At 41.3% G+C, this 144,179-nt stretch overlaps 10 protein-coding genes and 2 long non-coding RNA genes across 28 annotated transcripts; 2 read left to right on the top strand and 10 right to left on the bottom strand.

The window, feature by feature from the left end:
* Positions 1-20,419: 20,419 nt before the first annotated feature.
* hoxb1ab (homeobox protein HoxB1ab) lies at positions 20,420-22,887 on the bottom strand. The gene is made up of 2 exons (NM_001139583.1): positions 22,093-22,887; positions 20,420-21,076 (listed from the first exon to the last, which is right to left on the bottom strand). The coding sequence occupies exons 1-2, from the start codon at positions 22,712-22,714 to the stop codon at positions 20,757-20,759; spliced, it is 942 nt and encodes a 313-aa protein (NP_001133055.1). The 5' UTR covers positions 22,715-22,887; the 3' UTR covers positions 20,420-20,756.
* Positions 22,888-42,105: 19,218 nt separating this feature from the next.
* hoxb2ab (homeobox protein HoxB2ab) lies at positions 42,106-44,617 on the bottom strand. Its single transcript, NM_001139582.1, is given in 2 exon segments — positions 42,106-43,060; positions 44,004-44,617. Coding segments are annotated over 2 exon segments (1,146 nt in total). The 5' UTR covers positions 44,425-44,617; the 3' UTR covers positions 42,106-42,335.
* Positions 44,618-47,333: 2,716 nt separating this feature from the next.
* On the bottom strand, positions 47,334-105,066 carry hoxb3ab (homeobox protein HoxB3ab). 11 transcript variants are annotated; one of them, XM_045719482.1, is made up of 5 exons: positions 104,618-105,066; positions 72,839-73,043; positions 56,771-56,837; positions 50,365-50,965; positions 47,334-49,605 (listed from the first exon to the last, which is right to left on the bottom strand). In XM_045719482.1, the coding sequence occupies exons 4-5, from the start codon at positions 50,855-50,857 to the stop codon at positions 48,842-48,844; spliced, it is 1,257 nt and encodes a 418-aa protein (XP_045575438.1). In that variant the 5' UTR covers positions 50,858-50,965; positions 56,771-56,837; positions 72,839-73,043; positions 104,618-105,066; the 3' UTR covers positions 47,334-48,841. The 11 variants fall into 11 exon arrangements, with proteins under 11 accessions (XP_045575438.1, XP_045575442.1, XP_045575441.1 ...); XM_045719486.1 differs by lacking the exon at positions 104,618-105,066 and adding an exon at positions 89,712-89,831; XM_045719485.1 differs by lacking the exon at positions 104,618-105,066 and adding an exon at positions 81,382-81,935.
* On the top strand, positions 54,796-56,613 carry LOC123743450 (uncharacterized). 4 transcript variants are annotated; one of them, XR_006770242.1, is made up of 3 exons: positions 54,796-55,084; positions 55,212-55,349; positions 55,521-56,613. It is a non-coding gene; the product is annotated as an uncharacterized lncRNA (long non-coding RNA). The 4 variants fall into 4 exon arrangements; XR_006770244.1 differs by having other exon boundaries at positions 55,212-55,364; XR_006770241.1 differs by having other exon boundaries at positions 54,844-55,095.
* Positions 75,465-77,774, bottom strand: hoxb4ab (homeobox protein HoxB4ab). Its single transcript, NM_001139581.1, is given in 2 exon segments — positions 75,465-76,148; positions 77,160-77,774. Coding segments are annotated over 2 exon segments (753 nt in total). The 5' UTR covers positions 77,584-77,774; the 3' UTR covers positions 75,465-75,819.
* On the bottom strand, positions 89,310-94,547 carry LOC106607486 (homeobox protein Hox-B5a). Its single transcript, XM_014204483.2, has 2 exons — positions 92,582-94,547; positions 89,310-91,882 (listed from the first exon to the last, which is right to left on the bottom strand). The coding sequence occupies exons 1-2, from the start codon at positions 93,162-93,164 to the stop codon at positions 91,635-91,637; spliced, it is 831 nt and encodes a 276-aa protein (XP_014059958.1). The 5' UTR covers positions 93,165-94,547; the 3' UTR covers positions 89,310-91,634.
* On the top strand, positions 90,036-100,266 carry LOC123743451 (uncharacterized). Its single transcript, XR_006770245.1, has 2 exons — positions 90,036-90,207; positions 99,585-100,266. It is a non-coding gene; the product is annotated as an uncharacterized lncRNA (long non-coding RNA).
* Positions 95,814-98,488, bottom strand: hoxb6ab (homeobox protein HoxB6ab). Its single transcript, NM_001139580.1, is given in 2 exon segments — positions 95,814-96,329; positions 97,628-98,488. Coding segments are annotated over 2 exon segments (684 nt in total). The 5' UTR covers positions 98,055-98,488; the 3' UTR covers positions 95,814-96,072.
* A 2,560-nt stretch (positions 105,067-107,626) lies between the features above and the next one.
* Positions 107,627-112,496, bottom strand: hoxb7ab (homeobox protein HoxB7ab). Its single transcript, NM_001141674.1, has 2 exons — positions 111,831-112,496; positions 107,627-108,064 (listed from the first exon to the last, which is right to left on the bottom strand). The coding sequence occupies exons 1-2, from the start codon at positions 112,240-112,242 to the stop codon at positions 107,805-107,807; spliced, it is 672 nt and encodes a 223-aa protein (NP_001135146.1). The 5' UTR covers positions 112,243-112,496; the 3' UTR covers positions 107,627-107,804.
* A 945-nt stretch (positions 112,497-113,441) lies between these two features.
* hoxb8ab (homeobox protein HoxB8ab) lies at positions 113,442-118,253 on the bottom strand. 3 transcript variants are annotated; one of them, XM_014204324.2, is made up of 3 exons: positions 118,150-118,253; positions 115,250-116,129; positions 113,442-114,533 (listed from the first exon to the last, which is right to left on the bottom strand). In XM_014204324.2, exons 2-3 carry the CDS (start codon positions 115,671-115,673, stop codon positions 114,217-114,219), a joined length of 741 nt encoding a protein of 246 aa, XP_014059799.1. In that variant the 5' UTR covers positions 115,674-116,129; positions 118,150-118,253; the 3' UTR covers positions 113,442-114,216.
* A 5,581-nt stretch (positions 118,254-123,834) lies between these two features.
* Positions 123,835-128,468, bottom strand: hoxb9ab (homeobox protein HoxB9ab). Its single transcript, NM_001141626.1, is given in 2 exon segments — positions 123,835-124,444; positions 127,863-128,468. Coding segments are annotated over 2 exon segments (750 nt in total). The 5' UTR covers positions 128,377-128,468; the 3' UTR covers positions 123,835-124,208.
* Positions 128,469-133,825: 5,357 nt separating this feature from the next.
* Positions 133,826-140,070, bottom strand: LOC106607488 (homeobox protein Hox-B10a). Of its 2 annotated transcripts, XR_001329209.2 has the most exons (3): positions 139,214-140,070; positions 137,312-137,709; positions 133,826-137,194 (listed from the first exon to the last, which is right to left on the bottom strand). XR_001329209.2 is itself a non-coding variant. In XM_014204484.2 (2 exons), exons 1-2 carry the CDS (start codon positions 139,833-139,835, stop codon positions 137,432-137,434), a joined length of 900 nt encoding a protein of 299 aa, XP_014059959.1. In that variant the 5' UTR covers positions 139,836-140,070; the 3' UTR covers positions 133,826-137,431. The 2 variants fall into 2 exon arrangements, 1 of the variants encoding a protein (XP_014059959.1); XM_014204484.2 differs by having other exon boundaries at positions 133,826-137,709.
* Positions 140,071-144,179: the final 4,109 nt, after the last annotated feature.

Below are 144,179 nucleotides of genomic sequence, written 5' to 3'. Positions count from 1 at the left end.
CCATCGTCATGGCAGCACGTCTGCCTGTATATCATTGTGGCCTAACTGTATCTGTGCAGACTGCTTTCCTCTGTGGAGGGAACATCACAGAACAAAAAATGGAACTGGGACGACAACTGCTGATGAATATACAAAAATAGCTTAAAACAAGATGAATATTAAATGCTTAAAATGGGATTCAGTTTGTTGAAATGTCGGGCAAAACAACTGAAATGGGCATTGTGAAATGTTCATCTGAAAACCCCTTTGTCGAGTGAGACTGTCCAATCCCCTTTCTTTGGTAGCTGGGGAAAATCTGTCGCTTCTCTCCCGTTGTCTTTAATGAACACTGACACCCTTGTCAGCACCAGAAAATAAACCAATTTTATTTGGGGGGGGGGGCAACCCCATAGACCCCCTCAAACCCCCCCAGACCTTAGTTTCTGGACAGTCTTCTCCCAGCTGTTTCTTATTCATCTAGGGTGGAGGGGGTGTCGCTGTCTGTCCCCGTGGTGGGGGTTCGGGGGGCTGGGGACCCTCCTGTCCCAGTGGTCCATTGCCTTGCTGTCCCATCAATAACGGCCTGGGTGACAGGGCTGAAGGGGGCACAGTGCAGACCCCTGGCCTGAGGCCTGTCCTCCTGATCAGCCAACAATGCCCACAGCTTGGGCCCTGCCCGGCCTGGCAGCCCCCCAAACGTCACACACACAGCTCATCCAAAACAGCTCCCTCTTCCCAATCTCTTGCTTAGTTTCTCAAACAAAGCCACAATTGCACTCTCTTGTCCTTCCTCTGTTTTAGCAATCTGGCACTTTAGAGCAAGGGATACATCCACAGCATGGGAAAGAGGGAGGCATGGTATCTATCTATCTCTCTCCCTCTCATTCTCTCTCTTGCTCTCTCTCTTTCTTGTTCGCGCTGTGCAGCTACAGGTCTCTATAGAATGTTATGTACCGGACGGTATCATTCCCTCCAGGTCTCCCCCACCTAGAGGAGAGTTGCCAGGTCTCATTCATCTCTGCCTGCCAGATAGCCATGTCTCTCTCACTACGCCACATCTGGCCTAAAATCCACACCTCCCCCTCCTTCTCCCTCCTCCTCTACCTCTCCCTCTCCCTTGTACAGACCCTGCAGCCCTGCTTCACATCAATTACATCTCTGATGTGGTGAATATCCCTGCAAACGGCAATATACAAACTCAATGAAACACACTCGCATACCTCCATACAAAATCACATACAGTGGCAAGGAAAAGTATGTGAACCCTTTGAAATTACCTGGATTTCTGCATAAATTGGTCATCGGATTTGATCTGATCTTCATCTAAGTCACAACAATAGACAAACATAGTGTGCTTAAACTAATAACACACAAATTATTGTATTTTTCTTGTCTATATAGAATACATCATTTAAACAATCACAGGTTGGAAAAAGTATGTGAACCCCTAGGCTACTGACTTCTCCAAAAGCTAATTGGAGTCAGGAGTCAGCTAACCTGGAGTCCAATCAATGAGACGAGATTAGAGATGTTGGTTAGAGCTGCCTAGCCCTATAAAAAACTGTCACAAAGTTTGAGTTTGCTATTCACAAGAACCATTGCCTGATGTGAACCACGCCTCGAACAAAAGAGATCTCAGAAGACCTAAGATTAAGAAATGTTGACTTGCATAAAGCTGGAAAGGGTTACAAAAGTATCTCTAAAAGCCTTGATGTTTATCAGTCCACGGTAAGACAAATTGTCTATAAATGGAGAAAGTTCAGCACTGTTGTTACTCTCCCTAGGAGTGGCTGTCCTGCAAAGATGACTGCAAGAGCACAGCGCAGAATGCTCAATGAGGTTAAGAAGAATCCTAGTGTCAGCTAAAGACTTACAGAAATCTCTGGAACATGCTAACATCTCTGTTGACGAGTCTATGATACGTAAACAAGAATGGTGTTCATGGGAGAACACCACGGAAGAAGCCACTGCTGTCCAAAAAAACATTGCTGCACGTCTGAATTTTGCAAAAGTGCACCTGGGTGTTCCAAAGCACTACTGGCAAAATATTCTGTGGACAGATGAAACTGCAGTTGAGTTGTTTGGAAGGAAGACAGAACACTATGTGTGGAGAAAAAAAGGCACAGCACACCAACATCAAAACCTCATCACAACTGTAAAGTATGTTGGAGGAAGCATCATGGTTTGGGGCTGCTTTGCTGCCTCAGGGCCTGGACAGCTTGCTATCATCGACGGAAAAATGAATTCCCAAGTTTATCAAGACATTTTGCAGAAGAATGTTAGGCTATCTGTCCGCCAATTGAAGCTCAACAGAAGTTGGATGATGCAACAGGACAACGACCCAAAACACATAAGTAAATCAACAACAGAATGGCTTCAACAGAAGAAAATACACCTTCTGTAATGGCCCAGTCAGAGTCTTGACCTCAACCCGATTGAGATGCTGTGGCATGACCTCAAGAGAGCAGTTCACACCAGACATCCCAAGAATATTGCTGAACTGAAACAGTTTTGTAAAGAGGAATGGTCCAAATTTCCTCCTGACCGTTGTGCAGGTCTGATCCGCAACTACAGAAAACATTTGGTTGAGGTTATTTCTGCCAAAGGAGGGTCAACCAGTTATTAAATCCAAGGGTTCACATACTTTTCCCACACTGCACTGTGAATGTTTACACAGTGTGTTCAATAAAGACATGAAAATGTATAATTGTTTGTGTTATTAGTTTAAGCAGACTGTGTTTGTCTATTGTTGTGACCTAGATGAAGATCAGATAACATTTTATGACCAATTTATGCATAAATCCAGGTATTTGCAAAGGGTTCACAAACTTTTTCTTGCCACTGTACAAGTACATGCTTCACCCGAAAACCATAGCTTTCACTTCGTACCTAAAAGAACACAAACCACCACACACAAATGCTCACCCCAGCACACAAACATGCTGTGGAATAGCAGGATTATGAGTACAACCAGAGGTGGTAACATCCATTTGCACACACCCCACTACATAAAACACAAAGACAATGCCTTTAATCAAGTCAAAGAATTCCACCGCCAGCTTGGCTTTACCAAAGAAATCCAACAAATTGTTAATACCATCAGTCTTCCAGCATTTATGTATTCTAAATAGTAGTAGAAAGACTAACGCCAGAGCATCTGGTCCTTGCTTTGTGGATTAGCCAATAAACTCAGACCAGGAAGTCCCAGGTGATTCCAGCAATGCCCATTGGTGGACTGATTAGAGTCAGAGATCTGTGTAATTAAAGCAGCGTGACAACTGGTAATGAACCTTTGAACAGGAAACACACAACGGTCTATTTGAAAGAGAAGCAGCTTCATCCTTCCATCCATCTCTGACGGAGGAAAGGAGCGGAGGAGAAGGAGTGCATGTCAGAGGACATCAAACAATGAATCAGTATGAAATCTATGATCTCCAGCTGCTCCAGCTGTTGCTGGGATGAGAGATAGAGGAAAACACGAACAATAGGAAAGCAGTGGCATCAGATTGTACCGGGATGGAAGTGCATGGCGTTGCAAACACAGATTTTGGGATCAGGTCTGGTGAAAGTGGCTGGGCTGCTGGTGTGGTGCAGATAGTGTTGAGACTTATATACAGGTGTGACTGAGTACATGGGAAAAGCAGGCATGGACATGAGTAAGAGTGTTTTAGCTAGACTCAAGGAAGATTTATTGTAGATAGTGTTGAAGCTTTGAGCTAGGGCTGGATTGGATGGACTTAATTCCTGTAAACTAGCCTACACTGTTTATGCGGTTGTTCAAGTATATGTACTGAACTGAATTTATGCATAAATTATCAGTTTTGGTCATCAACATTTCATTTTTTTAGGTATCAAGTAAAGTACTGCTTTAAAATGATGTAAACTAAAGTGTCACGCCCTGGCCATAGAGAGGGTTTAATTCTCTATTTTGGTTAGGCCAGGGTTTGACTATTCTATGTCCTTTTTTCTATGTTTTGTATTTCTTTGTTTTGGCCGGGTATGGTTCTCAATCAGGGACAGCTGTATATCATTGTCTCTGATTGGGAGCCATACTTAGGCAGCCTGTTTTCCTTTGGGTTTTGTGGGTGGTTAATTTCTGTTTAGTTCATGTTCCTGACAGAACTGTTTGGCTGTCGTTCGTGTCTTGCTTTGTTTAAAGTGTTCTATTAAAATTATTATGATGAGTACTCAACACACTGCGCCTTGGTCTACTCCTTTCAACGGCCGTTACATAAAGAACCTACTGTAAAACAAAGTCTGCTATGCCTTCTCAGTGAGCTCATCCCAGGGCCAGTAGGCTGCTGGGTCGTAGGCGTCAGAGAGCAGTGTAAGCCTCCCAGGTGTTCAGCAGGAATGTGTCGGCTGGGTGATGAATGGCTGAGAGGCCTGAGCCCAGAGGCAGAGCTGCACCGTGGGGCTCACCTGGTCAAGTTGTGTGGGCAGGACACTGCTGGGTTTGGGCTGCTGGGGAGGTGGAGGCAGGGACTGACCCTGGGGCTGCCAGGGGAGGGGTGTGTGTGTGTGTGTGTGTGTGTGTGTGTGTGTGTGTGTGTTCCCGTGTACACCGGAGATAGACTTCCAGGCATTCCAGCATCCACTCATAAGTGTGTGTGAGGGCAGGTGGTGTGAGAGGTGTGTAGGAGTAGAGAGCAGGGGGTAGGAAGGAGGTTGGACAGAGGTAGGGGTAATGGAAGTTCAGCTAGAGGTGACTTGTCAAGTGGTGTGAGGACTCGTCTTCAGCTCTGGATGTGTTATCGGAGACAGGGAGGCTTGGTGGCAGAAACTGTAGACACATCTGTGGCCTGTCTTTTGCAGGCCTATCCAGCGCAGGACCCGATGTATGGTGATTAACTAGCAATATTGCCACTATGTTCAGTCATTACTATCACTGCGGCTACAACTAAATCTAGTTTTGTTAGATGAGAAATAATGACTGCTTAAAATAAATATTTCAAATACTGAGCTATGTTGTATCCTAAAAACATTCGGAAACTATATTTATACTTATACAATTTCTCAGAGAAAGAGATTTTGTTCAACAAGTAGTACTGTTTTTTATTAAAAACGTAGGGGTCAAAATTACTGACACCCCTAAATATTCTTAGAAATAAAATAGTCAACAGTTTAGTATTTGGTCCCTTATTCCTAGCACAGCAATGACTACATCAACCTTGTTACAGGCTTTGGTTTTTCCATTTATGTTTTGAGGTTGGACTTTAGCACATGTAGCTTGCTAGCACACAGGGCGCACCGATTGGTGTCACCTCATTAGTCAGCATGTGTTACACCTGTGCTATTTGCCATCTCATTAGTGAGAAGGTGTTTCACCTGTGCTGGCACAGGTGCTATTTAAGAGTGGCTGACCCAGTGCTCCACTTGCCTTGATAGACACAGAGGGTTAAAACCTTTAATTGCCTCTCCCGATTTTGATTTCTAGACAATCCTTTATGTGATTTTTGTTTTGCTGCAACTTTTTGGTTTGCTTCCTGTCAGTAAGTTTGGTGTGGGTATTTATTTTGTTGCCTCTTAGTGGGCAAATAAGTGGTCGCTCACGGTGGCTGTCTTAGGTTCCAGTAGTTGTTGCTAGTCAACTTTCAGTGGACACCTCCATGGGAGTCTTTCAGAACCCCTCCTAAAACCCCGCCTGTTTTGTTTGTTGGTCAGTGACTCTTTGTTCATTTCCTCATCTGTTTTAGCGACTTTTTTTTTCTTGCTGGGAACGTAACAGACTTTACGAACTTGTTGGATGAATTTTCAGTTTGTTTCGATTGTGTTTCAGATTTTGTGCCCAATAAAAATGAATGGTAAATGTATTGTGTAATTTTGTAGTCACTGTTATTGTAATTGTGAATAGAATGTTTCTAAACACTTCTACGTTAATGTGGAAGCTACCATGATTATGGATAATCCATGAATTGAGTGATAAGAAAGTTAGAGGGTTAAAGATCATACCCCCAAGACATGCTAACCTCCCCTGTTACTGGTAATAGTGAGAGGTTAGCATACCTTTGGGGTATGACCCTTAATGTTTCTACAAACTTCAAAGGGTTTTCTTTCGAATGGAACCAATTATATGCATATCCTGGCTTCAGGGCCTGAGCAACAGGCAATTTACTTTGTGCACGTCATTCAGGCGGAAATGGAGAAAAAAGGGGCCTAGCCCTAAGAACTTTTTAAGACACTAACAGCTTACAAACGGTAGGCAATTAAGGTCACAGTTATGAAAACTTAGGACACTAAAGAGGCCTTTCTACTGACTCTTAAAAACACCCAAAGAAAACTGCCCAGTGTCCCTGCTCATCTGTGTGAACATGCCTTAGGCATGCTGCAAGGAGGAATGAGGACTGCAGATGTGGCCAAGGCAATAAATTGCAATGTCCGCACTGTGAGATGCCTAAAACAGCGCTACAGGGAGACAGGACAGACAGCTGATTGTCCTCGCAGTGGCAGACCACGTGTAACACCTACACAGGATCGGTACATCCAACATCACAGGTACAGGATGGCAACAACTGCCCGAGTTACACCAGGAATGTACAATCCCTCCATCAGTACTCAGACTTCCGCAATAGACTGAGAGAGGCTGGACTGAGGGCTTGTAGGCCTGTTGTAAGGCAGGTCCTCACCAGACATCACCAGCAACAACGTCGGTGAGCACAAACCCACCGTTGCTGGACCAGACAGGACTGGCAAAAATTGCTCTTCACTTCGCGGTTTTGTCTCACCAGGAGTGATGGTCAGATTCGCGTTTATCGTTGAAGGAATGAGCATTATTTGGAGGTGGAGGGTCCGTCATGGTCTGGGGCGGAGTGTCACAAGATCATCGGACTGAGCTTCTTGTCATTGCAGGCAATCTCAATGCTGTGCGTTACAGGGAAGACATCCTCCTCCCTCATGTGGTACCCTTCCTGCAGGCTCATCCTGACATGGCCCTCCAGCATGACAATGCCACCAGCCATACTGCTCGTTCTGTGCGTGATTTCCTGCAAAACCAGAATGTCAGTGTTCTGCCATGGCCAGCGAAGAGCCCGGATCTCAATCCCATTGAGCACATCTGGGACCTGTTGGATCGGAGGGTGAGGGCTAGGGCCATTCCCCCCAGAAATATCCGGGAACTTGCAGGTGCTTTGGTGGAAGAGTGGGGTAACATCTCACAGCGAGAACTGGCAAATCTGGTGCAGTCCATGAGGAGGAGATGCACTGCAGTACTTAATGCAGCTGGTGGCCACACCAGATACTGACTGTTACTTTTGATTTTGACCCCCACCCCCCCTTTGTTCAGGGACACATTATTCCATTTCTGCTAGTCACATGTCTGTGGAACTTGTTCAGTTTATGTCTCAGTTGTTGAATCTTATGTTCATACAAATATTTACACATGTTTAGTTTGCTGAAAATAAACGCAGTTCACAGTGAGAGGACGTTTCTTTTTTTTGCTGTATTCATAACATCTTTCTATCAATATTAATGACATCAGAAAATATACATTAATTTTACATATTCCATCTCTCATCATTCCCAACATTCAGATGTTGAAATATATTGTCCCAGTGTTCATTGATTGGTGTTGAAGTTTTGGGTGGGCACTCTTCTGTAACACACAGACATTCCATTCTCCCAAGCTAGAGACCAGAAAGGAGTCGGTCTGCTGCATTACAATTTACGATTGCGCGTGAGGTGTCATTAAAAAAAAACACATCAATCCCTCCCCCTCCCCTCTGCGGGTGAGAGGGCTCTATAGAGCTGATCCACGATAACCGGATCTTTGGATCCTCATAGGAGAGCCATGACATGGTGTCAATTTCTGGACCCCACTGTACAAACACAAACACACACTTATCCTTGTGGAGCCATTACTCCCTCAGCCCTGTTACCTTACACACTCTCTCTCTCTCCTGGCTCGGCGCGGCTCGTAAACAGCCCAGAAGGCCCGTGGGTCCGTCCGGACGGAGAGCCCAGGGAGGCCGGTATTCATCACATTGATAAGCCCACTTAACCTCTTCTCCTCACCTAATTATCCATCTGATTTATAGGGACAGGCCCCTGGCCGATGGATCTCCCTCATGGAAGCCAATCAACCTCCAGCTCAGTCCCAGCCCGATTCCCAGCCACACAGAGACTCATACCGTCTCTCTCCTGGGTGGCTGTGATTTACTCTGGTCCAGACAAGGGCACACACAACTCCCACCTTCTCATCACCTCAGTCTAGTAACGCTAAGCCCTAGATCAGATCAGCTTATAGCATAGTATGAATGGCTCACTGGGCAAGACAGGAAAGACAGGAAAGTGGGGAAAGACAGGAAAGAGGGGAAAGAGAGGAGATATGGAGATGGGAGTGGAGGGGACAGGGAGAAGGAGAGACAGATGTTTCCATAAAAATTCAATTTCAAACTATCCTGTTCAATTAGCTGGGATTGAAAGTGATTGAACCAAATAATTCTCAAGCGGGTAGAACTGCTGTACTGTTTACTGCTCAATGAAGGGATTGTACTTCATTTGCTGTACACTACAAGCTTGGTGTGTAGTTGTTGTATAGGTTTTGTGGGTGTCGTATGTGTTGCTAAGGCCTGCGTGGAGAACTCTAAAACGAGAAGGGAGGGGCGAGTGGAGAGTTCAAGAGTCTCTTGGACTGACCTGGCTGTAACCTTTCAGGAGTCAACTTACTGTGACCTCAGAGACCTCTCTCTCTCTCGCCCTCTCCTACCTGTTAACCTATAGAAAAAATAAAGAACTTTAGACATTTCAAGCCTCTGGTCTTTGTTTGGTCACCTGCAACCAAAGGGTCAAAACTCTGTCATCACCAACAAACCAAAACACATTTGGGTGCATGTAAACAGATGAGAAAGGTATGTCACTCTTTTTCATTTACTTGCACCATTGGTCCAACCCATGTACAGTTATTGTGTGTGTGCTCTTCCTGTGAGCTTGACAATGTGGTATCTCTAAAGAGTTTCAAAGAAGGATTCAAGCTGGATAATGCCAAGTGAGGGCTAACAGGAGAGGAGAACCGAGGGAAGAAGAAGAGGGGAGAGTGACAGCACTGGAGGGTATAAAAAGGCTGGAGAAGATAAGGTGACCTGAGTTTCGTTTTCCTCCTCGGCATCTGAGCTGCACCTGTCTCCCATCCCTCTCTCCCTCCATACCTTTCATACCCCTCCACCCGCTGGGCTCCTGACAGGCCCTGATAGCCTTCAAGCTTCCAGAGGGAGGGGCTTTCCTACTGGGGCTTGCCGGTTGAAATTCCCCAGGTCTCTGGTTCCCTGGCTGGACCCTTTAACACAGACACAGACCTAGCCAGGCTGCAGCCTCAACACAAGCCAAGTGGGCATGAATTGGCCAGGGATAAGTTGTGGTCTGGAGTTGGAGATGTTCCATAGACAGTGGTGGAACTACACACTGTCTGGGTGTTTGTTGTAAGTGGGGGAGGATATGGAGTCCCCCACCACCACCACTTTCACCTCTCTGTAACCTTTCAGATAGGATATGGTGTGGTTTCGTAAGGCATTTAGTGTACAATTTCTTAATCTCCACCTTTCTCTCTTGTACATGAGGAGAGAAACATTTGATCGATGTCAACTCACCCGGACAACATTCTCCATCACATAAAAACATATGAGCTTGGTGCCACACATTCATGGCGAGTATATGAGCTGGACTTGCCTCTCCTGTTCCGTTCCTCATGTTGAGAATTAGAGCACGGACGGTCAGACGGTGAGGTGAGGGACAGGAGACTGACAGGCCGAGCTCTCCTGTTATTCTTGGCGAAGGAGGAAGAGGAAGGAAGGTCTGGGAGGAATTGCTCTTGGACCAGTCACGGGACCGCAACCAAACGCATTGCTGACAGCGAACACGAAAAAAGGACGGGCGGGGGAAAGAATGGTTTGAAAAGACAGCTGACCGCCCCTTACATCCTGCAGCCTGTAACCCCTTCGTCCCTCAATTTCTTCATCCCTCCTCTCCTATCTCCCCCTGGGATCTGTGGGTGTTCCGGAGGGGTCGGGGCGAATGCACTGAGTTTGACCTGTCTCCATGTCTCCCTGTCTTCCCAACACTCCACCCTAACTCCTCCTTCCACTAAAACCACACTTACACCCTTACACACACACACATTCAAACACGCACACACTCTCCTCCTTGGCTAGCAGTGGGAGAGGGGGTGTCGGGTAGCGGGAGCAGGCTAGAATTGGAGAGACCTCATTGTTTATTGAGAGCACTGGCGATGAGAAAAGTGACGGCTCCTGCAGATAGGTTTCAACACGCCATGCATCAGCGGCCCAACCGAATCCAGCCTGACCCCAGCCTCTTGTTTTTACACGCAGCGAGGGAGAGGGAGGAGAGAAGGAGAGAGAGAGAGGGGCGGGGGATATACAGAGAGTGGGGGGGGGGCAAATTAGAGCAAGCAAGAGATAGAGGGAGAGTAGATAAATTGGAAAACAAATGGAAACCAGGTCAAATAGAGAGAGGGGGAAGAGAGAAAAAGAGAGAAAAAAAATTAAGGTTTGGGTGGGAAATAAAATAGGACTGAGCAATGAGAGAGGATGAAAATAGGAAAGGGGGAGGAAGTAGTATAGATATATCTGGATCCTGGTAATAGATTTGCATATGTATGTAAAATGTAGTAATGGTGTGTGCATTTCCAGACATAATAAATGATATAATCTATTTTAGCCCTATCACTCTAACTCTCCTGCCTGCTACTCTTGTTCCCTGCCGTGTCCCTCTCTTATTAACTCCAATCTCTTCATCACCCTCGCTCCCTATTTCCCCCTTGTTTTCTCTTATTCTCTCTCTCTCGCTCTCTTCGACTTCCATCGCTCTCCCTCTGCTTGGAGTTCTAAGTGTGGGGCCCCTGAAGAGGCCTCTGGGAGACCCTGTGTGATGGCTGAGGCTCAGACACCGGTCTAAGCCTCAGAGGGGCAGGCAGTGGTGAAATTCTGCAGTCTGAAACCTTTCACTGACCATCACACCTCCTCTGTCTGAATTTCCTCCAAAGCTCTGGGGAATTCTGGGAGTTGGAGTCAAACCCATGCTCCTGATGGACTACAACAACCACAAGGAAAACATGAGGGGAGAAGAGAAACATGGTTCATTTAGATTTGGCCCAAATAATCTGTTTGTGGCGAAACACTGACTGGTGCTCACACAACACATCTTAGAGGGGCATAACCTCTGTGTGCTTATTTCATAAGACATGACGGCAATGATTCTCTGCAGACCTTTGGAACACGTCAAGACAACTTCTATAGCTTGTTTGGCCTGTAGCGTGTTTGTCCAATACAAACATTACAGTAGAGGGATTGTCAATGTAGGGGACTCGACGGATCAACAAGGTGCTTACATTTGACGGACGCACTCCTTTTCACCCTAAATGTCACTGGTGTGCATGCATCTCTCTGTTTGTCAGCTCTGCGACTGAACCCAAGTGATTTAATGAATGGCTCAGTGACGTTAGGATGTCTTCATCAAGTCGGAGGTGACAGGGGGGGCAGCCATCATAATCAAGAGACAAACACATCTTCGGGGGCAGGAAGGATCCAGACCTGGCAACCCAAGGACCCATAATGGGTGACCGTAAGTTTGTCAGGGCATTGAAGATGAAACACGGTCAACGTGTGGTCATCGGTGTTGGAATGAGACCATGCTGGGATCTACAGGTAACTGCCAAAATAAAGGAACCACTTGAGTAAATGAGGGATACAAAGTATATTGAAAGCAGGTGCTTCCACACAGGTGTGTTTCCTGAGTTAATTAAGCATTTAGTATCCCATCATGCTTAGGGCCATGTATAAAAATGCCCAGTTGCTTATTATTTTGGCTACAGGAGCATTGAAGTTGTTCTGGTGCCTTGTGGTCGCCCAAAGGTGTTTCCTTTATTTTGGCAGTTACCTGTATGTGATTTAGTGGTTTGTTGTCTCATGTACATTCATCAATTTAGTAGCTAGCTACTCTGATAAAGAGAGTGGTAAGTCAGTAAAGTAAGAGGGATATAAAATGTAAACAAACTGTTTTGAAAGTACAATGTTGATGCATGTTCTTTATCTATGATGATGGACCATTGGGTTGTCACAGAGGTAGCAGAAATGGATCGATTGTGGTCATGTTGTGTTTGCTGTGTGACCACTGCGGTCCCAGTGCGGTCCTGGTGTGGTTGCAGGGTGGTCATTGTTGTGTTTGCTGTGTGACCACTGCGGTCCCAGTGCGGGCCTGGTGTGGTTGCAGGGTGGTCATTGTTGCATACGTGATTGATCAGCCCTCGCCTTGGCCCTAGTAAAGGAAGAGAATGTAATTTTAGCTCAAGCTGCTAATTTCCTCTCTGTGCCAAGAGAAACAAGTGTCCACATGCAGTGTTAGTCCAAGATAAACTTTGCTATTGTGCCAGCTTCATTCAGCACCCACCAGCAAGTAGAGGTGTGTATGGGTGGAGATGGGGACATGGGGTCAGGAAGGAGCAAACTAGTCCTCCCTCAATCACTTAACAACCAACCACCTAACACGGCTCACTCCACCACAGGAGGCTGCTGAGGGGAGGACGGCTCATAGTAATGGCTGGAACGGATTGAATGGAATGGCATCAAACACATGGAAACAATGTGTTTGATGTATTTGATACCATTCCGCTAATACCGTACCACCGACCTCCTGTGCACTACACACTGACATCCCCACTCTAACAGTTAGCTCGTTTTCTTCCGCTGTTGTAAGTCACAGCTATATTGTGTTCTGTCAACCTCTGATCCCTCTCAGTCCCTCACGAGACAAATGCAAGTCCAGAGGTCCACGTTATCATGGTATCGCGGTATTATCTAGTTTGTTAATTACGTCAGTGTAACCCAATTGCCCCCTAGTACACACCCGTTCTTCTTTATTTCTTCATTGAATAGGTGGCCACATTCACATTTGGCCAAAGTGCAGCGATGACTACCTCCTATCTGCACTAGATATCATATCAGCTCATATCACCTGTCTTCATTTAGCACGCCATGACATGATGGGTTAAACGGGTTTAGCCCTTCATAGCATAAAGGCGCGGGCACATTTCACTCACCTGAGCATGACATCACCGTAGCAGTCACGTAGTTGAAAGAATGCTACAGTGGGAGACGCTGTGCAATAGGAATGAATCATGACGTTTTAATCGAACGCTATCAAGCATTGAAAATAACATTGCTATGACTAATAGCACTGATCCTGTGACTTATTACTAGGTCGTTGAGACCTTGTCGATTCTAAAATGGGAATATGCGCTAGTGTAGGATATCTGATTGATTATGTGAGATTGAGCTTGGAATGATATTTGTTTAAAATAATAAGTCGGTCCATGTCATTTTGCCATAAAAGTTCAATAATGTTTACCAATGAGGTTAGATAGCAGTTTAATATTTATAAAATACACAGCTCCTTGGTTAAACTTTTTCTGTACCATTTTCGATCAAACGTCTGTGTTGTGAGACCACGCAATCTGTGCGCCTCCGCATGACTGAGTCCTGATGTTTTCTCTGGCCTTTTTCACTCTGGTCCGCTGGACGTAGGAATGCCACGTCGATAACCTCTTGATCTGGATTCACACAAAAATGTGATGCGAAGCAGAGAGAGGCTTGTCCGTAACACTTGAAGAAAAAAAAACAGGATTAAAAAAACTACACTCAAACTCAAGAAATGTACCTTGATTGCGAAGATCGTTTTCCGCAAATAAATTTGAGCTTGAGCATATTTCAGTCGCATTTAGTCGCTATAGAAATGTCATTTATTATTATTATTATTATTATACAAATAATTTCCACATGGACTGGTCTCGTTATTCGTTTCTAAATATGGTACAAAATTGGACGTGGTGTGGGACCATGATGCAACGAAAGTGCTCGTCAAATGATGTCTTGCAGGGAGGCTCACTCACAGGTCTGTAATGCTTCATTCGATTGAGCAGCATTGGAAAGACAGCCTGTATCTCTATGACGCACCTTAATTGGGGAGAACGGGCTTAGGGTAATGGCTGGTGGTTTCCATGTGTTTGATGCCATTCCATTCGCTCCGTTCCAGCCATTATTACGAGCTATCCTCCCCTCAGCAGCATCTACTTACTTGCACGAATAATTTGCTATGGGCGACTAAGAAAATGACACCAAGTACAGTGCTGTTGTGGAATAACATGCCATTTAATAATTGGATAATAACAATAAGCTACAGCAGTCATCAGAAGCCTACTATTACTAGCCAATACGATCATATAGGCCTACGTATTCTACTGATATTAATATTATGAAAATTGATCATCATAATAGTAATCATAACAATTATTTTTTATAATTTCCTGTTGAGACATTGTAATAACTGAAAATACTATTTCGAGTATTCAACGTTGTTGACCATGTCGTGGACAAAGGCAAAATAGGTGGGGAAAGTTTATGATACTGCTCTGTAAATCATAATGTCATGGGCCTATAGCCTTCATATACTGTATGTCCTACAATATTTTCTGCATTATGTTTGAAAAAACAAAAAAGTTTCAACTTGTTATGTTTTGCAGGCACCTATGTTCAACACTATTGTCTCAACATGTTAATAGAAAACAGGTCTAATGAAACGACGACTTATCTTTTATGAACAAATACACAATTAAAGCTTAATCAAGTGATTAATAGGAAGCTGTTTGAGCTTATGGTTATGAATTCATGCTAAATAGTTCTGCTACTATCCTTAGGCTATACAATAATAACTATAGGCCTATATATACTTATTTCGATTGAGATATCGTCGAGAATATTAGATTGAATCGGTTTACCGTGATATCTATTTTCGTGATTACATTATTTTGATTTAAAGGAAGTAAAAGCATACCTTGAAGAATCAGCATTGGCGGAAGTTGGTCATCCAAAGTGACTGCCAGAATGGAACCACATAACAACACCAAGTATTAGCGATAATAATAATTAAAGCTTAATAGATATATATGTTGAAACTATTGTTGCGTATCAGAATAACAATTCAAAGCTTCAGTCTGTCTCCTTTACATTTTCAATAGAAAATAAGTGAATTAGTGAATTCTAACATTGTAATAAAGTTGTCATGGGTCCTTTTACACAACTTTTAAACGCATTTGTACTATTATGGTTTGGTAATCAAAGTGTTATCATTTAGCTGTAGAAGGCCACTTCAGAAATGGTAGGTCAACATCGATTTAATTTATTTTTAAAGGAAACTGGACATATTCTGTTAAATGAGTTAGCTATAGTAAACGCTCAAGAATTAGCCTAACATCTCATGTAAATGCATGATATCTCTGAAAACTCAATACAAAGTGTGAACTTTGAACCTATTTTAGAATTAGACTACTTTGTGGGCTAATTTTGATGAAGAAAATAATCGGCCGATCAAGGAACCTACGTGATTCAGGATAGTAAAATAATTAGTTCTGTAGCTGTAAAATCTATGTTTGTAGAAATCTGCAATTAATCCTGAATAAAATTATTTTATATTAACATTTCCAAATAATGCTTTAAGCATCTAACTTAAGTTCATATTGATTGAAATGTAATTTTTGCCATCGATAGCCTACCATTTTTTGTGACGTTTTACACGGCATGGGACATTATGCGTCTCGTTTATGTATGCATGTATTCAGTGAAGGCCTGAACTTTGACCTTTTTACAGGCAACAAGAGGAACAACGAAACTCCCGTCATTCGTGTAGAAATAGGTTCGCTGGCCATGAGTTTGAAAAGCTGGGCCTTTTATCGCTTCCAAAATGGACATTTACAGTACAGAACTCCTTAAATAGAATCAAAGGGAAGAGAAATAAAAGAAACGAGACAACGGTGAGATTCTATAGAATTTGAGCAGGACAAAGCGAGCCCCCGAGCGCTGCTCCAGGACGGGCGCTTGGAGAGAGAGACCTGTGGATGACCCCGGAGAGATGGAAGCTCATCTACGGCTCCTGACAGGCTGACCCACGCCTTTCGAGAATTAATTTGGGCCTGAACTCGGGGTGAACCTGGGCCTGGGGAGAGCGAAGCTGGCAAGCCGGGGCTGTTTGAGGCAGGGGCCTGGGCAAACCAATCCGCCTGTGTAAATATTGAAGCAGTCCGTCAGAGGGTCGTGGATGAAATGGAACTGCCAAGTCTGCGTAAACTTTGGAGAAGAGATGAGCCACGAGAGAGAGCTTGGGGAAAAAAACTTGGTCAAACTCGTTTCCTCAACTCGCCCCTCCCCCCCCACCCCTCCCCCCTCCCCCCCATGTTGTCAGCACCCTCCAGAACTCACACCCTAACACCTTAAATAACGCTTGCCCCCGGAGTCACCTGTCCACTGCGGGCGCGTCCTGTTAGCGCAGAGAGGCTAAATTGGGCATTCTAATTGCATGGCAAATTTAGACCGGGCTATCTCGCGATTCTTGCTTTGGGTGGAGGGGAGTGAGGGTTGAGATTCTTTCAGGGTGACCTCATCGGGTTACCCCCTGACTTCAGATTTTTCCTTCCATAACTCATCTCAAGTTCAGGGGGCTGAGGTTTCTGCAAATATTGCTTTCGTCTTTGATGTAGTATTTGAATTTGAGGAGAGTATGTGAGCCTGACGTGAGTTGAAACGGAGGAAAAAATTAAGGCAAATGGTAAATAGTTCAATAGTTCAGGGCTCCACTTTACAGATAATCAAAATAGGTCACCTAGTGAAACATGGAAATGTCTTAAATTCTTTGATATCAAAATAATTTTGCCTTTTGGCCTACATTAAGGTTTACCTGAAAGGTTTATACCAGCATCATTCATGGGAATTGTAGGTTTTGGGCCTATACCAGGGGTCTCCAACCTTTTCTAGCATGACAGCTACTTAAAAATGTATATTTTTTCTAGCTTTGAAATAGGCACATTCTTCTCTTCTCCTCTCCCCTGCAACTCTTCCCCAGGTCCTGAGCGTACAAAATAAAGTAGTGCAATGTGTTCTGTCAATATACCTGGTAAAATAAGAGTTAATTAACAACTCTAAGTGGGGCCCTATAAATTATGTTTTCTGAGTTTTATTTATCTTGGTTTTAGATTGTTTTGTTTTTCAACTCTCAAAATTACAATTGTTCATAGAGAAACAACGAAACATGATGTTCTGAGTCCATGTCAATGCTTAAATCACACCTGAAGACCTTTTTTTTATCTGGAAGAAAACTGCGGCAGTAGCGTAATGGTTTCGGTCAGTAACCGAAAGGTTGCTGGATCGAATCCCCGAGCTGACAAGGTAAAAAGCTGTCGTTCTACCCTTGAACCAGGCAGTTAACCCACTGTTCCCCGGTAGGCCGTCATTGTAAATAAGAATTTGTTCTTAACTGACTTGCCTAGTTAAATAAAGGTTTAAAAATAACATTTTGAATTAATAGTGTAATTCCCCCTTAATTGCGCATCTGGCCCTTTTAATTGTGCCTCTAGCTAGTGAGGAATGTGCCATCTAATGTGCCTGTCTAGCTATGGTTCTGTACTGCTGCTGCTCATTTCATGGGAAAGTTTGCAAATAACAAATAATAGACACAAATTATATACTTCTGCCAGGTAAGTCTACTTTGGAGTCAACATATAATTGAGAAGGTTTTCGGGAAAGTATTTATGTCAACCCACAAGACGGTTATCACATCAACTGGTGTCTGATACTTGTGAGATTTGTTTACGACAGTTTGTGGTGAAACACGTGAAAATTGCATGCACTTTCAGAATTGTTCTGTGAGCTACTCATAGGTAGGCTGCGAGCTTTGGACAACTCGGTATACCATAGTAGGCCTATAGCTTCTTCGTCATTTTGTGACGATGTGCACGCCACTGCGGGGGATCAGCGGCCGGATCAAAGTTCTGCAGAGGGAACACTGGACAAACGCCCAAACAGCAGGGTTGAAATTAACATCAACTGCACCACAGATGGTCACAAGGGCACGTCATTGCCACTGTGTGGATCCACAGTGCTATCATGCACGATTTTATGTTGCGTTATAATTGATCTATTACAATGGAGTCTGTCCTTTAATGTAAGTTATTGTGATCTTACTCTCCACACAACGTTATGGCCTCTCTAAAAGTTTACATTAAAAGCAATAGTTGGTGCATTGTCTATAAAAACTCCTATTTCACCTATTTTGCGGAATGACTAGCCTAATTATGTAACTAATTAAGAAATAACATAAACACACCATGTCCAGAAAGAACCATGTTGTTATAGTTGTCAACCATGAAAGAAGCTCAGCAACTGTCCAGTAAAACCACCCACCATCATTAGATATAGGTTTAAGTCTTTCATCAGTTGATAGGTTTAAGTCATTGTTTAATAGGTTAAGTGGAAGAATTGAATTGATGCTGCAGTGGTTCGTTTTAGGGCTACTGCAAGTTTACATCCGTACCTTTTAAGGCCACTGTGTGTGAGTGAGTGAGTGAGTGTGAGTGTGTGAGAGGGGGGGGGGGGGGATTGGATGGACAGCAGCCTTTCACCAAACCCCAGTGGCAGAGACGAGCTGATGATTGAGCTTGACACACACAGTCAAAAAAGGACCCCCACATTCCTATTTATATGTACCTGCTAATCAACGGTCTGTGTTTAAAATAGCCAAACATTGTCGCTAATTTAACGTTTTTTTTTAAATTACAAATATAGTGGCCTGTACTACCACAATATTGTGACATACCTGCAAGGTACTCATATTTGAAATAGCATATATTCTGTTCTATGTATACCTAATTATCATACACCTGGCTTCTTATCAGAAGATTGTTTAGTGAACAGCCTTGCCGTGGGCTAATGGCGTTGTACATAAATCTAGGTTGGCCGTCTACACCTGTATGACTCTATTTTATCCCCAGTTGTAGTCTGTTTTAGTCTTTCCCTGCTATAGGGCCATGCATGGGGACAGCAGTGTCATAGCTATAGATGAGACCGAGAGAGAGAGACGCTCCTTGATAGGCCTGAACATGGACAAACAACACTGCACGCTAAAGAATGCATGGTTTTTTTATCGTGAGTTTACCTCTCCAGAACCATCAAGTGTGTGTTTCAGAGAACGTTATAAACAGTGCAATGTTCGTAGCATTTTGTTTTGAGCCTATACGGAGAGTGTGAGGTAGAGAGCGACTTGGGGAGCGGAGAGTATGTTTACATGTTTAGATATCCCAGAGGCGTCCATGGGTAAAAAGGTCAGCGTGTGCCACCCGGAATGCACCGCAACATTCCACACCCCACGCAGAGTGCAGGGCAACACTATTGGGCTTGTAGGGCTAGTTTCGTAACTTCCACGGGGGTCAAACCAAGGGTAGGCTTACTGTACGCAGTAATACCATTGAAATACTTTTGAATCTGTATGTCACTTGTGTGATGTACTAGCTATCACACATTTTGGGACAAAACTCATTCAAAAGGAATCGACCATGGCAAAAAATAGGCTATAGGCTACTCTAGGCCCAGGTTCATACCTCATGGAATATACTTTTTTTTTTTTTTTACAATCAAGATAATCATTAAGAACAATTATAAATGCACTTATCTACCATGAATTATAATAAAACTAACAACAAAATCTGCAATATCTTATTTTTATTTGAGGTAGACAGAGATGAACCAGCATTGATTGAGATCCTTTTAAAAAAAAGCATGTAAAACAGACATTAACTAATACAACTCAGTCGGTCTGCACATACAAATAATACAATTCACTCCTATTGCCTTGAAATAGAAATGTGGGCCTAACCGTAGTAAATAAAACTAACTTCAGAATATCCTGTTTTTCGCAAGGCACTAGCCTATTATCAAAACCTTTGACTCCATACTGGAAAAGTTAGACCCTATTTATCCAAAAAGGCCCAATTCAAAAGTAAATTGTCGAGTTGGTTTCACTCAGGCAGGTGTAACACGTTGCAATAAACTTTCCTTTTAGTTGTATGACATGTTAAACGTTTTCTATCCTCAGGCCATTTAATAATATAAATACTCCCTCTAATCATCATTCGTCATTTTGGATAACGTCATCCTGCGTGAACCACTCCCTGTACAGGTTTAGTTCACGTCTGCTATTTAGACAATAACAATAGGCTATACAGACATGTGTTAACATTACTAGACTGAATTTCATTGGGTAATCCACCGGCTCGTGTTTAAATGAGTAATTTCACTGTATATTTCAATTAAAGAACATCCGCCAAGTCAAGAACACAACTTCCCGTGGAAAGTAATACCCTGTAATTCTATAGTGCAAAGAGTCAGTAACACATTAACCCTTTCTACCTTACTTACTGACGGTAAAGTTGCTTCACGTCAAAACCTCTATACAAATAAGAAGAACCCCAAAAAATACATTCCAAAAAAACACTACAAAATAGAAACAAATTCAACAATACTATAATGTTTTGCCAAGAGGCTCCCTGTATAAACATTATTATAAGGCTCACTTTGAGATTTGTAAACATGCAAAAGTGCATCACTCCAATAGTCGTGGGTATGAAGATTTACGACCCTTTACATCCAAACAGATTTTGTGGGGTGGAAAGAAACGTCTGGTCTAGAAAGATGTTGCGCACTTCATCCACATTTGTGCTTTTGTCACCTCGTTTTTTCTCTCTCGAAATGTGCGTTTCGAAGTAATTATTTGAGTTTAAATCATATAAAAAAAATAAACTCCTCTCACAGACGTGTAGCATAACAAGTCGAATAGTCTATTCAAGCATGTATAGGAATGTTTTGACTTATTATCAATCAATCAACTTTTTTTCACATTCGAGTTCCTCACTTTGAAGTTCAGTGCCTGCAAGTTGCAGTTTATTTGGTCCATTAGGTCTCCGAGCTGGGAGACGCACCAGGAGATATGGAGCTGGAATGGTCCGAGTTGTCTTCCAGGTCTTTGGAGAAACCCGTGCTAGAGGCCGGGGCCAGGCTCTCTTTCTCGCGCTTCTTCTGTTTCATCCTGCGGTTCTGGAACCAGATTTTCACCTGCGTTTCGTTGAGCTCGAGGGTGGCGGCGATTTCCACGCGCCTGGCCCGCGTCAAGTACTTGCTGAAGTGGAACTCCTTCTCGAGCTCGGTCAACTGTTTGGTTGTAAAGTTGGTGCGGATGGTGTTCTGAGGTCCCATTCCATAGTCAGCCACTTTAGCTGGGAAAAAAAGAGAAAGAGGGGGAGAAACGCATTAGAATGTGGAATAGAGTGTATCCCTAAAATATGACAATTGTATGTGTAAAATATGAAAATTGTCCCGTATTCGAAGTCCTATTAAATTCACCAATCCATCGTTCTATTGTTAAGCTCCTAAAGGGGGAAAAAAACTGTGACTTGACATCAATACCGCATAAATCATTCTTAATGATTAAAATATTTATTTGGAATAAAGATGTAATAATGTCATACTAAAGGGGTCATTAATTACGCACCCAACCATTTCAAGTCCCAAACTATTGACTACTGTATATAGGCAAGTTCACAGACTCAACCTCCTACTTATTTCCCCACTACTCACTCCTGAAGAATGAAATAAAGCTGCTCCACGTTTGGGGAGATATAAACGCATATGATACGTGTAATTCCATATTCCCGACCGTAACATTTCACGATCTTTGACCACAGTAGTAGGCCTACTGAGTGAGGTTGAAACGTGGGTCGGTGCACTCAATTCAGACGGGCCAAGCATGGCGAGGAAGGAAAGGCTGGGGAATACAATGGAGACCAACAAAACGAGAACTGGGACAAGTTAAAGACAACAGAGTTGGGGCACTTCCTAGGGCGTAAGAAAGCACGTCTGCTCGATGCATTAGTGCAGGGGCTGAGTAGACGGGGAGAAAATAACACATCAGGCAAATCTACCAGAGGCATGTCTGGTCAGAGATACCACTATGACCCGGAATGGTGCTGAGAAATCCCCATATGTTGTGGATCAGCGATAGTGGAGTGAGGGAACACTATCCTCAGTCCTCAGTCATGTATGTCCCTAATGGGCTGGAGAGTGCATGTGCATTTGCATGTCACATCCATTAGCCTACCTGAGCGGTGGGTCGACATGTTTGGGTCACCTGGTTGACTTGTAATGAACTCTGAATTACCTTATCTGACAAGAACCTTTCGATTTCGTGCATGGATCAGTGTGATTGTTTTTTTTTTGGACTCTCCCATCTCACCTGTTTTAGGGGGGTTCCTCTTGACTTTCATCCAGTCGAAAGTCTTTCCTTGTGGTGTTTGCTCTGCGTCCTTCTCCCTCTCCTGTGAGGTCGAAATGTCAACATAGGTGCTCTGCAAATAACCCCGCTGGTGGTCCTGGCCCTCGCAGCCGTGGTGCTGGTACTGTGCCGCGGGGACAGCCCCCTGCGCCCCGCAGTATGCCCCGGCCAGAGAGCCGTAGTTGGGGCCTACATTGGAGGCGGAAAGGCCCGATGATTGATAGTACATCCCTTCCTGCTCGTTGATAAAGTACTGTGGGTGTCCATAGTCCGGGTTTGCGCACGCCTGCGCCCCATATCCCGCAGTACCTGTACTGCCATATGGAAGGACCATGCTGGCATGATGCGGCTGGGGCTGATGATGATGCGCGTAGCTACTGCTCTGGTGCTGATGTTGAGCCACAGCCGCCTGGGCGCTGCCCCCCATGTAAAGCCGTCCATCACCGCTATAGCTTTCACTTGTTGTGCTGGAGCCCGAGTGAAAAGGGGCCGGGAAGCCTTGATCCAAGTGATGGTATCCGGACTTGGGTGAGTAGGCGTTCGTCCCACGGTTACAAATTGAGTACTCTAAGAAAGAGTTCATTCTAGAATTCTCCATGTGCAAATTGATGACGGAGGGTCAACCTGCGTTTCGGGGGATTCCTCCTACCCTGCAACCTCTCGGTATGTCATGTGGAAGAGAAAAAAAGAAGAGCTCACCTCCCTGAGCAGTCACCCTGGGATTCCCTAGAACACTTTTTTAACCTCAGCTGCTGGTCACGTGTGCCGTCACGGCGCCAATGGTGAGGGGGACCTCCAGAAGTTTGTCAGCGCACTGCTATCATCGATCACGTAGCTGACATTTGCATGACAAAGCCACTTCAATCAAACCGGCCCATCAATCTGATAACAGCACGTATATGTCAAACCCCTCTGAAGAAACCTCTCCCGAACCGGCAGAGAAATAAAGAAAGAGTTGGACATTCGCTATCCCCCCATTTCGTTTCTCCCCTATTCTTGGATTCCCTATACTTCCTTTAAAAGTGTATACATCCATTTGGTTAGGCCTATCAGAGGGTCGGGCTATGGTGAGAGGTGGATGCACTTTGCTTATTGCTAAAACTAAATACATAAAATCTACTGTTTTCCGTGGTCCGCGGTACACAAAGAGGACTGCCTAATGTCATTAGATATTTCTGACCCAAGCGAAAAGGGCTCACCACAGAACCCAATATCTGTTTTTGGGTTGAAATCTGTTTAACACTCGAATTGGAAGTGACGCCATCGTTTTCAGATCGGGCCCGAGCCTGCATTGGCCTATCTAATTGAATCAATGAGCTGATCTATTACAGAAACGAGGTTAGGCCGACAGCAAGCCTTCTGGTAACCCCGGCCAGCAGATAAGTCAGGACATCTCTCACTGATACGGAGAGTCCTTTGTATGTACAGTTTCATAAGTGTTGAATGGAACTTTCTGTTCTATATTCTGAACTAACATGACGTTGCAATTTATGAAAGGCAGAATAAGCATTACTGAGCACATTAAGAGGCATTATACTTATGTTGAAATATTATATATTTTTTCATCCACATTCCATAACAACCAGGACCCCATCAATAAGTGTAGTGAATGAGTTGTCTAGACCAGTGGTTAACAAGCGTAGGTGGAGTAGGTGAAAAAAAAAGAGGAAATGGCGAAGGCTAATTATTAATTGTGGTGACAATAGGTAAGAAAGTCAGCCTGTTCATGAAGCAGCCCACGCTCAGAGGGAGAATGAAGAATCTCCAATATATTTGCTCGTTGATACATGGTGGACAAGAGGAACTAACAATACTACGCCCACAGTAATTTGTTACTTGTCAGGATGTTTACTGCTGGGCTCGCATCCACGAGAACCGGATGGTTGCATTGCGTGGCCAAAAGTTCAAACCAAGTAGCTTGTTGTTTACCTTGGTGATATATTTTCTCTCTTAAGAGTATTCCAACCTTTTAGCTACCACCCCTCAAATGTACTTATCGGTTTAGTAGGGCCAACCTTTAGTGTCAATCGATATGCTGCCTCACTGCAAAAGTAGTCCTAGTTTTCTAAATATTATTAATGGGTTATATAGTCTATCTTTATAGGTTTAGTAGTCTACTCAGTTTACAATCATTTTGTCATTGACTCTATCGGAAAAAAAAATCCGTATTTTCGTTAACCTCTGTTAACGTTAACCCTGTTTCTTCAGAAAACATTGATTGCAAGCAAGTCAACCAGGCCTGGTATTTCTCAGGAGAAAATCTCATCTCAACCTGCTCACCCCCACCATGCCCTTCACGCACACAGACTCAACACACTGCCCCTGATGAGTGACCCATATCATTAGTTGAGGAGCGTTGTAAAGCCTTAATAACGACAATAAAATCATGCGCTATCTTGCATTTGCTTTCTTGTTTCAGTTTGAGTTTTAAACGAGAGCTTAATACTTTTATAGATTCTTAAAAAGCCTGTTCTTATTCTAAATAGCTATGTTTTTGTAACTCACAATGTCTTTGTTTATTCAATGCAAAACATAGGCTAGATTACATTATATTCCTTACCGACTGTGTTAGACGTCAACTCTAATCTGTGATGTTGTCTTTTTCATAAAAAAATAATATGTTATGAAATAAAACACATTTTAAACTAGCCGTGCATTATTAAAGTCAATCAAATCCATACATGTCTATCCTTAACTTTAATATAAAACATGACTTCTTTTTTTTATCCGAACTTCTTTGGAAAAGTTATTCAAACTGGCAATGAAAAGGTAAAAATGTCCAAACGCTATTCAATCTACCAATGAGCAGCCTGCAAAATGATTTAAAAGTGAGGTGTAAACGAAATTGCCCACATTAGGCTGTGTTCGTTTGTTATTATAGTAGGCCTGTTTCTTACATTTTTCTAACAATCAGTTAGAAAAACCATTACACGTTGTGTAATAGGCTAAGCTCCAAATAAAACTAAATAGCTATGTGAAACGTTTTTTAAATATTCATTAACTATGGAAATTGTTATTGTTATTTTCCCATTGAACGGACAATTTTCCCATTGGATGGACTTTACTCACGGACGTATCTAACTATGCGTAGGCTACGAATTCCTTCGATCATTTGTGTTCGTTTATTTATGAAAATACTTTGTTGGATCAATGAAAAACATTTTTTTTTATAGCTAATATGCTCTCCAATATATCAACGTTTGTGAGTTTATAATAAACATATCATTTACCTTAACACAATTTGTAATTTAAACTGTAAACTCTTCCAGGCCACTGAGGAAACAGGCTACATTTCTGCTGTAAACGAACTGTTGTGGTAAAATCACCAGTTAGCTGCAAGGTTAACAAAAGGTCACGGAGAAAGAAATCTTGATCCATCTAAAGATGAATTCGAATGCAAATGTGAACAGGGATTAGAATCGAACGCTCTGATCATTAACCCCTTTTAATAACACTTCCCAGCGTGTAATCCCTTTACAGAAAACTGCTAACAAACAGAACAGATACGGCCATTCAAGCAAATGGTAATGACACTGGTAGGACCCACCTAGCGGTACGTTGACGTAACAACCAGGGAGTTCGATTTCTTCTTGGCGATGTTTTTTTCCAGCGTCCCATTCCAGCTCGTCTTATCTGTTCAGGAGCATAAAAGTTATCTTTGAAGTACCACTCGAAACGATAACAAGATAACATTAGAATCTATTTGATTTCACCTCCTGCAATCATAATAACACTACCATGACAATAGTAGGCTATATTAGTCGTTTTTAAGGGAGGATAGTAGCAAATGGAAGGAAAGAAACAATAAATATGGCTACAATGTGAATATAATTGTAATGGTAGCCCAGTGAATAAAAAAAAAACGCCTCAATACTAGAAAGTGGAGAAAGTTGTGTAACAATCTTAATGTTGTGTTTTTAATATGATTTTCTCTTGCCAAACCATTTCTCCCCCCCCCCCTTTAGTTGGTCTACTGGTCAGTGAAAGTTTCCAGGGCTGACTCTAGATAAGGAACACTTAAAGACCTAAGTGTAAAGAGGAATCTTTGAGAATGAGTCAGGAATTCCTATAAGACTTTCTATTGCAGCTGAAGCATAGCCCTAATACCTCTTCATTAACCCAGACCATCATGTCTGGTTCACCATGCTCACATGATAAGTAACTTTGCTTGAGACCTGTGAAGACTTACAGTTGAAGTCGGAAGTATACATACACTTAGGTTGGAGTCATTCAAGTTCATTTTTCAACCATTCCACAAATTTCTTGTTAACTATAGTTTTGGCAAGTCGGTTAGGACATTTACTTTGTGCATGACACAAGTCATTTTTCCAACAATTGTTTACAGACAGATTGTTTCACTTATAATTCACTGTATCACAATTCCAGTGGGTCAGAAGTTTACATACACTAAGTTGACTGTGCCTTTAAACAGCTTGGAAAATTCCAGAAAATGATGTCATGGCTTTAGAAGCTTCTGATAGGCTAATTGACATCATTTGAGTCAATTGGAGGTGTACCTGTGGACGTATTTCAAGCCTACCTTAAAACTCAGTGCCTCTTTGCTTGACATCATGGGAAAATGAAAAGAAATCAGCAAAGACCTCAGAAAACAAATTGTAGTCTTCCACAAGTCTGGTTCATCCTTGGGAGCAATTTCCAAACGCCTGAAGGTACCACCTTCATCTGCACAAACAATAGTACGCAAGTATAAACACCATGGGACCACGCAGCCTTCATACGACTCAGGAAGGAGACGCGTTCTGTCTCCTAGAGATGAACGTACTTTTGTGCGAAAAGTGCAAATCAATCCCAGAACAACAGCAAAGGACCATGTGAAGATGCTGGAGGAAACAGGTACAAAAGTATCTATATCCACGGTAAAACAAGTCCTCAGCAAGGAAGGCCGCTCAGCAAGGAAGAAGCCACTGCTCCAAAACCACCATAAAAAAGCCAGATTACGGTTTGCAACTGCACATGGGGACAAAGATCGTACTTTTGGAGAAATGTCCTCTGATCTGATGAAACAAAAATAGAACTGTTTGGCCATAATGACCATCGTTATGTTTGGAGGAAAAAGCGGGAGGCTTGCAAGCCGAAGAACACCATCCCAACCGTGAAGCACGGGGGTGGCAGCATCATGTTGTGGGGGTGCATTGCTGCAGCAGGGACTGGTGCACTTCACAAAATAGATGGCATCATGAGGATGGGAAATTATGTGGATTTATTGAAGCAACATCTCAAGACATCAGTCAGTTAAAACTTGGTCGCAAATGTGTCATGACCCCAAGCATACTTCCAAAGTTGTGGCAAGATGGCTTAAGGACAACAAAGTCAAGGTATTGGAGTGGCCATCACAAAGCCCTGACCTCAATCCCATAGAAAATTTGTGGGCAGAACTAAAAAAGCATGTGCGAGCAAGGAGGCCTACAAACCTGACTCAGTTACACCAGCTCTGTCAGGAGGAATGGGCCAAACTTTCACCCAACTTATTGTGGGAAGCTTGTGGAAGGCTACCCGAAATGTTTGACCCAAGTTAAACAATTTAAAGGCAATGTAACCAAATTCTAATTGAGTGCATGTAAACTTCTGACCAACTGGGAATGTGATGAAAGAATACAAGCTGAAATAAATCATTCTCTATATTATTATTGTGATATTTCACATTCTTAAAATAAAGTGGTGATCATAACTGACCTAAGACAGGGAATTTTTACTTGGATTAAATGTCAGAAATTGTGAAAAACTGAGTTTAAATGTATTTTGCTAAGGTGTATGTAAACTTCCGACTTCCAATGTATGTATGTTGGCTCGCTGAGCTTCAGCTTAGCAGGTTAACACTGTTTGGTTGCACACAGGAGACCTGGGTTTGTCACATTGGTGTTGTGGCTCGTGTGAGTCCTTGGGATGAGGAGGGGAGTCAAAGGGTAGGCCAATGTATCTGAGGAGGTTTGGAACACCCACTTGGGTTATTTGCAGTCTACATTCTGGATCTGAATGTGGCCTTCTATGCTGCCCGTGGTTACTTGTCTGATCCCCAAAGCAGGCTGTGCCCTGTTGTTTTGTTAGCTGACTTGAATCATACATCAGATGCAGATGGGCGGCTAAAATCATAATCATTACATCACAATCTTACAAGCCTTGTTTTGTTAGCAATGTCACTGTAGCCAGACTCTGACTCTACAGAGTGGCAGTGGCATCATCCTCTCACCTATCCTCAAGTGCCCCGATACCGCAATCTGGCATTGACCAAGGCTGTATCCCAAATGGCACCCTATTCCCTATATCCCTATTAGTCCACTACTTTTGACCAGGGTCCATAGGATCCCATAATGCACAATATAGGGAATTGAGTGTCATTTGAGACACAGCCCAAATTACTCTGCCGAAGTGTTTTTGCAAATGATGATGCAAATGGCAGTAAGCGATTTACGTCAGTATACAATGCTGTTTTCGTTTCAGCTGGCTGAGCATGGAGATGCCACCATCCCCGAACCCTTATGGACCCTTATTTTCAGACATGTCCCTGCTGCCTCCAGATACGAACAACAATATTTACCTACATGCAAAGCTACTGTCCTTCAGCTCTATCCAAGCAAAGAAAGTGTATTTGATGTGATCTCTCAGGGATGTAAACTCACTCTTGTGTACTGTACACAAATAGCTTTGGCTTTTTGCATTTTGTCTCACCAGCTTTGAGTAGGTGAAAGTAGTGTTGATCAATGTTTTTCAAGTATGGTGCTATGTGTTTTGAGATTCAGAATGATAGAAATGAGTTATTTTTGTTGTTGTGTCGCATGGATAAGTTAGTCTAGTAGTATTCTGGTGATATGGACCTGTTGCTTTAAGCTCAATATACCAAATCACTAACATAACACTTCTCTAATTTGCCAAATTAATTTACAGTGCCTTCAAAAAGTATTCATACCCCTTGAGCTTTTCCACATTTTGTTGTGTTACAGCCCGAATTCAAAATAAATACAATTGTTTTTTTCTCACCAATCTACACACAGTACCCCATAATGACAAAGTGAAAATGAAACACAGAAATATCTCACTTACATAAGTATTCACATCCCTTTGCTATGAAACTCCAAATGGAGCTCAAGTGCATCCAATTTCCTTTGATCATCCTTGAGATGTCACTACAACTTGATTGGAGTCCGGCTGTGGCCAATTAAATTGTTTGGAAATGATTTAGAAAGAAACACAGCTGTCTATATAAGGTCCCACAGTTGACAGAGCATGTCAGAGCAGAAACTATACCATGAAGTCCAAGGAACTGTGCGTATAATATCTACGAGATATTATTGTGATGAGGCATATATCTGTGGAAGGGTAAACCATTTCTAGAGTGTTGAAAGTTTCCAAGAGCATAGTGGTCTCCATCATTGGGAAGTGGAAAAAAATATGGAACTACCCAGAATCTGCCTAGAGCTGGCCGTCCAACCAAACTAAACAACAGTGCACGAACGACATTGGCCAGAGAGGTAACTTAGAACCAAATAACCACTTTGACAGAACTACAGAGTTCCTTGGCTGAGATGGGAGAACCTGCCAGGACAACAATCTCTCCAGCACTTCCCCAATCCAGGCATTATGGGAGAGTGGCCAGACAGAAGCCAATCCTGAGGAAAAGGCACATGACGGCACGCCTGGAGCTTGAAAAAGACATGAAAGACTCTGAGATTATAAAGCTAAACATTCTGTGGTCCGATGAGACAAAACATGTAAAACCAGGCACAGCTCATCACCCGCCTAACACCATCCCCACTGTTAAGCATAGTGGTGGCAGCATCATGCTATGGGGAATACTTTTCAGCTGCAGTGACTGGGAGACTGGTAAGGATAAAGGGAACAACGAATGGAGCTAAATATTTGATGTCTGATGAGAACTTGCTTCAGAGTGCCAAGACCTTAGATTGGGGGGAATTGTTATGTTCTAACAGGACAATGACCCCAAGCATACAGCCAAAGCATCACTGTCTTTTTACTGTTGTCTTTTATTTATTTACTTACCTATTGTTCACCTAAAACCTTTTTGCGCTGTTGGTTAGAGCCCTTAAGTAAGCATTTCACTGTAAGGTCTATACCTGTTGTATTCGGAGCATGTGACAAATAAACTTTGATTTGATTTGGAATGGCTTCAGAACAAGAATGTGGAAGTCCTTAAGCGGACCAGCCAAAGGCTAGACTTGAATCCAATTGTAAAATCCGTGGAAAGACTTGAAGACTGCTGTTCACCGCTGCTCCCTATCTAACTTAACGGAACTTGAGATAATCTGCAAGGAAGAATGAGAGAAAATCTACAAATCCAGATGTGCAAAGCTGATACATATATTCCCAAGAAGACTCAAAGCTGTAATCGCCACCATATGGGTTTCTACAAAGTGTTGACTCAGGGGTGTGAATACCTATGTAAATGAGATATTTCTGTATTTTATTTTCAATACATTTGCAACAATTTCTAAAAACGCTTTCACTTTGTCATTATGGGGTATTATGTGTGTAGATGGCTGAGAAAAAAAATCAATTTAATCCATTTTGAATTCAGGCTGTATCACAACAAATGTGGAATAAGTCATGGGGTATACTTTCTGAAGGCACTATTATACTATTAATTTACCCTAACAAGCTGTGGTTGATTGATGAAAATGTTGGAGAAATGTGGCCAGGCATCCTGTCACTATGGAATCCATATAGTTGTCTCCACCATTGGCTAGATCTGGTACTGCAAAGGGTCATGTTTTGATAGCTAGTGGTTGCTTGATGTTTTTGATTTTACGACAGTGGCGGCCCGCCCATTAGGGTGGTCCAAAAAAATAAGTAAACACATTTTTGCATAAAAATATGTACAGTACCAGTCAAAAGTTTGGACACCTACTCATTCCAGGGTTTTTCTTTATCTTTACTATTTTCTACATTGTAGAATCATGTAGCAACCAAAAAATTGTTAAACAAATCAAAATGTATTTTCTATTTGAGATTCTTCAAAGTAGTTAATGTAGCTTTGCACACTCTTGGCATTCTTTCAACCAGCTTCACCTGGAATGCTTTTCCAACAGTCGTGAAGGAGTTCCCATATATGCTGAGCACTTGTTGGCTGCTTTTCCTTCACTCTGCGGTCCAACTCATCCCAAACCATCTCATTTGGGTTGAGGTTTGGTGAACCACACATGTAGAGGTCACCCGTTCACCTACTCTGCGTCTCACAAAGACACGGCGGTTGGAACCAAAAATCTCACATTTGGACTCATCAGACCAAAGGATGACTGTTGTGTCGACTGTCATCAACACAAAGGGTGACTACTTTGAAGAATCTCAAATATAAAATATATTTTGATTTTCTTTAACACTTTTTTGCTAACTACATGACTCCATATGTGTTATTTCATTGTCAGTCGTCAGTTATGCCGAGGTGAGGATAGAGTCAGGCGCAGGACACAGAACTGAGTAAAATAATGTACTTTACTCTCGGAATAAAATCATACGGCAATAATCCACACAGGGATAACAATCCTGACACAAACAACTAACACGAAGACAAGAAACAATCACGCACAAAACATAAATAGAACCAGAGGGTTAAATAGGGTAATAATCATAACGAGATGGGAACCAGGTGTGAACACTCAAGACATAACAAATGGAAAAAGAAACGTGGATCGGTGGCAGCTAGAAAACCGGTGACGACGACCGTCGAACGCCGCCCGAACAAGGAGAGGCACCAACTTCGGCGGAAGTCGTGACATTCATAGTTTTGATGTCTTCACTATTATTATACAATGTAGAATATAGTAAAGTTAAAGTAAAATCTTTGAATGAGTAGCTGTGTCCAAACTTTTGGCTGGTACTGTATATTACATAATTCATTGATTATGTTTTAACTGCTCATAGAAGTGTGGTAAGTGTATATTTTCCTGTTTGTTCAAAACAAGCTGTTCAGTTACTTGCTACTCTGCCCCTCAGTGACTGCCAGCAGCTCCGCAGGTGCATAGGCCATGCCAACATTGCTTGGATTGTTTTTCTAGCTATTTGCTATGAGGGGGAAACTGAAAATCACCGAATTTTATAGCACAAATTGTGACAGAACAAAGTAAATGGACTGTCCTGGGTCACTCAAATGTGTCCCGTCAGAACTTCTGGGTCTGCTCTCCCTCCCAATAAGCCTCTCGCACCAAATGACTTACTTTCGCATGTGAGACTAGATCTGCTCTATCAGGTACAGATGGCGCTAAACCAAAAAGCAAATTGTAATTAACTTGTAAATAAATAATCATAACAGTCATGGGAGCCTGGGACCTGATAAACCGGATATCTACAACCAACAAGAGTTGAAGTACAGAGGGATACACTAGCTAGAACTTTCTCATCGCAGGTCTGTTAGGACAAAAAAAGCATGACGGTGGCTGGCCAATTTTATTGTTCATCAGGTGCTACTGTGGGTGACAGATCGACTTGTTGTGTCGACTAAAACAGCATAAAACCGTTGTAGCGCAAAGGATGATCAAATTAATTAGCCGGCTCCAGTAATTTTGAGAAACATTGAGAAATAGTTCAGTAATTTTTTTGTTGTCAAATTAACCAGTTGACCTTTGATAAGCAGCTAGCTAGTTAGTAGCTTTGCTAGCTAGTGAGCTCCCATGCCAATTTCAAGTCTTTCTAAAGTAATATTTCAGTTACTCAAAAATATGAAGTTATTTCAGAGTGAAAGTTAACCGGCTAGCACATCATGCTTTGTGACATTATGTTAGCTAGCTATCCCCAGTTAGGGATATTGTGTTTTCACTTATTGCATCTGCATGCTTGTTGAGTACTCTATTGTGTACTCCTTTGTTCGTGAGCTGGCCGCTCGTTCTGAATAGTATAATCTAATCTGTTCAAAACACTGACCGCATGTACAGCGGTGGTCATTCATTTTTTTTTTTACATGCAAAAGTTAAATAGGTGTATTTATGCTGTTGTTGAAATGCACCCTATCGCTTCATATATCTTCTCAAAGAAACTACCGGTAGTTTGAAAACATGGCATCATATTTCTGTCATGCTGCTTTGTTGACAACTCCAACCACCCCGCTCCCTGGGTTTTCAGCCAACCAGCTGCTGCCACTGTTCTATGACATCACATGACCAGATTTTCCTAATGTCCTCTTAAAACGGTTTTATTGTGGGAAGGGCTTTCTTGTATTTCCCATTACATTATTTCCCTCCACACCCTCTTCTTAACTTACCCATCAGATAGATATTTATCTTATTTTGTTCTTTGTCCTTCATTATGTCTTCAAAAAAGATAGACATAACAACAAACATAGTTATTCCGGCCTTTGTATCAGTTGACTGTGGCTTATGTTGACTTGATTTACTGTAGTTAAACCAGATGCTAAGACAGTGAAGCAATTTTGTTTTCTTCACAAAGCGAGGATAAAGTCAGTTTTGACAGCTAGTTTTTCATTTCATAATGGTACCTGTCACGCTGTGTGTCAATACTTCAGAGTAAGGTATTTCTCAGGGATGATTAGTCAACTTGCTGTCACCACAGTTATTGTCTATCCAGCCACTCAGTGTAACAATTTGTACAGTGCTCGGTGGCAACACCATTGTCATGGGTGTTGCAGTATCCCAGGGGAGAAAATTACGTCCGTCAACAGGTAATAAAACACATTAGAATATTGTGATGTCCTCATACAGTATAACCAGCGCTACATAGACTACATCGCTATACACTGAGTGTACAAAACATTATAATCATCTTCCTATAATATTGAGTTGCACCCCATTTTGCCCTCAGAACAGCCTCAATTTGTCAGCGCATGGACTCTACAAGGCGTCGAAAGCGTTCCACAGGGATTCTGGCCCATGTTGACTCCAATGCTTCCCACATTGGATGTCCTTTGAGTGGTGGACCATTCTTGATACACGCGGGAAACTATCGAGCTTGAAAAACCCAGCAGTGTTACAGTTCTTGACACACTCAAACCGGTGCGCCAGGCAGCAACTACCATTCCCAGTTCAAAGGCACTTAAATGTTTTGTCTTGCCGCTTCACCCTCTGAATAGCACACATCACATACACAATCCATGTCTCAAGGCTTAAAAATCCTTCTTTAACCTGTCTCCTCCCCTTCATCTACACTGATTTGATGTGGATTTAACAAGTGACATTAATAAGGGATCATAGCTGTCACCTGGTCTGTGTATGTCATGGAAAGAGTAGGTGTTCCTTATGTTTGTACACTCAGTGAATATGGCTCTGATAATACCATTATATATTTAGTTCTATATTTTCCAAATTTGAATATTGAATATATTAAACAGATATGTGTCAAATTAGCTGATTTAATATGTGCAATATCAGGTAAAAATATATTTATATTGATCTACTGCTTTATTGCAAGTCAGTGTCTTCAGTGGAATAACCTGCTATGTCATCTTCTCTCCATTGTAAATATTAACAGTTTGATTCGATAATGACCCCATGACCTTTGACCTGGTTAGAGCTCCGTCATTTGACTAAACTCACTTTGTGTGAGATGCACTCCTCAAAGAGCCAGTCAGCTTCTGTGAGTGTGAGTCCTTCTACTTTCTGACATTGTATGGGCCATATCAGGACACCTAGACCTACTGATTTTGATAAAACAATGCCCCTATACCGTATGGCCATACTGCTGAAGGGTGCGGATGGTCGCCGACCTATTCCCTAAGCGCTGTGTCATCGGATCCTTCCATTATACAGAGGGCGGTCTGAGAACCACTGAGCGCGCTCTGGGCTTTTAGACAGTCACATTACCCTCCGGGCCCATTACAGCATTCCTGGAAGCAGGCCCTGTCTTTCCCCGAAAAGTGTGGAATGTGATAGGCAACTGGATGAGGAGATTTCCCTCTCGACTGCTGAGTAGGCAGCCTATTACGTTAACACTGCCGCAATGTAGAATGTAGAACCTCTCTCCACCAGGAACCAGGAAACAAACAAGACTAGAGGAGAGGAAAAAAAGGACGGTATATAGTGATATTCTCAAGTGTCACAGATTCTTGGTTTAAATTCTCCATTGTCTTCGTGTGTTTCATAATCACGTCGAAGTATCAGTGAGAAGTTGCTAACGAAGCAATGGGGTTGACACAAAAACAAACTTGATTGGTTAGTTTTCTCCCTCAGATGATGTGGATGGCCATATGGAAGCCTTAGTTTGGATGAGGTCATCTCGTATGGCTGCTGAGGTTCTGAATGAGGTGCTGACGGAGGGGACTATCCTGGATCGCCAGCAGCACGGTTCTCCGCCCATGTTCTAGACCACAGGATATGACCCTCCCCAAATCCCCCTCGCACAACCCCCCTTTCTATAGGCCCCTCCAGGCTGGTTATGTTATAGTCAGACATATTTCATTTAGTCACAATGCACTCAGCTGTAGGCTGTTGAAGTTCTCAACTCGATATGTTGAGAAAGACTAAACGTGAGGAATCTACAGTATAATTCCAACACAGTCAATTTGTGTGTGTGAGGTTGGGGTGGGGTGACACTTGCAGGATATAGATATATGCATGCTTATTAGTTGCGACATGCTTTTTTTCATGTAACTACATGGAAACGATGCTGGTAGTAACAGAATCGGGTCGGTTGCCAAATCAAATGTCAAGTTGTCAAGTCTTGTTGCCTGTTACTTCTCTTCAGGTGCTGTGTGTGTAATGCTGAGAAGTTACAGATCAGAGGTTACCGTAGTGGTTATAGAGTAACTGAGGGCAATGTAATGTACGGTGTCAAGTGTTACCAATGTTTATCACTGTCTTTAGTGTATATTGAGAAATTCCTATTTAAATGGTGGCAGAAACCTCAGTTGTGATATCCTCTGAACTCTGACCTGATACACGTGACTGAGTGAATGTGTCTGTATGTATGGGAGTCTGGCACAGCTGTGAGGCTATGGCATGATGAGAGACGAAGACTGTTACGGAACAATGGAGAACTACTGAATCTGTATTGTCTCTAGCCAGTCAAAACATGTGGCATATTTCATAGCCATATTTACATGGCTCTCAAACACAGTTTGTTTGTTCCTTCACTTTTGCGCCTTTTTCTATATGGATTGCCCCAGTTGTGTTTGAAGGACATCAGCAGTTGTGGGCTGAGACAATGTGTCCGCAGCCATATTGGTTCGATGCCACATTGGATTTGTCTTATCTGTGTGAAACCATCGATGATAAGGTTCAAAAGTTATCTGGCTGTCAACCAATGTTGTCACCTCAGATTGCCACCTGGAAAAACACTGGGAAATTCCAGGAGGAGCGATGATGACATCATGTTCCAATACAGTGTACTTTATAAGGTTAGACTTTGTGTTCCATACCATTATAATTTAGGTCACTTTTTATTAGAACGTTGCCCAAACATCACATATAATTTCAATTTATTTGGTAATAATTGTGTAAATACCTGTTATATTACAATATAGTTATACATGGAGTAGTAATATGGAGTGGAGTGTAACATGTGTGTAGGCCTAATGATTATGTATTATTACATGTTAGGCCTACTTTCTTAGCAGATATAATGTCATTTTGAGTGATCGTATTCTGTCTATCATAGATGTCATCGAGTAACCACGTAATAGATGGAGAACTACATGTAAAGTGTTGCCTGTCCTATTGTGTCAAGGAGAGTCTCAGTGTAATTCCACCAGTGTACACCATACGGATATGACATTACGTGACTCCACAGCATCACTTGAGGCTGTTGCCTACCCTTCTCTCTGATGTGTCAGGAGCAGCTCACAGGACCTGTCTTGTTCCATCCTGGAAATAGCTCTTTGATGTCGCGGCTTCTGTGATCAAACCGTAAAAGTACCAGCCAAAGTCTTGGTGTCGCTCATTTCCGATCAGCAATCCCTTTGTTTAATTCAGACAGTATGAGAAGAAATGTGATGAGTTTTCCACTTTTCAGTTACACTTTATTCCATTCTTGTATGAGATTATGTTAAACCCTACATCATACTTTAATGTAAAATATGAAATTGATGTTGTTATGATCCTAATATAATATTTCAACTGCATATCTACTATAACAACAATGTTGTGGTCATAATGATGCATGTGAATCAAAGATGAAAGTGATGAATAGGGTCAGAGTTTGATACCTTACACTGTTATCTTTTGCTACAGTGCCTTGACTTTTTCCACATTTTGTTGTTAAAGCCTGAATTTAAAAAGGATTAAATGTAGATTTTGTGTCACTGGCCTACACACAATACCCCACAATGTCAAAGTGGAATTATGTTTTTATGAATTTTTACAAATTATTTCAAATGAAAGCTGAAGTGTCTTGAGTCTTTGTTACGGCAAGCCTAAATACGTTCAGTACTGAAAATGTGCTTAATAAGTTGCATGACTGTGTGCAATAATAGTGTTTAACATGATTTTTGAATGACTACCTCATGTCTATATCCCACACATACAATTATCTGTAAGGTCCCTCAGTCGAGCAGTGAATTTCAAACAAAGACCAGGGAGGTTTTTCCAATGCCTTGATAAGAAGGGCACCTATTGGTAGAAATAAAAAAGCAGTCATTGAATACCCCTTTGAGCATGGTGAAGTTATTAATTACACTTTTGATGGTGAATCAATACACCCTGTCACTACAAAATAAAGGTATCCTAACCTAACTCAGTTGCCAGAGAGGAAGGAAACCGCTCAGGGATTTCACCATGAGGCCAATGGTGACTTTAAAACAGTTATAGTTTAATGGCTGTGATAGGAGAAAACTGAGGATGGATGAACAACATTGTAGTTACTCCACAATACTAACCTAAATGACAGAGTGAAAAGAAGGAAGCCTATACAGAATAAAAATATTCCAAAACTGGAGAAATGTGTCAAAGAACTGAACTTCACGTCCTGAATACAAAGTCTTATGTTTGGGGCAAATCTAACACAACACATCACTGAGTACCACTCTTCCTATTTTCAAGCATGGTGTTGGCTGCATCCTGTTATGGGTATGCTTGTCATCGGCAAGGACTAGGGAGTTTTTATTAGAATAAAAAGAAACGGAATAGAGCTAAGCACAGGCGAAATCCACAACATGGTTCAGTTTGCTTACAACAGACACTGGGAGAGAAATTCACCTTTCAGCGGGACAATAAACTAAAACACAAGGCCACATATCCAATGGAGTTGCTTACCAAGATGACACTGAATGTTTCTGAGTGTCATTGTTACAGTTCTGACTTGCATCGGCTTGAAAATCTATGGTAAGACTTGAAAATAGCTGTCTAGCAATGATCGACAATCAACTTGACAGAGCTTGAAGAATTTAAAAGAATAATGTAAAAATATCGTACAATCCAGGTGTGCAAATCTCTTAGAGACTTACCCAGAAAGACTCACAGATGTAATCTCTGCCAAAGGTGATTCTAACATATTGACTCAGGGGTGTGAATACTTCTGTAAATGAAATATTTCTGTATTTCATTTTCAATACATTTGCAAAAAATGTGAAAAACATTTTTCACTTTGTCATTATGGGGTATTGTGTGTAGATGGGTGAGAGAAAATATATTTAATACATTTTGAATTCCGGCTGTAACACAACAAAATCTGGAATCAGTCAAGGGGTATGAATACTTTCTGAAGGCACCGTACATACAGGTCAACCTAGTAAGGTTTCCAATGTGAGGAGAGTTTGTGCATGCAGCTGCTGCTTTTTCTGGCTTACCTCCTCTCCTACACAGTCATGTGAGGCCTTATAGCCAATCAGACAATGTATAGCCTACACTCATTAGGCCCATTCAAATGTGATTGGCTATAGCGAACACTTACCCATCCCACTTTTATGTGTAAACATAACTATGTTAATATCATACTGGAAAATCTTGGGCAGTGACATTCCTCTTCATGAAATAAATATCTGCCTTGCTCCACCTTACTAGCCTGCACTGTCCAAGAGAAACACCTCGCAAAAACTTCACAGCAATGGCCACTCTCTAAGAGGGAAATAAACAAACATCTTGATTCTCGCTGATTGTAAGGGGACCCGACTGATAAACTCTCTCTTAGTAGTGGCAGGAGTCCAAAGAAAGCAAATACAGATGGATAAGCATAGACACAGGCACCACACCTCAAATTATCAAGCACATAAACCATATCAGTCGGCCATTACTTCCTGCTCCTGTGTTTACTGATCTAGTAAGGGCTTCAGGGCATGACTTCTGTTGTCTAAACAATGGCTGGCGTCTTCCCTGTGCTTATGTCTGTGTTGTGGTCTGGTCCCAGGTAGAGTGGACTAGAAGTACCAACTGATGTTTCACATGAGAAGCTGAATGAACATGTCCATTCCCATAGCTACTCACTTCAGGAGGTTGGGAGTGCTAGCTTGAGCTAGCTGAACTTGAGCCAAGAAGTGACTCTCTGCTGAGATGCAGCACTGAGGATACAAGTTTGGATAGTTTAGATGGTCTTTCTTTTGGTCGATAAGACACCCCAGTTGCCCTTTTCAACCTTAAACTTGACATTAATCGTAGTTCTTTGCCTTCCACTAATGCTAATGTTAAGTTTACTAATGCTCCTTTTGTTAACATCTCACTTTGTCACAACCGGTGTTTCAATGGCCTTCACAATGTATGTCGATCAGCTGATATATCATAGAAGGGATCAAGTGATTCACACCCTTGTCAAATATGAACGCACACCACCTCAACCCCCACACCCCTCATCCCACTCTCCTCTATCTCCACCACATACACACATACACACACACACCAAGGTACACCAGTGAACTGTACTGACCCCATTCATTCCGGTGGTTATTTGAATGTTCAATTGATTCATACCTGTCACTGCTAGGGTCCCAGGGTTGTGAGTGTGCCTCTGCCATTGACCAGGCAGATAGGGACCTCTGAAGTTGGGATCGATCAGGTGTCTTTGTTTTTCGGGGGGGGGGTGGAGGCTGACTGCTGATAGGCAAGTGACGATTCCAGCCACAGCCACACACACTCGTCTTGGCTGAACCCTGTCCGGCCCTCTCCACTTTTTTTTCCTCAAGGCCCCCTGAGTGACTCCAGAGGTCTGTGACCCGGTTCTAGTTCTCAGTTTCCTCTCCTTAAACTTGATTCCATGCACAGTAGGAAGCCATTCTGGGTCTAGCTGGTGCACACTATACATTTGGTTTCCCCACCAGGAGTACAATGTAAATGCCATTACTTTGGCAGAGACACAGTAGGCTAAGTAATTGCACTATGAAATAATAATAATATTCATGTTTGATATAGGAAGTTAATATCAATGTCTTTAATAAAATAACTCCCTCTAAGTCAAATAATAAAAGGGAATATTGGACTAGCTAGTGAGTTATGTAGTGATGGCGTAGTAATACTGCTTGATGAGATAACATGTATGTGTGTAGACTGTGTGATTATGGAGAGGCGGGTAGAGAGGCAGTGGTAAAGGTGAAAAGGAGGAATAGTGCTTATTGGAACACAGATCCTGGAGATGCATTTCAGATAGATGGGTACAGTAGACAGGCTGAGCTTACAGAAGAGCTTCATTTATGTCTTAGGAATACACACTATACATTGTGAATTTTAGGCCTGCTATAATGCATGACTATTAGGCCTACCATAAAACAATGCAATACTGCACATAATAAACATTATTATAATTATTTGTATTATAATCATTCTTCTTCTTCTTCTTCTTACCTTATTGTTTTGGTTCTGACCATGTTAATAACTGAGGGAGTAGCAACCAAACAAAGGTATAAATTGTCAATAGTCCTATACTCCAGGCCTATCTCATTTTAACAGAAGGTACGGTTCAATTACATAACTGGTTTCTTTTTTATCAATTTGGCTATAGGCCTATGTATTACCCAATTACAATTGAACGTGTTGCAAGATGCTGGGCTGTGAAGCCACATACACCAAATGTCCTACAATGGCTGCCGCATTATTGTTCATATCGCCCATTGTGTTCTCAGCGCCATTTTGACAGCAGCCATGAGCGCCGTTACCTCAGTCATTCCCTCATGCTACAATGCTAGCTAAAGTAAGCTAAGCTAGGTCGGCTAGCCTACCATGGACCAAATTCCCACCAGGCTAGCCTAGACAAAAACAATAACTTGGTCAACACATTGTGTTCTTTATCAGCTCTTGGTTATGACGATTTATCTTGGCAAACGTCTTTACCAAAACAGTTTTAGCATATGTGTTGTGTTTATTTTTTCACAGAATTAATTCACAGTAAGAACGCATTTGCCCCAGCAATAGCTTATTGGAAGATAATGAAAACATTTCAATGATATTTAAAATCGCAAATGGTTCGTTTTTGTATCTTTAGTACCCCAAAATCTGAAACCAACGGCCTATACAACCTTTAGAGATTTCATGTGTTGCCCTATAATAGATGAAACCATCACAACATAATTGTGTGGAAATAATATTAACGACAATAATAATAGGACTTATTATTATTATAACACGCTGCATTTTGAACATATCAACTGTGCAATAGCAAATTATGCATTTGCCAAGACCAGTAACATATATTTGGTAGACCAATACATCTCAAACAATCTCTATTTGTATTTTTCTTATCTGAAATAACTGTTTGAATGATCTATCAAAAAGAATTGCACTTTTCATTTACTAGTAACTACATAATCAAAAACACTTAGGCCACATTATAAAAGTTTGTTTTTATTTCAACTAGGAAAATAATGTACAATAAATAATTTGAAATTTACTATTAAAGAATCTCAATAAATAAACTAGTTCTAAAACTCATCAACGGGATCAACGCCCATCTCGAAAGAATTTCTAAAAGCAGTTCAACTATCCTTTAGGCCTATATATCTGATAGGCCTACATTTCCTGAGAATTAAGCGATTGAGCTGCACTGAACAGTTTTGAAACATTAAGGAGACAGTATAGTATTTTACTGTAACTGCCAATTAATACTGTCAGAAAACAAGAAGGCAATAAATACCTGAAATTTGAACAAGGGGAAATCCGTATGTGATTTCGATGGAGTAAACCAAAATTATAATGCCAGGAAAGGACATAATCGCTCCTTTGCTATCTCAGGTTCTATGTTATCTTCAAAATGAACCCAGGAATCTTTTTCATAAATGTTTCAGGAATGTTGCCGAGAAGCATTCATACCATTGTAATACGGTGGGGCATTCTCCTTAATTCGATTGTTCTGTATTGTTGTTGTTGTTGTTGTTAGAACTGTAAATGTTGTAAATCTATTGTACAAAGTGTGCTTGTAAATAAGTCAAAGTCCGCCTCGGAGAAATCTACCGGGCTGTCGAGCGAGCTCTGCAAGCTGGGCGATAAAGCGTCAGAAATCTGGAGGCAGGAATCAGCAGAAAAGAAATTCAAATCGGGCAGGGAGGAGGCGTCCTGCTGCTCTGAAAACGAATGATCCGGGCCAGATGCGCCACCGTCGCCCATTGTTGCGGGGTTATCTGCAGTGGGCGTTGGGAACCGGGTCGACCGCACAGTTGTGTCAGAGACTGATGTGGGCTCCTGGCAGCTCAGCTGGTCCTCCTCAGGCGTGGGCTGGTTATTGTCACTGCTGTTCGTGTAGGAGGCTGCCGAGTTACACGTCTCCCCCTCAGACGCAGCCGAGCCCGAGGCTTCCAGTGGCTGGCTCGAGTAAGGCGAGGAAGCATCGGCACCTTCCAGGGGCTCGAACCCGCCGGGGTCGCCCTCTTGGCCTTCCCTGTGGTGTGTCGTTTGCCGCTTGTGCTTCATCCTCCGGTTCTGGAACCACACTTTGACCTGTCTCTCGGTTAGATCCAGAAGGGCAGCTATTTCCACCCGCCGGGGCCGACAGAGATATTTGTTGAAGTGGAACTCCTTCTCCAGCTCCAGTAGCTGCGTGTTGGTGTAGGCAGTCCTCAGCCTCCGGGATCCGCTGCCGCTGTCTAGTCCACCCTGCGCCTCTGCAAAAGCCCAGACATAGAACATAAATAAGTCCAAAATAGCAAGCTAATAGGGTTGAGTCTAGACATTTGACACGCAGCTACTGAAAACCATCAAAATGAACGAGGCGTATCAAAATCTCAATAGGCCTAGCCCACGTGCATTATTTTCAAATGACTGCAGTGCTTCTCTGATGTCAGTGTATGAGGTTTTCAGAGAACACGCGTTTTTCCTCTAAACCCCATATTTTGTTTTGTCCCATTGCCTCCACATTATATACTGACATCCAACATGGCTACCCCAAACCTCGAGACATGGTTATGAATATATATATCATTAAGACAGCACTGACACTGACTGCGATTAAATCGTTATTCCAGGACAATATTTGCAATCTGTATCTTGAGAAAGGCAACTTTATCAGCAAGAATACACACACACACACACTCACACACATCCGCGTTATGCATAGAATATCTGACACATACAGGCATTACAAAGACTTTGCAATATAGCTAACATATAGCCGATTATGTGTAGGCTATATCAATGTTTATATGCCTGACATCAAATCACGCAATGCAAGAGATGGATATGTTACAGTGAAATACAATCGAAAATTGTGTAATAGATTAGTAACAATAAGGATTATGACGGGAAATAGCTCATTCAAAGCAACACTGCAGCATAATGCAGGTCTCTGTGACTCCTCCATACACACGACACAGAGCAGAAGGGCACTCATATTTCAGAAATAAATGCATGCTTCTTGTCCTTTTATTAACATCAACATGAGACAAATGCCCTGCAACAACGATTGAGAAAGATTAGGCTTCCATATCTGTTTCTATGAGGTGCAGTATAGACCAACATGCAATGGAACCATGCAAATAAAGAAAATGGAAAAGAAAAGAAACGACAGAAAAAAAATGAATAGCCTTGTCTTTTACATCATGTACCGACCTGTCGGTGATTCAAGTCCTGCAGTGGCGTACCCGGAGGATGCCGGAGAGGGAGAAGAGGAGGCTACCGTGGCATTCCCAGATTTGGTTCCCTTTTTCGAAGATTTCTTCTCTTTCATCCAGGGGAACTCGTGTGCCAGCGGGCCAGCCGTACTCGCCGGCGGGGCTGGGCCCTGTTGCGGCTGTGGCGTCCGAAGCTGGAGGCCATTGGAGGTTCGCTTTTGGCTTCTCGGTCGCGCCTGGCTGCTTGTGCAGGGACTCAGGCTGGGGATGGTGTGCTCGAAAGGAGGAGGAATTACTGTCGAGTCCTTGATTGATGAAGTTTGAAATGACTCCAGGACAGCGGGAAAAGACGTCAGGCACTCTGCAAGGGAAGGCTGGCTGTTTATGAACCCAATCTCCCTCTCAAATTCAAAATTCATAGCTTATCCTAGTCCACAGGCGGACGGCGAGATCAAAACGAGCAAAATAAAAACAAAAACGCGTGATTATTAGCTCCCCGCTGTCCCGTATTTGCGGGCTTTAATAATTGTGTATATTGGTGATATTACTAGCGTATGGGGACCTTGGTCTACTAAACTGAAGACTATGGGCGAAATTGCAGCCAATTCCTGGTCACATGACCAGATTCAACCAATGGAAAGCCGGGGCCTGGTGGCTAAAGAAAGCATTATTTTCAGCAAATGCTCAAAAATACCATAAGATATTGGTTTGTGTTAGCAGGGGGTATTATATTCGAAATCAAAAAAAGTGTTCGGTTGCCAACTGTCTCACCTCGCTGTTTCGAGTGGGAGGTTATGTGAGTCCCTTCATGTCAAACAATGGAGATTTGCATGCAGATATTCTGCCTGGACCCTGGTGATGTAATCCAGTAAAACGTGGTTATTGTTAAGAGCACATTTACAATATGGCAAACGGGGTGTTTATACAAAAGAAGGCCATTAATCTTAAAAGTTTGACAGGAGGAGCAGACTTAAGGTAAAAAAATATCTCCACCCAACCTAGATGGGAGATGTCTCAACAGGAGGCTGAGATTCGCTTGGCAAAATACTGAAGAACGGTTTCCTAGAGCCTAACATAGCAGCCTGCATGGTGTAATGGTAGACTGCTATATTTTTGTTTTCATAAAGGGAAGCTACAGAGTGAAGAGAGAGGTCGGTGTGTGTAAGTGTATAATTATATTATGTTATCTCTCTATAACTGCTAGCCTAGCTCTTTATCACCTTGCGGAGAGATATGCTACTAAATTATATATTGTGCGTGTGCGTGTGCGTGTGTGTGTGTGTGTTTGAAATGGTCCTAAAAATATGCAGCCCAGAAAGGCCTTCCACTGACTGCTAGCTAGGAGTTTTCTCTCACAGTGTAAAAAATGGACGGCTTGTTTACTGAGCCGACAGACTAAAGTTCACAGCGAGGTCGCGTGTACAACTGCGAATCCTAGCTTCTTAAAAACTAAAAACTTAGGCTGCGTTAACAATAATGCCTCTATACGAATTTGTGTTTATTGATAAGCAATAACATAGTATATTGCGTATAGGTCTAGGTTACATGTATTGATTTTGAAGGATATTGTAGCAGTTTAACACGGATAGTAAATAGCCTCGCTGCTAGGATATTTTTGGAAACGTAGAATTAGTGAAAAAAAACAACTGCGGTGATCAATCTTTTCCCAGGCAAAGCGCTTGACAGCAACCAGCCTCAAGAATGATTCTCTTTCCTTCGACATCGCAACAAAGAAACGCTCTCTCTATCCCCCAGAATCTAGGCCTACTGATTTTTACGAAAAAGCCAGTAGTCTAACAACCCAAACGCAGACCTTAGAATTGTTTTCCATTGCGCATAAAACCCTGGTGCTGAAATAGGCATCAGCATTATCTCAAAATAAAAGAAAAGGACCAAGATTGCAGTGCACTATTCGACTCCCATTTGACTTGACTCTAGGTTTTAAAAACAAAGACGGGAGAAATGTGCGTGGGTGTTTGGCCCATTTAAAGCTAAATGCAAAGCAGTGAGTAGGCCGCGTTTCACCCATACATGCAGGCTGTAGAATATGGAAAGGAGGTCAGAAACACCGTCTCTCTTTGCTTATATTGGAGCTGACTGTGCAAAAACTGGGACAATTTAGGAGTATTTCTCACCGTCAGGAATTTTATTTCCATTTTTTTTTTTACTATTTGTTTTGAATTTTGAATGTGGTTTGTTTGTGCCAGAAAAATCTTTACGCTTGCCAGAACATGGACTTGCAACGTTATCTGTTTATTTATATATTTATTGTTGGGGAATGTGCTCTTTCATATTTGGAGTGTGGTGGGAGTGTGCTCTTTTTACTGCCTTTTTACAGCTAAGCAAACAATTCGAAAAACGATTAAGAGACTTAACTACTGTTTAACAGACTATTAGCTAGGCTATATGTTGACTTTTTATTATTCATGGGATGTGATTAGTGTTTTCACACATTTACAATTAGGTGTAAGTTGATTTGATCGTTTTATGACAAGCCAAATGTGTTTTGAAGCATAGAATAAACCGTGTATTTTATTACTACTATTATTATTATTACTATTCTGTTGTTAGTGCTACTTGTGTTATTTGTGTTAGTACTGCTATATTAATCAACTTCCTCAGTTGCAGTTAGTTTTAGCAAGAGTATTAGTCTTGATGGTTGCCTTTCAATATTTAACAGCATCTGAAAGGGAACTTCATTGCACGGAAATGTCAATGATAATGAGTATTTTCGGTGGCAATCCAAACTATTAAACTATATGTTCTTGCATTTAGGTATAGGCATATTCCAGCATCTGTGATCTGCTCCATTGCTTATTTGCCAATAAATTTGATTTCTATGAAAATACATTTTATTTTCTATACGTTGATATGACTCAGTATATGAGGCGATCTATGTGTAAATCATGTACAAAACTATTTTTGCTTTTTAGCAAAGATTGTGTTGCCTTGGACCACGTGACCAACCCAAGCGCATACCCGAGGGCTCTTTCAGTAGTCTGGCACTAGCACGAGGAAAGATGCTCCCAAGAAGCTGTGTGTGCGCGTGTGTGTGTGTGTGCGTGTGTGTGTGTGTGTGTGCGTGCGTGCGTGCGTGTGTGCGTGTGTGTGTGTGTGTGTGTGTGTGTGTGTGTGTGTGTGTGTGTGTGTGTGTGTGTGTGTGTGTGTGTGTGACTGAAAGAGAGAGAGGGGAATAGAGCCAGCGAGGGAGCAATAGAGTTTGTGCACGTGTCTACTATACTAATGAATACCTCTGCGTTTTTTAACAACTTTAGAAGTATGGCCCTCGTTTTGTCTCAGGTGAAAACTTGAAATGACCACATAGAACTGAATAACATAACATTTTATTAAAGAATTGTTCAACAGACAACTCTTAACAATGAAATAAAAGGAGCTACAAAGGACAAAGGAAGTTCTCCAAAAGTGTTTAGCTATATTTCGTCTAATTCTCGACTATGCAGGAACGGTCTGATTCCGTCCTCGCTGACCCCTGTACAAGTCAAGACATTATTTACGTACAAGGGTAACATAAAACTATTTATTTCTAAAATACAATAACTAAAATGTATTCGTTACAATGACAAGAACACAACGTCTTTATAACAGGTAAATACTAAAAAATTACATTTTTTCTTGATATAAATACATGGGGGATAAATAATACAAAAAGAAAGTATTTAAACTGGCTATAACAAATAAATATATATTTATGAATGTTCACTTGAACATACATTGAGAAAGACGCTGATTGGACGTCTTCCGTTTCCAAAATAAGATGTATTTTTTCCCTTAACCATCAAAATGTAAACTCTAAGTGCAACAATGATGCCCAGACAAGAAAGCATTAGTGTAAACCTACACTTCAGCTTGGTTCCCGGACATGCATTTTGTTCAAATATACCCTGTTTCCACGTTAAGTCAAGACATGAGAAATGGTGAGCCTTTCGCATTAGTCTTGGCTAATGTAAGTGAACCCTATAGATTGAACGAGAGAGAGTGATAGAGAGTTGGGAGAGCGAGAGTAGGGAGTGATAGAGAAAAGGTAGCGAGAGAGGTGAGGGGGGAGAGAGGGGAGGAGGGAGCAATGAGCCTATCATAGTTGTCAAAAGAGTTCTCAACTCCTTTTTACCCTGTGATGATGATATAACAACATAACAAATATCAATTTGATGTCCTCGCGTGTGTGTTTGTGATTGTTTATGGATGTTAGCTAGCATAGCATAGCAATGTGAACCCAAACACCATAAACCCAGTGGGGGGTGTAGGCCTACGATGCATCTGCGTGATGCTGAAAGAGCTCTTCCCTTGAAGCCACAATGTTTGGCGAGGACATGTTAAAAAAAATGTCACTGCACAGTGGGTTAGTGAGACATTTCCAAAGAGAGGTAATATGAATAAGGGAAGTAATCGAAAACAATCCAGTGGTTTGCTTGCACCAATTGAAAAATGCATATTGACGTCAGTCAAGCTTAGCCATTTGTGCTGACTGCAAGGACGCAGGCTAAACATAAATCCACGTTGACATAACATGTGTTCCACCGAGTCAAAAAGGTCTAACCGTAATAAACCCCGCACCTTGTTAGCTGTCCATTAAGCCCAACTATTACTATTTAATTACTTGTTTTCGAGGGAGAGCTCCATATTCAAGGAAATTAAACGTTAACCAAAACGCAATTCAAGTGAATGTTACTAATACGCACAATGATAAAGACAACAGACAATACTTTTTTGGCCATGGCAAGAAACCACTGGATCATATTTTTTTTCAACCCCATTGCAGCGTCCCATGGGTTAGTTATTTGTAGTTGTAATTTAGTTTTTTCCCCAAACCTGCTACTACAGATGAGTTAACTTGGGAGCTTCCTGGATTCTACCCTGAGAAGGATGGTGGGCTGCCAGCTCTGTGTATGTCGGGTGGGGGTCGCACGGTCCGTGGTGTTGGCTTGCTGACATCTGCGTGGCACCGTTGTAGTCCATGTTCCCAGCCTGGTGGTGTGGTAGGTGATTGAGGCCGTACATGGACGGCCCAGAGGTGGGCATCGACTCCACGTAGTTTCCTCCCACATACACGGGGCTGCCCTGCATGTTGGGAGTTCCATAGTTGCCACTGTTACCCTGTAGCCCGTGCGGGTCGTATTCTGGTGCTGTGTTGGCATACTTCTGTTGGGAGGGGCAGCTTTTCATGGGGTTTTGGTAGGCTGAGGACATGGCATAGGCGTTTTGATGGGACTTGTTAAAAGATGGCGGGGAGGGGGCGTCGTAGTTGCCTGCCATGGAATGCATGGAGTTCATGAAGCCAGCTGAGGACTGCATGGGTAGGGGTGGGCTTCCGGTTGGAGAGGGGCCCCCTGATGACGAGCCCAGCCCTTTACATTTCTGATCCTTTTTGTACTTCATACGCCGGTTCTGGAACCAAATCTTGATCTGGCGCTCGCTGAGGTTGAGCAAATTGGCCATTTCCACGCGGCGAGGCCTACACAGGTAACGGTTGAAATGGAACTCCTTTTCTAGCTCCACCAGCTGCGCGCTCGTGTACGCGGTGCGCGCTCTCTTTGAGGCTGCGGAACCCGGGGGGCTTTTTTCACCTCCGCTGCTCTCCGCTGGGGTGGGAATGAAATAAAACATAATTACTACATGCGGAAATTGAATGCATCATTTCCTAATAAAGCAGAGGCCAGGAAACGAAACTTATCCCCTTGATATTAGTTGTCAACACTTCATAACTTTGGCATTTATTAAGAGATTCGAGACCCTACATTGACCGTGTACGTAAATTGCATCATAGACAAAGCCCACAGCCAGAACTGTAGCCTTCTATAGTTGAAGGAGCTGGACATGAACTGTTTTCACTTCAATTGTGTCATACATACCTGATGTTCAATTCATGTACATACATAGGTGTGTTTGTGTGTGCGTGTGTGCGTGCGTGTGTTTGTCTGTCACTATCTTCATATCAATCATCTTTGACAACCTACAGCTGAGATTAAGCATTGCTCTTAGCTGCAAATAAACAAGCACATTCGGATTCCAGTCTGATGAAAAGATACACAGTATAGGCCAAGCACTGCCATGTTTTAATGTAATTGTTTCAAATGCTCATCAATAACAGGGAATGACTGCTTTAATAGAGGTCTCAGTTTCCAAGTTAATATGGTTATGACTAGAGGGCTTTTCCTAACAACCTAACTAGGAAAAAACACAGGCTTTAAATATAGAAATAATAAGTTAGCTCATTAGATACAAATCCATGATTATGTATTGTAACTGTGTTGTAGTTAAGCTATCCAGCTTTGAATGTGTATATAAGGGGCATGAACAAGGTAACGGGCATTGGGGAGGGGGGAGGGGGGGGCACACACCGTTAGCTGAACTTGCACTTGGCGAGCTGTTTTTTTGCTTAGTATTCTGCCTCGACTCTTTCATCCAGGGGAAGATCTGCTTGTTCAGGGTGGGGTTGGTGGACAGAGTGTACGTCTTGGGCGCTGATTTGGCGGCCCCACCGCTGCCTCCCGGCTGCTGCGCGGTGGCACTGCTGCTGGTGGCGGTGGCACTGCTGCTGGTGGCGTTGGCGGGGATGACGGGAGGGGACACCTGGGGTGGTGGTTGGTGTTCAGGTGGCAGGCTGGGCCGCATGCAGCTGCCATTCAGCTCTTTCGTCTTGGCATGCTGCTGGGGAGGAGCGCTGTTGCCACCGAGGGACTGCAGCGAGCAGGCGGACCTCTGGTAGTCGCCTTCGAGGTGAGCCGCGGACTGGAAGGCCGGTTGAGGAGCATCATAGCCGAAGCCGTTGGCCCCTTGGTACGAGTAACCTCCGAAAAGCGTCGAGTTGTCGTAGTAGGTCGTTTTCTGCATTTCCAAAAGTGGAGTTACCGGCTACCAGGGTCCTGACGACCTTCTGGAAGAACATTGGCACCAGATGTCACGTGACGGTCTCTTTCCAAAGGCCTCTTGGAAGCTGACCTGAAAGGTTATAAGAATCACATAATAAGAAAGGCGAAAAATAAATCCATCTTCTACCGCTGAAAGGCGCCATGACATGAATAGCGCTTTCCCACAGCACTGCTTGCAGATGCCATGTCAGGCCACGGTGCACTGGGCCTACTCTATCTCACTATGAGCAGCACTCCCCCTCTCCAAACTCTCTCTCTCTCTTTCTCCCTCTCTCTCACACACATACACACAACTGCACACGAACACAAACAACATCTAGCCAGTCACTCTGCACTCGCACCTGGGAGCAAGGACACGATTGTCTTCAAGATGTTGTCCTTGAATAAATAACGAATATAACCTCACAAATATGTGGTGATTGCATTGTTTGGGTAGGTATAACCCATTATTTGTGCATATTGTCCGGATTTTCACATTAGAACATTTTGAATAATGTTTCCAGCGTTGGCCTTTGTTATTTCTACGATAAAAAAAAACGTGTTTTCGTTATAAATCTTTTTTCATGCATTGAAAGCCGTTTGAATTGCTATAGAGCGATGTGTTCGTTTTCATACGCAGGTTGCAAGGTTGTTTGTATTAAAATACTATCCTAACATGTCTTGTGTTATGGTTGTAATAGAAAAATCATATTTATTTTCACAATTGAAAGATAAAGACAGATCCCTTCTGCGTAAAGAAGGTGCATTTCGGTGTTAAAAACAAACTAGGCTATATAATGGCTTTTATTCCTGTTTGCCTTTATTATGAATGAAAACGAGCAATATACAATTAGTGATGTTTTTTTGTTGAAGAATTGTCTTAAAATGCTGTCTGTAGAATGCTGTCTAGCCTGTGTAGAAAGCTATGAATGGGCCTTTGCCATGTTGTTGTAGGGAAATCAGTGCATATGTCGCTCTTAGTTCAATTTCCTGTCAGGCTTTCTCAGGTTACACAATATTGTATTTGGGCAACCATTAAAACCCAGAAAAACCGGCACTTGAGACTCTGTTGTGAGCGTTGCTGCACGTCCCAATAGAAGAAGAATGAGATAGGGTCCCCGGAAGCTTCAGGCGAGTTTGATTCATAACCGTAGCTCGGCCAAAGAGGACTATAGCCCCTAAAAAAAGCTCGAGACCGTATATGTGCTCGAGCTGGGGTGGCCAAAAGGGCAGTGTGCGTGGCCCCTGCCAAGCGCAATAACGCACCTGGGATTAATTTCGTTTGAACCCTTGAAGACCGAGATAAAACGTTGGAAAATAGGTTTGAAATGACCGTGGAAGCTTTGAGGAATTGTATATATATTTTTTTTTTGTAGCAGGCAGCCTTCAGATAGAAAGCCAACTAGCAGGTTCACTTACATATAAGTCAAAACAAAAACACATGCTTTGTGTTTGTGGTTACACTTGGTATTATGATGGCAAATTCCCCCAAATAAACACAGTCAAAAAGTGAATGCAGTTGTATCAATGAAATTGTTCTACTATTAGGATTTTTGCATAATAATATGGACATATTTTATGTTATTACCTATTAATATCTGTTATAAGTTACCCAATAGCCTACAATTACAAAAATGGAAAACTGATGACGAAAATTGAAATTATATAATCACTAGAAAATCCCTGGACAACAATAAAACAATACTATTGCCTAAAAATTAAAAAGACAATCTGAATAATCCACATAATAACCATTATACACATTTTTAAGGCTAAAATCAATTACCCATAAAACAAGATAATGCTTACATGCTATTCCAAGAAAATACAACGCTTGTGTTCATAAAGAAATAATGAATCTTATTGTATGTATATCCTTTGTGAGACGTATAGCTCATCCTAATTACATAGGCCTACCCACTAAAACGACAAAAAATGGAATAGGGAGACATTCTCCCATTTGAATAAAAATATTTGTAAGAGGTAAGGAATAGGCTAAATGAGCTGAGAGCAGTGCTATGTCTGAGAGAAGGAAGGGGATCCTGGGCTACAGCTTTAGGACACCAACTCTCACCACGTCACAAATGTCGCTCATTTATCTTTCCAGTAGACGGCTGGAATCCTAATTATTTTCTCTAAGGAATTGTTCGAGGGAGAGACAGAGAGAAAGAAGGGGGAAAAATGGTTACAGGAATAATAGATATTAAATCATATCGCAATGCCATTAAATGGAACACGTAATGTCCTGGCCTGCTTGTATCACTAACACAATAACGAACTTTCCTATAGATTCGCTCTAATACAATTATGAGGTCCAGAGCGAATGGGTGGGGGGGTGGATAAAAAGCGATCCCATATAAGGACGTCAACAACAACAACATGGAGACGAGCTAGACATCAGTTTGGGTGTCCAATTTGTATTTTAGCATGGATAAAATTACAAATGGCGCCAGTAATACACACACATAAAGACATTATGTATCGAGACATGTGTTAGCCCATTTACAGATTGAAAAATGGCAATTATTGCATCAAAACAACACATGAGTAGTGCAATGGTCTCTCGTGTAGAGCCGTCGTCATTCGCCCATTGCCTTCCTTCAATTAAAAACAATAGGCCTTATACGTCTGAATGGCATGTCATAAGAAAAACACTTTATCAAAACATTTAGAAATATGACCAGATAGAATACAATCTGAGATTAGTTTAGCGCGGCAGTCCAATAACATGGGGATCCATGCCTCAGTACGAGCTGAAAATAAACGCGTACCCATGTATGAACATCAAAGCCCACGAAAACAGATAGCCCAAAAATGATTCCCCCGTTGCTTTGTAAATAAATATAAGAGAGGAAAATGAATCCGTTGGAGAGAGATTCTAAAGTAAAAAGGGGGGCGTCGTGGAAGGAAGCTTAAAGCATTGTGAACTCTTCTTGAACCGCGATTGGAGTCATATGGTCATAAATCACCGGGACACACTCTCCGCCATTCACAACCTGATAGCCTATTTCAGACCAGCTTACCTTAGCCTCTGACGAAGGAAGCACGGGCAGGCATCATATATTTTTCACATTCGGCCTCGATGTAATCAATAAAACGGGAGCTCTCCCCTTCCCTTCAAAAACTCGCAGCGAATGTAAATCCACCGGTATCTCGAGGACTGCTGCCCGGAGCCTGAGTCCGGGCGCTCCTGCACGGATCCCCTCGGCTTGGGAAGGGGGGAGACGGTCTGGCATGAAAGATCTGAGGAATGCTAGGGGGGCTGCGAATGGACAGGCAGCAAGCGCCTGGCTGCCCTGTCGACTGGTACGCCCTGCTCGCTGATAACAATGGCCTCAGATTTCCCTTTCTCTCACAGCGCAAACCTTAATCATAATCCGAGCAGAGCCGCGGCTCGTCGCGAAATTTCCTCCATTGCATTTCCCCCAATGCGTGTGTTTCTCTCGGTGGTTATTCTCGCTCTTCGTAGCTCTTTCGGTGGGTTATTGTATTATCAACACAAGGCCCTTGTGCAGCTATTTGTATATTGCGGGGTTGACTTGGAGCACCAGTCGCTGCTGTTAATCCCCATCAAGCCGCATCACCAGTGAAAAATTATGCTAATTGCAGACGTGCTGGACAGGACAGGGGCCTACAAGCGGAGAGACAGCGCCAGTACTTTTTGATTCACGTGTTTCCTGGTTAGGTGTCAAGCCATGGTAATATTGTTAAGTATATGAGAGGAGCCTCTGTTTTTTACTCCACTATATTAAATTACCAGGAAGTGGGTTTCCACAGCCGGCTCTCGCTTGGCTTGCGGCAGAAACCGAATTCTGCCTGTATTGTTAATGTTTCAACACATCTCTCCCAACACACCCAACTAGTGTAATAACTAATGCGAAAAATGGAGGCTGGTGGGGGGCTCAGGGAACAGACAACAGGCGCACTTAGAAAACGAGGGAGGGGTGTAAAAACAAATCAGTAAAAGGGGAAAAAGAAGAGAAATCTGTGATATTTAACAGCTTGGACGAGCCGGTGCTACACCAACTTCTTAGAAAAACTTCGATAGCGAGTCCATGTTAAAAATAGAAGAAAGGGCTTCCTGTGTTTTTACTGTAGGCTATGTAGGACTTTAACACCCAACGGGAAGAGAAAAGTAAATCAGCAAGAAGGGAAAACTGAGAAGGAAACGAGGAGAGATCAACATGGAAATGAAAACACGAAGCCGAAGGTGTTTTACAGGTTTTTATATTCTCTCTTCACCACCTCTCACCATCTCTCCCCCCCTCCCTCTTTCTCTCACTCTCTCAATTTTTCACTATCTTCTCTCCCTCTCTCTCTCTATTTTTATTATTCAGGACACTACCCCCTTCGTTTATGGCTACGTAAGATTTATGACTTCTACCACACAGGACTAGCTGTAAACAGCTACTTTAAAAAGATGCATTTCGTGTGGGAACTTGAATAGAGAGGATCACCAACGGTGTAGGAAGAAGGTAGGAGACAAAAATGTAGGTGTCTGCAACTTTTATCTGCCTGACATTGTTCTGGATTTGCAACTACTGCTAAATGGACTAATGCAACCCACGTAAAAGATTACTAATGAACTAAAAACCCAAATGCTCCAGTATTTTGTATTAACAACTGGTTTTCTTTCCATGACTAAGCACATACCGGGGAAGACAAGTTACAATTTCTGAGTTATGGCAAGAGAAGAATCTATACGAACATGATTTTTGGGATTACAACATGCCGGTGCTTGTTAGAAGATTGAGGAAGAGTAATTCCGTTATTTCCATAGGATGACTTAGATGCGTCGTCTTCCTGATACATTGGAGTTGACTGAGTCATGGATATACTATTTCAACGTTGGAATATATGGACAGATTTTGGGATGCAAGGTTTTCCTTTTTCCTGCAGTGAACATTGCAACCAACATATTACATAAAGAGACTACAAACTCAATGAGACTTTTCGTTGGGATTTCCTATTTTGTTCACGAGAAGGATAGCTTTTTAGGTGGAAAGTGTTTTGAATGTGGTGTATTGTTTTTTTTCAAGGGTAAATGCTTGTGATTGTGTGGTGAATATGCCATCGAGTGTGAATGTATGTCATTTAAAATGTATTGAGCGTTGTCTACTGTATTCATATGACAGACCCTTTACACTGAAAGACATAGCCTATCTACGTATATATATAGAACGTGTTCGTTTTCCATTTGGACAATAGGACATTGCCACCTCTTTGCTTATTTGAGTTATCCTATGATTCTTCTGTCACACATGCTGTAAAGAAGAATGCTGTTGCATGACTAATCTACATAATGCTACACACCCATAGTTTCATCATTCATAATACCCCCCCCCCCCACACAGATATTACACGATAGCATTCATTGCATCATCGATAGAAGAGAGCACAAGCACACACACACACACACACACACACACAGGCACCACCATTTTGACAATGATTTTGATTTATCTGTGGTGCTTTATGCATATAGGCAAAGAGATGTTTATTTGTAAAAATAAACTCAATTGAAAAGCTCATACTTATATTCCAATGCCTCAGAAATATATCACAGGCCATTCTCAACAGGATACGTGTATGCCATATTAGAGAACATTATGATACACCCTCTTGGCCTCGGAAATGTTTACCGATTATGTGAATGTCTTATGCAGACTAAATCATCACTGTTGAATGTATGCAATGTATGCATACTCCATTCCAATAAAACATATTCACTTTCAAATATTTCAAAGTACGTTTTCTTATGTTAAAAAAATATATATTATTTCAAATATTCATCGAATAGATTACATTCAGCAGCACATCCGTTTTTCATTCACATTCATAATACCGAACAAATAATCATTTGCAATGCTTATATACTTGTAATAGGGTGACTTACCGGGATTATGTTGTTTTTTATCACTGGATTTTATGCAAGAATATAGCTTCCTGAAGGCTTGAGGGAACTGCAGAGGGGGGAAAGAGAAAGATGCAATCAAAGGAGGTCGTAAAAAATCCAATACAGTGCATATGACCTCTTGTCTACAAATCGAACACACAGGCAACCTGAGAGTTTACCACAGGTGACAGATATCGTTAACCTTACATTATTCTCGTGGAACCGCGGAATAAATGCAAAACCAAAGGATATAATCCAGAGTGTTCTCATGAGCCCATTGTATTGATTTCAATTATCTATCAGATTACATACCATATTTCCCATTATTTATTTTGGAGATTCTGTAATCTCGCGCAGTAGGCCTACATATGGAGCAAGTCAATCAATCCACACGACAGTGAGGTTCATGTTGAATAAGTAAACTAAAATGTTCCCGCAATGTTAATAAATGGAAAAGCAATTGTGTGGATATTGATGTAATGTTATTTTCCTTCAAGGTTGCTCGTGTAGCAAGCACGAATGAAGAATACATCAAAAATCATCCATAATAGTAGGCTAGTTGATGCTATGTTGACAATGACTCATTTATTATAAATGTAGCAATTAAATAATAGCCTACCAATCAAGGCAATAGGGATCAAAGTATATTCTAATGACAATCATATTCTAATAGCCTAATAACAACAACAACAACAATAATATCCATAGGCTAATAATAAGGAAAATAATGAACACAATAATAATAGGGGGGGGGGAAATGATAATTATTATAATAAAGATAGCTATAAAGGTGAGAAATAGCTTACAAAGTCCCAATAAACGAAACAGTTCAACGAATGAAATCGAAAATAAACGAAAGTGTAGCGCCCATCGAGAAACACCGTAAATAAAAGCCCCACCATTCTGGGAAAATAATCCCAAAGTCTAGGTAAATGTTGCACTATATCCAGTTCCAGAGTAAAAGTAGACAGAAAATGGCTTTATCCAGAGACAGGGCCGGAGGAGAAATTTAATCAAATGGCCATGATGGTCTGCATAGTAGCTCTTATTAAAAGTGGAATAAAAACGTTGGACGCTCTCGTTCGCCGGCTCCTGACAGCTACCCCAAACACATAAATCAAAACGAGGATTCCCCGACCTCCCCGACTTTGCGGCCTATAGCGATATAAAGTTATTTATTGCATCCCCGCACTCACGCACAGCATTGGCTCGCTTCCATTCCCGTTGCCCCGGTTTTTACTCCACTTCTACCCTGGTAGTTTTGAAGATGTTCAGCACCGATAGCTCCCTCGACCCGGAGCCCTACTGGACTAACCTAAAGTTACCTACAAAGTGCAGGGTGCTACAGCCCCCGCAGCTAGCAACGCTGCACGCTCAGAACAAAGGGAGGAGGCAGCTACAAAGCAGAAGAGCTGATGAGCCAATTTTTTTTGGTGGAAAAGGGTTGAAAGAAACCACGGGGCGAGGAAATTCAGAAGAAATGACGACTAACCAAGCACTAATTCAACGACAATCATCCAAAAAGCCTGGCATGTGCTAAGGGCTATCAGAATAACGGAGACAAACAACATAGGGATTTGGCTGGTTCGTTTCTGCACGGGTTGCAACAAAGGGCTCGTGCATAATTGATCAAAATGCATATTAAGTGGATGCACAGGCATTAGGGGAATGGGGAATGCTTGCCTACTTGGTCATTTTCTATCAAATCTACGCCAATGATCAAATCCCACACCCCTGTAGCTCCACACTAGAGCCCCAGTACACAAATAGTTTCTCTCCAACTTTATTATCAACTATTTTTTTCTCCCCCCCACCCCCTCTCTCCCCTCTCAACACTCCGTTAGCGGTCCTTTCACCAGCCTGCGTCTAGCCATGTTTCCCTCACACCCTCCGTGGCCATTCGTTTACCGAAAAACGGTTCTCCAACATCACTACTTCTACGTGCACCATGTTAATGAACACGAGCTGGGTGCAAAACACCCGAAATTAACAGGCATGCAGCGGGGCTACATCTCGATGTGACGGATTGGCGTTCGGTTTTCCAAGTGACCTTTGCGTTGAAGAGCAATAACTCACCAGATTAATGATCAATCAACGGAAGAAGTCTACTTTGGAGTCCTCTCTTAATGTATTATATTTATGTATTAATTCGGGCCTTGCTGTCCAAGGATTTCAAAGAGGCAGCATGGGCTTCTGGAAGTCAGCGAAACGCCGACATCCCATTTGTTGTGTAATTACCAGGCAGTTGTTAACAGCAGAGTTAGTGACTGGGCGAAAACACAGCCAGCAAGCAACAATAAAGTCCTTTCCGAATCCAAAATAATGCCCCGGTATCATGCGCTCACGTGATGCGCGTAGCTCAACATACTCTGGTTTTGATATAATTGTGGCTACTCTTCCCCCCTTGTTTGATGCCTCCAAAACGACGGAGAAATATATTTTCTTTCACATTTTCCGGATTGGTTGCTTCTCTGACTTTTGCCCCATTTTGCAAGGCACCACCCACCCCCAAAATTAAATTTTTCTTCCAATCTCTGGGAGGGTGTCGTTTTCATCGGGTCCATTCGCCGAATTCCGCCACCTTGAAATGCAATGAGGTCTAACGACTGGCTTCCCAAATGGCAAATGACAAATTGTTCTAAACGAAGAGAGACATGATAGATCTTATTTTCTCTCCCATTCTGCCGGATGACATGAGACTTTCAACACCATGGACTTAGTGAGAGAGACCGGTGGGGATGCGAGGCCTCTGCCTCCAATCTTTGGGTGATAAAGGGGGTTTCTGCACTGCTCACTGGGTGACTGGTGGAGCAAGGGGGCATGGTTTTACACCCACGCAGATAGCTCTCTACTAAAGATCTCCGGATTACAATTCAACTCCCATTTGAGAACCGGTGACCTGCGCGTTATGTCTGCATCCCGTGGAGCTAGTTGTGATTGCGCAAGAGAACCTACGCAAGTTCAGAAGTGGTGTGCCCGTGTTTGAATAAGAAACATGGGCAAATATGTTTAGGCAAGATTAGCTCGTTGTGCTTTTAGAGTGAATGTCATTAGGTTACGTTCTTATGGTGGTGTTATAGCTAAATTTACTAGGTGTTTAGTTCGTTTGTTCACCTCATTTGTTGAAGGTGCGAATGGAGAGAGAAAGGTGCCAATGGAGAGTGAAGAAATGGATGCCTTGCTTATGGCATCAGTGCCACTGACTTCTCTGCATATGAGGGACTTTAGCATATTGGCTTTTGGTTGCAGAACATAGAACGTCTTCATGTTCTAAATGCTCAACAAGGAATCCCTTCCATCAGCTAGTTTCATTGAGAGATCAGGGTTAATCTTTATGAGAGAAGGGCTCTAGGTGGTAATCTTTAACCGAGAATTCAAAGAGGACACTGACTTGGAGACGGCTGGGGTTGGGGGGCCTTATAGGTCACAGGACCCGTTCTGTTCCAGGGAACTAAAAAGTGTCAACCTCACCAATATGTGAGGATGGGGTGGTGTGACCAGGCTTTTAGTGAATGAATGGTTCGATTTAGTCCTGCAAGGTTTTACTGGAACCTGGACCTATTTTCAATATAAAAACGACTTAAATTGAACGTTTAGATTTCCATAGTACCTTTTTGACATTTAATATGTTTCAGAGATGATGCTAGTGATTGTTGTGTTGCAGAGTGATCCAAGGCGTCTTAAGCAGATGCCACTATAGCAAATAACTTGCATAAAGGTCCTGTGGATGCTATCCCAAGCAGTCAGATATTATATACTGACAAACGGTAGTTTTACTTTCCCTTTTTCCATTGGAGCTTGCCTATATTGTCAGTGATGTATGATAAAATCAATGAAATCATGGCCGCTTAGACTTTTGTGGTTTCATTCAGTTTTCCATCCCATGACGCACAAACTGCCAGGTCAAGATATCCACCGAGCTATCCAACTAATGGTTGATATGCAGTACAGCCTATAGACAAAGTGAGTCTATAGAAGTCAATGTGTTTTATAGAAGTACAGTGGGATTGTCAAAACATGGTCGTCATGTACTGAGATAACCAATGGACCAGGTTCAAATCAAAGTGTATTGGTCGCGTACACAGTTTAGCAGATGTTATAGCGGGTGCAGCGAAATGCGTATGTTATTAGCTCCCAACAATGCAGGAAAATGTCAAACAGGTACACAAATAATGAAATAAAATGTGTAAAAAAAAAACAGAAACAACAACAACACAGGTGTCCCGCCTATGTGGGTGTCGATTGTTTGGTTTCCCTTTACGCGCAGCTACTTATTGTAGGTTAAAGAAGCTATAATTGGCATGCTGTTCGTGTAGCATCGTTGGTTCCTATATAGTTGCAAGTCCACGTGCCTTGTAGATGTCTTTCACTGACATCTTGCTCGTGTTTATCTCGAGGGTAGTCTAGATAATGCATGCATAGATAATGTTTTTACAATGTGTACTTGTAAAATGGCAGTTGCCGATAATCGGTTTGCAATGGGTTTTACATTGTGCAAAGTTGACATTGCATGTAATAGTATTTTTAATTGACTGCATCTCTTGCTGTACAAAGTCCTCTAACACCATTTATTTTCATATTCTTGTAACATTAGCACATGTTGTTAGTGAGGTTGTGCGCCATATTCCTTTATCTATCTCAATATTACACGGATGGGTAATTTAGAATAGAAACAATATGTTTCATCGACTCGAAGTATTTGGTGTTTGCAGATGTACAGACCGAGACGCATGGGAAGCAAAATGAGCAATTACGGTATAGGCTCACAGAGGGCCTCTAAATGCCTATCTTACTATTATCGGTGAGCTCTCGAGGTCCTCTGAAGTCAACACGTTCTATTTTACACGCCTATAGGTTAGCAGTTGCAGTATGAAAAACAAGATCTTTCAATTGCCCATGAACCTCCAGGTCGTGTTCGAATTAATAGCGCTAATCTACATTACTTCACATTGTCTAAAACGCCATTTGTAGGTTTGTGTGGCGCACAGGTTGTTCCACAAACAGCAAGAATGAAAAATAATAACAAAGATAGCCCGTCGTGATGGGCTTGATAGTACATTTGGATTCCTAGGGAGACGGAAAAGCCGAGGCTAAATTGGGAGCAGCTAGAGTAAGCAATCCTTTCACACGGTCATAAATCAGCAGCACATGCATCTTCTTTTTACACCTAGCCATCAGATCCATTCACGGCTCACCCCACACCGCGAGTCCCCCACTCCACTCTCTAAACATCAGATGCACCGCACTTTACGCAATGAGTAAACTTTTAAATGGGGGTGTGGGAGCCCAGATATTAATGCTTGACAGAGAAGTAGAAAGAAGAAGAAGGGGGGACAGGCAGGGAGAGGTAAAAAAAAATGCACTGAGATGGAGAGAATGGAGAGCGGGTGAGGGAAAAGAGAGAGGGGAGTGAGTCTCCCTTTAGCCCTCCTCGGTTACCTATTCGAAGGCATCTGTCTTCGGCTATTCGAAAACACAAAAGTTTGCGAGCTCAGGCACACCCAAAGATGGGTCACACAACGGATAATTAATGACTTGTCTACAGAGGAGCATAGAACACTGGGAAGAGCCCAAGCATCCGGCGTCAGTCGATGCCTGAAAACCTTACCTGACTTCCAGCACTTCTGTGGGTCTCATGAGCCAAGCTTGACCAGCGTTTGCGCGCTTATCTACTGTAAACGCGCCTGGAATATATCGTTTTTTGTTTTTTGGTGACCTTGGATGAGTTATGCGTAATTTGGTAATGGTATCTTTCCACTAAACAAAACAAAATAAGAGAGTTTACATGGCAGCTTTGGAAAGCTATAAATCCTCAACCGCGAGCAGGACGGACTGCTCACAACACATGCGCGCGCGCACCCATCAACACGACGGGGTCTTCCGAGCCCGAGTGCTCCCGAACATGGAGCCCCCTTTGCACTTCCGTACTCTTCGAACCCTGCATGCGATTCCTTCGGGCTTAGCAGTCAGCAGCAGGCGATAGATTCCACCTCTACCCTCTACCTCTTTTTTCCGCCTATAGCTGCTTGCGTGGAGCGGGGTGGATTGACACGGTGAACTACTGAACCAGTGGACTGACAGGACACACAGGGTGGAGAAGGCAAAGGGGTTCGTCTGTCCAATAGGGATCTGACTGCACGGCTGCGAGGCCGACACGCGGGCCATATGGCGATTACAACCTGCGGGCTTCTGCAGGGGTGAACGTGGTCAACCTCATTCCGATACTGCCATTTTCTTGCCAGAGTTAAATTCATTTTTAGGCTGGGGGTGGTTGGCGGATAACGGATAGTATGTTCTTCACGAATGAAATAGGCTTGCATCATAGCAGGGGATATGAAAATAAGTTACCTCTATCTTGATAGCTCTCACCCTGTGATTGTTTTTATTGCACTAACGTTTGTAAACGTCGATTATTACGTTTTAGAATTTGTGACTAAGTCGGATGCACTTGGCTTTGTTTCTTGGCTGATCCTTTTTTTGCGTCCTAGTGTTATCTGCCTACGCTCAGACAACACACACACACACACACACACACACACACACACACACACACACACACACACACACACACACACACACACACACACACACAGAAACACACACACACGCACACAGGGAGAGAGAGAGGGAAAGAAATGGAGAGAGAGGGATAGAAAGAAAGGGGGAGAGAGAAAGAGATACAAGGTATGGAGAGGGAGGTAGAGATACCCACACGAATAGTGGGAAGTTCAATTATACTGATGCAAATGTGCCACGATAGTATCCGAGTTATTTTGAGTCCTGCATGAAAAACCTTGCCTTTCTTCTGAACATTTCCGGCTTACCACTCTTATCGCTCCCCTGCATGCTCTTCAACCGGGTGAAAATTCTCCTTGCAGCCTCTGGATACGGTTTCACCGGTCATTTTTCATGCGCTTTTGAATTGCTGCTCTTGTAGATCATTATAAATTAGCGCGGGGCTTCATATTGATTTATTTCCGAAGGGGTAATCATTCCTGCATTACTGAAGGCCGGGGAAATACCTACCTGGCCAACCAATACCTACATGGCCCTCTGAAAATAATTAGGAGATTGAAATAGACTACTCACAAGGATAATAATAATAATAATACTGGTAATATAACTTAGGGGAAATAACAGCTATTATTTTCAAGTTTAAGACTCAAGTTTAAGACTAATCTGACCACTAGATTGATATTTTAGCTGTATTTTCACCAGCTTTTAATAGATGGTTTGGGGAGCTAAATTATTGTGTAGCTTTTGGGCAAGTCATTGAGTAACATTACATCGAAACTGTATTAGGCTACTAGTAATATATTATGTCAAATTTCTACTTAATATTATGGCTAAGGGTGGTCAATGTGACTGAAATAAAGAGGATACATATTACGCTTATGTTTTAGTGGATAAATGCAAGATATGTTAGATGGTTAGATTTCCATTGCGTAAAAGTTAAACTAAAGCTTTCGATATTTGTTTACAATGACAAATATTGCAATTATAGAGCTAAGTTAGATCGAGGTTAGGACAGGCTTTAGAATGAACAGTTCTCCTCTTGTTTGGATATATTAAAACAATCCCATTGCTTTTTGTGGACCTCTTGTCCAGGTTATTATTTGGTAGATACATGTGTTACTTATTTACGCGTAAATTAATGATTAATGGTACGTCTTTTGTTTTTTTTGTCCACAGGAGAAGTATTGTGTTCTAGTGAATCTTTTGTCGCCTGCAGTGTTACGTACCATGCATGCTATTTTATGTAAAGGTCCCGTTATTGTTTTTATACTACAATGAGTGAAGTAAACAGTGTCGTAGTCTATCTATAATTGTAAAAAGGAAGTGCAACAATTGAATTTAAGCTACCTCCAAAATAATAGTATTATAGAGCCACCATTTTCTTTATGTAAACAACTTGCAAAAAAACGGATGGAAATACATTTATCTCGATATTTTTGCTGTAGCACAACAAAACGAATACTTTGAGGTAAGCGAGAGAATATTCTGGAGAAAAGGGGCTATGTTTATGAATGGTGTATTCTTGGAGGGTCGCGCCTTTTTGTGAGAGAAGGGCTCAATATGGCTGCCATATATTTGTATTGTTCCCACCGCTGTTGAGCGGGAAGATGCGCTCGTGCTGCCTTGTCTCTTATGCGTGGGATTCTAACGACCTTGTCCGGGACACAAATGATAAACAATAATCAGACACACTTACGCATACATACATAGAGCCCTATAGAGATATACATATACAATCTGGACGCCGTGAATCAGTTGCAGGTTGCTGAAAGGTTATGAAGTGCAATAGCCTATCCTATAGAATCGAACCGAAGAGCCATTCAAACAAACGGCCCACTTTCAGCTTTCAACCTCTAGTTATGGCAGGGAGGGGAATATAGATAATTTGTAATAGTATTATATTGATGCTATTATAGAAGCCTCATATCCCACTGTTTCTACCATTACATGCTACTTACAAGTGTTACTAATAATCTATTTGTAGCCTATTTACGTGTATTAGAGCTGTTGCGTAATGCTAATAGTTTATTTTTTACTATATGTTATTAGCATTTGTCTTGGCACCATGATTATGATGCACAATTGTTTCCAACATAATCTGAGCACCCAGCCTAGCTACCCATCTGACTGGCATTTGTAATAATTTTTCCAACGCTGGGCTGTCATTGAAATCAGACATGAGGCGGTTTCAGTGAACAACGGTGATCTCTTACGCGCACAATGTCCCCCTTCTCATTGCCCCCTGAGCGTCCACCGAAATGAGCTGGAATATTGTTTTTGACACAGCGCCCGACAACAAGGAGCGCCGCTGGAATAGACATTTTGAAAAGTGCTGCCCCTCGCTGCTATGCCCATGAATATTTGATGGGAGCCACAGAGTTGTTCTAATTTTGTTACACAAAGGTTTACACTAGCGAGGCGAAGGGGAGGATTGTGGAAGGAGCCAGCCATGGTAATGACATTTAAGCTGCTTTTGTATTCACGAATAAAAAGAAGCACTGGATTATAAATATGTATAATAATTATTATTAGGCCTATTATTAGTATTATCCTACAAAATACTGATTTCATTATCTGTATTGTCATCCTTTTCGAACCAAAATGTGAGTAAAACATTTTCAAGTGGGAAACTGTTGCAGTCTTTGTCTTTGTAGTTTCCTCTTTCAATAGCATCAATGCACCATACAAACGTTATATCCACACCAAAACAACGTTAACACGTCATATACAACGTTTACTACGGTTAGCCCAGAAAATAACATATCCCAACCCCCCCCACCCCACCCCCCCACCCCCCCAAATGCCACCACAACCAATAAAAATGGTGCCTGTGCTAGATGACACAATAGTACAGTACACCAACAGTACACCAAATAATAAACAATACCATCTGCTGTTTACTAAACACCCTCATATACAGGTCTCATTGTGCGTTATGATGAGATTCAGAAATATAAGCTACTGACATAAGTCATCGAATGTTGCATCATTTCAAGGTCGAAGAAAATCCACAGAAATTTAAACGAAAAAATCTGTCGAAAAATATTCTAAAAGAAATCCTCCAGTCCCTTTAGCTACAGTGAGTCGATACTATGCTCGTCACGCCACCCCTCTATACAACACTTCCCATCTAGCTAAATTATAGCCTACTCTTCTCCTAAGTTTGTATTCCAATTAAGTTGTCTATCTTGTCCAAAAAAACGTTTGGAGCTCAGGTATTACACCTCTGGCTATGAATAGGCCTATGGTGGCGAGCTCCGGCGCTTTTATTGAGATTCAAATGGCGACGAGGCGTTCCCGTTTTGCCAAATTTAAACAAATCTTCCCTTAATTGGTCATCGCATATGCAGTAACTCAAGACCTCGAGCTACTTAGCCTTCATATTAGTCGCTGATCCATTGCCGTAAATCGCCCGCAATAATCAACTGCGGGGGGAGAGAGGAGTGTGAAAAAGGCAAAAGCTTTTCTCCACCGGCGAGAGACAAGAAGCACCGAAAAAGCCAGAGTGAGAAACGAGGATCCGGGAATCTCTTCCTCATTCCCGCGTATCATCACTCGCCAATCATTTTCCCGAGAAATGATTTATAGTGGAGACGGCCATAAACAACACAACTCCCTCACAAACGCACAATGGCAGCCCGCTGCCGATGACACACATATCACTATAAATCAAACGAAGAAGCTGGCTGAAAAGAAGAGAGAGGGAGAGAGAGAGAGACATGCAGACATGAGCAAGACCGAGATGGGATGGGGGCGGATGAGAATAGTAATACGACTGCTTTTAAAATATATACATCGCTATCATTGCATTGCAATACAGTGCAGTACTATGACATGTAACGGCTAGTATCGTTCATGTAACCAAGGCTGAAGTCAAACGATGGGATGATGGGTGCAAACACATGCATGATGTCAAAGTACGGCAAGATGAGTATTTTTGACATATTTACCACAATATAACAAACAGCATATAATTCATTGACTCGGGTAAGCCAACAGCGCAGCAATGCACTTGCGTGGAAGTGGCGTCCCCGTTTCCGCTATACTCACAATGTCCACACCACGAGAGGCTCCCGTCCAAATTTGTTTTATTGCAGCCTGTGTGTGTCTCTCCCCTCTCTTTTTTTCTCCGCTATAGGTCTTGTTTTTAAAAGGACAGTTGAATTTCACGTCAGACACAGGGAGACCATGTCTGCGATATTCCTGACGAATACATATCTATTCTGCAACCTCTGCATTAATTATTTAATGAATCACGTGACCAGGAGGGGGATGGGGTACCTCTCCCTGCACGCTCGCGGGACCACTCTGACCCAGCACTCCAGAGCCCACGTTCTAACTTAAATCTTTTACAGACATATACAATAAAGACTAGCCTATAGGCCTACACCGTTTACTCTACAGCTCTTTGTGAATGGGAGAAATACGTCTTAGGCTACGTGTGTGCTATGTAGGCTACTAAAATAAGTTATGTTAAGTGGCAATACGAGAGAGATGACATGATACGAATAGAGGAGGATAGTGAAACTCTTGGGTGCGTTCGTTTTGTCTGTATTCCTTACCATCTCTGTTTATGTATTTCGAGATAAGGGTGTTTTTCTTTCGCTTGAAAACAAGCAATCCTTAGACTAAAAGCCACTTTTGTAATAGCTAAACTTGTTTGCTTGGTCTATTGTTGAGATGATTTATGTCCTATTATTCGTTGAAGTCTTTGTGGGTTTGCACAAATCTTTTGTTTACACAATAATTAAATACATTTTTGGCCATTCTGGAAGAAATGAAAACGATGCATACATTCTTTCACCCACAGCCAATGTCATAATAACCCTATCTTTACTGATGGCGATTCAATATGACACAATTGCTAAAAGATCAAAGAAAACAACGACCTTTTGTGGTATCCTTATTTTCGAATGACTTCGATCGGAGTTGTGAAGTGATAGCACACATAGCTGTGCTGACGAGCTCTCTAAATAGCAACCATCGAATTATTAACACATTTGGTGGAAGCCCGTGGCACGAGGGTGATTCATTTTTTCAGGGACCGTTGTGGAGCGAATAAAAGACAGGTAGCACGCGGCAGATAAGAGAGAGTTGTAATGGGGAGAGACCCTGCCGCAAGCACTTGGCAACAATGGTACCAATCCTTTGGTGTGCTCTGCCATTGCACACTCTCAGAACAATAGACCTGGGGCTGTGTCCAACAAACCCATGCAGCTATGTCTAAAAGAGAATCCTGAAGGTCAAACAATAGCAGGACTTGGTGCTGTGCCTGCGAGTAGCAGAGAACAACACAACACTGAAACTGCTTCCCTTTTTCCCCAGGAATATCGTACACAAGAAATTAAACAGCTTCAAGGGAAAACTGCACAAAAGGGTTTGATATCAAATGTAATTACCCCGAGGTATTTAAGAAAGAAACCAACGCTGTGTAGAAAAGCTATTTTGCGGCTATAGCTTTGCCCAGCAGCAGGTTCTTTGGAAATATTTGCGGTCGGGGGGAAATGTGAACAATGCACGCAAGATAAGCCTATATGCGGATGGCAGAGTAGAACAATACAATTGTGCATGTCAGATAAAATCGTTATTGTAGCTTTACTCGCTTCGATAAAAGCATAGGGGAGACGCAAAGGGACGACTGGGAAACACAGACATCCAAAACTAACAACACATTTCAAGGACTTGCAAAAGATTTCACACATAATTAAAATCAAATATTTGCAGGGGTGATAGCACTATTAATGATGGCTATAAAGCAATCTAATCATAGCAGGCCCATATAATCGCAACATGGATGACCACAATAAGAACAACAAACGAATACTACTCACAAAAGACTGACACCATATTCTGTAGGGCTAATTATAAGAGTAATATTAACACCACCAACAACACCAATTACTTAATGAGAATAATAGTGATGATCGCACAGGCCTAATAAAATACTTTTTTTTTTATTTGGGCGAAATACATTGCAAGAAAAGGTCTAAGAAAAATCCGTGATCGATGTGAACACCCAAAAGCCTTATCCTTGTAAATGATTAACCTAATCACTCTAGAATTGAATAAAACTGCACTTAAAACTGAAGTGTCCATTAAAAAAAACCTATTGAAATACTGTGTAAATAAAGAATAGCCAATCTGTGGCTTACTTTTGCTTACAGAAGACATAACAATAATAATAATAATAATAACAATAATACTATTCATCATCATCATCATAATAGTAATAAATGGTCAATAACAATAAATACTCTCATCAGAAACAAAAATCAAACAGCAGTCCATGAAAATCAAAGCTGAAGTTTGGCTATGTAAACACAACGTTATGCTAAAGGATAGGTTTATATGGGGTAGCAGAGATTGATTTACGAAGTCCAACATCCCAGACTTTATTGGGGATCGTAAATCTGTCAGAGCCGGCAGGACACACACAGCCTTTTAAAAAATATATATATTCTGCGAAGGACATGGACTCAATAGGACAGCATTCAGCATCCAGCCAGCATGTAACATAACCTAACATTATACTTTAGTTATTTTAGGTATGTTTCAATCAATACTGTAAGCTTCTGAAGAAAATTCTAAATCTATGGAAGCCAGTCTGAAATATGATAAAACATGGAGGTAGGGCTACATGATGAACGGTATCAAGCTATTGGCGTTGCGATAATAACTATAAAGATGAATTATGGATGCTGTTAGTGTATGTACTGTAGCCTTTGTATTGTATTGATGTACTTTATAGCTTATGCATGTATGTATGTACTGTCTGTCTTAATGTAGGCCTATCATTATTGTTGCTATTATCATTAGTAGTATAATTAAAGTAGTAGTAGTAGTAGTAGTAGTAGTAGTAGTAGTAGTAGTAGTAGGCTATAATAATAATAGTAGTATAATTAAAGTAGTAGTAGTAGTAGTAGTAGTAGGCTATAATAATAATAGTAGTATCATTAAAGTACTACTACTAGTAGTAGTAGTAGTAGTAGTAGTAGTAGTAGTAGTAGTAGGCTATAATAATAATAGTAGTATCATTAAAGTACCAGTAGTAGTAGTAGTAGTAGTAGGCTATAATAATAATAGTAGTATCATTAAAGTACTAGTAGTAGTAGTAGCTAGTAGTAGCAGACTATAATAATAATAGTAGTATCATTAAAGTACTAGTAGTAGTAATTGTAGTAGTAGTAGTAGTAGTAGTAGTAGGCTCTAATAATAATAGTAGTAGGCTAAGTAACAAAGAGTAGTAAAGAGGCCAGCTAGAAGTACGCTATAGATAGGAGCAGTGCTATTATTCATTGCATTATCCATTAGTTATCATGCATTACTACCCTTGAAACCGAAACTTATTCGCTAAAATAGTAACATGGAACTTTCTGTTTATTTTCACATTCCGCATTTGGTGATTATATGATGAAACAGCATCATATTGAGCCACACATTCAGACATAGCCCACAAAGAAAAGGAAAAAGACTCCAAAGAGAAACATCACTATTCTAGGCAGCTTGTGCAAGTTATTGCGTGCAAACATGTATGCACAGTGAATGTAAGCTATTTCGGAGGCATTAGTGTACACAAAAACAACACCCTACACAGATAACAAAGTAAAATGGTATACTGTACTATGTATTAGTGGACAGTGGGTTAGAATGGGGGGAGGGTCGTTGCTGGCAGCAGTAACAACGGTGCTTTGCTTTACTTAATGTCTCCTTTAAAAAAAAGAAGAAAAAAAGAAAAAACGCTTCCAGCTTTTGCACACAAAGTGCGCGTGCGTTGGCTATATATCTCTGTGACTCCATGGCGCTGACCTCCGCTCAGTGGCTTTCCACAATAATAATTCATCAATGCGCGGAGGCTATTTGTTTCGCAATTAGCGGGGTGATCTAAAACAGGCACCGTACCACCGCAGCTCTCCAGGCCAAGCGGCAGAGGCTTCCAACAAATCTTGGAGGGGTTTTAGGTCCAATGAGGGAGGGAATGGGGCTGGAGGGAGACTGAGGGAGCATGATACAATGCAAGGCGTTGGCATACCATATAGTAGTCATATCTGGGGGGGGCAAAAGCCCCATGACTTCCTGTATTAAGCTGAAGCTGCTGAAATGTACAGTCTCACTCATAGCGAGGCCTATCAACGAGATGTGGGACACAACCCAAACGTCTCCTATAGCAACCAGAGGCTTAGCCGATATATTTGTGAATCTGAGGGGAACGAGAGAGGAAAATAAAGAATCCATGCAGCTAGATAGCTCTGGAGAAGGGTACGGCTGTCTGTTTTCTTAAGGCACTGTTTGGTTTACGTGGGTGTCTTGAGAGGAGATAGCACCGTGCCCCGAGGTTACAGTCACCTGGCCGTGGTGTTATGACTAACTCGCCCGGGGTCTTTGTTGGAAATGTAACATGGAGCACTGTGCAGTCTGTGAGGGGTCAAGGGGTACCAAGGGTCAGTCTGTGACTTCGCAACGGACCTAATCGGTCAGTAAACGTGTCCCCTGGTTGAACTCGCGCTCGGCCAGGCCATTCTGTTGTCAATTCCACCCATCGATTTTTTTTTCTCTCTCTGCCTCTCCCTTCGATAACAGTCCTTATATTTTTACCATTTGTTTCTGTTACTTTAACACGCATCATGCCACACAGGCCCGCAGAGGGAGCAGAAACCATGGCGCAGAACCTCTGGCCTTTTTCTTTTTTATACCCGCAGAGATTGATTTGCAGGGGTCAAGCAGCAGTGAATGCACTTCTGCAGCATCCGTGCTCATGTAAGCAAACTACTAAATGCAATTGCGTTGCAGAGATGTGCTACAAGTCGTTTATTTCAAGGTAAATAATTTTTTTGCGATCGGTATCCCCCCATTAATCGTTCTTTTAATTTTGGTTTGACCAATTGATAATCGAATTACTCATAGCCAAGCCTCTGTTGCATTTACGCGCCTGTATAAAAACGATAGGACTTAGGCTTCATATTCAAATTCAAATCGAACTGCCAGTAGCACTAAACAAGTATCTTCAAGAAGAAAAATATAAATAGGGCAATTATCGTACAGTATTCTAAGAATGTAAATATCCTAATCCTGGAAGAATGCGGTGCATTGTCAAGCGTTGAAGACAAGGATGCTGTCCACTCCAAAAGGCAACATTGCGCATGGGTGTGTAGGCCTATTACAAAGCCTATACACCCATATCCATATATATAATGTGCTAACAACATAGGCCTATTGAAATAAGCCACAAATGGAGAGAGCGAGAGAGGGAGAGGGTGAGCGAGAGAGACATCTAACATGTTAATACCATTTCAGAGGTGACGCTTGAAGCCCAAGAGAAGTAAACAGTTGCACAAATTCTCAGGAAAACGCAACTTAATTTCTACCCTCCACACCGATCACGGATACACAACAGCAGGGCTCCAGAAGTCCCCACACTATATCAAAGCGACCATAAAACCTACCCAGCCTTCCCCCGACCACAACAAATGCGCGCCCGCTCCCCGGCTGTGAAAGCAAGGGCTATAAAGCAATAAAACTCCAACCAAAGCAAACCAACGAAACAAAAGTCATTACCTTCGTCGCTGCCATCCTCGGTAATGCGGAAGATTCTCAATGTCGTTGGAATTCTATGAGGATTTTCTTCAAGGAAAAAAAGTTTTCTTGTGGCAAGACTTGGTCAAAAAGAAGGTAGTGGGTTGAGAAGGGGGGGGGGGTGTATCTTCAAGTGTCTTCCAAGACTCCTCTCCCCTCCTAGCAGAAGGTCCGTGCAGTTGTGCTGCTGAATGACAATGGAGGAGAAGAAGTGTTTAAAGAGAAGAAGTGATTAATGATTTTTCTGTATAATTCTCACATTTTTCTTGGCTCTGTCCGCAAATAATGGTGAACTTTTGGGGCCCCTTAGAAATCTGTTCGCTCCTATTCACGCTCCGAAGGCAGAAGGCTTATTTTTTCATATAAAGGATAAGAATAGAATTCTAAGGTGCATATTGTGTGTGATGTCACACGCAAATTCATTTATTTTACTATGCAAGTGTGAATATCACAACATTTGGACATAATATCACTTGCCATCTGAAAAGTATAGAGACACTGCCTAAGGGCCCTATGTGTGTGAGCTATAGACTTTAAAAAAGAGCACATTCAAGAATACTGTGAACGAATTCAATAGCAGGCCTTATCACATTGTATGTATTTCAATGGTACCGTGTGTGCATATTTGACTGGACTTGCTTCAATGTCTTGAGGCATAGCATAGGCCTGTAGGAAGCTGGAGGTTTTGAAAAGGCATTTATAAATATATGGTGAGAAAAAATCATATAAATGGATTGGAGGAGGCTATATGGCACAAGGGCTTACATCAACCAACAAGTAATAGAAAATCTTCTCTTTTCCACGGAATGCGAGAAGACCAATTTGAGCCCACACTTTTGTTTAAAGTTCAACACCCAAACAGAATGTTATTTTCTCCTGCTCTATATTTTCGATACCTGCTCTAAGAGAAGAAAATGAAAATTAATACAAGAGCCGCGCCTTACAAAAGAAGCCATTTGTCTTCTTGATTATCTATTTGGTTGTCAAGGTTTGAGCTATGGCACCGGCCCGCTCCTTTGTAATATAAAAAAAACCCACAGCGAGCCAGCAAACACAGAGAAACTGTTGTGCAAAAATTAGACTCATTAAAGCATTAAAAGCCCACGAGCCGAGAACCTATTTAACATTTTTTTCAAAACGAGGATCCATATTTTCAGGCTGTTTTCAGCACCAGCGAGCAGCGGGTGTGTGAGCACCGTTAAATTAACGAGAGAAGAGAGTGAAACGAAGGGGTTTGTGATTTAAAACGAGATTACCAGGGCATAATGTACCAGGATCACTCATGACCACAAGATATAAATCACCACGGAGATATTCAGTGATTTTTTAAGACAGGCTACATAGAAAGGCAAACGAAAACCCACCATGGGAGGGCGAAATTAAATTGAATAATTTTTGTTTTTTTTACACATCCCTTGCTATTAAAGGAGCTGGTCTGAAGAGAGCGACATATCTCCGTATCTTTTGGACCCATAGTATTGGGGAAACAGCGGCAGAGGGAAAGGAGGACACAAAGAGGATAGATGGACGCTTTTTCAAGCATTTATTACATTTCTATAGCTATTTACAAATAAAAAGTAGACACTGAGGAGAATAAGCAGAAAAAGAGCAACATTCAAATATGGAGGAAGAAAAAAAAAACATTTCGACATTATCAGCGACAGGACTGATCTTTGGAATGTAAATAAAGGGAACACATACAAATAAAATACCAAAAATGGCACATGGTGAGAAGAAAGCGAGAGAGAGAGAGAGAGAGAGCGAGAGAGAGAGAGAGAGAGAGAGAGAAAGAGGGAGGAGGGAGAGAGTGTGTGCGCATGTTTATGTGCCAAGAAAGGATACCAGATAGAGAAAGATAAAAGACAAAATTAACGTGTATTCAGTCATGCAATATACGCACCTTTTTTCTCTTTACAACCCTGGCCAACAAAATTGCTTAAATTATATTTCACTTACAAGAAATGAGTACGTTCGTATTGCAGATACTTGCCACAAAATTCAAATGAGCTTAACCTGTCACTTCATAACACAAGGCAAGAAGATAATGAACATAAGTACAACTGAGGTAATTATAATAACAAGGTAGTACATTGTAGTGCCGTTTTTATTTTACTTAGGTAGGTTTGTACCAGATTTTGGTTCATATATGTTTCTATAAGTCCAGCTTTATCATTCCACTGCGACGACTATCCTATGTTAATACCGTGATTTACCATCATTTTTTCAAATGCACCCTGTCTCTGCTAGAAACAAAGAAGGCAAAAGGAGTCCCTGTAAAAATGAACTAGCAACGGACCTCACAATCGTTGTCAGTCTTAATTTAATTGCATTTGATAAACATAGAATACAACTGAGAACCAGCTATATTTTCTCTTACCAAAAAAAACTTCATGTTCGGAGAACATATTCGGTGTATTTTTTTTAGTATTGAGGAGAGAAAAAAGGAGTAAGAAAACGTCTCTTGACGAAACAAGGGGGCTATGTATTAAACAGAACGTTGGACGTCGAGGTAATGGGCAGGCCCACGGTTCACCCTTTGTACTGCAGAGTAAACATGACAAATGGGGCCGAGTTTGGCATGATTAAAGATGAAACACGGATCCATCTTCACCAAATCTGAAAAGTATCTGCCGCCTTCTGTCCTAATGGAGAGGGGGGGCGAGAGAGAAGGAGAGAGAGAAGGAGAGGGGCACGGGATTAAAAAAAAGGGAACTGGATCAGGTTGTGAACACATCATTGGAAGTGTTTGTGTTTGAATCTTCTCCCCTTTTACATTTTTTAAGATACACATTTTCTCTTCGTTTTTTACTCCCCCTTCTCTTTCCCCCCACATGTTATATCCCTGTAATTGAATTGAAGAGGGGAGGTAAAAACATGGTGGAATCCATGTATCCCACTCCAGAAACGGAGGTTTCAAAGTGCATGGTGGGTGGGTGGTGGATGGGTAGGAAAAAGGGGGGAGGCTATAGGCTCGGTGGAGGCCCGCTGGTTCGGTTCTGAGAGCTCCCCAGCGCGAGCCCGCTGCTTTGCGAGTTTGTGTTGTTGGAGTTACTGTTGGAGCGAATCTTGGTGTTGGGCAGCTTGTGGTCCTTCTTCCATTTCATCCGCCGGTTCTGGAACCAGATTTTGATCTGGCGCTCGGACAGAACCAGGGTATGGGCGATCTCCACTCTGCGTCTCCGGGTCAGATAACGATTGTAGTGGAACTCCTTCTCCAGCTCCAGGACTTGCTGTCGCGTGTAGGCTGTCCGCGAGCGCTTGGGCTCACCCACCCCTGTGTAATTTGGATTCACTGTGGGACAGAGAGCAATATATTACAGGCCGTCACCAAAACATACATGTATTGCATTTGTAGGCCTTAACATACATTATTAATACACAGATCAAGACATTTGAATATTATATTAAATCTGCCTCAGAACGTGTCACAAAGTAGGCCTATATAGACATAACCTTGCTGGATTATGTTGCGCAAAATTCTACAAGTAAGCCTAAGTCCATGGATGCTCATAGTATTATATATATATATACGTTCACTGTGAATGAGGGGCGCATGAGGGTGTTATTGGTGCCTGAATAGGTGCTGGATAATGATTCAACTAATTCAAAACTAGACAAAACACAGTGGATAGTATCCACAAAAAAAATGCCTAATAAAATACAAACCTAATAACCTATCTAAAAGTAAGGCCCTAACTCCTTAATTTTGATTTTCTGGCCAATGACGCTGGGATTATACTCAGGGCAATGTCTTTAAACGACGACTATTTTACAATAGTCGCATTTGTCGTTGTCTGAATGCATGCTCTAGTTCTCCAAGCACACACTCTAATCACTGCAGAATAGTTGTGTGGGTCTATAACAGAGTTCAACTCTTCGCCTTACCATTAGTGTTTTATTGTAGTCTCCATAAATATGAATATTCTAGCTTCCATAAAACTTTTCCATGAACAATAGAGAGGTGACAGAGGAAAGTACACGTTTGTACATCCAACCACTTAAAATCAAATTACCAAAGCATAAAACTTAACTCATGGGATAGTCGAGTCGTCATAAAAACCAATCTTAGGAAGAAATGAGAAGGGCTAGGTTACACAGACTTCAAAGGTACTTGGCGAACAAGTGCAATAAAAATTTATGGAGGATGTAATTATATTGCCCTGCAAACAGCCGATCGTAAATCTAGACCAAGGGCTACTTCACGAGGGAGATAGATTTAGCACCGAACACCAAGCTTCCCACCTTAGGTAAACTGATACAGGCTCACAAATACCCAGAGTAGGGAGAAGTTAGCAGCACTTACCGATGTTTACGTGGACTTTTTTCATCCAGGGGTAAACCACGGGATCCTTGCGAGAGCTGGCCGTGGAAGGGCTATGGTTGAGGGGATTCTGGCCACACGCGGGTGGAGGGCTTGGAGTTACGGAGTCGCAATGGTGGCTAGGCTCCGGGAGAGGGGTTGAGAGTCCGGCCGGGGGGAGGATGTGACCCCGTGGAGACATCACCACCGCGGGCTGCCCCGTACCCTGGCACGTCGTGTAAGGCGGGTCGGCGCAGCCCGACCGCTGGTGGTAGATCGACTCATTTTGAAACGCAGGCTCTCGCCTCTGGGCGCTGTAGTAGTCCGGAGAGTGACTGGGTAGGTAGTCATTCTGTGAATATTCCTCGCAGGGTGGAAACTTGGGGTCCACATAGTTGGAGTTGATCAAATAGGAACTCATGGCCATTAATTTCTTTGAATTGCACACAAAATATACTAAAATTTATATCTATCGCTTTACTCGTTTTCCTGTTTCGTAGAACCCTCCTACTTTCTGTCAAGTGAACAAAGTTAAGAATCCATGTGACAGCGAGAGCCAATGGCGTGGATCCTGACGATTCCCGGATAAGGAAATAGGATTAGGCATAGCAGAACCCGCACATCATCCTGGCATAGTTTGTGGCATTCGAATGTTGCATACTTTTTTTACACACTGGCACGCTCCGCGATAAGCACGAATCAAAACAATAACAACCCGAAGCAGACACGCCAGAAATACATACCGCCGGAGTTTTCAAACGGTCTACAGAGCAGAACAACTAGCCAACCCCCTCACCTGCCCCAATTCGCTATACAGTACATAAACAAGAAAAGTGTTGCGTCCCAAACTTGATAGTCAAGCTATATTCATTTGAACGATTTTTTTCTTCTTCTTTATGCTGGAGCTTTTGAAAACAAGGGCTGGGAAAGTGATGCCGTGTGCTCGTTCTTGCCAGGCTTTTAAATGCCCTCGCTAATAATGCGGAGAGAATGCCCTGGCGTACGCTGCGTGCAGCAGAAGCCTGTCAGAGATGAATCTAGGCTTGTTTAGGATCGATAGAAAATTCATCAACTAATTCAGGTTACAAAGCCTCCTAAATCACAGCTAGACCTTTGCGTTAAAGCGAGTCACCGTCAGTCCCCCCCCCTAAAGACCACGTTTATCTTGCACACCAATTTACACACCTACCTTGCATAGTAATTGAGACCATGCGCCCTTGCATTGCTAACCGAATAATAGTTTTGGTCCTTATCAGGATTGCATTATCCTAACCCATGCAATGTTATCGTTGGAATAAGGCTCCATGCATGGAGAGTGATCATGCGATAAAACTCCTTTGTTGTCCAGATTGACTGTTTCTCAATCGAAATGGTGACACCGTGAATACCCTTTTCAGTGGAAGACAAGCAAATCACAGCACTTGACAGATTATCATGGCAAATAAAACCCATTATAACTTTCGGTTACTTTTTTCTCCTGGAATGATCAACAATGAAAAACAATATCAAAATATCTCACCCCATTAACCTACATTGGGATAATATAGCCTAATGGTACAACACAATTCAAATTAACAGCATCTGGCAGTCGTCTGTATCCATCGATGGCTTGTAGTGTATACATCAACTACATACTCCCTTAGACACGAATTTGTGACCGTGAGTCTGTTCACACAAATCCGGATCTACAGGGTATATATAGATGACAGGTATTCTCCGGACAGGTATTGAAAGGGGCTGCTCACCTTGACTGCGTCATGTGAGGTATCAAGGCGCTACGCCCAAAGCAAGCTTCCTTCAAGTGTGTCAGCAATGTGCTACAGCACTACTTAATGAAAGGTGCTTTGCTCGCAAACATAGCTCGTGATGTGTAGGGACCAACTTTACAAATTCGCATTTGTTTCTGCCATGCATTTATGCTTTGAAAAAGACAGCGTGACTCACCAAAATATATTGCGCAATTGGTGAATGGCACAGTGATTTTTGGTAACCACAAAAGAACTGTAAGAGCAAATCAGTGTAAATAATTGGGTTTAAAAAATATTACTTTTCAGGGGAGACTGAAGCTTAGCTCACACTTCTACAATTAAAAGAGAGGGGGTAGCTCGTTTATAACCGAAGCCAGCAATCTATCTGACAATGCAGAGCGAACAAACGCCAAGTGAATAAACTTGAGGGTGTACGGGATGATAAGAGAGCCAGCTCCTTATCGACTACTGTACACAATATTGACAAGCAACGATACACATAGTAAGAAAGATCAAGTGAGTCAAACTGCAGAAAGGTCAACCGAAGCTCGAGCCCAGGCTGTAATAAAACATTTGTTTTTTATGGCAGGTCATTTTTGTTTACAAGTCGCCGACAAAACACCACTCAAACGGCGATATCCGGATGTAGGGTATATAAAACCAATAAAATATGCACGAAGGAAGAAGTGACCAACTCCTCTCACATCCTTAAAGCAGCACAGCAGAATTTACGACCTTTTTAACAAGTTTCCCCTCACAACAAGCACAGAGTCTCTCATTTCGATTTGAAACGTCCTGGAAAAAAACACATATACTCATTCTGGCTACTCAAAGACTCCAACCTTACGAAGAAGCAAGCATATTGACCATATACAAAAGGCTAAAATGTCATCCATACTATCGAGGTAAGCATTTAGAACCACAATAATCTTCTACAGAGTAGACCATTTGATATCGACTTCATTGTGAGAGCTAAATGTTAAATGTGTTGTGAACAATACCTAATAGGAATAGGTTGCGTAGGCATTTTATATCTGTAAAAGACTTTACAGAGTTATATTAAAATGCATATCAAACTACGTCGAAATATTTACAATAAAATGTGTGTATAGGCTACCTCTGAGAATGATTGGCCCAGGCTACGTGTCAAATAGTCTCTGAGTACAGCTTTTTACTTTCCAAAAATAAAATCATTAACATATACATTCAACGAAGACCTTCACCTCTAATCTCAAACCATCCTTTATAAGAGACATGTGAAATTAGATTATTATACACATTTTTTTTTTTTTTTATAAATTGAAATATTGACTAGGAAAATATATTTTTACATATTCAAATAGGCTATTTATTTAAAGAGGAAATATTATTTAATAATCTAACATGAAACCTCTGATAGGCTACTCCTATGATGGAGAATTAAAATATTTTGAAATATCTTATATTGTGCCATTATTTAATAGGCTACCAATAAATTAGAGTAGTAGAACAAGCAAAAAGTAGGCCTATTGATATTTATTAATCCCATGTGTCCATTTTAGTCTAAATATATTTATCTCAAAGTGTTCCTATATCAATGATTATAGGTTATTCTTTGGATGGGTCTTTGTTTAGAAATCGCAACGGTTCTTTTTTTATGGAATTTGGGACCAAATTCAATTAAAGAAACTATTACTGAGCAAAAGCCAAGTAATTTCAGAAAAACAAAAAATGGAGATGGCATCGAAGTGAACCTCTATACCAGAATTCTCTTTGTTCGTTTCATACTTTGTAATGAGGAAAACAACAAACCAAATCTATATTACGAAATCTTTAGCACCCCTAGCGTTTACATATTCGTTAATTCACAAATAGGCCTTTAACAATGTCCTGAACACTGAAATCGTCATTTTCTTGCATTGTCTCAGTCTATTCTTCTATCTTACTCCTCAAAACAACTGGTATTCTTTATATCACGGCTGAATTAATCAATGTACAATGTGGACAATATGAACAAATTAATCCAGCTAGTCCTAATCATACCTGTATAATAAACATATGTCAGGGACTAAATTCTAACGCACAAAAATAGGACCAATGTGTTTTCATAGCATAAGGAAGAAAGTCCAGCCCTAGTGTCCACTAGCCCTTTCACCCCCTGGAGTCCACGACCTCGCCTTCACCCCCTTAACTATCCCCTCTGAACGGCATAGGGACCCCTGAGCCATCTGCCCCTTCGGGGTTAATGTGTACACCGACAGGCATTCAAGGAGAGCACCCACAAACTATAGCCAAGGTAAATATTCACCCCAAAACCCCACACGGTGCTCAGGGTACTGCGCCTCAATGAGCTGAATTAAAGTCATAACTACTCCGAATATGAAAGGAGGGGGAACAGTGCCACTCACCGCAGTGCAAGGCACGTGGTCCGCCCAGGCAAGCACCTGCTCAATAGAGAACACCGCAATATGTAAATTAAGCGCCAATTTCTTACTTACTTCGCTCCTTGGCACATTTCATCTCGTCTTCGATTCCCCCCTTTCCCCATCTCTCCTGCTGCACACAGGACGCGGTCGTGCTCCGGTTATTGTCGATTCTCCAAACCTTTCTTTCTCTTTCGCCGTGCCGTGAGCCCTGAAGCCCCCTTTACCTTTCTCTAACGCCACAGGTTTAGCCCGTGACCTCTCCGTGATACCTTTCTGGGTGAAACTCCCTCTCATTTCCGCGATGTTCCCCTAAACTTCACTCCGGTAGCGTAGGGCAACAATGGGCAGGCGGACATTAAACTATCCAAAGGGCGAAAGCCAATCTCCGACGCGTATACTACACACACTATAAGAGGAAGAAAATAATACGATAAAACAGCAGGAGACCAACTTCATCAGTCGAACAAATGCGACATATTCGCTTTAACCTTGCGGTGAGCGACAAGAGAGGGCTAGTCTATCCCCCGCTCAACACCACCGTATGCCACCTAATACATCTAAAAAATAAAATGCACATTACCCCTCTACTGTTGTGAACGCGACAAACCACCGGGTGCTTTAATGCATTTTTGTTGTGGACTCAAGTTTTCGTATTAATCTCGCAGTTTGGCAGTCTTTGTTAAACAGCAAGGCGTGTCAAGAGTCCGAGGACATTTTAATATTTGTTAGACGTGCTGACCTGCGTTTCACCCCTTCTTTGGGTCTCTCCCACTCGCAACTTCTATAGTAATGTATGCATAGCTTGCTCGGTCATATTGAATTGTGCCCAGGTCATTACTTTGAAGAAAAATGGACTAGGAAGGGGGCTCATTCAAAAAGGCTTTCCAAGCCCGAAAAACAACTCAAGCATAGTGATTTTCATTTTCTTTGTTGCATATATAAAATGTCCTGTGCACAACGGGGGGAACCAAAGTTAACAAACCATGATATACAATATTGTTGATGTAGAATAACATTTAGAAATCTATCTTGTTTAAAATATATATATATATATATATATATATATATGTTTTGTTTAACATTTTATAAATTGTTCAATTGATTGTTAGTTGATAGCCTATATATCACCACAAATGCACTAGGCTACTTGTCGATTTAAAAGTATCAAGTAAATGCAGTTGAGGATATTCGATACCCTTTCCTTACAGTAGATTTATTGTGTATTGTGGATCTAACATATGTGCTCACTTTTTGTCTTATTTTCATCTAAATGTATAATAGGCATACATTGAACATTTTAGGGATGCACGCATCGTGTGTGGGCTCAAAATAAATGAAATATTCTTTGCTATCATTCGATGCTAATTCCTTTGACGTACTGAAAAGTGTAAAGCTACGATAGATAAATTCGTTCTTGTCTTTCTCTAGCCGTGTGCAAACTGCAGATATTAAAATTCACGGCAATACCCTGCCAGGCAACCGCACAAGCTACAATGGAATTGAAATTAATTCAGTGAACTCCAGATGAACTCTAATAGGGATATGTTCTCTAATACAATTATTCACCACTTATGCACTTATTTGTTTGGCAAAATACCGACCAACCAGAATTATATCATCCTAAACTCTACCATTAGGCCAAATGTTTATGTCAATAACGAAATTATTTATTTACTGAATTATCCATTTTCTCGTCTCTCCCCACTCTTTTCTCCACCGAACATTAAGCATCTCTCAATAATGTATGTCCAAAGTCACCAATTCAAATTCTCGACGTTGATAAAGAGGTTTACGTAAAGAGAAATGGAGGCCTATTTGTTGATGAATTTGCTGAAGGATGGTGTTTTAGGGTTCCGAATGGCAACCAGATTGCATGATATAACCTTATTCCATGTATGCAACTTTGATATTCTTACTTGGGAAAGTTGTCACCATGTGGACAAAACGTTGTCTAAACATCCCTTTTCTGCCAACCACTGTCCTTACCCATCCTTTCACAGTGAAATGAAAACTGTCGTTCTCCTCCGGGTGGGGGCACGGGATGTTTTCCTTGTATTTTCACTGTTTACTGCAGTGCTTTGTGGAAGTGACAAATTGACATTTTCAACAGAGGGTGATTTCCTTCTTTTGAGTATTGAAATAATGTGCATTGCAATACGCCTTAAGTAGCCTACAGACGTTGTTGTGTTTTGTTTCAATTGTTACAGGGGTTGCAAAATACATTCTCATAAAATAGACAATCCAACACATTTGTGAGAGGAAAACCATCATATGCAATTGTATTGTCTAGAAATAGAATGAACCTGCTCCGTAATGATTCCAGCCTTATTAACATCATTTGAATAGGCTTGGAGTTAGTCTGGAGACCATTGGCGAAGGATAGCATTTTTTTCAACTGTTTTTTGTTGTTGTTTACATACCAGTATAAGTGTAGTCCATAGCTTGAGTGTATCCGCTTAACCTTATTTAGGATTGCCTAAAGACTCATTTTTTCAAGATGTTGGTTCTGTCTCCGTGCACGTGATTTTTAGGCGGAAAATCAGATAAGGTGAGTGATTTTGAAGATGGTAAGCAAGATAAAGATGGTGTTTTTTTTGACGGCGTTATGCTGATAAACACAGAGAGAGGAAGGGAGGGCTCTGGGGTTCACAACCGCAGGTAGCATACCGGGATTTCAGATATATTTCAATACATTCAAGTTTAACACAACTTGTATTATTAGGCCTATACTATAGCCTATTACCTTAATAATTGGACCTCCGCCATGTCAGTAACACTAGCACCATCATTATTTACTGCACATCACTACTGCCAGCTACTAATAATAATTATAATAATACAACAATAATAGTAGTAGTTGTAGAAGAGTAGAATTAATAACAATAAAGCAAATCATTCATTTTAGTTTGTCCTCTCCCATGTTATTTAAACAGACGAGAATTGTCCTCATACAGGTCAATTAGCTAATTGTCTGACAATAAAATAACGCGACAAAACCGGAAATATATAGGCTAGTGTCAACGAAGAGTGCTTCATTGATAGGCCTATCATTATTTTGATTATCCATTGCTGGAAAGGGGAAAACTATATAATTCTAGGCCTATATGTTGAGGTTTTTAAACACACACACACCGCACCACACCACCAGATTGAACCACACATGTAGCGTATCATTTAATTGCAATATGATGAAGAGACGTGAGCTATTTTAGAGTAAATTATCAGAATTCCTCATCGTGCATTTCATGTATGGGCAGTTTACTCTCGTTCTCTTCGTAATGCCTCTGTTCAAAATAAATAAAATGTTATTGCACGAGCCATCAGATATTTCCCGCTGTCCCTGTGACAGGACATTTGGGGAGAGCTAACACCTGTAATGTGCGTGAGAGACCCCCAATGTCACCAAATCTTTCCGTTTCTTCCCTCAATTTAAGCGTCCATTTTTCTCTCCATCGCGCGCTGGGGGTTGCTTTGTTACCACGAAGGTCAGCCCTTCACCTCTCCCTCTCCCGATAATTTCTCTCATCTCTGTAGCCCCGTCCCTCGCGGCCCCTTCTCTCTTTTCCCTCCCTCTCCTCTCCCACTTTGCCATTTACACCCAGCAATTGGTCTAGAATACAGAGTAGACAGCCGACGGCAGAGTCACGCACGACGTAAACTTTTGACCCCTCAACTGTTTGACCCCATGCAGCTATACAACCAATCGACCAATACTGGATTCACCTTCCTTTATTAGCTTCAGGGGAGAAGAGAAAGACCCGGGAGTGTACGATGCTAACTCTCTTATCTCAGAACTGCTTTTAGCAGACGCTGCTGGGTTTTTTTTCTGGTTGCCTTTCGTGTAGTTAACAAAGCGACGAAAAACAGGGAGATAGACAGTCAGACGTAGAATTGTTTGTCATGTGTGCCTGGCTGTATTTTAGTAAGGCTGTTTCGACTCGTGGTCTCCACTTTGTAGAATCAAAGTAACATTTGACGTAGTTGAGAGGGCTATTTTAGTAAAGAACAGTGTTTAGGTTATCGACTGTTATGTTTCAAATGGTCGAAGCGCAGGGTGGGTGGAAGATAAGCGGGCTTATAACTCTCTCTTGTGGCTATGAACTTGGTCTAAAGCGGGCTCTGCTGGCGACGGGAGAGAGTTGCATTTCAAGTGAATATTTCTTGGCACAGATCTAATTGTGGAAACATTACTACATGGGAAGACATCCAGCTTTTTGTGTTTGTGGAGAAATACTTTTAGGTTTAAGGCCTACTCCAGAAAATATTTAGCCTGATAAAGGTATGCACCATGAGTCAAATTGAGAGAGAAATAGGACATAAAACATATTACGTTGTATACATATTTGTGAAAATAGGTAGGCCTACTTTGTGGTGTGTGGTTGGATTATGGTAAGGGGTGGTTTTTGAGGATGAATAAGATCACCAAAGTTAACTAAACTTTTGGGGAAAATACAAATGCTTTGTAATGCTGACATCAATTGGTAAGTGTGAGATTCGATATGTATTCACATGAAACAGTCAGTTTCTTTCACACATGACATTTTGATCAGCAATGGCCCAGTTTCATTGTTAAACAATCATTATTATTATTGTTGTGTAGATAGAATTGAAAGACGCAAACCATTAACAAATAGTTTAGAAGTGGAGGAGATGTTAAGAATCTGCAATATGAAGAAAAACAATCACATACATAGGCCTACATAATCATTTGAGAAGTTGCACAAATATAAATGGCTGTTTCTGGAATGAATGAATAGCCCTTCGAAGGGAATATGTTGAAGTAATGAAATGATGTACAGATTCCCTTTCCTCCAGTTATCACTAAACTTAAACACTTACACATCTAATATAGGTGATATACAAACTTCAAATATTTGCAGGAGGGTAATCCCCTTATCAGGAATTGGCGTTATCAAGTTCTTATCTCAACGCAAGGAATATCTGTTTTTTTTGTAGTATTCAGCGCGTTTCCGTTGAAATCCTCTTTCAAAAGTGGCCACTACATGTGCCACGTGCAGGACACATTTAGGATATTTTCGTTGCCTTTACCTCGCCCCCTCCCCTCCCCCCATTTCACCTCGAGAATCGGATGCAGAAGCGTGTAAACAATAGGTAAATAAAAACAACTTATTTTCCCCCTGTCGGTGGGTAAACATGGCACGTTGGCTGCGCTTGATGGGCTTGCTGTATTGTGGTTGCGCCTGCGCACTCAGATAGAGCTCGCTTTGCATCGCTCGTCTGCTGACCTCGCGGTGACACCCTATGCATTATGGATGAGATATGCGCCCAGATTACCCCTATCAATATGCAAAACACATTACGCTGTTGAAATGGAAATTTAAACGTTCGAAATTGTGGCGTTCGAATGTTCCAGGTCCTCCATCGAAAAGACCGGAAAGATTTTGAGGTTTTTGTGATACCAAATAACCGTAGAGACCCAGACAAAAGGGAAAGTCGTGTTCATATTGTACACAAGCAACAGCAACACTCCAAATTGCATTAACAAGTTTGTCATAATTCAAGATTATTTAGGTCAGTCGTGTTATCTTCAAACTCAAATGAAATTGGCTATATACACGTCTCAAATGTGAAAAGCACTGTATAAGACCAAGACTTGTGACACACGTCTTATCATTTCTGTTAAAACCACAATACAGTTTCTCATACCCATTTACGGATACGCTTCTTTCTGCTCTCTCATGTTGTGCCAACACATCACCAAAACACACCCCACACCCGCACGTAAAAGCACACACACCTTACAATGAAAAAGCTGTCGCCTAGTTACTCACCCACACATCTACAAACTTGTATGCTCGTGCTAAGCCTCTGACTGTCAAAAAGTACATGTAGCCTACATAAACGGGAAACAGATGATGAAAAAACAAAGTGGTCGACATCGTGGGGGTCTAGATCGGTGAACCCCTTGGACAACTTTGAAGAGGCAAAAATTCATGTCGCACACTACTTCTGTGACGGGCTGAGGCCTCTGGCCAGAGCCCTTCCGAATGTAGGCTATCATTATAAAAAGGCAGCCGATGAAAAATGAAATGGAAGCTCTAACCTCGCCTCCCAACCAAAGTTTCGCCTTCCTGTTTACTGGCTGGAACTTCCTCACTATGTTACGCGCTCACACACACACACACACACACACACACACACACACACACACACACACACACACACACACACACACACACACACACACACACACACACACACGAAACATGCCAAGAGTAAATCACACCGGAAACTCAATATTCATTTTTTTTAAATAAATAGGACGCTGAAGGATTCAATGTTAAAAAAAAAACACATTTACTAGGCCTTAGATCCCACTGGACAATATTGGATTCTCAAATTGTCTACCGTATGGGACGATTCCCATCAGCGGAACATATGATTGAATCATTCTATTGTGTTGTCGATTTGATAATATTTGGGAAAAGAGAAAGTGCAATTAAATGTAGTCCCAGTGAAAATAATCTGATATTTACGCATAAAACGTTAACCTCATTGGCAATTGTTATTGTGATATAGTTATTATTGTGAAACTAAACATTAATAACGTGTTAACATCTGTCTTGCTCACGTTCGTTATATGAATAGAAGTTTAAATAGGCCTCATAAATCCGTAGTGGATTTTCCATTTTCCGAATATCAAATGCAAAAGTTGCCATTAGAAATATAAAACCTCATATCCTTGTGAATTCATTTTGGCCTGTCATGAATAGAAATAATTCTAAACAAACCTGTTGATTCTGAATAACTTTTAAGGTAAATATTCCAGCGTGTAAAGTATTTTTTTTCTTAAATATGTTGCATTATGATACGCACAACTCTCCTTACAAACACGAACTGTTCAAACGGTTGAAAGTACTAGAAGAGAAAGAGGGCCAGTCGTCGCCATATTGAAAAATCATTGGGATAGATCTGATAGAAAATAATTAATGACAGTTGGAGATCTGTAGACGAGTTCTGAGGAACTTCCGAAATAAAATCCCTCCCTATTAGCAGCCTATTCGCTAGCCTATCTCTGTTGCGGTTGCCCCCTGCTTTGGGTAGACTACATAGCTATTAATTGTTAAAATAATGACGTCTGTATCCTCTGTTTTTTTCATCGACAGTAACTGCCAGGTTACGATAAAGATCTTTACACAGGGACATGTAATGATTTAGAGTTTAAAGTTTACAACTGAGTTCAACTACAGTTGGTCTCAAATGTAAGTGTCGCTTTGACACAACTATTAAACAATTTACGTGAGGGATTTAATCATACGTCGTACAGAGGTGTTATTTCCATGGTATTGAATATATCTCAAGGATTTTAATTCAAGGCTTTGTTCCTCGAAATAGTCCTGCCTACATGGAGATTTTGATACAGGGGTCGAATGTGAATGTTCGTGTCCAGTTTTGTTATTCACACCCTCCCTGCTTGAAAATACTTGGGCAGGGTTCAAACAAAGATTTGCTTGTACCTCTAGGACGCATATCATTATAGTGTGTGTGTGTGTTCGTGTGTGTGTGGTCTTTCTATGAAAATCGTGGAATCTAGCATTTGGCATAGCGCACTTTGGTGACATTTTCTGATTGTTGGTGTTGATATCCATTCCATACACTAAACCAGTCTGCGTAAAAGTGTGGGTATAAGTAATCGATTGCCCACTGGATAATCACAATAGCATATCTGATCCTCAAATCAGACAGGTAGAAACAATGTACAACCACAATCAAGCATATTACGCTCATATTCATAATCACTTTGAACTTGTTTATTTTCTGATCACAGCTCTATACTGTCTAAGGACCTATCGCCATGACCGTTGAGTAGCCTATGCTGCAATCTGTTTGTGGCGGAAGCAACTCCACTCCAGGTTACCAAGCACCTTAACGCCTTAAGCATTTTTTTTTAGTAATACATTATGAGATTATTGACAAGAAATGTTCAATCATTTTGAATATCTAATTACAATCCTTCCGAATCAAGATGTCAAAGTGTATACCACAACAAAACTTTATTTCATAGATGCAAAATGACAATAGAAAACGACAGGCTACATGTCTAAGTAAGTTCCCTCAACAGTTGAGTCTACATGAATTCCCTCGGAGGCGGGAGGTCACGGTTTGTATAGTTACATCCACAAATACACAATTAAAGCATATAAACAAGGACACATAAACACATGTATATACAACGCCCGTATCACATGTCCCCACACATAGTAGATAGGCCTAACTAAAATACCTGAAATATATGACGGTCCAGAGACTCAGTACCATATTAATAACACTGTTGAGAGTAAAATAAATGACACAGTAAGTACAAACGATGCCTCCCCTCTCCTTCCTCCCTTGCCCCTAGGCCTAGCCACCAGCCAAATAAGCCTTTAAACTGGACTTACTGTGCAGTTGGTGCAGTCATACAGTCCACGGGTTACATTTCTGCCTTGAAATGGTTCGAACCGGAGCGCTGACATTGTGTGTACCAGACAAGGGCATGGCAGTGGCCTACTACATAGCTCTTGTCTAACTACTGACCCTTTAGAATCCTTCCGAAGCAGTTAAACCGCCACTTGCATTCTAGAATGTGAAATATATATTGTCAACTCCCCAAAACCATAAAACTAACTTTATGGACCCCACGTGACTTTTGAGAGCCAGTAAGGGGTATCTGTCGGTGGCCTGGGCGATTTTTACGGTCTAACTTCAAGATAAAACCCTCATCCGTTTGACATGTAAATGTCATAGCTTCTTTTTGTATAGTTTGGCCAAAGGGGAAAGCAAATTTTCAAAACGCAATTGGCCAGGCAGCGCCGGGCAGATGGGGATTTTTGGCAGGACCTTTACTCGGCTCTAAAAAGTAGCGTAGGACCAGAAAGAACGGTTGAGGACCCACCGGTAAGTTTGAAAGTTCAGTGCTTGTTTACTGAAAGTGAGACGTAAACTAATTTGTACAGGAGGGGCACCGTTTAACAGTGAGGAAATCATTACAGAAAAGTGCCCAATTCCTTAATGTTTTGGATGTCAAAGTTTGTCAACAAGAGATGGGCCAAGAGTGTGTGCTCGGTGTGTATTTTAGTTGAGTTTCAGTAGTTTTGCCGCTGTGATTGTCACATGTCCCTTTGGTTGCATTACAAAAAAAAATGGAAAGGACTGCAGTAGTGGCTATGTCCTTGTGCGTAATGAGTGACTGCGATTGTTCCATTTAAGATTTAACTCGGGCCTATCATTTGTCCGACTGCATTTGTGGAAGACTTAGACATATTCCCCAAGTATTTTGATAAGGTTTTGAGACGAATTGACAGCTGATGTCGTACAAAGAAGGATATACGTCTACCAGGTTTGGAGAGTGGGTACACGAGGTTCTGGGATTTTGATGCGTGTTTGACCCCAGGTGGGTCGTTTGTGAGGTAGGGGCAGGGGGTACAGAATTACAAGCAGTGTGCTCGAGGGGTTTGGTCTGAGTATGAGGAACTTTATTTTGTACTCCAAGGTAAACTACAAACAAATACAAAAAAGCTTATTGGCAAAATGCTTACAGGCAGTCCGACATGACAATTGTCATTTTCCCCCACACACTTGTCATTCACTCTGCCCAATACAAATAGCCAATTGGTCACATTAAAAATGTCTAATATATACATCCTTTCTGGAACATGAGCATGATCCAATAATATACAATTACATTTTGAATATAACTATACAAACGTATGAACGGATACAGGAATTCTAGTCAAGATTTCTTTTTTATACAAGTTTCCCTTTTTTCAAAAAATAAATGAGTAATTTAAACACATGACAAAATCCAAAGATATGATTCAAACAATGGTATGAAAACATGAAGGTCACCATATTTAACACACCGAGACTCCTGCTAAAGCAATACAGGGGCCTGTTTAATATAGCTTAACTTCATGTTTGGGCAGAGGAGTCTCTAAAGCTGTAAACTCCAAAGTATATTCGTTATAGTTTGTTAATAAGTTATAACATTTAAGAGCTCACATGCCAACTTTCAAGAAAGCAGTAACATAGCACTTGACACGTAAACGATATTTATAACAATAACAACGGACGGCATTGATAGCTATTTTTCTTTTTTTCCCCTCCAAACAATAATCCCTGTTGTATTAAAAAGACAACAGCATATGAACACGAACTGTTTTTATAGAAGCAGTACAACAGCAGAAGTTAAGTTGCCCTAAAACATCAACAACATGCCAAAAGATGCCACGTTGTACAGTACTCAGTTATAGTGTTTTTAAAAACTATTTTGAATGTGTGTATTCTTTACACCCCACGTAGTGTATTATTTACTTGCGTGACGTCTATGGCTGGAAAGCGTTACCTGCAGTAGCCAGACTCATGCTCTTCAGTTTATTGTCCTTTTTCCATTTCATTCTTCGGTTTTGGAACCAGATCTTAATTTGCCGTTCTGAGAGGCACAGCGCGTGGGCTATCTCTATTCTCCTCCTCCGGGTAAGGTACCTATTGAAATGGAACTCCTTTTCCAGCTCTAGCGTCTGATAGCGGGTGTATGCTGTTCGGGCCCTTTTGCCGTCTGGTCCAGTCATATCTGAATAGCATGGACAAACACGCAAGGGGATAAACATTAGCGAGAAAGGACCACCGAAAACATTACACAAGCAAATACTCAATAACTTTGGCCAGTACACGTTTGTAAACACAACACACGACCAAGACCAACGATATAGGCTACGGCTATCACTGCACATAAAACTACGCCAAATGGTGTTATACGCCTCATCCGGCTGTATTGGGGTATTTTTTGTGTATTTATTTTGGCTATCAATGCATTCCATTCACTGGGCATTTATTCCCCATTACAAAAAACATGCTTGGTTACAACATTAGTATTTTCTTTTCCTGGATGGCCACTGTCCTCAACACATCCCTCAACTTCTTGCACTCTTCTTTTCTCTACTGGCTTTCTCCATTCTCCACATTTTATTGCCGTTCTTCTCCCCCCTGCAGTAATACAGTTCCCACACGTAATAAAGCTTAACTTTTCAAAGGAACAACTTCTAAGTCTTCCTGCCGTTTTGCCCTCACTCTCCCACCCCGTTCCATTCTCTAGCCCTCAGTTTGCGAGGCTTACCCTCTTGACAGATTTATGGCGCTTTTGTGGAATTTGCTAAAGTAAAGGCACCATCAGGAACAACAAGGGGAAACGCTAACGAATAAAGCGAACACACAAAACACAACCTTTCTGATATCAAAATAACTAAAGATAGACATGACGTAGGCTATATACCATGGCTAATGTGCAGTTTCCGCATCCAAGGGAATATCTGTGGTGCTTGGCCATCGCTCGATGCCGTGGTGGTGGAGGTTGCTGTGGACTCTTGCTTCTGCTGCGTCCGGGCGGCGGGGTTGCCGCTGGCTCTATGGGTGCCCTCCTCGGTCTCGGAGGAAGCGCTCGCCTCGTCTATTTCAGTGAAATGTGTGGTGTTGGTGAGGTTACTTCCCGTCGTACAGGCGCTCTGGTCGGAAAGGGGCGAAGAGCATTTGGGTCCCAGGCTCTCGCTGTTGGAGCACGGCAGCGGCTCCGGGGACGCCAGCGAGCAGCTTGACGGCTGCCTGAACCGCGTCTCCGGGGCGGGAGACTGGAAACCCCGGGAGTTATCCCCAACAGCCCCAAAGTGGCCAGTATTGGATGAACGATTGACGGTCAGGTCCATCCCATTGTAGTTGTAGCCGTAAGAGCCCGAATGCATGGTGCTGGAGTCCCTGTACGAGGCGTTCATAGCGCTGCTGCTAGTTCCATAATTTAGTAACTGATAGTCGGGGCCATTTGGGTAGCGCCCTGAGAACGAGTTTACAAAGTAAGAGCTCATTTAGGTTGTTTTAGAGGGCTTGATTTGTAGATCTCGGTCGTTATAACGCTGTGCTTCACGATTTATGATGTATTAATGAATTATAGCAATGCACTGTACTTCGTTTTTGCTATGTATGCGGCCAAATATGGGGGTGGGGGTGCGTTTGAGAATCACGTGCTTTTGTTGACCAGTCGTAAATTCTCACTGATGACTTCAAGAGGTAATTCATGCTCTATGGTTACAAATGATGACGAGATTGGAGTCGTTAGACTCAAGTCAACGTGTGCCTCCCCATTGCAGGGTTGTGCTCGGTGTTGGCTGAGAGCGTCACCTACTGGGAATTTAATTTAATGCAGTAAAGAAGGACTTAGGAGAATGAGTTTTAGTTAGGATTTAGGTCTCTTTTCGGAAAGAATAAAAATGATTTGTTCCCCCATAACTTTCTTTGTCGGTTGTTGGGAGTGCAGTATAATTGTGCGTCTTTACTAACCTTTTCTGTGGGAGAGAAAGTGGGCTCATGCCAATAAATGCACCATTAATAACTGAATATTAATACAGTAGACAAACACACACTACAGCTAATAACGTCAATAGCTATGATGCCGAGTCCTGTTCATTCTACCATGCCCTGGGGAAGTTTCTCGTAAGATTTTAGTCACACTGGCTCTCCGTCATATATCCCAATAATAATAATAATAATACCTGGTAGATATTGAACACTATGCTATTAGTCATATTAATATATAATTCCTTTTGGTATTATTAATTTGAGGTTACGAGACTATTTTTAGGAAGTCTGAAAGGTCTGTATTTAGAACATAGCACACAATAGGTCTAGACTCTAAGGCGAATAGTAAACCCTCAGTCTCAGGTAACACCTGCTAATGTGTCTTACATGTAAGTAAAATGTCGTCGGTGAGTAGGCCTAGCCGTGAAAGGAAATAAAGGCGTTGTTTCGACGCCACATCATTTGTCTTTGTGTTTTATGCTCTTTTCTGAGGCACCATTCATGCAAAGTTATTGACTGGAAACGTGTTGCTGTTCACAAGAGAAATGCAAAGTCATGATCTACGGAAATTATTGATTTATGGTTTGTTGATTGAAAGGCGCAAGTTATTTCATGTAGGCTATGTGTACCATGATATGTAAACCCCCTATACAGAACATACATATGTGCTTACATATAGACCGGAAAATGATAGTTGAAATAGTCCAGACTATCTCCAAGGGGAGACACAGATTGATACGTATGCATTCTACGTATCCACATATCACACATGAGGCTATTCTAAGTATGTGTGATACTTCTGTAACATGAAGCCTGGAGAATATCAGTCTGGTCCAAGCAATAAACACTTCTATACATTGTTGCTGTATGTATGGGGTCCCGAGTGGCGCAGCGGTCTAAGGCATCTTAGTGGTAGAGGCGTCACTACAGACTCCCTGGTTCGATTCCAGGCTGTATCACATCCAGCCGTGATTGGGAGTCCCATAGGGCGGCGCACAATTGGCCCAGCGTTGTCCCGGTTTGGCCGGTGTAGGCCATCATTGTAAATAAGAATTTGTTCTAAACTGACTTGCCTAGTTGATTAAATATTACATTAAATAAAACAAGTATCCCCATATGTATCTGTGAGGTTTTACTCCGAACGACAACACTGTGATGTCTTGGCTACTTTATGTGTCATGTACACTGGGGAGGTTGTCGATTGACAATTTCCAGATAATTTGTGTGTAATTATCTACTAGGGAATACCAGGCCCGAGGGTTCTATTGCATATGAAATGTCACACTGATGGTACCTGGAAAGGGAACGTGAGCATTGAGAGACATGGGGTCGTGGTTTGGACACTTGAGTGTTTGGTTGAGTCTCTGGGTGGACAGGTCAACTTTCCCTCCCACCCATTAATTCAATCAGCCTCGCAAAGTTTGCTTTCACTGTTTGGGCCTAAGTATTCACTAGCCTTGGATAAACTTAAATTCGTGTGTTTCATACACCTGTGAAAGTCACTGTTTGCTCATACCTTTATAACTGCAGCAGATGGACGGTGCTCGCTTCTTTTTTTAATGCAAGGCCAAATGGTAGACAGTTCATTAAAATACGTTTTCCAGAGAGAAATGTAGCTTTCCTATGATTTTCTGTTTCAAATACTTATCCACAAGTTTTGTTCTGGCCATAATTGTGAATTATATAGGCCTAGGCCTATTTCACTTCCTGAGCCAAATGTGTTCTAGCCTACTTACTGTAAATGGCGTTCTAAGCCGGTGACAAAATCACGAAGACCTATAAAGTATGCTCGCTCAGACCGTGCATGACAGGTTGAGTAATTATTACATTTTATTGAAGGATTTCGTAAGTAGATACCTATTTGTGACAAAACCACAAACATAAACCACGTATAAAATCCATAAAATATAAACTTTTGACCCAGCCTTTTGGTAGTGTTGAATTATCAGTAGATCAGTGTGTTCTCCCCATGAAACTATACAACAAGTCAACAAAACAACTCGATCTGCCTGGGTATTTAACTTACAAAAGAAATACATTCATTCACCAAAGAAGGAGAATTTCATTTTATTTCTATACAGTTTAAATATGAACACGAATATGACATATATTTCAAATAGTTTCGTTATACATGGCAATTTTTTCGGGGGGGGGCACATCCTAAATCAAGAGGCAAGTGCAGAAAAACACTGCCAGTCGGGTACCCGAATTATGATTTTTTTTTTTAAACAACATAAAATGACAATAAAAAAAATAGACAGTTAAGTGAACTTCTGGAATGCTACAACAAATTTACCAAACACAACTTCACCGGTGGGAACTTTGGGCATATGAAAGTAGTATCTTCATATTTGTAGGATATCCGAAGGTGATGCCATAAGCCATTTTATGCGTTTTTTTTTTATCTTCTTCTTTTCTTTACTCTGACCTCTTCTCTTCCTCCTCCTCTGCGCTGGTCTGAGAAGAGTTGATCAGTTTATTCTCTTTTTTCCACTTCATCCTTCGGTTCTGGAACCAAATTTTGATCTGGCGTTCTGTTAGGCACAGTGCGTGCGCGATCTCGATACGGCGCCTACGGGTAAGGTACCTGTTAAAATGAAACTCTTTCTCCAGCTCGAGCGTCTGGTAGCGGGTGTAAGTCTGACGACCCCTTCGACCAGGGTTACCGAAGGTCCCTGTCAAAAGAAAGGGAAGAGAGAGTCAAACATTTTGTGTTTATAGGACTGATATAGATAGGCTATGTCCGAGGAGAAAGAGCTGAGGGCGAATAGCATGACTGGAACTCGTGAGCTTTTGCTGAAGGATTTAGGCATTACTGGTAGACATGTTGTGTAGAGTAGCAAAAAAAAATGATATCATTTATATAGTCCTGGAAGCTGCCCTTAAATTTGTTCGTAAAAGTGCTGTTTACATCATACGGCATAGGGTTATGTAATACTTTTTTAATATGCACGATATTTGAATCATGCATGTGTGTTTTTTTGCGCCAAACAATGAGCGCAAGAACTGAGAACTGAGAACTGAAACATCATGTCTATTTCCTGTTGTTTTTTTCCCCACACATACAAAAAGATAAGCTAGGGATGTTAGTTTTGGCAAGTTTAATAACAACGTATTTTATCTTCATGAACACATGCTTGCCTGCAGTAGGGGCAAACCATGGCGCATCCTAACATTAAAGAACAAGAAAGCTCTTTATTGATCATCATAATTCTAAGCATTCACTAATTTACCCACACTGCTTCTAGCAAGTCACACACAGCTTTTGCTTTGAGACACAAAACAATAAAAAGCCTTTATAGAAGAAGATCAACGTTTGGATTATGGAGGGTGTATCTTAGCTCATTTTTTGTGTCGAAACGGAATTCCTCGAAGGGAATTTATGGTGCTAATTTATTCCTCTATTGTTGTGTAGTGTGCTTCCTTATCATATTTCATATCTCGGACCTCATTTCTAACTGTAACCCATAGCACAGACATGTATTTGCCTTGTGATACATTTTGAACTTTTGTGATAGTGAGAGTCTTTTTGTGGTGAATAACCAAGCACGAATAGCTGGAACCCTGTCAGAACAACAATACGAGCCATTTTGTGATAAGAACCCATCTTTGTTGGAACTGCTGCTCCATTGTTGCCATGGATGTGTTCGTGTGCCGTGCGATTTTATTCTAGAACGTAAATAATGAGGCGATAGGAACCATAAGAATACCAGTTTATAAGGATAATTCTTTTTTTACTTATGGAGGACGCAAAAGTGTCCTTTTTTTTTTATATAGCATGCTTTGCTTCCTCTACTTTCAGCCTGTGTTAAGACGACCAGAGCGACGATATTCCCCACGGTATGCTCTTCCGGCGCTGTACAGTGCAGCTGCAGGTCACATGTAATAGGCGAGCTCTATGTATCAGCCTAGACAGGCAAAAACCAAAACAAACCGTAAGAAAAAAACAAATGACATGACAATGTGGACTCACCGTTACACGAGTTCATCCGCTGCATCCACGGATAAACTGGCGTCGAGGGCTTCTGGTCCTCGCTGTCCCCGAATATGCTTTTATTTTGCCCCGAGCAGTCCGTCTTGCGATGGTCTTGGCTCAAGACGAGCGAATGTTCCTCTATACTGGCGAGGGTGCAGGCGGGGTCCTTTTCCCTGTAAAAGCTGGCTGCTGCGTAGTCGCATGCACCGGCGGCGCTGGCCCGGCCATAGGCACCGTTCGCCTGCTGGTAATATGAGGATGGGTACGCCTTGTCTTGAACGCTGGTAGCGCCATAGGCAGCACCGGGATAGTGTCTTAAAGAATCAGTGTATCCGGAGGAGTATAACGGTATCTGTCCCAAGAAAGACTCTTGTCCTCCAGGCAGAGTCACTGGAAAAGTTGAGTTTACAAAATAGGAACTCATTGGGAGGGTACAGGTTCTTTTCCTTGGTTTATGATTTGTTGTGTTTTATAGTCCAAGTGGTTTAGCTATTAGTAGTTTATCGGAGATTGGGTTTTAGTTGAGGGGGGGCGCTGGGTGGCGATGTGCCAGTGCGGGACAGAGGGAAACCGTACCATCTGACCAGGCGCTGACCAATCGCGTGCGCCAGTGCCTGCAAAATAGCACCCTGGAGGGGGGGCTGTGATTGCATGCGTCGGGAGACCCCAGCTCAAACTCGAGAGCAGGCGTTTTTTCTCTCGCTTCTCTTTCGCCTTTCTCTCCTTCCAATGAGATTGCACAATACGAATCACACTGGAATTTTAAAGTGGTAAATTGAATACATGGACACTTCTCCCCGTCTATTTGGTATTTGGCGAGCCCATATACAGTAAAGGCCCTATTCACTCAAGACAACAAATATGACCCTTCAAGTAATCACCACATTAAAAAGGACTTGAAGCCGTAAATCAAATAGAGACGCGCCAATGGGGGTTTGAGTTATCTTCTCTTCTGCATTTGAGATATTTTGTGTTTATATTTTTAGAGGTCTGATTTATTCGCTCAGTACAGTAGATATGTGATGAGATATGTCTTCTCCTCTCTAACAGCACATTATCATCACCGTTATTTCCATAGTGATTTCCATCCGGGTATTTGACAATACAACCTAATGTTTATTTCAACATGCACGTGCTTATTATATTTATTGGAATATATTGGAATATTCAGTATTACAATTGCTTTGGGTTTTAGAACAGTTGCCTTCACTGAACAATATTCCTATATTAGTTGAATATGATACAATATTTTGAGAGCTCTGGCTTTCATCAATGTTTAGAGCAAATTAGCTGCCAGACATTAGTCGATATGTTACCATTGGTTGTTTGTTGAACGGCTCTGGCCTATGTTGCGGTATCATACAAGTTCCTTATTACCGCATTTGTCTAGTCTGAGTGTGTATTTACATGCATGCTGCCCTGACCACATTTCATGCACCGGTTTTTATTTCAAAATTATTGACTGGGAAGGTCATTACGCGTTGTAAGGCTTTAAATGTTTCGCTGACTTTTCTACCACGAGTCAAGTCAGGTCTGGATCTGTTTTTCATTTACAAATGGCATTTACAAAATCGTAAATTAGCCAGTCCCATAAATAAGTCCGGTCCTCACACAAGTGGTGTCTGTCCAGTAGCGCCGGCAGTCTGTGTATTTTTACTTTCAGTTTGGTTCCCTTTCAAACCAGGACACAGAGCTTCCTTTGGTTTGGCTTAGTTTTGCGTGAACGGAAAACATCCATTGTGTGACCATTTCTTAAAGTACACAGAGAAATGGGCCAGTCTAAGTTTCGGTTAATAATTCATGAATAATAACTACCATAAGTCAATTTTATTCAGTCTTTACTAAGCAAATTTAACATAATGATCTAATGATATGGGGCTATTGTTGTGTAAAAACAAACTTTAATGTCTGTTCCTCTGAACCAATTCTCAGTTTGCTTGTTGTCTCGTTGCAGGTCTCCTGACAACTTTACGAACAGCAAGGTAAAGCCGGCTGAAGTTCTCTGACTTGGTAACTTTTGTGGACAAAACTGCCCTGCAGAAAGGTTGTCCACAAATTGCATGGGAAGCAACACACTGGATACCAATTCAGTTAATATTACACAATATCTATGGACTATGACCGGAAATCCCAGTGAAGATGAGTCTGACTGTATGGAGAAAAAGTGGTGATTTGTTTATACAGACCAGGGAGGAAACACGCGCCTGTCACTTTTTTGTCATGTGTCACGGAACTACATCATAGACCCCCGAGTTCCGCATGACATATGCGTATGTAAGTATGTGCTCTTTTCATGATCCTGCATTGTTCTGTATATTTGTTTATTTGATAATATATGAATACATGTATGTATATGAGTATGTGTGTGAAAACAAAGCCAAGTAGTAATAGGCCTATATTTCCTTGTAAATGTTATATTTGCTACTGTGAATAAAATGTGTTTGACGCGCAGCGTTTTGATGGAAATAATTGACTTACAAGTATATTTGGCACGATTCAACATATCAATACCGTGTTCTGCTAAGTTAATAACTGCATATCATGTCAACTGGCCAATTTTGTTGATTGTAGCTTTTCATTGGCCTATCTGTAATCTTGGTGATAATATCATAAAAATATAAGAAAGTTGTAAACGAGTTGTGGTGTCATGTGTTTTGTAGTTGTTTGTCTTATTTCACTGGGGAAAGCGTTTTAGTGTTTTATGACTTTATGGGGGCTTGTAAATTCACAGATACGATTGGAATTGAAAACAAGTGGCGGCAACAGAAGTTAGAACAAATGCCCCTGGCTTAGCTCTTACTTTACTGTCATTTTGTTTTAAGTGTTTATTATATAAGTGCACTTAGCCTAACCATAATACAAGAAACAATTCAGAATTATGTAGAACAATTGGACTTTTCTAGCCGGTTTAGTGCGCACTAGCGTGCGTAGCTTAATTAATTCGGTTATCGAAAAGAATCATCTCCTTTTGACACTTGTTCGCCCCATTCCGCCACAGTTTTCATAAACAGTAATCCTAGTTTGAACCTTTTTTACTATTGAAAGTGATTGTTGTGATTGAAATAGTCAACGTTTTAGTAAATTGTATTATATTAAACCAAGGATTCACCAGTCTTGTGAATTTTCATTGCATACACAACAACTCTTTAATTCTGAAGGCACTCCAGTTCTGTACAAGGCATTCTGTAAGTCTTTACATGGATGAAAGTGCGCGGAAATATCGAATTAAACGGAAGTAGATTGCCTATGTGAATAATGCATAAACTAAAGGTGACTATAACAACCATGCTTTCCCGCACAGTTTAGCTTGGAAATGCATAGTTCAACGTTTAGAACTATAATAAAAAATGAGCAAACTTACTATATCATCATTAGCAAATCTTTTTACTGTAGCCTATATAGGCCCATGTAGCATGGTGTGGTTTTAAATCGCGTTGTTACAACGGTGTTCTATCAAGTGAATAACTTGTACTGGTTAATGATAGACAGGCCAGACCCTTCCTTACATATTTATTATTGTTCTCCAGAAAGTGACTAGTCCTTCACGGACTTTCAACTCTTGTGAAGTCACTAGACCGTTACCTGATCAGCCTTCAGCCAAAAGCTTAGGACGCAGGTTACTCATTAAATATTTAACAGCGCTCGTCTCATGGAGTTTCATATAGGCTTACTGTAGACCTAATTACTTCTAACATTGTATCGCTAATATTCTGATGTTTTGTAACTTTTAATCATGGTTGGCAGTCAAAATATAGATATTTAGTCATGACTGTATTCTGTTATAGTAAAACACACACTTCATTTTCAAAGGGAAATTATTATGTTGTTTGTTGTATCACAGGCTATAGAACAGACGATGGTAATAAACCTGTAAAATTTAATTTGACGTTAAAACTAAACAATTAGCCAGCTCAATGTAACACACACGCTCACACACACTTACAGGCTTGCACGCTGCACGCATGCATGCACGCACCAACAAACAAACGCATTCATGTACCCACACACACACACAAACACACGGTATGAAAACATGTCTTAAGGTGTTTACAAATGACTGGCTTGAGTGTGCGACCCCACTAAACCAAATGAAAACAGTGACCAAGGACACATCCTGTATGCTTCCAACACACACACACACGCACGCACACGCACACACGCGCACACACGCACGCACACACACACACACACACCCTACCCTTTATCCACACCCACTCTGACTGTATCTCCACTTCAACACGACCCTCAAATTGTCCAGATGACATTTATAGCACGGTTGTTTCCTTGGCGAGAGAGCACACAACACCAGAACATCACTTAATACACCAAATGACCAACTAAAGTCAAGCCGCGTAATAACAGTGAAAGTTACACTGAGTGAATCCAGGTTGTCTCGAACACCCGGCCGCCACTATACGCTCCATTCACTGCACAATGCAATAACCTTGGAGCGGCCATCCGCTTACGTCTTGGGGAAGGGCTTTTTACAAGTGGGAGAAATGGGAGGGGGTGCACGAAATCGCGCCTTAAGGCTTGGGCTTCTGCGTGTGTGCCACAAATCTCTCCCAAACGCGAGCACATCAAAGCGCGACAACAGCAGCTCGAGAATTTACAACCTCTGCATTCTTTTACGTTTCACTGCCACCGAGCCCAACCCGCCCCATTACAGCTTTCCTGTTATCTCCTGCCCCAGCCAGTGCCTCACCACTTTGTTACACGCAATAGTTCAGAAGAGGGACCAACAACACTGGAAAGATCACATATCTGTTTGTCAACAGCTCACGCACTTAGCGACAAACACATTTTCCGCACACAATCATAGGAGCAAAATACGTACGTTTCAACTGTATTCTATTACGCACGAACACAGAGACACACAGAAATTCACACGCACACACACGCACACACACACACACACACCAGACAGAAGGCCCTGATTTAGGACATTTGGGCATTGTGGAAAAATGGACGCTAGATGGAACCAAAGAGTTAGGAACGAGCAGAGTCTGCAGCGACCTGCGTCACTGCAAGATCAAATCAACTGGAATTACTGCAAAGCTACAAGACTGCCAAGGCGGCTTATCACATTTGGAAATGAAATCCAAAAAAACAAAGTCTCTATCATCGTTAAGTGGAATAGGATATCTGTTTATGCACTAGGCTGCTATCCTTTATTTCCTGATAGTTATTGTATCTGCATGGACGAACTTCTATGGTAGGCTCCCTATTTTGCTGACAATATGCCATACAATACAAAATATACTATGCCAGAACATTTACTGACAATATGCCATACAAATGTATGCACTAGGATGCTACCCTTTATTTCTTGATAGTAATTGAATATGCATGGACGAACCTCTATTGCAGGATGGGTATTTTGCTGACAATATGCGATAAAATACCAAATGTACTATGCTATAACATAGAAAATGTATATTATAACATGTTGCAATTAAATACCATATCATTCAGTGGTTCTTTGTTTGTTTTTTTTCTTGGATTTTAGTCGGTATTTTGCAGTACTGCTGAATAAACTCTGAATAAGGAATTGCTCTGTGGTTTGTTGGGATGTCAAATACTGAAGTGAGATGATAAAGAACATTGATTTTGATATTAGAAGTATTGTGATAAACTGTAGACAGACAGACAGACAGACAGACAGACAGACAGACAGACAGACAGACAGACAGACAGACAGACAGACAGACAGACAGACAGACAGACAGACAGACAGACAGACAGACAGACAGACAGACAGACAGACAGACAGACAGACAGACAGACAGACACAGACAGACAGACAGACAGACGGATATCCTTGCAGATAGATATATAGGTAGACAGACTGCCAGACCCTTTATGCACAGCTAGAAGCGAGTATTATCACTCACAATTGCGCATTATATGCTACTACTAATAATACCACCATTGATTATACATTGGAAAAAATAATATGTTATTACATTGGATAAGGACTGGCAAGCATGATTTGTGTCAGTATAATATATTAGTGGTAGTTGTAATAGTGGTAGCCTATTATGTGATCATGATTATAGTGGTACATTAAAAATCACTAAGTAGTAGGCTACGTTTGGTTTAAGGCACAGACAGACTGAAACAGATATCATAACAAGTGCACTGTGGAAGCAGCCTTTATGGTGGGTGTGGGGGACCTTTTACTGACGAGGAGACAACAAATGGACACCCAAGGGTCTAGCGTCTACAAAAATACCAGATGATGGCACAGAAGGAGGAATGAAAGGGGAAATGAAGCAATAAAAGTGGGCGAGATCACCCCGCAGAAACATACAAAAAACATTCTCCACCGCACAGACGCACCAACTGTCCAGTAACCTGGAAGCGTCGCGTCGGTGATCTGGAAGTGATACGCTACACCACTACTTGACAAGCCCTTGCGTAATGGAGGATTTAGGAAAAAAAGACGGCCAGTCTCAATGCTATATTCAAAAGATAATCTGCTATCTCCACAAAGCGGCATGTTGTTTGCCTCGTCTTGTTTGTGTCTACGGTTTAGGGAGTCGTATGAGAGCGAAGGAATGTTGTATAGCCCCGCTCTTTTTGATGGAGGATTCCTCTTAAGAGGTGACCCAAGACTGTACATCAGAAATCATATTTTCATAGGAGCCGCTCCATCAAACCTCGCCCTCGCCATTATACCACAAACACCCTCAGCCAGCCACAAATGAGCATATCGAAATCGATATGTATTTCTCTAATATGCCTCCGAACCAAATACAAATTCGTCATGCACACATAACAAGGTAAACATTTACAAGCACTTTCGAGTGACGACATCTTATACAAAGTCATCATATAATCTAATATTTACCAAAGGTTTATGCACACTTAAAATGTGAATATTTTCATTGGAGAGTGCAGCTATGATTGCGTTTTGAATAATTGTTTTCAAACTTTCTGTGAAACGAAACAGCGTGAGTGTAATGACAGACAAGCACGCCTTACCTTTGTTGATAATCCGTCACTAAATCCTTGGATAGCATCCGCGAGTCTCGCAGCTCGCCATACAGCATTCCTGTTGCCCCAGCTCCGTACCGCCATTAGCGCGCGAAGTCACCACTGTGGCTTTACAGGCCGCCTCCATACCGTTTAATTTACATCAGTCAACAGGAATGAAGCATCCCGGTATGAAAAATTAGACGAGACCCTCCGGTGTGTCCAGATCGCTCACAGTCAGTCACTCTCTCCATCGCAGCGGAAATCCCAATCACAGTCGGCCACATTAGATTAGCGCAGGATGAGGAGGCAGGTCTTCCAGTTTCTCTGTAAACCCTGCGCGGGGACAAGGTTCTTTTTTTACTTCAACATGCGATTAAAGAGCCTAGAACGTTGAAGGAGCACAGTGTTGCTACAGAAGGTGCGGTGTCCAAAAGATTGCTGCAATATAACCACTTGGGAAATCATAAAAAGTTCATGTTCACGGTTACCCATCCACATGACCATCCTCGGCCAATCCCAGGACCCAGGCACTCATAAAGTTCTATCACAAAGTTGTAAATTTTCATAAAACAACAAGGAATTTATTGCATTTCTTCATGACTGCTTTGGCGGTAGTGGTTCCTCCATCGCCATCTTTTTCTCTCAAAAAGGAAAAGCAAATGGAGGATTTCTCTTGTGTTTTACATGAAAGAGGTTGTAGGCCGATCCGTGGGACATAAATGTTTCTTATGAGGGTGCTTTTGTGCGCTGATAAGCAATTTATACAACTATATTGCTCAGATATTTCATATTTAGTATTCTGTCCAAAGATGTTTGGAAAGGGATGTCTCAATGTGCTATTGGCATAATGCGTAAATATTATGGATAGCAAGAACTTGGAGGACAAGACTAGGCTTACGTTGACCTTTTTCCTGTTGTTTAGTTATATTATCATTGTATTGTTGAAATGTAAAATAAAAAAACCCGCATAAAAAAACAATTACTTACATCAAGAGCTAATGATGAACCAGCATTATTATTATCTCATTGAATAGTTGCATACTCAAATTACATAAATGTTAGTCATTTACGTTGCTGATAGGCTATCTATGCATTATCGAGGCCTTTGTTTAGATGTTATATATTATTTGCCTTAATATTGCTTGTATGAGACCAGCTTTATGTATTGACGGTGTATTGGTGGTGTATGTTCAGAATAAAACAATTTTCAGAAGAGAAAGTCTTGCACGGCTACGATATAGCATTGTAAACAGACTTTGAGGCGTGTAAGTTAAACAACAAAGCATTCCGATCTACCAAAATGTCCAGTAGGAGATACTTTGATAAAGAAGGTTTAATCGAATATTGTGGAACAACACAACCATGGAAATATGCAAATATCAACATTCAACTGAATATCTATGCTACAAAAGGCGTGCGTAAAATGTTTCGCACTGCGGCATATAATCGCCGCATTGTGGCCAAGGCCCAAATCATAAAGATGTCTTCTAAGAAAGAAGGTCCTAAAGAGAATGAAATGCATTTGCATCCTGGTATCTGTTTCGTCTAATATACAATAGCTAAACGATGCAATTTGATGCTTCCTATAAGCAAATTAAATATGTTGATTATTAACGAAAATGAAAAAGGAAAGACTAAACTCTGAAGACGGGTATTGTTGCTGGTCTTGCAATCCTGTCACATGAGCAGACGTTTTCGTAAGCGCCTGTTTCCCATTTTGTTGATTTTTTTGTTACTTTGATGGTGGTTTCCGGTCTTTCATTGATGCAATAAACGCATTAGTTACAACCCCCAATATAAGCCTTCTTTTGGTCAGTGTTGTATGCACAGAACCAAGGCAGAGACTATAGCCAACAATTCCATGGCAAACGGGTAGATTTAACATCCATAGGTTAGCCTAAAAGGTATACCAATTAACGAAATATTCAAAATAACCCAAACACTTGCATCAATCAACTGAACAGGATGATGAAATCGTGATACTGATAGGCTGTTTATAGCAATACCACTATCCTATTATAATCAATATTAAACATTGGACTGTCTTAGAAATGAAAACAGGTTAGACTATCTTGACTTTACAAACACAGATTCAAAATAATATTCAATGAAAATTAGAACACTTTGCTATAAGGCCTACAAAATGACTGGGCCTATTTATTTGTTTGACCAGACTAGCCTGCCAGTGGAAGGCTAGCCTACTATCAACAAAATGTGATAATTAGCGAAAAAATTCTGATAAGAATTGTGGATAGTATCATGCTTCCACTAGTTTTGTTCGACAAAAGCCTTAATGAAGGCTCATTTGTTGAAATGAAACGAAGATATATCACCTACAACTGTACATGTAGCCTGTAGACCTAGTCATTGAAACATCATACATGTTAACGTTGGTCTTTTTCTTTTTTAATCTTTGATTAGAATATTATTTTTCAACAAATAGCCTAAGCCTCGTCGACAGGCCATCGCCCATCGCATAGGCCTATGTATTACAAACATATAGTGCCTAAGCATTTAGGAATGTAGCATATACCCAAGAGAAATCCAAAAACAAAATCATTTGTAATTGATGACTTTTTGTTTTATTGGCATGAACAGAACACTTGTGCAATTGGATAACAAATAGTTCCTCACAACACGAAAATATACACATTCCTACATCTCGTGGTCCACTGTAGGCTTACATGTCGAGAATAAAAACAAAATACGTCAAATCAATTGACATAGGGGTAAAAGCCCTTACAACAAGTCATAAAATATACATCCAGAAGATCACAAGATGACAGAGAATGAACATATAATAACAACGATGATCGTAGACTTGCAAAACTGCCGCAAATCCGATCCCTTTTCTCGCATATAGGCTCGTTTTCTCAACTAGGGTTTTGCAATATTACAGATCTATGCCAAAAAAAACTAGATAATATTTATCTAAATCAACATGTAAGCAACAATAGCTTATTTAGTATCGCTTAGAAATCAATGTAATGTTTTTCTTTATACAATTTCACTGTACTTTTAACAAAACAAGACGTGGCTTTAGACTACATGAATGAATCATTAATCTTATAGGTAGCATTGTATGTTTAACTCAGTGTAAGAATAGGGGGGACACGGTTTCCCCCTACGGTTTTAATATAATATCAGTCTCATGTAGTGCCCATTAGTCTTTTCACCGTCCTTTAAACCGTCGCTACTCGTCTTCATCTTCGTCCTCCTCGCCCCCCGGCGGTTCGGCTGCAGGGGAGCTCCGTCCGGGCGTCTTGTTCTCCTTCTTCCACTTCATCCTCCGGTTCTGGAACCAGATTTTGATCTGCCTCTCGGTGAGACACAGCGCGTGAGCGATCTCTATGCGTCTTCGGCGAGTCAGGTAGCGATTGAAGTGGAACTCCTTCTCAAGCTCCAGCGTCTGGTAACGCGTGTACGTCTGTCGACCTCGCTTCCTGTCTGCACCTGTAAACAGAGGCAGAGCTTGTGTGAAAATACTGAACAGACAGAGATCGAGAGAAAACGCCTTTCATTTTTTTCTCAACAAACTGAAATAGTAAAAAAGTTAATAAAATCGAATGCTCTAGATAGACATAGTTTTTTTTGTTCTTGTGAACGTGTAGGCCTATAGGCTACATCTTGTGGGTTCTTTTTTAAACCTAAATAACAAAGCTTTGATAAAAGTGCATAGAAAGCATAAGTCCAGTGGAGGGGAATGTTGCGATATTTGCTGAAATAAAGGGAACAATTGTGTTATATTTCTGAAGATTATATGATTCGAAGGATTAGTTGTGGAGAGGATATTGTTATTATTTACTATCTTCTCGGAGGTTAAAAGGCAACTGGGGGGAATATTTCTCATGGTTGGGAAATAATTACATTTCTGAATCTAGCTGGGCCAAATGTAGTGCATCTGTTGTGCTACCTCAGTAGTGGTCTATGTTGTAAACAAGCCTTGCGGAGCAAATATAAACACATAAAAGGTACATTTTACGAGCTGTTTCCACTACTAATTTTAAGTGTACAGTAAATAGTTTTATAATCCCCGCAGGTATAACCGTGGGGTAGTAAGAGGGAAGCGGATGTACAGGCCTGAATGGAAGTGATAGCAATTTCCACACTGTTATTTTGTTATGGAATTCTAGTAAAAAGTATCACTTATCAGAAATATAAATAAATTGCAGTGTTTTTTTCATTAGTATTCCTGGTCAGATAGCGTTGACTGTAGGCTCACCAAAAATCCTTATTGTCATTTTGGCCTAGAATCCAGCAACGTTTCATGAAAATAACAAGAAAACAATATGAATAAATAAGCAATATTTGTAATGAGATACTATAGGCCTTTAAATGCTTGTATTACAAGCGTAGGTAATCTATAGGTTTCCTATTCCATCATGTGCATAATACATTATATTTTTGTAATGTATCTAAAATAGCCTTATACTTAGCGCCACTTACTTTTCATTGACATTCATGATGCAATTAATAGAAATAGCATCTAGCTGTAATGATATATCGACTGATACGCTGTATCGTTCAATTGGCAAGGATTCAAACCAATAGTGGCAAAGGGCGCGCAAGTTCTTTCCATAACAGGTAGCCTAGCTTATACAATAGAAGTAGGCTATAAAACCATAAAATCCATCTGAAAATACTCAGCTGTATATTCATGCATTTTCCTTTTGCACAAAATACCTAACATTCCATTTCCTTGGAACATAAATTGGGAGTTTTGGTGTGCACAACAACACAACCTTCCCCACACAACAGGACCCCTATCGTAATTGGGCGTAGGGCCTTCTCGAATAAACCTCGACGGCATATAGGCGAGGAGCAAAACAAGATCACTCCCTGTTTACATACACAAGTGGTTTTACTTCCAAAAGTTCCGCATACGTTGCGAATGGGACGGGTCTCCTCCCGTTTCCGCTCAAGGCAGACATCGAATGGAGTCTGAGCTGAGCTGCAGCACTGTGGGGTTTTATTGCACGCCGTGGTCACTGGTGTGGTTCTCATTTCCTCTCTGGCGACGTGTCACATTCTGGGTGAAACTGGCTCGAAATGAGACAGGAGGAGGTTTGGAGGTCTGGGGAGCCAGCCGAGGAAGAGAGAGAAAGGGGGGTATTCTTATTGATTATATTTTTCTCTCCTATGGTGTCCTCGGTGATTTGTGTTTCAGCAGAGAGAAACGGCTTGGCTGGAATTATTCTCCGTGAAACGCAGTTTTGTCAGGAGTTTTAACAAGAGCGAGCATTGTGCTCTCAGAGACCCTCTAGTACGCTCGAGCATAGTCTACAACACACCCGTCCCGGAGTATAAGACATTGAAAGTTAATGTCTGTGTGAGAGAGAGGGCTCGCTCTCTCTCTCTCTGTGTGCGTGTGTGTGTGTGTGCGTGTGCGTGTGCGTGTGTGTGCGTACGTGTGTGTGTGTGACTATCTATAAACTACATTTGATAAGGGTATTATTTAAGAAGTTTCATTTGTTATGGAGAAGTGGGTGTATTTCCAGAGCATATATTTCCTTTCAAAATGTGCTTTGTTGGCTCAAACATCACACTCAAATAGTCTAGTTAAACAACTCTTTATGTCCTTTCATCTAAATTCAATTATATAAGTTCATTGCTAGGCCATGCCATACTGGTGGGCATGTCAGTGGAAAACATATATGTTGTGTGTGTGTGTGTGTGTGTGTGTGTGTGTGTGTGTGTGTGTGTGTGTGTGTGTGTGTGTGTGTGTGTGTGTGTGTGTGTGTGTGTGTGTGTGTGTGTGTGAGAGAGAGAGAGAGGGAGAGAGACAGCGAGAGACAGCGAGAGAGAGGGAGATAGACTGCCTACCTGCTTGTCCATCACCGAGTGTACCTACTAGTCAATTTGAGCAATGTCTTGATTTGTTATATTTATTTGTGTATGAATAGTCTTAGCCTCATAAAATTACACTTGAAAATCTAAATTAGGTTTTCAAAGTCAGTTGTTGGCTCCTATAACCAAATTTGCAAGCGGTGGGCTGGCAAAGAGAGACAGACATACCAGGCAGGAGCACGCTACCGTTAGGATTTTTTTTTTTAAGTATGCATATTTCACACAAGGACATGAATAGCTTACACACAACTTACACGACGAGCATACATTTACGAGAAAACGTGTGGCAACGAATGCCTGCTAGTAGATGTCAAAAGCCCTGCTAATGAGGACGTATGTTTCAAAACTAGTGAAGCTGTTGTTCGTTTCACGCCAGAGGCTAACAAGAGGAGAGAGCACTACATTGACAACTGACTGATAGGAATTTTGTGGTAATAGTAGCCAAGGCCTTGAGAGGTTACTGAAAATTATTAGACAAAATTGTTGTCAGCCACTATTTCACATGAGCCGCGCGCACTAAAAGTGCTTGTTCGTTGATGGTGTGTAGTTGTTCAGCCTCCTAATGTGCACACAACGCACAGGCGCGCGCAGAGACACATACCACAGCTACACAGCCACTTACACATCTACACACACACACACACACACACACACACACACACGTTTTACGCATGACATTATTTGACACTACACTTAATCAAACACTGGCGTAACATGAATTGCTATTTTGTAAGCATCATTTTCTCAGACTAGACTTACTTGTTTGTTGTGTGGGCTGCAGGCAGCTGTAAGACCCACTGAAACTATTCAACAAGCCAGTGCAGAATGTCAGACAAAGGCGTTTCTATAACAAAACAACACAGCCTAACATCGCAAACCAAGAGCTAACCAACTGTTAGCATCACAGTGTTTTCAGTGTTTGCAACATTCAGAGGCATTTATGCGATAATAATATAAGCCAGTGAACACGGGGCAGAGACCAGGCATCTGGATATTATGCTGTGTTGTAGAGTGCGTTTACCACGAGATCCTATCGAAACAGCATAAACAACAGAAAGCGATGGAATAGCCGATGTAGGCTATTTCTTTCCACCCGAGGACGGTGTAAAATAATCCAACGCCCTCTCTCTCTGTTTTAACACAATACCGCCTAATGAATATTCAGATGTCTTAAATTATGGTTTTATTGAGGTCATATAGCAATAAAAGATGCGCAGGCAAAGCGGCGTAAAGCATAGTTCAGGAAGTAGCCCTGACCACTTCGCAACCGCACTGTTTAAAGACCGTTTACGAGAATTATTAGGTCGGAGCAAAGCCCCATTCCTTTCTCCCCTCCTCTTTTTTTGAAAACATACATTTTAAACTCACATACCTGAGCTTCTCATCCAGGGGTAGATCCGTAAACTGTCTTCGTTCTGTCTCTGCTCCGCCTTACCGCAGTTGGACACCTTGGACGGGTCACCACCGGAGCAAATCATGGAGAGGTTGGGGTGTTCAAAGTGGGAGCAGTGCATGTTCAGAGAGCCGGTGCCCAGCCCGTACGCAGAGGGATACATGCTGCGCGTTTGGGTGGGCATGTTCCCTGCGTTATTGTACAGTCCCGACAGTGTGGAGGAAGAGGAGGAGAAGCCTGCGCCGCCGGAGCCCGAGACATAACTGCTGGCTCCCGGTGAACTGGACGCAAAGGCGCAAGAAGTTTGCTCGGGAAAGACCCCACTTGGAATAACCGAACTTGCAGCTTGATATTTGGAAAACAAAGCGTTCGCATAATACAATGAACTCATAATTTGACCGGTGATTTGTAGGCCGGGAGGTTTTACTGTCGGTTTTACGAGGTACTGTGATATATTACAGAATTACAGTCTAGATTTACACCAAAAATCACCCCTTTTTCCTCAGGGGGCACGTGACGAGGGCCATGTGATACAAACTCGTCCAATAACAGCAGAGCTTCCAACCAGCTCAGCTAATGTGGAAAATAGTGCACCACTGACCATACACATAAAATACTTCAGTCTATTCACTGTAAGCCAAAGGGTAGGCCTACCTCCAATCAAGGAACTAACTAGAACACAAACAAATCGATAGTCAATAGAATATATTATGTAATCACCCAGCGCCTTGCACAGTGATAAAAAGGGCTGATGCTTACAAATATCCAACTGAATGTATACAGACAGATCTTAAAATGTCCTCGACTTCTCGTTGGACACCACACAAATAAGAAAAACCTATTAGTTTCCATATCGATTTTACTTATCCTTGCCAGTGGTGGGATCTCTCAGGAAGTTCCTCTGTCTGTTATTGTGGTCTCTGCGCACGATGCCTGTACCCTGTCCAGGGACCAGTATAGCCCACACCGGCCCACTCCGGCCCTGTCTGGGAGAATTTCTGCTTCAGAGCATCCCTCTTTCCACAGCTTCCATCTCCAGCACGACAGAGAAGCTCTGGACAACACAAGCACTTTTGTTTTTACGGAACAGGGAGGCCAGTAGCTGTCTCGAGTCGCCTAGTGCCACGTACCACGCTCTCCCAGTGTTTGACAAGATTTACCTGGCGCACAGGTGCTTTTATGCACCTTTTTTTTTCTTTCCCCCTCTCGAATAAGACTCAACATGAATGTGACTGTTATGGGAAGGGAAATATCCTCACGTTTTTTTCTGAAGGGGGGGGGGTGTTGTTACTGCCAATAGTCATATGATTTAGCCAGACTTTACAGTGTGGTTCCACATGCCATGGCCTTATCTATGTCGAGCTTGTGTGGAGATAAACATGTACGACACAATTCTGACCGCGCGTCAATCCCTACATTGTTAGAAGTGTGTGCACCCAGTACCCAGTAGCCATACACACTCATTGGTTTGGTGAAGGTTTTAATGCACTTGTGTAATATGGGTAAGATTACTAATTGGTTGAGTCAGTCTGTGTGGTGACGGTGGCTATTGGGATTCACACCTTGAGAGGAAATGAAGCAGCAACGATGTCACAGATTCTCTTTATTGTGTCCTCTGTCTTCCGCCGCTTCCAGGTTCAGACAATAGAACAAAGTGATGAAGAACAATAAAGCATATCATCAAGTCCCCATAAACTAATTCACGAGTAGCCTACAGTACACATTCTGGTTAAACGAGGGGTCACATGACATCCTTTTTTATTTCATTTGTATTTTTATTCATTTTTTTCCATGTTTGCACTGTGCGCATGCTTACCCAAATAAGGAAGACAACAAAATACCATCAATCAAAACGAACTAAGGAAGGACAAGTGTAAAAATAGGAAAGCCTACAGCATAAATAGGCAGTTTCATGTTGTTGGAATTCATTATTCGCCACGTCGTCATAACATAGAAGTGAGAACAGTAAAAAGTGCACAATTTAACTTAAAAACTATACAGCTGCCAAGATAATTGTTAATGACAAAATTCTAACAATATAAATGTTTGTTTTTTTCACGATAATTGTTCCACAATGAAAGGACTCTATTTTTAACACAATAATAATTTCCAACATCAGATAAAAAGTACAAATGCTTCATTTCCCGTTCAAATGTTTCGTTTTGTCTCCCAACAACCACAATGTGAATGGTCCTGTCCTTTGTCACCGTCAGGAGACTTTCCAACCGAATGAATCAAACCTGGAACGACTAGCCAGAGACTGCCATGTTCCGAGACAAAACCACATGCTGGCCCCACTTCCCTTATCGTTCTCGCTGCCTTTTCCGCGGTGCTGATTTCGACCCCCTAATCTCCTCCCTATAGCTTACATTTGCTTGGCTTTGTCGCAGTCTTCCCCGGACGAGTGTGTCCCCGCGCCCTGCTCCTTCTGTCGTTTCTCCTTCTCGATCTCTTCCTGCTCTGTCTTACTGCTGGGGAATTTGTCCTTGTTGTTTTCCTTTTTCCATTTCATCCTCCTGTTCTGAAACCAGATTTTGACCTGTCTCTCGGTCAGTCCCAGGGCGTGCGATACCTCGATTCGCCGCTTGCGGGTCAGGTAGGGGTTGAATAGGAACTCTTTCTCCAGCTCCAGTGTCTGGTAGCGGCTGTAGGTCTGTCGGCCTCGCCTCCGCCCGGCAGCTACTGGCAAAATGAGGGGACATGTTTGAGGAAAACATACAAATAGCCATTACGAATAGCCTATACAAGTTCCCAAATGCAATCCCCTAATCTCCATTCCCAATATCCCCATAAGCAATTATTATTGTCTAGGCCTACAGAGTGAAGCTATCAATTATATAATCCACTCATTTTTTATATATATCCGAGGTTACTTAAACCTAGATTGACTTCCAAGTGATTTATCAGCATTGCAATACAATTCAAGTGATTGGATGTTCAATGTCCACACATTCATAGGATATTAAATAAAATCCAAAGCAAATAATGTCTTACGCCCACACATAGGCTACTCAGAGCATTAGGTGAAGCCATAAAGCGCCTAACCTGTGGGAAATGGCCACCTTGTAGCGAAATAATCCCCGAGACCACTTTAAGTCGTAAAAGCGAGTAGTAAAACTTTAACCTCGGTGAGAAGTAAGAGAATCAGCTGCCGGCCAGCTCGCACATGGAGAGAAAAGCTTTGCTCTCTTCTCTATTCCCCTCTCTTGTATATGGCGGGGTCATTAAACTGTAAAGTTTTGGACACCATAAAACAATAAAAGCACTTTGTCTCTCCTTTTGAACACAGGAAACGCACCTCAGCCCTAATTGCGAATGGTTTGAGGTTTAATATTCTACCCCTTTCAGGCTATTCATGCATACCCACAAGCAGTGTTTCAGTTTTAGGTCTGACTTACATTGCGGTCGCATCCACGGGAATAACTGCGTTGGAGAGGGGCTCTGTTCCGTGCTCTCCGTCTCGTCCCCGATACCACCAGCGGCTAGCTTGCAGTCGTTGTACTGGACCAAATCTGCGTCCTGGGGTCCAAAAAGGGTTTGCCTCTGGAGAGCGTCGTACCCGTAGAAGTTTCCCGGCTCGCCATGGCATGTTACGGCGCAGGGACTCTGTTGGTAAGGGGCACTGGAGAGCGTGGACGCTCCGTGGTGGTAAAATTCCTGGATTTGAGGGGGATGTTGGAAAGTTGCTCCAGTGCCTGGTCCATACACTACTGTGGGTCTACTCCCAAGGTCCTGCGCGAACCCGCACTCGTAATAATTGGGACGTAAAGAGTCTCCACTCTTGTATTTGGAGAAGAGAGAGTTGACAAAATATGAACTCATCTTTTGTTGTTGTTGGTTTTGTTGTTGTTTGTGATTATAAAGACTCAAGCGCTCGAGAGGAAGGCAATTGAAGAGTTATTGGGTAAAAAAAAAAAAAAGAACCCAAGCTGGTTCGCAATATATGGACTGATGTTGTATTTCAAAACACCCAATCTAAATAGCCGAAGCCACAATCATGCCGATTCCATAAAATCGTCTCCACTGAAGTGCTCCTGCATCACAATTCTGGTATGAGGTGCCAGTTCACAAACAGTTTTCTGTGATTTACTCCGCTGCAAATGAGTTGTTTCATATTTTGCGGTGTCTTTTCACGATAATTTGCATCTATTATCGGGTCCTCATCTCATTGGCTTCTCGCATCCCACACGGACACTGCTCTACTCTGCGGGCTTCTGATATGGAAGGAGTGAGAGAATGAAAAAGAGAGAAAAAGAGAAAGGGAGAGGGAGCAATGGACTAGGGGAAAGAGAGGGGGGTCGAGGGAGAGAGGAGGGGAGAATATGCGCATTAATATATTCAAGCGGGTAAGTTAATGAGAAATCTGCCGCTTTGCATCAGATCAAATAGAGAGCGCCCCCCACCCACCACAACTTACCCACTCTAAAAACCTCTCTTGGAGAGATTGATTTTTAGCATGTAGCCTAGCTAATGGTCAACCTGAAGGGATGCACATATAGCCTACTCATTCATTTCTAAATTATAATGAGGTGGGATCCTCTTTTTCGAAAATGTCAGGGTCGCCCTTGCAAATTGTGAAAGTACACGATGTAATTGGTATCAGTTTTAACAAGTCCTATAAATGTAATTGCAGTTCTAAAACAACTTGTCAAAGCCTCGGCACCAGCGTCTGAGGCTTGTTGAGAACAAACGAGGTAGTCAGATTTAACATTTTGATTATAGTATTTTTTATAAATATGATATTCATAAAGATGTGAAGATGTCTGAAAGGAGCGCCACTCGGGGTATAATGGAGAAAGTGGTTGTAAATGGTTTAACAAACTATAAAATGCAATTAACGCTGAGGCTGTTTGTTGTTTACACCTTGCATCAAAAAAGCTGTTAAGATTTTATGAGGTTCCACGACCAAAGCCATAAATGCTTCACTTGGAGCAATTTCACCGATACAGAAATATTCAAGTATTTAATTGTCATTTTAGTTGTGTTTTCCGTACGGACTGTCATTATAGAAGCTGATATTTTAACCCCTAGACGTATTTTCTGGAATAACTAATGAGGGGATAACTTGTGGAAAGGTTGTGTTCGTTAATGACCTCATAAAAACGAAACTATTGTTAGGATTGGGACTAAAATACGTTTTAAAGAGAATATAGGCCTATCTCTACGCGATTGGTTTGAGAAATAGGCTGAGCGTAGTTTGCGTTTACAAATTGAAGCCAGGAGTGTCGTCAAGCATTTATTCAGAATTCTAGTATTAGGACAACTAGCCTAGATAATGAAGATTATGATAACGTCTTAGTTAGGTTGTATTTGCCAGTATATGACTTACATTGTAGTATAGGAGCCAAACGAATTATAACTTTTTGTTATTGTTGTTTTATGCAGTTTTCCGATATTATGTAAGATATAGGCCTATATGTTCAGGATTGTTGAAATTAAGTGAGAAAATATCAATTTTTGCGTGCATTATTTTATTCCCGGTGTGCGTATGCAAGTGTTAGCCCTGCTAGGCTACTGTCAAATGTAACCGTTGCAAAAAAAATTTAAACATATTATTATCCGTGTTTTTGGAAACCTTTAAAACATATGCCATGTGAATGTCCAATTTACAGTAGGACAATTTGTCTGCCATTTTTTTTCATACTTTATAGCTTGTGCATTCATGACAGGCTACGTTAAGAGTGTACTGCAATTTTAATGAAGGTTCTAACCCAAATGAATTTGCTATCTATTGGAATATAACAAACGTTCGAATTAGCTACACTAAATGAACTGTTGTCCTTTACATATCAGGGAGTTCTAATGTAAATTCAAACATATTCCACAGCGCTAAAGCGTTACCAATGTAGCGTGTTACCCAATTTAGCGGCATTTTACTTCTAATATGACGGTTTACAGCAAGTCACTTATTTCCATATTTCGTTACATTGTAAAAAAACATAAATATGAACAGCGTTTTTCGATCCGAATAATGAATTTAATAGTTGTACTACAAAGTTAAACATATTGCAATCGAATAACAATAAATCATAAAAAACCTTCACAACATTGAGTTGATTTTAGTAATTATTCCCAAATTCATGGACAATAACTTTAAACCAACAGAAGATCAATTATTACAAATTAGTAGGCTATATAATCCTCTCAGAAGAGCTGTGCCCTCTATATATGTGCTTTAGGGTCAAAACATTATTTGCAGGCTAATAACGTTTCTGAGGAAGCAAACAAATAGCCCAAATCATTGTCAATGCGCTTCTGTTTGACTATTCAAATATATAGGTCTAAATTGAAATCTTACCCTAATACAGGAGAAACATATAGGCCTATATTAATCTTCTTGCGGCCCTTCAAAATCTCTTAAGTGAAGCAAGAGGTTCTCTTCGCCCAAGTTTAGGTGGTGTAAAGTGGCCTGTCTGAGTTTTCTAAGGACTTCCGGATAGGCAGACAACACAGTGGAGGCTTTCTTTCGTGGACCAACATCGCCACCAAGAGGACGTTTTTAGGTGTGACGCAGGGATTTCAAGTTAATACCAGTTTATGATTCTATAAACACGACACATAAACCAACATAATGACGGTATTTCACAACTAAACAGTGAAAGTATAGGCCTTATTTCGAAATAAGAAAACATATAGTCTACAAGAGCTGTTCCTCTTCTGTTCCTCTTCTGAAGACATGTTAGTCTATACATAGGCCTAATGCGGTCTAGTTGAATTAATATTGCTAAAAATGTGTAATTATTTAGGCCTATTTAATTGACAACATATTATCAATCGAGTCATTTCTATATGTAGCCTACAAATTATTTTTGTAAGAAAAATTAGCTGCCGTACATGGGCCTACATATTGTTGGAAAGAATATAATACATATTTGTTTCATTTAAGTTGTTACTCTAACAGCTGCCTACCTAATAGAAAGCATACCTTATTGTATTTGATTATATGCAGACAACAAATTAAACATATCATTTGGGATGAATAATGTAAGATGAATAACCTAAATAATGTAAAAACTTCAATAAAAAAATAAACACGAAATTGTTAAAATATTTATGAAACTTTGTAAGCATATGGCAGGTGACGTTATTAATTATTTCTAAAACGAAAGACGTGTAAACACGAGGGCAAATTATGCTTCAACCCTATTCGACGACCTCTCTCGTGCATGGTTCAAACGAAAATAAGAACGATCCGAATATTTATTTGAAGAACTTTGAGTCAAGCTCATGTTAGGAAATGATCATTTACATAACTTTTTGCCAAAGTTGATGGAAAAACATAGTCAACAATATGAATAGAAACATTTATTTTCTGTGCACATATTTGAGAAGTCTAGCTTGCAGAGATTTAGAAGTCAAAGCTATTTATTCATTTTGCCCATATGAGTTTTGCGACTCCAAAAATACTTTCCGGGTGAACATAAACTCAACCCCTGTCTGTATGCTCTGCCCCCAGGGTACTCCTGGCACATGTATTCATATGATCTCTCGACTACACGGTGCAAAATTAGAGAATATTAACTTATCGACTACAACACTTGGTAGTATAAAGGCATTATTTTAATATATGTACTTAAGTAAGCAGGTCCTGTGGGTTGGAAGCAGGGGGGGGAGATAAGTGTGTATTTGTGTAATTTCTGTTGGTTTGTGTTTTTTGTTTGTCCTGACAACCAAACAAAATAATAAAAACTTGATCACGAAAAGAAAACAATGTGAATAGAAACATTCATTGACTATGCGCATATTTGAAAAGTGTAGCTTGCAGAGGTTTAAATGTCAAAACAACTTAGAGACAGTATAATGTACATTTTGCTTATCGTTCATCTCTGGTTATTGTTGTGGGGCCTAATTGTAGCCTATACTTATGGTCATTTCTTTGAAAAAGGTCGTAGTAGCAGCCTAATTGTGTGCCTCACAGTGGTAGCAAGTACTGAAAAGAGTGTTAATGATTGTCAAAAAGAGGTTGCAATGTTTATTGTAATTTCACATTTGGCATGATAATCTGGTGTATGATAAAATTGCCATGATAAATTGAATTTACTCTGTCCAGGAGTTTGCCTTTTTACTCAATGACTGTATGCAAAATCCCAGCATACTGTCATACAACAGAATTGCAAACTGAAAATGAAAACATGGGAAAACATCGTTTTTAAAAGAAAGAGAGATGCACTCTGACCATAAGCTATTCCATGACCTAACAATCAAAGGTTCTGCCTCAAAATGGCCAGCCTAGCCTGGGGGCGAGGTTGTTAACAGATTAAGGTTCCCTTATGTCAGACGTCTCGCCAGAATCTTTTTGTGGCGTTTTATGGCACTGCTATAGGGCGGTCAGGATGCGCTCGGAAGTGAAACAAAGGGAGGCTTCGCGGACACCGGACTCCGGCGGTTCATCTGGAAGTCCAGACCTCGCCACGCAAGCCCCCCCCCCACACTCCTAGTGGAATACGAAAACAACAAACGCAGCAAACAATAAACGACAAAACGCAAAGGAACAAAGTAAATCCCCAGTCTAGGAACGTGGATTAGGCCTACCACACCACACCTCGAAACAGTTATTAAGGAGGACTTGAAACTTTTCCTTCTCCCCGTGTTTGCTTTACAGCCGTTTAGTTCTTAACCTTCAGAAAGGTATACCCTATTAAGTTTTATTGCAGTCATATTATTTTATTGCGGCACACCGCATTGAATTTTCTTTCTCTCTTTTATGACAGTCGGCTTCCCCATCTCCTCCTCCCCAAACGAAAGCCCACATCCTTTTTTGCTGTTTGTTTCCTCCTGAAAAATATCATAACAGGCCCAGAATTGGGTGGTACAGAGCCATAATAACCAATACTGACCCTCTAGCCTACTTAAGAAGAAATAGGCTTTTTATTCCCATATGCTTGGCGACGCAAAAAAAAACGTTCATGTCTCAGTTGCACATCTGCAAGCCAGTAGTTCTGGTTGGCCCGAACTTCAAGACATATTTTAATTACTATAGGCTGCAGGGATTCAGAGAATAACACCCAACAATGTTATTGTACATTCAACCTCATGTAGCCTATATTCAATCTCCAGTCTCCAACGCCCATGTTGTTATTTCCCATTTCTGAAAAATAAATCGATGAAACATTAGCATAATTGTTTATTATGGGATGTTACAGGAGTATGTAGGGTATGAATTGTACCATTATGCACCACACTGTACCAAAATAAGGCAATAAATCTATAAAACGATTTATTCCAAGTTCATGAATAGACTGCTTTTTAGTTAAGTATAATATATAGACTCATTATGCAAAGGAGTGGGCATTTGCTGGGCGTGACATTTTTGGAAAGACCCATTAAAAAATCATACAGTATTCTTTGCGTTCATCTTTGGAAAAAAGCGAACATGGGTCTTAGAATCATAACCTACCTCACTAGCCATGTGCCACAGGCCCCATGAATAGTATTTTCCACGCACTGTACAACACAGCAGATTGGTTTCATTCCACGTTCTTCTCTATCCCCTTCTCGGGTTCTACACAGAGTGGGACATTTTAAATACACATAACCCACACTTTTATTGTCATAAACGTATTAAATGAAAACGCCAAGATACACATTGCCATAGAGTCATCTTAATGAATGTTAGGGTCTGGGGCAGTCTTCTTCAGGGAACCATGTGCATACTTGACTCCTTTCTTTCAAGTACAATTCAAGACAAATGCTCCGGCGCACGAGACATATTTCGAACACATGCTCCTCCTAAAAGATGAAGTGATTTTGGAAATATAAAAAGCCTCAAACTTGTTTTGTTGTCACTCACACGCAGAGAAGGCGCATATGTGCCCTATTACGCGCGCTCATGAGACCTTCTCACGGTCTAAAATGAATTGGCTATCATAAATACAACTGCTTTATTTTCATTTGAATCTCATATCAACTCCATGAAGTTATCAACAGCAGTAAAAAGAGCAGAGACGTTGTTCTAATGTAAACTATTTTTTAATACGAATCCAGCATCAGCAGTGCTATCTCACAGATAAACAACACAGGACTGAATACAATTTACATGAGGGACACAAGAGATTAATGTGATATAAAAAAAAAAAAATAGACTGAGAGGGGGTTAGTAGTTTCTGGAGTCGGTCCTTACAGCGTTGTTGTTATTAAAAAACGAAGAGTTCAACTGAGATGACCTGAAGGCCTCTGCAATGAAAGCTGCCGTGGACATGCGAGGCTCGAGCGCATGGAGACACAATGGGGTCTTAATGCTCCTTAATATTCTGAATGAAGGCCAGGCATGCGCGCGACTCCAGAAACGCCACCCATTTCATATCTCACTGAAAATGCATCACAAGAGTGTCCCAGTATGTTTGTAAGTACTCCCACAAACAAACAAACACAAATACATGTACACCAAATAAGTACATCATTCCTTATTGTATTGACAACACGGTTAAATCAGTTAATGCTCAATACATTCTGGACAAGAACATGTAAACAATATCTAAAACTGGAAAAACGACGTCTGCTCATTCAACTCCGATGTCATTTCCCAAAACACCAATTTTGAACATATTCAACTCGTTCCAATAAAAACAATCGAGGTTATTCACCTAGGCCTATTTACAATTAATTAGAAATATTACCGTCCAAAAACTGCTATAGCATGGCGCATTTTCTTCAGATAGATTTTCATTTCCAAAACACACAAACATAAAGAAATAAATTACATTTCATTATGATATTAGGCATGCGCTAACAATGTAAACATTTTATTCTTAGACAATGTAGGCTTGTTTTTCTTCGACATATGTTATATCCTGTATTTAAGCGCATAGGAGTAAATCTTTTTTATGGCATATATCAAAATGAGAGAGAGAGAGTGTAAAAGGGCGTGTTATTGTAGGCCCTTTCATTTCCACGTAAATGTTCAAAACGTCCCACTGTTAGACTGCACAGTCATTAGATCAAAGCAAGTAGGCTAAAGGCCACTGGATCTACTGACCTTATATTGGCAGACCAAACTATATAAAACTAGGATTAATCCCAGTCGCGAACAAGGTTCCATCTTGAATGTGATCTAACATGTTGCATATGATACTTCAATGAAATATACCATGCCGCGCTATCTACCCGAAAACACGTATTCCTGATTCATTTACACATCAAGTAGTCTAAAATACTTTTTTTTTTTTTTTAGCAATTACACAACGAAATAGTAACATTGGTCTCAAGGAAATGTTAACGGATAAATACCCCATAGACCAGGGTTCTCCAACCCTGTTCCTGGAAAGCTACTGTCCTGTAGCTTTTCACTCCAACCCTAATCTAGCGCACCTGATTCTAATATTTGTCTGGTTGATAAGCTGATTCAGGTTCATTACAACTGGAGTTGGAGTGAAAACGTACAGGAGAGTACCTCTCCACGAACAGGGTTTGAGAGCCATGTCATAGACTTTTCCATATGAAACCCTTATTAGGTTATTACGCACTTTTACGCACAAGGAACTTGAATGTAAAATTATTATGTAGAAAAAAGAGATACATATAAGAGTGTGCATATACCTGTTGAGTTAGTATTTAAAGGGATTACAACAAATACCTGGAACCCTGATATTTTGATAAATACGACCCAGTCAAAGGGGCTTCTGGGGGATGTGACGCTACACTAGGTTATTCATCGATTTAAAATATAACATCATTGGGGAACTGAATTGGGGAACTGCTGCTCGGGAAAATAAAATACATGTATTTTTCGTGAAAGATCAGTTATAGGCCTAGCACCATCATTACGTACGACGCATATATGGAGTTGAACAGAGGAATGGAGCGAAAAAACTAAAAGATAAGAAGAAATGCAGGTCGCGCACACCCTGTAACCACAACTGTTTCTCTTATGTATTAATGACCACACGAAACCGACGTTTCAGCACCTCCATGCCTCTCCTGATGAGCGTTGGTGTCATGCGTAAAGCAATAAATAAGTGATAAAAGTAGTGCTTGAGAAAGAGCCGCGTGAATCCACCCTCCTTTCTACTGTATAGTATAATATATGGCATTTAGCAGACGCTTTTATCCATAGCGACTTACAGTCATGCGTGCATACATTTTACGTACGGGTGATCCCGGGAAACAAACCAACTACCCTGGCGTCACAAGCGCCATGCTATACCAACTGAGCTACAATGTACCATAAGGGGTTTCTCTATTGGTCTGCGCTTCTATAATGTCAGAGGGTATTTCACATCGATATGGAAAATAATAAAAACAAGCTTCCTGCACCCCCACTTTACCCATTACAGTCCATGTATGCCTATTTAAGGGAAAAGTAACGAGAAAGCAGACTCTTTGTAATGGTGGTGTTTTTAATAGCACTCCCCTTTTTTCTTAATCCTTGGGTTGATCCTTATTCATTTTCTTCATTTTCATCCGTCGGTTTTGGAACCATATTTTGACTTGTCTCTCGGTCAAGTTCAGGGAGCGCGCTACCTCGTGCCTTCTGTCCCGGGTGAGGTACATGTTGAAGAGGAACTCTTTCTCGAGCTCGAGGGTTTGGTATTTCGTGTAAGGGCACCGCTTCTTCCGGGAAGACCGGGCATGCAACCAGTTGGCAGAGGGGTCATCTACAAGGGAAAGTCAGACAGACACCTTTAGTAAATGGCTAACAAACACAGACCAGAATAGGCCCTAGACTAGCAAGCCTCATAACATAACTAAATACAAACATGCGTGCGTAATAACAAGATATCCATGCCCATGCGTTATATCATTGAGTTAAAGTGATATCAAAAGCCAAGGCTCATATTCCTCCAAATGGAACCGTGTTCGGTAATGTAATGGAGTAGAGGAGAGAGGAAAGTAGTTCCTCACCTCCCCTCGGGCCGAAGGTGACCTTGGTTGGTATTGTAAATGGGTTTAGAGGACAGTTCCTTCACATTTTTTTACATTTACATTTTAGTCATTTAGCAGACGCTCTTATCCAGAGCGACTTACAGTAGTGAATGCATACATTTCATCATTTATTTTTTTTCATACTGGTCCCCCGTGGGAATCGAACCCACAACCCTGGCGTTGCAAACACCATGCTCTATCAACTGAGCCACACAGGACCACTGTACATGTTTACCATGAAAGTACTTCCTGGACCACAAGGTGTCTTTTCATGTTACCATAACTATGTCATAAATGGGAAACACAAAGATAATGGAAAAAGTACTCGTGTCCTTCACCCCACTAGACCTTGAAAATCACCCTGTTTGTGAGAAGTACACTCTAAATGGGTGGAGCACTTGGATGTGATGTTATCTCGTAAACTACGATTCTCCTTATTTTTTTTTTGTCAGAACCTCCAATCATGGCAATGCACTCCACCCTTCCGCTTGGTTAGCAGGCCTCAGCCGAATCCAATTAGTGAAGAAAGCGCAGCATGGTTATGAGGAGACGCTATCCTCCCCCAACAGAGCCAAAAGCATTGGAACTATGAGAGACCTATAGTGAGCAACAGAGCCTAACCCAAACAAAAATGCAGTCCCCCTGAAATGCGGTTGCTTTGGAAAGTGGATTATCTCCTTTTTATGGGAAATGTTCCAGGGGGAATAATTCTTGCTGTCTCCGTGGAGACGCCTCTCCTCTCTGGTGGCTTTCTCGGGAATGCATGCTATGTATTTTCATGTAGGCCCATCTACATTTCCTCACAGTTGCTTTTTGTATAACAGCACCGTGTAGAGCCTGCAAGTTGGGCTACCATGGCATTCAAACGGCCTTGAAAAGCTTAAACTGAGAATACATTGATGACTCAAAAGGCCGTGGGGATATAAATCTCCCAGGCATGGCATTGGATCGATTGCATCTGCAAGTGGACACAAATGCCTGTTCCGAGGCACTGAGGTAGAAGTGGGCTTTGTGACACGCAAAGTGGTGCTTCGCATTCCCCAAGTACATAATCACCTAGTGTCATTCATCCCGTGCAAAGTCAGGGCTTTTCCTGTCACTGCATGACAAACCATCCAGTGCTATCCCATAACGCGTACGGATATGTGAAGGGTTATAGCTTTGGCCAATGGATCCGGGCATTTCTACAGATGAAAAAAATCTGGGCTCATTGAAGCCCATGGCCATTTCTCTTAGGATACATACATGTAACCAACGTAGAGAAATCCAATCGGCCCATGCCCCTAGACACGCACTTTCATACCACATCAACTGTCTCTAATATCCTAAATCTTATGACGCAATCCTATTGTTATCATGAAAGGAAATAATCCCTCGGGGATGATTGATAACCCTGTAAAGCTATCCGTTGCCGGCGGACACATCGGAGATAGAGGTGTGCCATCTAAATACTTATAAGCTCCGAGACATGATCTGCAACAATGCACGTTTAAGAGGGTATTGTCGTTGGATGATCATGGTCTGTTTTGTGACGAATGTTGGGATGGAAACACATAATGGCTACAGACCGTTATTATACCATCATGTCTCTTTGCAATTTTACCTTAATAGTCTGAGAAATTGACCTTTCGTATATGCCTAGAGAGATTCGTTATTGCATTTCTCTACATTGAGATTGCATCGTATTTTATATGTTTTTCCTCAACTCTCCCAGGGAGCCAACACACAACAATTAATAGTGATGTTGGCTGGTCTTATAACTTAATAAACTTCAGGGGCAATCACTTTTTTTCACTCACAAGCCGCTGCTAGCACAAAGAGGGACGTGTAATTCCCAACTTCATTGCCTTTGCCCGTAGTTTATTCTGGAATGCCGCCCAGGGCAACACAAAGGGGAATTCTGTTGCGCACCATCCATTAGAGAGTTCACGTAGTGCGTGAACCCATTTTGTGGATTACAATCAACGTTCGTCTCCACCGTCAGTCCATACTACTAGAAAATGACCATCTGTCAGAACCTTGACCCATCCAATCTAGGATAGGCCTCAGATGTGTGATATATCTCTCAGTTTCCCGGCGCACCAAAACGTTACCGGGCGAGCACGCACGGCCTATTTCAACAAGACTGTGCTGTGCGGAGTAATACAAATATATAGGTTTCCACTCCGGCTCGGCTCCAGACCTGATTAATAGCCAGCCTGATCTTATGAGGCAGTGTTGGTAAAGGAGAGAAATTTCATTTTATTCTGTCACGGCAACCATAGGCATGGCTAGAACAGCGAGTCAACTGAGAGTGCAGTGACCAACATCCTCCACATAATGTCATATAGCTCAGACAGATGAGTCTGCTTGTAAAAAAAACCCAACTGTGAGTCTCACTTGGAAAATGTTTCAGATTTATTTTGTGGCGTTAAAGAGAGACTTTTGCCCACTCAACAGCCCTAAAGGCATCAATAAAACTTTATTTCCAGAAAATGTCGTCAATGCGGTTTCTTTGACATAATAATAATTATTGCAAAAACGAACATATAACCCAATCCCCCACACTCCACCTTCTAAACGACATTAAATGTGTATAAATAGACTACTATCATCCGACGTGAATGAAACAAAGGCTCGTTGTCCATTAAAGAGGATATTTACACTAAAATATTGACTAGAGTTAAGAGGGCCTTTCCCTGGTAAACCCTGATTTTGCACTGAAGAGGCTCTTGGCATATAGTTCAATAGAGGGACGTTTTTCTTGAGGTGTTGTTCAGTTATTACTGGATTAAAACAAGCTGCTGACAAAATGAACTGCACTAAAGTGCAACTGAGCGCAGATAACCTGTTCTCAGAGACGGTGTGCCAAAACTTACTGCAGTAAAATTATATTCAATACCAGTTGGTCCCCAAAACTAAGGCAGGACAGCGCAGAAAACCGCGCACGTGAAATGTCGCAAGCTCCAAAACAGAGTACCATCCATACCTTGACCTGGTGTATGTATAAATGTATGATAATAATTCTAACGTAAACATACATAGTAAATTAGATGCACACTACGGACCAGATATGGTAGTGAGCCTCTATGGCTCGCTATCTCTTTGTTCCTGTTTTATGACAGCATTAAAAGCTTTACAGACTGTTCACTTCCTCGTTTTATAACTTACTTTGATCTGGCCCTTCTTTGTCTTCGGTACCTTCACAGATATCCTTATTGTCCTCGAATCCGGAGCCCTGGCTGGAATTCATCTCTCTTGCCGAAGAGGATTCCAAAATGTACTCGTGTCCACCGATTTTGGGGGGTTCCCCGAGGTGTCCCAGTAGCGGCTCCATCTTGACCTGCCCCTGCCCGGGGAGGGACTCCGAGCGCGGAGCGCAGTCGAGCCAAGTGCGTATGTATCGGGTGTCCGTGGAAGGCACGGGCTGAGTCGGGATGTATGGATGGTAAACCGCTGGTAAGCCATTGGAGGCATGGGGGCTGAACGGGCTCCAGGACGAGCTAAAAACGGGAGGTTTAGGCTGGAAGCTACAAGAGGGGAATTCGGGATGCTCGCCATGTCCCCCCGGTTGCCTGGAGTTCGAATACTGTACATTGGAAAACCTGACTGAAGTCGGATCTTCGCTCTCGTGACTTATTATAGAGTCCACATAATAGTTGCTCAGAGTTCCAGAAATGGACATTCTCGGACATTATACAATTCACGGTTCATTGAATTGAAAACATGTAGGACAGAAGTCTTTTTTACTAGCCTTCTACTAGCCTACGAACAAAGTAGAGCTCGGTTGCTGGGGCTGTGCGCTCGGAGCGAAATGATTGGTCAGACTTTTTTCACGAGCCTGATAAAGCGTCAATGGGGCGTAAATCAATCCGCCAAGGGGCTGCACCTCTCCTAGCACTGTACATATTTTCCTCTCTAAATAAATTGTCTTGTTTATGCAATATGCAAAATTTGAGTGCATCCATATTATATGTGGGTATCTGTAGGCCGTCGTAGAAATATCCAGTTGAATTATGCATCCCAACGACATTATACATGCATATTGGAAACAATGGACGACAAAATAAGCGACCACATTCTTCTCTTTATCAAACTGATACATGCATACGTCTCATGGAACAAGGCCATTGAATACAATAAGCCTTATCCAATATATTACGTGAATGAACGCCCAATACATCATCAGAATCAAAGTAACATTGGAATACTACCGTTATTTCTCTCACGTTCATCTCTGGATGTCTATCACCGATAACGTTTTATGTTTTATGTTTATTGTTTTATGTTGGTTTGTTTTCTTTAAACTTGCCTCTGAGTTTCCTCTGGTGTAGGAAATGTCTATGTTCATGCTTTATTGGAAGGTTAAGAGTAATTTTTCTTAACGAGCGCATTAAACACTAATGCGTGCCAATCCCCTGTCTTTATGGAAGGAACTACTTGAACTTTTTTGGTCGTTTAATACTATAATAAAATACTACATCAGGCAGCTTTGATTTTTATAGACTTGATATATCGCCTGTGGCGGGGACCGTAAACGACTCTGCTGTAGCATTCCTGCCACTGACAAAAACGCTCACTTCACACTCAGACACAAATAGTAAACACCGCAGAAGTGAGACTACACCAGGATATTCTAAAACCCAGAGGATGATAACCATTTTACTGATACAGGGGGAAAGCGAAGAAGACTCATAAGTTAACGGTTTGGAGACGGTTAATATTTATTTCTGGCAGCTTTCCAGGTATTGTGCATGACTTGTCACATTCAAGCGGGTCAAAGCTTTGGCCTCGGCCTTCAATGCTCTCTCTGCCTTCCACTGGCTCTCGTGCTAGCAACTAATGCATTTTAGCTTCAGAACAACTTCTATCAAGTGCAAAAACGAACATCAATATAGGAATACCTACGGCTGATAAAACTTTGCGCTGTGTTTGCACTCGAATATATCTGCAGATTTATTGAGCACTAAATAGCCTAGCAGCTGTTATGTTAAATAATATATAGGCTAATTCCAAAGCACGATAACATGCGAAAGGGAATTGGGTAGATGAGATTCATCTGTAAGGTGATTTGAATGTTTTTCACTATATAACATTGCGTGTAGCCTTCCACTGGCTTGAATGTTGCGTTGATAATTTAATAAACTCCACCCAATACCCGCTGTGCAAAGTGCCAACAACTTAATTAGATACATTGGAGTAGTAAATATTGAAAACATTATCTCCAAACCGCACGAAATGTTAAAAAAAAATGTCAAGAGCAACGTTTAATTAAATGTTGTAGACTGTTGTATCGTAACTATCGTAACAAAATGTAATCATTGGTAAGGAGATAAAATTGGTAAGGAGTTAAAATAATAAGGGTGTGATATCACATCATTGTTAAATCAACTTAAAACAAACCATGAAACAAACACATTTATCTATACTTATAATTAATCATCGGATATTTCTTCCCACTGCAAAGGCCTCCACTTTTCAATAAGAAACCTAATATCGCCAGGAGTTACAATAACTATCGTATTGCCTCTCCAAAGCTATGGGCAACACTAGTGACGTGCAAAATGAAATATCTTATGACTATGCTCAGGTTCTTTAGAACTGTTTAAAGACACTCAGAAAGTCTCTTGAGTGGATTTCTGCAGAAGAGAGCTAATAAAATACGTTTTGTGAGTAGCCTACACTCGTAGAAAAAAGGTTCCGGATAGAACCAAAAAGGGTTCTATTGCTTGCTTCATATATGGCACCCCTAAAGATTATATGTAGAACTCTGTAAGGTTCCATATAGAACCATTGGGTTCCATCCCATAAAGGGTTCTATATGGAACCAATTTCGGTTCTTTATAGAACCTTACGGGGTGCCATATATGAAGCAGACATATAACCCCTTTTGGTTCTATCCAGAAACTTTTTTATCCTAAATGTTGTTAATTAACTTTGGCTATATGCTTTTATATGCTATGTAGCTTAATTTGTCCGCAAAAAAAGAGGGAAGGAATATTGGTGTGTTATACAACGTTCAAATAATATGAATAATATTTTGTTGCTCTCCTGTCTTATGTGAATAATATTAGTTTGTAAATCCCACTATATAATGGTCAGTCTAATTCCTTAAGTGATTAGGATATTAGGAAACTCATGTCAACTGTGATTATGTTACCAACCCCATCTCCAAGTAGGCCTCATCTATTTGTATCCTACTTTGTTGACAGTAAATGCTTGATTTTAAAGGTTCTGATGTTCTTACTACAGCTAGCTCGCTTGCACTTGGGACTACATAACTGTAATAGGTTATTTACTAAATATAACACAATGCATTTTACATAACAGTGCGTTGTAAGAAAGTAGTAGTAGTAGTAGTAGCAGCAGCAGCAGGCCTATATAGGTTAGTAGTAGACGCTTCAGCATTAGTATAGCATGCAGCTAATATTAGCCTATATGCTAAATAGTATGCAGTCTGCAGTTCTTTCGGTGATTGTTGCTGCTAGCCTAAAGCAGTCAACAGTAACCTACACATTTCAGCAACAACTAGTCACAATAAATCAGCCTTACTTTTCTGTGGAATGTTGAGTACAAGTGCTTTGCCTTTAAGATATGAATAATCAAGACATGATTGTATGTGGGAAATAGTTAACACATATGGTTGCTCTCTGTATACTATATAACGTATGCTATTCGTATGCATTACTTTATCTATCCTGATCAGATAAAATATAATGAAAAAATAAATATATAAATACATATCATGAAGTTGTAGCTGAAATGCAAATTAATTGACCTTTAGCTTTTTCGGCTAGCGTCTAAATAAGGCTCATGTTTTCGTGAACACTGCTGAAATAATACTACAGACATAGACGTTTGACATGACTGCATACCAACTTACTATGTCTGTTAATTACCGTTCTGACATGAATATGTGTTACACTCTGTCATCTTTCTGTGAGCCCCCTCTGGATAAGGCTTAAAGGGATACTTCAGGATTTTGGCAAAGAAACCCTTCATCTACTTCCCCAGAGTCAGATTAAATCATGGATACCATTTTATGTCTCTGCGTACAGTTTGAAGGAAGTTGCTAAGTAGTGTTATTGCAATTGCTAACTAGCATTAGCACAATGACTGGAAGTCTATGGGAACTGCTAGCATACTAGTAGACAGAGCAATGAGTGGAAGTATGTGGTAACTGCTAGCATGCTACTCGATGCCATAGACTTTCAGTCATTGCGCTAACGCTAGTTAGCATTGGCTCGCGAAACTACCTCTAACTTCCTTCATAATGGATGCAGAGAAATAAAAATAGTATCCATGAGTTTATCTAACTCTGGGGAAGTAGATAATAGGCTTCTTTGCCAACTGAAATGCAGAATGCAATGGCAGATCGGGGCTAACCTGTTTTAAATTCATTGCCATTGAACGTGTAAGAATCCACCTTCAGACCAAGTTAATGAAGTTGTTAGGTTTCATGATGACAGCTCTCTCTCAAACACACACACAACACACAACTCACACACACACCTAAGGGCCTCGCTCTTCATACCAGTCCAAAAAGTCGATACTCTTTCACATGAAATCATCAAAACAAACAAGAGAAAGTGTGTCAGCCATTCACGTATAACAGTCATTTTCCCAATAAAGACATTCCTGTGGTAAAATTCATGGTAACCCTTGGGTTATATATGAGGATGTACAGTGCCTTCAGAATGTATTCACACCCCTTTACTTTTTCCACATTTTGTTGTGTTACAGCCTGAATTTAAAACGGTTAAATTGAGATTTTGTGTCACCTGCCTACAAACAATAACCTATAATGTCAAAGTGGAATTATGTTTTCAGAAATGTTTACAAGTTAATATCAAATGAAAAGCTGAAATGTCTTGAGTCAATAAGTATTCAACCCCTTTGTTACGACAAGCCTAAATAAGTTCAGGAGTAAACATTTCCTTAACAAGTCACGTAATAAGTTGCATGGACTCACTGTAGGCAATAATACCCCACACATACAATTTTCTGTAAGGTCCCTCAGATTCAACCACAAAGACCAGGGAGGTTTTCCAATGCCTCGCAAAGAAGGGCACCTTGTTAAAAAAAATAAAAAGCAAACATTGAATATTATTAATTACACTTTAGATGGTTTATCATTACACCCAGTCACTACGAAGATACAGGCATCGTTCCCAATTCAGTTGCCGGAGAGGAAGGAAACCGCTTAAGGATAGGAGAGAACTGAGGATGGATCAACATTGTACTTACTCTACAATAATAACCTAAATGACAGATTGAAAAGGAAGCCTCTAGAGAATACAAATATTCCAAAACATGCATCCGTTTTGCAATAAGGGACTAAGGTAAAACTGTGAAAAATGTGTCAAAAAAAATTACTTTATGTCCTGAGTACCACTTCATATTTTCAAGCACAGTGGTGGCTGCATCATGTTATGGGTATGCTTGTCATCGGCAAAGGCTAGAGAGTTTTTTAAATAAAAATAAACGGAATAGAGCTAAGCACATGAAAAATCCTAGAGGAAAACCTGGTTCAGTCTGCTTTCCATCAAACACTGCGAGACAAATTCACCTTTCAGCAGGACAATAACCTATAACACGAGGGCCAAATATACACTGGAGTTGCTTACCAAGACAACACTGAATGATCCTGACCGACCGTGTTACAGTTTTGAATTAAGTTTCCTTGAAAATCTATGGTAAGGCTTGAAAATGGCTGTCTAGCAATGATCAACAACCAACTTGATGGAGCTTTAGGAATAAAAAAATAAATAATGTGCAAATATTGTACAATCCAGGTGTGCAAAGCTCTTAGAGACTTACCCAGAAAGACTCACAGCTGTAATCGTAAACATGTATTGACTCAAGGGTGTGAATACTCATGTAAATTAGATATTTTGTATTTATTTTTCAATAAATCTGCCTTAAATTTTGAAAAGCATGATTTTACTTTGTGATTATGGGGCATTGTGTGTAGATGGATGAGAAAAAATATATATTTAATCCATTTTGAATTCAACAAAATGTGGTATAAGGGGTATGAATACTTTGTGAAGGTATCAACGGTAATGCTGTAACATTTATCTGTAAGAAATAAAACACATTTATCAAAAGCTTATATGGCTTCTGAGTTTGTTTTTGTTCATTGAAGTTTATTGAAAAGTTCGTGATCACAATGCAGAAAATTAGAACAAAAAAATGGTGAATGATATTTGTCTTGTATTACAAAGTTGAAACAAGATAGAAGTTAGAAAATGTATTGTAGACGGTAAATGTTAATGTGCTATTAAATTGCCTGCAAATTACATATGAGCATTGCCCCTGACGCAAAGTAAAAACAAGCTGGTGTGAGTATGAGGTAGAGCCCGGTGCTGGTGTTTTTAATGTAGATAATTTACGGCATCTGGGCATGCTGTACTTCATACAATGTATTATATTAGAAGAAGCGTTCATCACACCCAGGTGTACACAGGTATTTTGGGGGAGGCTTAAATTAGCCGTTTAACTCCCCACAAGCCCATGAGCAATAAGTTGACTCTTGGGAGTGAAGTACATGCCAACAATAACAACTTTTCTAGATAATATTGAATCCATTTTTAGTGTGCAATAACAAAATGGAGGGTAGTGCGCAGACATGTGGAAACGGCTCATTCTCGTTGTTGTTGCATTCGTCCATTACGCACGAGCGTTGATGTGCAGTACTGGAGTAATTCAGGTAGTTTCAGGTTCCTGTGATACGCGTCCAGCCCAACAACTTGAAACTACCTAAATCACACAACAGCTTTGTCTCATATTCTCTTCAAAGACCTTCAGAGAACCTGATTGAGCCACTGGACAAGTTCTCATTGCCTTTTAAACGTGGGTGACCATCCATAAACGTTATTCTTGGTTCCGCTACATGAATAACATTTTTTTTTTTAAATGTAGCCTTTATTCCATATATACTACCCTACTAAAGTGATCAGCAGTTATAAAACGAGACAAGATACAAACTGCAATACAGTAGGAATGAAGAATATGAGAGGAAGTAGCATGCCCATGCCATTTCAATCATGCACATAAAGGCCTATAACGCACGTTAAGACGTCTTTGTTAACCACAATAGCAGGCAATACTATTGTAGTGAAAAGTACAGTACTATAATCCCTGGGACACATCCGCTACCCGGACTTCCTGAGTCTACAATAAATGCCCTGTCAATTGCCCCTGATAAAACCTGGATGCCCCAGACAGCGTCACTAAAATCGTGCGCTCCTCAATATGGCGATGCTAGCAGGAGACGCTACACAGTCTCCTTTTAAGACAAAAGGCCAACAGACAAAAGGCCAATATCCAGTATCCAGTGTGGGGAAGTTGCGCCATGTGTTTTCCATCAAATCTTCCTATTCAAACAATATCAGAAAAAGTCCATGCAGAATGAAACGATAGATAACGTCAATAACGTCGAATGAATCCATAAATCTGGATACAAACGGAATCAATGGGGATTAAATAATCATATGCACACACTAAATACGCGCACGTTATTACTTTTTTTTAACGTGCAGTGGTTATCATGATGATGTGGTAAAAAGGCTATAAATGTCACAGACCAGATCATAATTCCAGCTCGACCAATCTCTAACAATCTGGAAGAAGAAAAAGAAGAGGAAATTCTATGTGGAATGCATGTAGACCTACACTGTTCCCAGAGGACGTTAAAGACGTTGGCTAACAACCCTCAAATCAGCAGCGGAAACTCTGGCATCTGCCACTTGGCTTTTGAAAAAAAGATATATACATATTTTGAATTCAGAAGGTAGGCTAGAAAACAATGGTGGCCACTGAACGCAGCTAGGTAGTGAACAAGGTAAATAAAGTTAAAGGGATACGATAGATGTAGGCTAACCTTGACAAAGTATATTATGTATGTTATTCGTTTTTACAAGGAATCACTTCTAAATCAGATTAAATTGTTTTAAAATAGACCTTGTATAAACCAAATATATGCATTGGCATTGCTTGTTATGATAAGGAAATTACAGCATACAACTACGCTACTGCAAACCACACATACTAGCCTAATAATCATAGTTACAGCAATTACAATCATCACTACAGGAAGAATAATCACATTACTGGAGCTCATATGACCATGTAGGAGTAGGCTCCTAGGAAGAGGAATGGGCTAAGGGTGGTAATAGGTTGTCTAGAACTAGAAGTTGTTGCAATGGGATGTACCCAAAACAAAATATTCTGTATGTTTTTCTCCATCTATCTATACATATCGAAGTTGCAAATTAAGAAATATAGGAACTGGGGAATATTTATTCAAGCAGAAGTGATAGGCGAAACTATATCAAAACAAATATTATCTTAGAAATTTACAATACAAGACAAAAATATATATTATTTCCCAGGCTTGCCTGATGGAACGTGGTGGGCTCATGTGCGTAGGAACCTGTTTCGCTATATCATAGAAAGCGTAACCTTTAATTCAAATGCTCTCATTTAGAAAACATTTTATAATCAAATCATTCATTATTGTAATCAACACATCCTTTGTTTCAAGTCAAGCTGAAAAGGGACTCCGTATAAACAAGAAATAATGTTTTAAATCCTTCCTATTTTACAAAATTGAAGTTCAAAATATTGTGCTTATTGGTGCACATTTTTTAGCGCTTACAAATACATTACGTCCGAAAATAAATAAAATAGTGCTCACGTCATAAATAAAGTAATCCTTTTAAATTGGCTTCCCATAGCCTAGCATGCATGAACTGTAAGCAATAGTTTTCGATTCAAGACGGTAGCCTATGTCTGGCAAAAATACCAATTATTAAGCAACGTTGCAATCATTCCAATGAACTATCAAGAAACAACTACAAGACAGTTGTTTAAATAATGATCAAATAAAGTGCTTTTATGAAGGGTGTTGCGGGACAGGGGTATGGAGAAAGAAAAAGCTTCCCGATATTTCTCCTTCATGGAAAAACTCAATTGTAACCGGTAGGAGCCACCATATCCTCATGCAAACTGTATAGGACATAGATAGTACTTTCATCCAGCATATCCTTCAGATCAGAACCTTCTATCTCCACATCCTTCAGATCAGAACCTCTATCTCCACACCCTTCAGATCAAAACCTCTAACTCCACACCCTTCAGATCAGAACCTCTATCTCCACATCCTTCAGATCAGAACCTCTATCTCCACATCCTTCAGATCAGAACCTCTATCTCCACATCCTTCAGATCAGAACCTCTATCTCCACATCCTTCAGATCAGAACCTCTATCTCCACATCCTTCAGATCAGAACCTCTATCTCCACATCCTTCAGATCAGAACCTTCTATCTCCACATCCTTCAGATCAGAACCTTCTATCTCCACATCCTTCAGATCAGAACCTCTATCTCCACATCCTTCAGATCAGAACCTCTATCTCCATATCCTTCAGATCAGAACCTCTATCTCCACATCCTTCAGATCAGAACCTTCTATCTCCACATCCTTCAAATCAGAACCTCTATCTCCACATCCTTCAGATCAGAACCTCTATCTCCACATCCTTCAGATCAGAACCTCTATCTCCACATCCTTCAGATCAGAACCTTCTATCTCCACATCCTTCAAATCAGAACCTTCTATCGCCACATCCTTCAGTATATGGTCCATCCTATTATTGACTTTGCATCATCCCGTGCTCCTGCACTCAGTCATGTCCATGTAGGCCTGTCGCTGCGCACCATGTTTGTGAGGAATCAGATGGGGAAATGTGTGACCGTGTCCCTGGTTCTGTGTTCCCGTGTCATCTTCTTCATCTTCATGCGGCGGTTCTGGAACCAGATTTTGACTTGACGGTCAGTGAGGTTGACACTGCGAGCGATCTCCAGGCGGCGATCGCGAGTCAGATACACGTTGAAGAGGAACTCTTTTTCCAGCTCCAGGGTTTGGTATTTGCTGTAAGGACAGCGCTTCTTCCTCCCCGCCTTCGCCCACAGCCATCCACAGGACGCATCATTTTCGAATGTTGCATCCTCTGTCAAAACAAGACAAAACATGTATTTAGTGATAGATTGGCAGAGCGCGAATTCTTTGTTTTAGGATATGCACATTTCGAAAATGCTCTCCCGGGCATTACCTGGCTGATAATTTCAGTTTATGACGGGATATAATGTCCCGTGACATGCCTCTCTCCCCTGTGTGTGTGTGTGTGTGTGTGTGTGTGTGTGTGTGTGTGTGTGTGTGTGTGTGTGTGTGTGTGTGTGTGTGTGTGTGTGGTAGTTCTCTGAAATGCAAGGTTAGTTATCATGTAGGCCTTAGCTAAAAACGACTTACATTCTACTTGGGCGTGAATAGGTTATTATCAAAAGAACAAACTATTATCAAAAGGACAAATTGAAAAATGTAGGACTACACATGCATAGAAGAGGAATAGGAATAGGTCTCACAATTCTGGTATTGAATTTAACGACTGTCGTGCCTACTGGAGTAAAATCCATTTGTCTAGAAACCCATGCGTCAAACACAAAACGAAGCTAGGCCCATGTTTGGATCAAATCTTTAACGAATCTAAATATTTTCCTATGTTTAAATTGTAAATGGACAAAAAGAAAAGTAGTAGTCTATCTGAATGTAGCAGATGATGTGAATGGTGTGTAGCCTTACAGCGAGGCATTGGCTATTGTTAAGCTAAATGATGCTAGCCTACTCAATAAATCATTATGTGGCAAAGCTCTATTCTGATTAGGCTATAGACATCAGAATATTTCACATACAAGAAATGGGTTGTTGTTGATGCATTCATCTGTTTCACTAGGCCTATAATGACAGGCCTATAATGACAATTTATTTTTAATATGCCAAATGCCGTTGTACAACTTATTTCGATATTTACTATTGACAAGCACGGTATAGTTGTACTTAAAAATATTATTTTGAACAAAATGACGTAATATTTGAACACTCAATGTCAAATATTGGCATGCGTGATGACTTTACAACCTGAGTTGAAATAGGTCAATATTTGGTTCATTGGTTAACGTTCGTGTTATATGGTGCCTTTTTCAAATGAGAGATTTTATGGCGTCTCTCAGTGCTCATTTTACGAAACTATATTCGTGTTAGCTGTAGCATCTAGCATTGCAACAGGCAAATGGAAGCTAGCATTAGCTTTAGCCTAGATTTTATTGTGAGACTGAGTCAGTCGGTTATAGCCTACCCTCACATAAACCTGGGCCCACAATCAATTGTAGGCTACACCTAGCTAACTGTCCCTAAACACAAAGGAGACTTCCGCTGTTTTGATGTTCAAAAGAGCGCACAGTAAAATTGAGTGCAATTTAGCCTGGCGAGGGTAGTTCCGTGCAATAAATAAATGTTGAGCAATGGCTCCCTTTGTCCTCTCCTCTCTCATCCCTTTAACAGCCTTAGTAAAAAAAATCACCATGTCTCGATAGACCGGATCATGTTTTCCTGTGGCTATTGCCATGGTCGCGTTCTATCTTTTCAGAGCTTTTTTCCTTTTCATTCCATTTACCCACCTTGCGTCTCCTGTCTGGGACTTTTATCGCCCTCGGGTAAGACTGATGAGGGCTTGTCTCGCCGTAAACCTATGACTAAGTCTCCCGTGTTGGTCTGACTGGCCAGGATGATGCTGCTGCTATCGCTTCTCTGGGCTTGACACTCACTGCTGCCCAGCGCTAAGTCATCAATAACGCGCTTGATGTCAGTGTCTGGATATGGCAGCACCGGGAAGCTCAAGTTGCACAAATGGCGCGAGTCTGAGTGGGGAGAGCGCGGTGGATTGGTCGTGGGCAAGCTGTGCACGCTGTTATTGTACTCCTGGACTTTGATCCCCGAGTATGACTGCTCCGGGCGGAAGTAGCCTTGAATTGGACCAGAACCGCCCGTCATGGAGCCCATCTCTGACATTAGTCTGGTGAAGACAGACACGTCCGGTGACGGTTTTGAGTGGTTGTTAGGTTCCAGAAGCAAATAGGAGGAGTTGTCTTTTCTGTTTGACGCGCTGTAAGGGCACGCACTGACCTGCGGCACCCGGACCGGAATCAAGTGTGGCACGTCCCAGTTCAGTATTCCCTGGTGGTATTGGTATCGAGGCTGAGCCATTGCTTCTTGCGGCTGCAACGGCTGGTGCTGGTTCATTGTCCCGGGTATGGCCGTGTTTGGCACGGAACCACAGTTGTTTTGGACACTGCAGTCCGGGTCAGAGCAGGCAGCGTGCTAGTGAGGGTGGGCAACAAAGGGGGGCTCCTTTGGACGGCAGACCACGAAAGAGTTAACCAAGGACGCCGTGAAAACGAATCTCTCAGAGCTTGACATTGCTAGGACATATTTTGACGAAAAGTCTGGCGAGCAGCTTCCTGCAAGGGACCCAATAGAGTCTAGGGTTCACCGGCAGGCTCCTCCCCTTGCGGCGCTGGTTGATTCAAGTGCCTAAATCTCCTATTCCCAGAACTTCCTGTTTAATTGATTTCGTATCCATTTATTATCTTATCCGTCTTTAATTAAATTAAATGCATGTCGCCAATGTGTCAATGCAAGTAGCGAAGTTGTTTTCAAAATGGCTTCAAAATGGCAGAGATTGACATGTTATTCACTGCTAGATGGAACATCTGCATTAAATTATATTTTGGACACAGATGTGTAATTCACTCACTCGGTTTAATAATATATATACACCTGACTTGACTCTATTCCAAGCTGTATGAGCATATTCATGTGCGTTCCTAACGTGTATGATTTTATAGAATTAAAGCTTTCAAACCAGTTGTCAAAATTAAGCAGCGTTTCGTGTCGGCTACAATCCCTTGTTAAAATGGCAAATTTATCAGTCAGATTTATGCCTATACATTCGACGAAATGTGCAGCAATGTCATACACATTACAATAGTTATTAGCTCAAATGCACGCCTAACAATAGCCTATCACTTACATCATTACGCACAAACATTACTACCTTACGCACAAATATTATGACCTCATATCATATTTTAAATGGATGATTACTTCATACTTTGTTCAATCACACACTTATTTGTGTTTTAGTACAGGTTATATACAGTACCTTAGCCATGGCTCCTTATAACCTAATGAGTCATTGCTGTTGATTATTTATATTCTGTAAACGTTGTTCATTATTTGTACATAAACCCCACAGCTTTAAAGAAAATCTAGAATTTTTCCAACTATGGATAAAATATATAAGGACTCTACATTCATATTGTAAATGTGTTTTTAACGCTGTATTGTTTAGTAATAATACAATAATGATAGTAACAACTAAGGCCTATAGTTACAACAGAAATGGTCAAAATGTTCTTACCTTCTTAGCAGCACATTGCAAATCTACAATTGTTTCATTTTTTAATAAATGAAGAGTACCCGTCACACACATTCCTAAAACATGATGAAATTGCTTCCTTTCTTTTATGTAAAGTATTATTTCAGTCACACCTATAGACACTTACATTTGGCATGAAAACAATCATTTAATTCAGGACTGACTTTCATATTTAGCTAGAGGATAGGCCTATTGTGGGCACACGAACGAGCTGAAGTAAAAACTAACTGTATAATTTTCGATATAGGCTATCTAGTATTACATGTTTGAAATTACAAGAAAGTAAATGTCACGGCCCACAATCAGGGTTACAATTAAGCCTCAAATTGTAATAATAATGTATATTTTTTGAGCGGCAACATTTTAATGCATTAGGCAATATGGCCAAAGAAAATAGCTGGCATAGCAGGTATGTTTCATTTCGAAACACGTGCGTAAATTCTGAATTTAGAAACAAGTAAAAACATCTGTATGTCTCAACGATAGACTTACACGTACTCTTTGGTGCCCAAGTATGCGCAAAATATGTATCCTAAATAGGCAGGCCTAGTGTTCATTCAACAAGGCCCACTCAGTGGAGTAGTCTACAGCAATGATGTGAAAGGTTTGATGAAAAAAAAAAAGATTTAAGGGACACTGTGCATGTTGAAAATTGACTGAGAATACAGATTCTTCTGAATGCATATAACGGTTATAGTTAAAACCGAGGTTACTAAAAGAAAGGGAAATTAGAAAGGTTTGGAAATCTCCCCGAGCAAAAATCCTTTGTGGCCTCCAGATGTCGCTGTACAGTTGAATCAATCGAAGGGCTCATGCCACGTCGAATGCACACGTTGAATATTGGGTACAGATATAATATTGTGAATTTGTAGGGCCTAAAGGTTTATACGCCTTTCTTGATGTTCTGCGTTTACAGGCTAACTAATACCATATGTTGGACAGACAACAAAGACTGCGTGCAACTAATACATAAATATGTAGCCTAATTCTTACAGTTCACTAAACTGTATAGAACTGATCAAAACCAAAAGGTCCATGTGCTATAACCATATTTCGTACGTATGAAACACATTGCTAAGAAACATAACAGCTCATTTTCTTTCTCGTCAACCAATAGGCCCTTGCGGCTGTCCATTTGATAGACATTTTAGATTCGTTGCAGGTAATCGTTTTGCTAAAAAACTCATTGGTCAAAAAAAGCACTATTGCAAACTGATAGACTTTATCATAAATATTAGGCTATTAGCCTACACATGTTGAGGTCAGACTTCGACAGAAGAATACATAAGAACCGTGTCTGAGGGAAAATATGTCCTATATTAGAAGAAAAAAAACGTTCAACTGAGAAAGATGTAAAAGGTTGTATTTAACGTTTGCATGGGCGCAGAACGACCATCGCTACTGCTACCGCGTTAGTATTGCATAGGCCTGCAAATGTGTCCTTAAACATAGGTCTGTCTATACAACTTTAAAAGCATCACCTATGTTTAAATTGTTTACATTCTATATAATTTAACTATTCTACAGTAGGCCTACGCTACATCATTCAATGTGGCTTTAACTTGCACTGCACACGTAGCATCGTGGGATGAACGTTGATGCATATGGCATGGTGCAAGTAGGTAGTCAATAACAACAATAAGCTATGGGAAGACGTATTAGCCTACAGTAAAACTGCACTCAAAAAAGTAACCTAAGCTTACTAGACTTCGAGGATGTTGACGTATGACAAACATTATTGGTTTAAAGCTATAGGCCTCTTGATGCTAAACCAAACGAATTTGTATCTTCCTTCACAAAAGATAAACCAATAGTTTCCCAGACACTACAGTTTTGACGCTGACAACACCAGTCTAACCCGGCTGTTTACTTTTTGTCTGGCGGGCTGCACTAAAGCAAATAAACATTTGTGTGGGAACTTGGAATGACGGCCATGTCCTAGGAGCCCAGATAGAAGACTATTCTACAGGCAAAGCACGATTTAAGCCCCAACTTTTTCTTGTGCAACGAAGGCCCGACGATTTACATATTCCTAACATTCCTTTTTCATAATCACAAAGAATTGCTCTCCAAATGCTGAGAGGAACATCGGTGAAACTCCTTTAACTGTATCCATGACTACGGAGCCCCCAGATTGCTATAACGTTTTACAACTGAGAAAGGCTCTAAATGCTATGTCACTGCTCTGGAAGGTAATGGAATCGATCTTATGCAGATATTTCCTCTCAAAGGCTGATTCTTTTAAAGACGAATCCGTGCAACGATAGTTTTTTGAATGAAAATAGAATTGTGAGTGAATTACTTGCTGAGAATAGTAGAATAGTGCATTAGTAGAATTAAACCATATTATAACGAGCTGTTTTGCATATCTTATAATCAGCACAACTCGAAAGTCTAACCTTGAGGTTGGAAGGTCGAGCACCTCCACTAGAGTTGAGTGCATGGGCTACATTACTGGAAATGGCTATTCATAGGCTATGTGCTACTCACTTGGCTTTATCTAAATTCCTCAACGGAAAACGAGTCAATGTTTTCCAGCATGGGGCCTTTGCCAAATTACCGACACAGGTATTGATATACGTGTTTGTCTGGTGTTGACGAAATCAAGTTGCCTATTCGTAGTCTAGGGTTGAACAATTTTCGAATAGCATAACGTTAGTAGGCTAGGCCCATGAGCAGGCTATGGTAAATAATGACAATAGGAGTTTAAAATATTTTCCAGTGTTCTTACCTACCTCACAATTTTTCCAAATTCGGAATCTCCTCAGTTTTTCTTCATTACGACTGGTCACGCAATTGATACAAAAAAAAGAGGCTATTGGAACTGAAAGTTTAGGTTCAATACTGTACAAATCTTCAGACGTGCACACTTTTGAAAGACTATCTGGAAATAGATCTAGCATCCTCTCTGCAAAAGACAAGAGAAATAACCCACTAGGCAAAAACTGGTAGAATCAACGTTGTTTCACGTCATTTAAAAAAAACTAAAACAATGTGATGACGTTGGATCAACGTGGAAAACTGATTGGATTTGCAAAAAGTCATCAATGTAAGGGAATTTCTTTTTTTTCACTCAACTTTTAAACTAAATCCAATGACATGGTGACATGTTTTGTTGATTTCACGATACATTCGAGTTAGTTGAC

The sequence above is a fragment of the Salmo salar genome, chromosome ssa06, assembly GCF_905237065.1.
Source record: "Salmo salar chromosome ssa06, Ssal_v3.1, whole genome shotgun sequence".
In the NCBI taxonomy this organism is placed as follows: Eukaryota; Metazoa; Chordata; class Actinopteri; order Salmoniformes; family Salmonidae; genus Salmo; species Salmo salar.
The sequence above is the reverse complement of the archived record's forward strand: the minus strand, read 5'-3'. Positions and strand labels throughout refer to the sequence as shown.

Coding starts and splice junctions, on each gene's coding strand:
- LOC106607488 (XM_014204484.2), bottom strand. CDS start 139,835: ATGAACCAGCACCAGCCGTTGCAGCCGCAAGAAGCAATGGCTCAGCCT. Junction 137,710..139,213: donor TCCCAGACAGGAGACGCAAG/GTGGGTAAATGG, acceptor TTGTTTTGACAG/AGGATGCAACATTCGAAAAT.
- hoxb1ab (NM_001139583.1), bottom strand. CDS start 22,714: ATGAACTCTTTCTTAGAGTACTCAATTTGTAACCGTGGGACGAACGCC. Junction 21,077..22,092: donor GAGGAACCCCCCTAAAACAG/GTGAGATGGGAG, acceptor TTTTTTTCCCAG/CTAAAGTGGCTGACTATGGA.
- hoxb8ab (XM_014204324.2), bottom strand. CDS start 115,673: ATGAGTTCATATTTTGTCAACTCTCTCTTCTCCAAATACAAGAGTGGA. Junction 114,534..115,249: donor CCCGTGGATGCGACCGCAAT/GTAAGTCAGACC, acceptor TCATTTTGCCAG/TAGCTGCCGGGCGGAGGCGA.
- LOC106607486 (XM_014204483.2), bottom strand. CDS start 93,164: ATGAGCTCTTACTTTGTAAACTCGTTCTCAGGGCGCTACCCAAATGGC. Junction 91,883..92,581: donor GAAACTGCACATTAGCCATG/GTATATAGCCTA, acceptor CATGCTATTCAG/ATATGACTGGACCAGACGGC.
- hoxb3ab (XM_045719482.1), bottom strand. CDS start 50,857: ATGCAGAAAACGACCTACTACGACAACTCGACGCTTTTCGGAGGTTAC. Junction 49,606..50,364: donor AAGTGCAAGTTCAGCTAACG/GTGTGTGCCCCC, acceptor TTCCCACCCCAG/CGGAGAGCAGCGGAGGTGAA.
- hoxb7ab (NM_001141674.1), bottom strand. CDS start 112,242: ATGAGTTCATTGTATTATGCGAACGCTTTGTTTTCCAAATATCAAGCT. Junction 108,065..111,830: donor CCCCTGGATGAGAAGCTCAG/GTATGTGAGTTT, acceptor CTCTGTTTACAG/GTGCAGACAGGAAGCGAGGT.